We start from the raw sequence: 144,179 nt of genomic DNA, 5'->3' as shown, positions 1-144,179 counted from the left end.
TTTTAGTAAGACTTGGAACATGGAAACATTCTTCCAGTTCCAAAACTAGCCCGGAGGGCAACGATAAATAGTAAGTTCCTACAGCTAATGCAGCAATCCGTGCTCCATTTCCCACTCGTAGGTCGACTTCACCCTTGCTTAACTTTCTACTTCTTCTTAGTCCCTGTGGATTGGAACATGAGTGTGAGCCACAACCTGTATCTAATACCCAAGAAGTTGAATTAGCAAGTATACAGTCTATAACGAAAATACCTGAAGATGGAACGACTGTTCCGTTCTTCTGATCTTCCTTTAGCTTCAAGCAATCTCTCTTCCAATGCCCCTTCTTCTTGCAGTAGAAGCATTCGGATTCAGAAGTGGGTTGACTGACCTTCCTCTTTACAGATTTGGCGCCAGTTTGCTTAGTTGGGCTGGCCTTGTTGCCACCTTTCTTAGCATTCCTCTTCTTTCCAGATTTCTTGAACTTGCCCCCACGCACCATAAGCACATCCTGCTTATCACTTTTGAGCGTCTTTTCAGCGGTCTTCAGCATACCGTGAAGCTCAGTGAGCGTTTTGTCCAGACTATTCATACTGTAGTTCAGTTTGAACTGATCATACTGTTAGGTTATGATACATATGATATTACATAAATCATGCGGAAACAACCATTAACCCAGGAATACATATTATTTACACATAATCATATAGCATAATTTAGATGCATACTCTTTGTTGCGTGCCTTCCCTAGCTGCGCCCGAACCGAACAAGAACAAGTCTTTAGGACTCCAAGTGTCGTCCCTCCGTAGATAGTCCACAGCACGTCCGGATCCGCCTTAAGATTGACCAACTAGAATCGCCCTTAAGGTACTAGAATTTTCGGCACTGTTGAACAAGATGTGTGATTGAATTTTTCTCTCAAAAACTCACTTTGAATACTTTGAAACTCGTTATAAATTGTGAGCCCAAGCCACATATTTATAGGGGTATGGAAAGGGAATTGGAATCCTATTCAGATACAAATTAATTAAACCTAGAATCCTACAAGAACTCTAATTAATTAATTTATCAAATAGAATTAGGAATTTAATCATTAACCGAACTCTGCATGTTCTAGGAATCGTGCATGAACACAAACACTCACGCACACACACACGGCAGCAACGATGGGCCGCCCATGCGCGTGCGTGCGAGCAGCAGCCCACGCAGCGAGGCCTACGCGAGCTACAAGCCCACGTAGCTCCTGCGCGCGCTGCCACGGCCTGCTGGGCCTGGCCTTGCGCTGGGCCTGGCGTGGCCTTGGCTGTTCGTGTGGCGCGCTTGGCTTGCTGGGCGATGGCCTGGCTTCGTGCTGGGCCCTCGTCCGGCAGGCCTCGTCCGATGCTTATTCGTACGATACGCTTCCGATTAAATTTCCGATTCCGGAATTCATTTCCGATACGAACAATATTTAACATTTCCGATTCCGGAATTAATTTCCGTTTCGAACAAATATTTAATATTTCCGTTTCCGGAATTATTTTCCGATTCCGATAATATTTCCGATTCTGACAATATTTCCGTTTTCGGCAATATTTCCGATTCTGGCAATATTTCCATTTCCGATAATATTTTCCGATACGTACCATGTTTCCATTTCCGGCAACATCTACGACTTGGATAATATTCATATTTCCGATACGATCCATATTTCCGTTTCCGGCAATATCATCGTTTCCGGAGTATTCATTTCTTGCTTGTGACGATCTCAGCTCCCACTAAACCAAGATCCGTCGATTCCGAATATTCATAGATGGAGTATTTAATGCCATTAAATACTTGATCCGTTTACGTACTATTTGTGTGACCCTACGGGTTCAGTCAAGAGTAAGCTGTGGATTAATATCATTAATTCCACTTGAACTGAAGCGGCCTCTAGCTAGGCATTCAGCTCACTTGATCTCACTGAATTATTAACTTGTTAATTAATACTGAACCGCATTTATTAGACTTATCATAGAATGCATACTTGGACCAAGGGCATTATTTCCTTCACATACCCGCTATGAAGAGAATGGAGGATGGTGTCTATAGCCATTTCCTGAGAAAATTGCTGATCCAGCCGACTCATATTCTGAATGAGTCCAATCATTTTGAGAACATGTGGACTTACGGGCTCGCCTTTCTTAAGCTTGGTATCAAGAATTTGCCTATGAGTCTCGAATCTTCCGACTCGAGCCAGATCTTGGAACATGTTCTTCAACTCACTGATGATTGTGAAAGCATCTGAGTTGATGAACGTTTTCTGCAGATCCGCACTCATGGTGGCGAGCATTAGACATTTCACATCCTTGTTGGCATCAATCCAACGATTGAGGGCTGCCTGATGACCCCGTCGCCTGCGGCTTCGGGCATCGCCTCTTCTAGGACATACTCCTTTTCTTCCTGCATAAGAACTATTTGCAAGTTCCTTTGCCAGTCAAGGAAGTTTTTTCCGTTCAACTTCTCCTTTTCGAGAATTGATCGAATGTTGAATGAATTGTTGTTTGCCATATTAAAAACTGCAATTGAAAAGAATAAACAAATAAATAACCATTCACAGTTTCTCTTAATAAACTTAAATTCTAGCATACATGCATAATTCAATGTTTATTAAGCATTTTATTCAAGTTATGTGTTCCGGCAGGTGTGAATAAAATGATTCCAAGATCCTAAAATCATTGAAGAACTAAGCACAGTTTGTCGACTTAATCCTAAAACACCTTAGGTAAGCAAAAGCCTTTTGCTAATAGTCTAGAAACTATTCTTGGTTGATAGGTACGTCTAAGAACTTATTAGGTAAACCTATCGATTTTGCCACGACATAAAAGGACTCCTTACTTATATTGTTGAGTTTCACCAAAACTAACATGTACTCACAATTATTTGTGTACCTTGCCCCTTTAGGACCAATAAGTAACACCTCGCTGAGCGAAAACTATTACTAGATTGATGTAAAGGATATCCAAGTAAGTGTATATTTTGGCATGGCACCTTTTAACTCAATTTTTAAGTTTGGAACTTAAGGCTCTTACTATGTTGGTTAGATTTTAAGTGAACTAAAATCCTTAATCATGCAACATAATCAAGCTTTTGATCTCATGCATTTTAAGACATATTTAAAAGCAATAAATAACTTAAAACATGCATAAGATAAATGTGATCTAGTATGGCCCGACTTCATCTTGAAGCTTTAACTTCAAAGTCCGTCTTGAAAATCTCCGTGGGAGGCACCATTTTCTTCAAATAGGATAAGCTATAATTAAAACTAATTACAACTATTTGATGGTACGCAGACCATATTTGAATTGAAAAACAACTTTGGTACTTTACACCAATTACATTCAAATTAATGGTACGCAGACCATATTTTCTATCCTATTTGGGCCATACTAGTCACTTCATAACCTGCAAAACAGTACATATACAATATATATAGCTGGTTAGTAAAACACATTATGCATCACGTAAACATTTGCAGCAATTAATCAAAGGCACCAATAATCTACCAATTATTCAGTCCTTATTAATTCTAATCAACTTGTTTTAACCTTAAGGATTTGTAGACCTAATCAAGAGTTTATGACTAAAAGTGCTCCCACTTAAACCAATAAATTCATATGCTTTACTAATTTTAAACATAAAAATGTATTTCTAGTATAACCGGAAACATACAAATTTAATTAAAATTTAAAGCTCATATAAATTTATAATTGAATCCAAAAAGTTTAATTTAATTTCAGTCGTATTTAAATTAATTCATGATTTTAATTTTAGTAAAATAATTAGAATAAATAAAATTTATTATAATTACAATATTCAAAATTAAAATCCAAGAAAATAATTTAAATTATTAATTTTAAAATTAATTAAAATTACGTAAACTAAAAATTTAAAATTAAAATTTCAAAACAATCTAATCGCAACGCAAACACCTCACGCATCGCACGCCCATGGGCCATACGCACACAGCCATCGCTGGCCATGTGCGCGCAGCCCATGCGCTGCGTCGCATAGCTGCTGCTGCTATCCTTCGCAAGCCATCGCGCGAGCTGGTGCTCGTTGCGCGCGCGCCAGCGCTCGATGCACGCGAGCTAGCGCTCGCTGCGCGCGCTCGCCAGCGCTCGCTGTGCGCGCTCGCCTGCACTTGCTTTGTGCGAGCCAGCGCTCGCTGCCCGAGGCATCGACTCTGGGCGCAGCACTCGTGGCACGCGAGCTTGCGCTCGCTGCGCGCGAGGCTGCGCGCGCTTGCGCGAGGCAGTGCGCGTTGTGGCGCAGCTCGCTTGCTGCCCACACGCGACTGTCGTACCTTGCCTTCGCCCATGCCCATTCGTCCATTGCTCACAGCCCACGACACAAGGCAGGGCTGCTGCCTTGTGCTCGTGCACCATGGCCTTGCTCATTGCATTCGTGCCGCATGGGCGACGAGCTCCCTTGCTCGTCGTCACATGCCCGCACTATACAACACCCCTTAAGGGTAACACGTAGCGTCCATTGCTTTGTGCGTGCAAGTTATATGAGCGAATCGCATAAAATTTAAAAATTTATATTTAAAATTAATGACAAATTAATAAATATTATTAATTTCATAATTTTAGGGCGAAAAATCGAAAATTTATTATTCAATTGATTTCCGATTAACATGGATTCAAGTCTAGGTCATAAAAATTTAAAATTTATCATAAATTTACAATTTTTATGGTGGTTTTTAATTATAGATATCTAATTAAATTATAATTAATTATGAAAATCAAATTAATTCTAAATTATTCTAATTTTCAACAAATTAATCATAATTACAAATTAGATTGCATAATTAACAAGGCTAGGCATTCAAACTTGTTAAACATATACAGTAGGTCAATCAAAAGTTCAAGATTTATCAACAAGAATCGCAAATATTTATTATAACATCTCAAATTTACTAATCTATTTAATTATAACCCTACTAGGATTCTAATTAAACAAAGTTTATCTATTAGGATTAAATTTAATCATATTACGAATCCCGGTAGCCTTAGGATTCCGAGTAACACACACGAGTGGCGCACAAGCACCGCACGCCCGCACGCAGGCCTTGCGGCCCACGCCGAGCGCACAGCGCAAGGCCCACTGTCGCAGCCTTGTCCGCGCGCGCGCCCAAGCTACGGCTGGGCCTGGCTTTTGCGCTGGGCCTGGTCGTATGCTTGGCGTGTGGTTGTTGCGCTTGGCTTGCTGGGCGACGGCCCGGCTTCGTGCTGGGCCTTCGTCTGGCAGGCCTCGTCCGATGCTAATTCGTACGATACGCTTCCGATTAAATTCTCGATTCCGGAATTCATTTCCGATACGAACAATATTTAATATTTCCGATTCCGGAATTAATTTCCGTTTCGAACAAATATTTAATATTTCCGTTTCCGGAATTATTTTCCGATTCCGATAATATTTCCGATTCTGACAATATTTTCGTTTCCGGCAATATTTCCGATTCCGGCAATATTTCCATTTCCGATAATATTTTCCGATACGTACCATGTTTTCGTTTCCGGCAACATCTACGACTTGGATAATATTTATATTTCCGATACGATCCATATTTCTGTTTCCGGCAATATCATCGTTTCCGGAGTATTCTTTTCTTGCCTGTGACGATCTCAGCTCCCACTGAAACCAAGATCCGTCGATTCCGAATATCCATAGATGGAGTATTTAATGCCATTAAATACTTGATCCGTTTACGTACTATTTGTGTGACCCTACGGGTTCAGTCAAGAGTAAGTTGTGGATTAATGTCATTAATTCCACTTGAACTGAAGCGGCCTCTAGCTAGGCATTCAGCTCACTTGATCTCACTGAATTATTAACTTGTTAATTAATACTGAACCGCATTTATTAGACTTAACATTGAATGCATACTTGGACCAAGGGCATTATTTCCTTCACCCACAGCCCAGCGTGCTGCGCTGTGCATGCTCACCTGCGTGGGCTTGTTGGCCGGCCATCTTGGTCCGTTGGCTTGCTCATTAATTAGGTTATTATAATAACCTATTATGCACATGTTTTCCAATACTACACACATTTCACTAACTCTAGGAATCCAAGTGAGAACCCTAATTCTCTCCTTGCCTCCAAACTGTGTTCTTCCCTAAAAGTCAAAATACCTTGAAAGGGATCTGAGCTATCATCCTCAAGGCGGATCTGCACTGTCGATGGACTAAATAGAGGAATTACAATTAGAGTTCTCAATCGTGTTCGTAGACTATACGGGAGTACACGCTACAACTGTATGTTATGCTTAAACTGTACTTTATACATGGATTCTGGCATTGGGATTATTCCACTACTATGTTATTTGATTAACTGTAAATCCCATCAATGGTATCATGAGCTACCTGAAGGAAATAGTGCCCTTGGTCCTAGTATGCATATAATATTAAGTCTAATAAATGCGGTTCAGTATTAATTAACAAGTTAATAAATTAAGTGAGATCAAGTGACCTGAATGCCTAGCTAGAGGCCGCTTCAGTTCAAGTGGAATTAATTATATTAATCCACAGCTTACTCTTGACTGAACCCGTAGAGTCACACAAATAGTACGTAAATGGATCAATTATTTAATGGCATTAAATACTCCATCTATGGATATTCGTAATCGACGGATCTTGGTTTCAGTGGGAGCTGAGATCGTCACAAGCAAGAAATGAATACTCCGGAAACGATGATATTGCCGGAAACGAAAATATGGATCGTATCGGAAATATGAATATTATCCAAGTCGTAGATGTTGCCGGAAACGGAAATATGGTACGTATAGGAAAATATTATTGGAAATGGAAATATTTTCGGAATCGGAAATATTGCCGGAAACGGAAATATTGTCAGAATCGGAAATATTATCGGAATCGGAAAATAATTCCGGAAACGGAAATATTAAATATTTGTTCGAAACGGAAATTAATTCCGGAATCGGAAATATTATATATTGGTCGTATCGGAAATGAATTCCGAAACCGGGAATTTAATCGGAAGCGCATCGTACGAATTAGCATCGGACGAGGCTTGCCAGACGAAGGCCCAGCACGAAGCCAGGCCCGCGCCTAGCAAGCCAAGCGCCCAACACGAAGGCCACATCTCGCCAGGCCCAGCAAGGCCGTAGGCGCGCGTGCTGGAGCGTGTGCTCGTGGGCTGCGAGGCAGCGCCCACTCGTGTGGGCCGCAAGGCCTGCGCGGGTGCGTGTGTAGACACCTACTTTTATCCCCATTCCCGCAAGGGAAAGGTTCGATGATGAAAGCATAAAAACTCCACTTGACAACGCATCTCCTATAAAATAAACTAATCTCGATTCCCTATTTCATTTCACCCGAAACCTGCTATTTATGGAAACCTGCTAAAAATAGTAACTGCCGTAACAGGTAGTTGTTAAAAGTGGCAAATCATAAAAGATAGAAACCTGTCAGAATTAGGTGTTGCATTCCAACATAAATCCTAAATGAGATAGAAAACTGCGAGAATCCTATTCCTAATAGGATTCGGAAATAAGAGTTACGTATTAATTAAAATCCTAACGAACCTAGAGTTCGTAACGGGCCCAGACGCATTCCGTCACAAAATTGATACGCGCTAAAAGACTCGAATTAATCTCAAACTCTACGGATTTTAGGAATCCGAATCTGACTAAACAAAACTGCCCAGACCCTATTTTCAACGCCTGGCTCTGGGCGCCGAAATCTTCGGCGCCCAGGCCTGGGCGCTGAAAATACCTGGGTACGTCTCTTTTCCTAATTCTTTGTGGATTAGAACTCTGCAATTCTATCTTTCCACGAACTCTTCCCTATAAATAGGCCCCTAGTTTCGACGTGACACAACAACACATAATATACTCTGAGTATTAACTCTAAACCCCTTAGCCTAAGCCTCTCGCTGCGAAACTGTTCACGCGTTCTGTCGCAATCGATCCATAAATCGAACAGAACGTATCCTGTCCCATAATCGAGATTCGTTAAATAAAAGGAGAAATAGCAAAGTCAAAGTGGTTAGTTTTCTGAGAACCATGACGCACCTCTCAAGGGTGCGTCGTAATGTGTCCCTTTTCGATGATTTAACTGCTTTCCTCGCCCTTTTTATGAACTGTTAAACTAACCTAATATGATTGTTCTATCACGCCTAACAAATATAATATTTTTGGGAAATCGGATTATCATGCTAGGTCCCTTAATGCTATTTAAATCAGATAATCACAATCGAATTAGTATTATATGTTGCATATTGTTAAAATCAATTCAGATTAGTTTAATAGTTAACGCATGTCCCTTCAATTATTTATGCTGAGCTAGTAAGGATATCCTGCCTCTGGAGTTATCGACGAGCGACTTACTCCTCTCGGTAGTTACAGTCCCCCGAACCCTCAATCTCTACCTTGCGGGTGTATATTGAGAGATCCCCACACTAGGGATCACAAGGGAACCTACGGCCGTCGTGGTCAAACATAATTGCACTCCCTTTATGTCACGATAACCGGGTTTTGTCAGTTTTTCTCATTGTTGTTAAAAACTGAATGGCGACTCCTATATTACTAGTCAATTGAGTGTATACTCACAGGAAAACCAATTACACTTGATTGAATAAAAAAGAATCGTCACACCCACGAGGGACAGGTCACGCATTAGCCTCGCGCTGTTTCGACCCCCTCACAGTGGCGACTCCACTGGGGATAGTGAAGGAAATACTCGTGCTTGTAGGTAATCAAAATAGCCGAAGGGTGAAACGATCCTACTCCGCGTTTATTTCCCCATCAAGTTGGGACGACCTGAAAATCAGCATATTAATGTGAACGGGCAGAACATCATAACGAATCTCGGCTCCCTCGGGAGTTGGGACTAAGGATACCTTTTTTCGCCAATAGGGGGGTGCATACGCCGCGCGTGTTTCCCACTCGGTACTTGCGCAGGTAGTACACCTATCCCGAACCCAATCGCTCGCCCATTAGGTCCCTCTCGCCTGCCTGCCCCCTTGGCTTGCACTTGAGAGTTGGCCTCTTGAGCGAAATTCGTCTGTTGAAGACACTACCTCGACCGGGGCATGTGTTGGATCTACGATAGAAGCGGTACCAAGCCAGGCGCAAATAAACTACCCATAGAAACCTATCATAAACTACGTGGCATATTTAATTTTCAAATCCATGTTTGTAATGTAGTTATATGTAGCGAAATATGTGATTGTGTGTGACAAACTATCCTAGAAAACCAATGACCTTAAAAATTGCCCAAACATTCATAGACTAATTTGCCAAAGGGTTATACCGAAGCACGTGTTCCGCAAACCCGAATGATCGCCACAAAATAAGCGACACTCGGGATGGCCTGTAACGAATCCCACAAACGCTGTTACGCGTGAAGGACGTTATTAGGCAAGCACGCAAATCGAAGTCGCATAAACAGAAAACAGAAAACGAGAAACAGCCAGGGACGCATTTTTCAACGCCTCTGGCTGGGCGCCAAAATTTCTCACGCCCACTGCTGGGCGCTGAAGTTGCTGCTTGGCTTTCTGGTCAGGCGCAGCAGCTTCGGTGCCCAAGCAAAAAGAAAGTACGTAGCCCAAAAAATGTTCATCAAAAGAATTGCTACGAGGGCATAAGAAAAGCACTCGATTTCAAAAGGCGACTCGCGAAAAATTAATAACTCTTTGTGTCGTCGTTAGGCCTCATACGACGGCAATGCTCGGCACCGAAACCGAACATGCTAACAACTATGAATGTCACACAGGCAAGTGTTTCGAAAATCCAAAGAATGACCAAAATAAATAAAAAACCCCAAAAAGTGTACCGACAGAAGAAAGAGCGAAAAAGTGAAAAACCAATTTAGAAAGTCGAAGTCTAGACTAGGTAATGCTTGAAACTTTGGGAACCTAAACTTTAGCTTATCTTAAGCCTAGGACCGGTCCTGCCACTTGGTGCCGATCAGGGAATCAACGGCTAGTGCGTCTCGAAGATACATCACCAACATCAGGTTTAGTAGCTCCAAGCTCCGTCCGTCGTCCCTCATTTCAAGGATCTCCGCTTCCCCAACCTCGATTCGCACCTCCAAACATGTCCATCGAAGATTTGCGAGACCAGATGGTCCAAATGACCCAACTCATGGGCCAACTGAAAATGGAAAACGAAGCCTTAGCGGCTGCGCAAGCCAAAAATGACCTCGAAAACGAGAAGAGGATCGAAAAAATGGTCCTACAGCAAACCATGGGGAGCAAATACTTCTCCCTCGAGCCTGAACCTTTTTCTGGCAAATTACCAGAAAAGTTCAGTTCATCTGACTTACCAAAGTTCAAGGCCACGGGCAACCCCCGTGATTATCTACTGAGCTTTGTGAATACCATGAACTTGAAAGGCGTGTACAAGTCCATGTACCTACCTGCCTTTCCTTTGTCCTTGGAACCTGTGCCACTCAAATGGTACTATCACCAGGACCCTAAGCTCTTCCCCACCTGGGAAGACTTTGTCAATGTCTTCATCAAGCAATACTCGTCGAACATGGATTTCCAAGTCACCATGCGCGAGCTGGAAGTTCTCTTCCAAAAGAAAAATGAGGGTTTCACAACCTACTTTGCTAGATGGAGGGACCAAGCGGCCCAACTAATCAATAGGCCTCCCGAAACAGAATTGGTCCAAAAATTCATTGACAACTTAGACCCGGCTTACAGACAACACCTTAGGTACCTGGGACTCGACACTTTCAAAAGGGTTTATGATGTGGGAATAAAAATCGAGGACGACCTCGCCAAAACCATACAGAGCAAACCTGCATATAAGACCAACACCTATAATCGGGGTAACACACCCCAAGCCCAAGAAGTCCATGCTGTAGAAGAGGCTCCCGCCCGAAGATACCCTATAAGATGGGTCCGAGACCGAAAGTTTGCCCCACTCGGGTCAACTTTGGTACAAGCCTTTGAAAGACTAACCAATCAAGGAAAGTTGAGACCTATAGGCCCCACCCGTGACCCTCCTGTCAAAAACAAATATTGGGTCGAAGGTACTTACTGCAAATTCCATCAAGGAAATGGGCATGACACTGAAAACTGCTGGCATCTAAAACATACGATCCAGGACATGATAGAGGATGAAGTAATACCTCTCCCTAACGTTGGCAAACCCAACAACAACAAGAGCCCACTCGGCTCTTGTCACATCTCTCTCGACTAACCAGAGAATTTCGACCCCACGGTGTATATTACACCTCAAGGTGCACCACTCGCTGTGGTACCTATGGATCGAATCAAGGGGGAAGTATGCGGTGTGTGGAACGATGATGCCGAAGATATTTACCTATCTCAAGTCTCGGGCCAGGACCTCTTCACTGAAACTTGGCCCGGGAATGCTCTCATTGACACCACCCCTCAGGAGCCCGAGGTCGACAACCTCACCCGATCCGGAAGGATATACCAACCGGATATTCACCCACCTCCTATGGACGACATCCCGGTTAGGCAAACTCCTGAGAACGGGCGGCATGCCACCCTCGCGGAAGTCATTGAAAATCCTCTCCTGAAACAACTGAAAAGAACCAAGGCTGAGATTACCATCTGGGATCTTATGTGTACTTCAAAGGAACATCGCGAAAAAGCTTATTCGCTCACTTGACCTCATCTCAGTACCCACAGATATCACACCTGACTCATTGGTTAGCCATGTCACGAGAGATGCCGGAGAAAAGGCCATAGTTTTCACTGATAAAGACTTACCCAAAGAGGGGGGTGGTCACAATAAAGCCCTTTACTTAGTGGTTGGATGCAAAGGACAAAACATCCCCCTAGCACTCGTAGATAATGGTTCGGCGGTTAATGTCTGCCCATTGCGAACGGCCCATTGCTTGGGGCTGGCCTGTGGCACGCACCACGGAGTTTCAAATAATCGACATCAAGCCCACTTTCAACCTCCTCTTGGGGCGACCTTGGCTCCATGACTTAGGAGGTGTGGCTTCTACCTTGCACCAAATGGTTAAACTTAACCATAACTGGGTAATACTAGAAATCCGCGCCCCTCCTCTCGACGTCAGTTGTACTATGGTTGGAACTGCTGAAACTGCAGATGACCTTTATGGGTTTCAAATGGAAGAAACAATCCAGTTCATCAAAGATTATGATCCAGCATTCCTAGACCCGCATGCATCCCGAGTCATCCCTAGAATGCTGTTAGCTCAAGGTTATTTCCCAGGAACCCCATTGGGCATAAGGAAGAAGGAATGCACATTCCATCCTTTTCCCGACAAATCTACTCCCTTTGGCTTAGGTTATGAACCAACGGAGGAAGATATTGCTGACCGCCTATCTAGGCTACGCCTTAACAAAGCCAAACAAACCACCCTCCTTCCCCCATATCAAAGGACCCTTAACGGGATGTTTGTTCGGGAAGGAGAAGAACACCCATGCTGTGATTTCCCTGAACCCTTCGTTCAGGATGGCTTGCTAAAACCCGGATTTGAAATTTTCCATGATTGCCACACCTTGGATGAGGCACCCCACCTCACCAAGACTAAAACAGCTGAAATATTGGACAACCAGGCTCTATGGACATTGTTTAACGAATCGAGGCTTATGGAGAACGAGACTGTGACGACTACCCTAGCTTTACAAGATGAAGGTTTCGATCCAACCCGGTTAATCTCTCCTGCATCAACACCACAAGAGGTCGGGAACGGATGGGTGAAGACATATCAGTGGGTCAACGCAAAAGGAATGGAATTCAAGATGAGTACCGGTGAAGGACCAAAGTTTTATGAGACTAAACCCCAGGCTTGAGCCACATAGAGCACCATTAGTAAAAAGCGCCTAGTAGTTCTTTAGATTGATAGAAAAAATAATAGAGACTTTAGATGGTCCTAAGGCCCTTTAGAATATGGGTCAGTTTTATTTCAGTGCGTTTTCCTTACTTTCCAAATCAATAAAGGCGTAATATTTTTCCTAAAAATTTTATTCTAACACTAAATAAACACCAAATGTACTTGCAAAATAAAAAAAATAATAATAAAGAAGCGGCCCACTATAGGCCCAACAAACAAAGCCCACTCGGTTTTGAAATAATGCCATGTGTGTTAGGTTATGATACATATGACACTACATAGATCATGCGGAAACAACCATTAACCCAGGACAACATATTATTTACACATAATCATATAGCATAATTTAGATGCATACTCTTTGTTGCGTGCCCTCCCTAGCTGCGCCCGAACCGAACAAGAACAAGTCTTTTAGGACTCCAAGTGTCGTCCCTCCGTAGATAGTCCACAGCACGTCCGGATCCGCCTTAAGATTGACCAACTAGAATCGCCCTTAAGGTACTAGAAAATTTCGGCACTTTATGAGCAAGATGTGTGTTTTAATTTTCTCTCAAAAAACTCACTTTTGAATACTTTGAAACTTGTTGCATAAATAATGACCCCTAGGCCTTTATTTATAGAGTTATGGAAAAGGAATCGTAATCCTAGTAGGATACGAATTAATTGAAATTAGAATCCTACATGAATTCTATTTAATTAATTTATCCAATTAGGAATAGAAATTTAATCATACACTGACTCTTGTAGATTTAGGAATCACGTATGAGCACAAACTCACACACACACGGCAGCCACAAGGGCTGCCCATGCGCGTGCGAGCAGCAGCCCGCGCAGCACGGCCCACGCAGCCGTGGCCCTTGGCGCGCGCTGGGCCTGCCTTGCGGTAGGCCTGGGCGCTGCCTTGGCTGGGCTTGTGGCGCGCATGCTTGCTGGGCGATTGGCCCCGGCTTCGTGCTGGGCCTTCGTCCGGCAAGCCTCGTCCGATGCTAATTCGTACGATACGCTTCCGATTAAATTTCCATTTCCGGAATCTATTTCCGATACGAACAAATATTTAATATTTCCGATTCCGGAATTAATTTCCGTTTCGAACAAATATTTAATATTTCCGTTTCCGGAATTATTTTCCGATTTCGGCAATATTTCCGATTCTGACAATATTTCCGTTTCCGGTAATATTTCCGATTCTGGTAATATTTCCATTTCCAATAATATTTTCCGATACGTACCATGTTTCCGTTTCCGGCAACATCTACGACTTGGATAATATTCATATTTCCGATACGATCCATATTTCCGTTTCCGGCAATATCATCGTTTCCGGAGTATTCATTTCTTGCCTGTGACGATCTTAGCTCCCACTGAAACCAAGATCCGTCGGTTCCGAATATTCATAGATGGAGTATTTAATGCCATTAAATACTTGATCCGTTTACGTACTATTTGTGTGACCCTACGGGTTCAGTCAAGAGTAAGCTGTGGATTAATATCATTAATTCCACTTGAACTGAAGCGGCCTCTAGCTAGGCATTCAGCTCACTTGATCTCACTGAATTATTAACTTGTTAATTAATACTGAACCGCATTTATTAGACTTAACATAGAATGCATACTTGGACCAAGGGCATTATTTCCTTCAGTCTCCCACTTGTCCTTAGGGACAAGTGTGCATTTCCTAATTCCTTTGTCGCTCGATGCTTGCTCTTGAACATAAGGTAAGAGTTGTCATCCTTATTATGTCCAGAGGTGTTCCTCGGTTTCAGAGTTCAACTGATCAAATAAACAGATAATCATTGCCTATGATTCATCCGAGCACGGCCATGCATTTCACAGTTTCTAGCTCTCCGAGTGGCCTTGTACAACTTTTAAGCATCTCATCCCGATTTATGGGAGGACAATCCCAATCTTGCGATCTTGAGATTAGACTTCGTTTGATAGGTGATTACCTGAGCGTTGCCTTTATAGCCTCCTTTTACGGTGCGACGGTTGGTCAACGTCAAAGCAACCAGTTCTCAAACAAGTAATCTCAAATCACTCAGGTATTGAGGATTTAGTGTCTAATAATTTAATGAAATTTACTTATGACAGACTTTCATCTCTTACAGTAAAGTTTCATAGGTCTTGTCCGATACTAGTCTTCCCAAAGTAAGTATCTACGCAAATGATTATGACATTGCCATGTCCACATAGTTCAAGAAACAGAACTACTAGTCATCTTGCATTCTAGTCGTCTAACGTTTTCTATGCGTCCAATTTTATAGAAAACTCCGACTAGGGACCATTTTCAACCTTTGACATTCAAGTTCACTTGATAGACATTTCTTAGTCACAGGACTGGTCCTGACAGTCTATCTTGAATATTTCGTCAAATTTGAAGGGACTCATCATTTAATACTAAACCAAGATTAAATGGATTATGAAAATACATTTCATATATGATAAATGTTCAACCCCAATGTTTTACAACCATGGGCCTCAAACCCATTTTCTAAAACAATTCATGGAATTCAAAGCTATGCTTGATTTCCAGTGCGACAATGTGAGTGTTGCTTCTCACTTGTTGCATAGGTTTAGTTATCATGCTTTGCCAATCTTAACATCCTTTTCATCGAATGTTCTTTGAGATATGATGATAAGATCTTTTCGAGTTTGTTTATTATGTGATCTAGTCTTTCTTACTACATTAGTGGTTCTACGCATTTTGCAATGAAGAACCATTAAGTTAGCAGACGTTTTTCTTGCTTCAAGAGTGGTTCCACGCATTTTTCAATGAAGAACCATCAAGCCAGCAGATAGGTGATCTACCCAAGTTCAGTAAAGAACTTTAAACAACCCTGTTTTATTGCTTCTTAGGCAATAATTACTTTTACTTCAACTGCATAGGTTGCTAGTGATGCTTTGTTTGGATTTACCTATCCAAGCAGTTCATAGATATGTGGAAGACTCTCCAACTATATCTTAGAACATAGAAATTAATATTTTAATTTCCCACGCAACAACTCATGGTCTCCAATCCATGTTGCCATTTCAAAACACGATGCTCTATAGCTCGTCCTTATCAATGGTTAACTCCAAAGGGTCTTGCTTGATCCTTTGCCAGTGTTTATGCGTGTAGCATCAATATTTAGCGTATCTTTATTTCCTTGAATCAAGAACTATTCCTATGTACCTTTTCAAGTACCATAAGTATTCTTGGTCTCAATCTAGTTGATCTTCACTTAGATCAATAGAGATTGGTATATGTTCGTCATGCCTTAAAGTCATACGATACGTTTTTGGCGATCCTCATATTATATCATACATGATAAATTCTTTTGCAGAATAATTCCCAATTGAATTCTATTCATGTAACTTTAGCTCATTCAATTTTAGTAGATACTGAATCCAGCTAAATTCTTTGACATATAATATAGGTTAAGAATCTCATTTAGACTCTTTGATGTTTAACTTAGTAAATGCTTATACATAGTTCAAACATTCTTTACTTAGATTTATTCACATGGGTCGAATATCTCCAATGGAGACTTTCGTGTTTGATTTAGTAAATGCCATTACTTAATCTAAAACAATATCATAAGATCTTTGTGAATAGATCTTAATACCCAGTATGTACTAAGTTTCGCCTTGGTCCGTCATTGATGAATAATCTCAAATCTAAGTATTTAGCATTTGAATGTTATTTCACAATAGAGAGATATGTGTGTGATACACATAGGACCAAATAAGTTTTTATGTACTCCCACTAAACTTCTTATATATCTATAAGAATCATGTACATTTTATGAAACTAAAATACTTATTAGCTTCACTAAAATACAGTTCTAATTCCCAATTGCTTGCTTAAATCTGGACTTAGATTTCATAAGCTAGCTTTCCTTTTCAAGCATTTATTTGGATCCACAAATCCTATGACATACCATGTACATAGTTTATTCCAACATTTGATTGAGGAATACGTTTTGTCATCCAATTGCTATATGTACCAATATGCAATCATTGCTTGAATTATAGACTTGAGCATTACGATTATGCATGAGGTTTCAACACAATTTACACCATGAATTTGCTTGTAACCTTTAGCAACTAATCTAGCTTTGTGTGTGAACACAATTCCATGTTTGATGGTTTTTATCCTTAAAACAAACTTGCAACCAATAGGTGTGAAACTATTCTTGCAAATCAACAAAATTTCAATTTTGTCATCAAAACATTGAGTATGTTTTATGGCCTCTAACCATTTAATGTCATTTGAGTCTATATATGGCCTCTAACCATTTTAGGGAATCTGGGTTTCGTCATAGCTTTCTTACAAGTCACAAACTCATTAATCTACATGATAATAGTTTGACTGCAAGTTGTAGGTTTCTTCACTATTTAATAGAAGAATCTCATAGTTTCATTGACCTGATCTCTATGTTTCTTCACTATCTAATAGAAGAATCTCATAGTTTCAGTGACTTGAATTCTATGCCTACTTGGGTATAGAACATCAAACAATAGAATATCAACAGGCACTTTGAGAGTCCTTTGAATATTCTATTCTCCTTGAAGCACTTGTAAAGTCTTCTAAGAGATGTCTATTCTTTAAAAGCTACTTCTAAAGTCCTTTCAGAATAAGTTCGGATTTTCTGAAGCACTTCGAAAAGCCTCCGGAATGTCCGTTTATGTTTGTTGTTCGCCTCGAAAACTTTCGAGGTCTATTTTCTCCCACTTGTCATTTTGGAAACGAATCTCCAAAAGGACATTATTTCGAGCAAACAAACATTATGTTCTCAAAAATTCGTGGTAGAAACAATACCCTTGTGTCTCATTTGAATAAATCACAATGAAACATATATCTAGACTTGGGCCTTAGTTTGTTGAATAACAAACACTAAGCTCCCACTGAGTTTAGCAACTCTTTAGATATATATAATTGAAAAGATATCCTGAAATTACTTTTCAATAGCTTTGACGAATTTGGTTTAGTTTGGTGGTAGTTGAGCATTTTGTTTTAGAAATTATAGGAAAAGTCTTTATGATTCATCATTGATCGAATCAAGTACTAATTGACTTCGATCATTCCAACGTAGATATGCCATATCTTATGGACCTAGATTGTGAAATTACAACACACAATCATTGATGATCATATTTGGTCTCAAGTAATCATCAACATGATCTAACCTAGATCTTTATGATTTCTTGCCGAGTGGATTTTATACTTCTGAATCTTTGAACTAGCCAAACAGATTCAACTTATATCACATTTGAGTAAATAAACCTATATTCACTCAAATCCATGTGAAATAATAAAGTCATAAAATCTTTCTTTAGCTTTGAACTCTATCGTCTAGGCGTTCTAACAATAGTTCATTTCTTTTGTTACTTTCAACAAGTAAGACTAGCTTGTCTTAAGTTGATCTAGAAATCAACCAACTTTCAAAAGTCCATCAAAATAGAGCTTATGAATGTTAACTTGTTGATATGGTCTAAGCAACAATGCCAAAGATTAGTGGAACTCAAATCAAGGGGTTGATTTGAACCTAGTAAAGTTCTTTAAAGAGTTGTTTGTTTTAATCAAGCATATTGACTCAACCTGTAATTGACCATTTCATTCAAATAAACAAACAAACATTGTCTTTGTTTTTCTTGAATGTGAGTCTTTCTGTGTTTGAAGCAGAAATTTAGGTATGCTGATTATGGAACAAAATAGCCATTAAGTTCCAGCCTTTGAAAGGACTTAAACAAACTAGATGACCCTACAACTAATGTAGCATTGCCATGCTTCATTTCCCACTTGTAGGTCATTAGTGTATCCTAGCTTCCATTATTTGAGTTATTACCGAAGTAAGAACCTCAAGCGGTATATGATACCAAGGAAGTTTGATTGCTAGGTCACTTCTCTTTAAACATAAATTTATAGGTAGAAACGGAATCGTAAATTCCTTTCATTTGTTCCTCGTTTTCCTATTTCTTGTACCCTTTCTTATAGTCTTAAGAATTGAATTCTTTAGTGTTGACTTTTATACTTTGTTAGACATGTCCAATGTCACCAACAAGGTTCTTTACCATTTTAATTTATGTTGAATATTCTGTTTCAACTAGATGATCTTACCAGAAGCTTCTAAAGTTCTCTAAGCATCGATCTATTCGAATGTCTAGGAACTAGACTCATTCGAGAATTAAATGGAAAAAGGATTTTAGGTTGTTAACCATTGGTAAAGCTGAGCGTTTAAACTCAATGCTTTATGATCTCAAAACCACATTGTATTTTGAATTCACAAGCACCAATCGGTTTGCCATTCGACTTTGATACTCGAAAACAACCATAAAAGTCGCTATAAGAAACGTACATTTTAAATTGCTCACTTTCTCTCATTTCCGTGAATCGTTCTTGGATTCACTACCAATCGAGGAAATTTACTGTTACCTTTCTAAAAGGATTTATTGCAGTGCAAGATATTTAATTATAAACAATAATTAAAACATACATTGAAGCATGCAAAGTCTAAACATTTATCATGAATAATAACTTGAAATTAAAGCAACCATGCAATTCAAACAAGTTATTAGCATTTTATTCGATTTTATTGTTCCGGCAGGTGTGAATAAAATGATTCCAAGATCCTAAAATCATTGAAGAACTAAGCACAGTTTGTCGACTTAATCCTAGAACATCTTAGGTAAGCAAAAGCCTTTTGCTAATAGTCTAGAAACTATTCTTGGTTGATAGGTACGTCTAAGAACTTATTAGGTAAACCTATCGAATTTGCCACGACATAAAAGGACTCCTTACTTATATCGTTGAGTTTCACCAAAACTAACATGTACTCACAATTATTTGTGTACCTTGCCCCTTTAGGACCAATAAGTAACACCTCGCTGAGCGAAAACTATTACTAGATTGATGTAAAGGATATCCAAGCAAGTGTATATTTTGGCATGGCACCTTTTAACTCAATTTTTAAGTTTGGAACTTAAGGCTCTTACTATGTTGGTTAGATTTTAAGTGAACTAAAATCCTTAATCATGCAACATAATCAAGCTTTTGATCTCATGCATTTTAAGACATATTTAAAGCAATAAATAACTTAAAACATGCATAAGATATTTGTGATCTAGTATGGCCCGACTTCATCTTGAAGCTTTGACTTCAAAGTCCGTCTTGAAAATCTCCGTGGGAGGCACCATTTTCTTCAAATAGGATAAGCTATAACTAATTACAACTATTTGATGGTACGCAGACCATATTTGAATTGAAAAATAACTTTGGTGCTTTAGACCAATTACATTCAAATTAATGGTACGCAGACCATATTTTCTATCCTATTTGGGCCATACTAGTCACTTCATAACCTGCAAAACAGTACATATACAATATATACCATTCACCCATTCATTATCATGAATGGCCCACATAGCTGGTTAGTAAAACACATTATGCATCACGTAAACATTTGCAGCAATTAATCAAGGGCACCAATAATCTACCAATTATTCAGTCCTTATTAATTCTAATCGAGTTGTTTTAACCTTAAGGATTTGTAGACCTAATCAAGAGTTTATGACTAAAAAGCGCTCCCACTCAAACCAATAAATTCATATGCTTTACTAATTTTAAACATAAAATTGTATTTCTAGTCTAACCGGAAACATACAAATTTAATTAAAATTTAAAGCTCATATAAATTTATAATTGAATCCAAAAATTTAATTTAATTTCAGTCGTATTTAAATTAATTCATGATTTTAATTTTAGTAAAATAATTAGAATAAATTCCATTTATTATAATTATAATATTCAAAATTAAATTCCAAGAAATTAATTCAAATTATTAATTTTAAAATTAATTAAAATTACGTGAACTGAAATTTTCAAATTAAACATTCAAAACGATCTAATCGTAACGCAAACACCCTACGCGTTGCACGCCCATGGGCCGTACGCACACAGCCATTGCTGGCCATGTGCGCGCAGCCCATGCGCTCGTCGCATAGCTGCTGCTGTCCTATCGCAAGCCTCCGCACAGCGCCCCATCGCACGCGAGCTATCGCTCGCAGTGCGCGCGCGCGAGATCGCTCGCTGGGCGCGCTGGCTCGCTCGCTGTGCGCGCGAGCCATCGCTCGCTGGGGCGCGACATCGCTCGCTGGGCGAGCGACATCGCGCGCTGCGCGCGCGAGCCATCGCTCGCTGGGGCGCGACATCGCTCGCTGGGCGAGCGACATCGCGCGCTGCGCGCGCGAGCAGTGCTGGGCGCAGCGCTCGTGGCACGCGAGCTTGCGCTCGCTGCGCGCGAGGCTGCGCGCACTTGTGCGAGGCAGCGCGCGTTGTGGCGCAGCTCGCTTGCTGCCCACACGCGACTGCCTTGGCTCGCCCCTCGCCCATGCCCATTCGTTCATTGCTCGTGGCACACGACACAAGGCAGGGCTGCTGCCTTGTGCTCGTGCACTACGCCCTTGCTCATTGCATTCGTGCCGCACGGGCGACGAGCTCCCTTGCTCGTCGTCGCATGCCCGCATTATACAACACCCCTTAAGGGTAACACGAAGCGTCCATTGCTTCGTGCGTGCAAGTTATTTGAACGAATCGCATAAAAATTTAAAATTTATATTTAAAATTAATGACAAATTAATAAATATTATTAATTTCATAATTTTAGGGCGAAAAAATCGAAAATTTATTATCCAATTGATTTCCGATTGATATGGATTCAAGTCAAGGTCATAAAAATTTAAAATTTATCGTAAATTTACAATTTTTATGGTGGTTTTTAATCATAGGTTTCTAATTAAATTACAATTAATTATGAAAATCAAATTAATTCTAAATTATTCTAATTTTCAACAAATTAATCATAATTACAAATTAGATTGCATAATTAACAAGACTAGGCATTCAAACTTGTTAAACATATGCAGTAGGTCAATCAAAAATTCAAGATTTATCAACAAGAATCGCAAATATTTAATTTAACATCTTAAATTTACGAAATTTTGCATTCGAAAAACTAAAACCTTCGAAAAGTCATAGTTAGGCTTCGAATTTGAAAATTTTAGAATGCCTTTTACATGCGGAATTGACACAAAAATCACTCGATTTGGATGAGTAACGAAGAAACTGCCGAAAAACTGCGTACGTATAATTAAATAAACGCAATTTGCAATTAATTAACAATTACGAAAATTAATCACCCCTTTTAATTCTTGCAAATTTGTAATATTTAACCATGTTCATGCAATTTAGATTATGAAAATAATAAGGGGCTCTGATACCACTGTTAGGTTATGATACATATGACACTACATAGATCATGCGGAAACAACCATTAACCCAGGACAACATATTATTTACACATAATCATATAGCATAATTTAGATGCATACTCTTTGTTGCGTGCCCTCCCTAGCTGCGCCCGAACCGAACAAGAACAAGTCTTTTAGGACTCCAAGTGTCGTCCCTCCGTAGATAGTCCACATCACGTCCGGATCCGCATTAAGATTGACCAACTAGAATCGCCCTTAAGGTACTAGAAAATTTCGGCACTTTATGAGCAAGATGTGTGTTTTAATTTTCTCTCAAAAAACTCACTTTTGAATACTTTGAAACTTGTTGCATAAATAATGACCCCTAGGCCTTTATTTATAGAGTTATGGAAAAGGAATCGTAATCCTAGTAGGATACGAATTAATTGAAATTAGAATCCTACATGAATTCTATTTAATTAATTTATCCAATTAGGAATAGAAATTTAATCATACACTGACTCTTGTAGATTTAGGAATCACGTATGAGCACAAACTCACACACACACGGCAGCCACAAGGGCTGCCCATGCGCGTGCGAGCAGCAGCCCGCGCAGCACGGCCCACGCAGCCGTGGCCCTTGGCGCGCGCTGGGCCTGCCTTGCGGTAGGCCTGGGCGCTGCCTTGGCTGGGCTTGTGGCGCGCATGCTTGCTGGGCGATTGGCCCCGGCTTCGTGCTGGGCCTTCGTCCGGCAAGCCTCGTCCGATGCTAATTCGTACGATACGCTTCCGATTAAATTTCCATTTCCGGAATCTATTTCCGATACGAACAAATATTTAATATTTCCGATTCCGGAATTAATTTCCGTTTCGAACAAATATTTAATATTTCCGTTTCCGGAATTATTTTCCGATTCCGGCAATATTTCCGATTCTGACAATATTTCCGTTTCCGGTAATATTTCCGATTCTGGTAATATTTCCATTTCCAATAATATTTTCCGATACGTACCATGTTTCCGTTTCCGGCAACATCTACGACTTGGATAATATTCATATTTCCGATACGATCCATATTTCCGTTTCCGGCAATATCATCGTTTCCGGAGTATTCATTTCTTGCCTGTGACGATCTTAGCTCCCACTGAAACCAAGATCCGTCGGTTCCGAATATTCATAGATGGAGTATTTAATGCCATTAAATACTTGATCCGTTTACGTACTATTTGTGTGACCCTACGGGTTCAGTCAAGAGTAAGCTGTGGATTAATATCATTAATTCCACTTGAACTGAAGCGGCCTCTAGCTAGGCATTCAGCTCACTTGATCTCACTGAATTATTAACTTGTTAATTAATACTGAACCGCATTTATTAGACTTAACATAGAATGCATACTTGGACCAAGGGCATTATTTCCTTCAATGTGAACCAGTTCCCGAAACCCACAAAATAAACCACACTATCCCATCCTCAAAACCTAAAAAGCCAACCAATGTCATCATAAGAGCCAATCCATGCAACCCAAAATCAAAAAGAAATCAAAAATTTAAAACAAATGCAAATGTTACCAAAAAAATAAATTCATAAAACATAGAATCCACCAACAGCGGTTTCACATAGATTCCATCATACCCTCCACAAAGATCTTCATAAGTTCCGCACCCTAACTCCATTCTCAAAACCGTTTTGAGTCACCAATAGAAAAAATTAATCTGGACAAAAATGCGTTTCACGCTAACAGTCAAAAAACCTCCAAAATAGCCTCAAAATTAACTTTAACTACGAAGTAAAATATCAAGGCACAAAAAACGAAATAGAAATAAACGCAAGAACATGTGAAGCAAAAACGTCAAAATTGACCGCCCAAGTTATTTTCAGCGCCCAGGGCTGGGCGCCGAAATTTCTGACGCCTCAGCCCGAGCGTTGAAACTCTCTGCCTGCCAAAAGTTTTCCTTTTTTCGAAAAGTGCTCGTCATTTTTTCCGCACACAACGGAAAAATAACGAACACTTGGGGGGTACAGTACGTATCCAAATAGGTTTACCAACAAATTGGTCGAATTTTACGCAACCTATGGAAAACGGCAGATGAAAATGGCAAATACTTCACACATTTGACCGATTAAGTAATATGTTTCCACTTCAGGACATATCTACCGAAATCCGGCATACTAGAGCTTATTCTAAAGCTAAGAACTACGCGCGACCTGATTCTGACAAGATACGTAGGCAATCCTTACCAAGGATTCGGTCCAAACAATAATAAAAAAAATTATATTCTTTGTGTAAAAAGTGTTAGACATATAAACAAAATTGAATGGAGACTAAAAATACGCCTTTATTAAAATATAATAAGAAGGAAAACAAAGTGCTAGGAATAAAAACAAACACAACTGAAATAAATAGAGGGCACCTACACCCTAGCAAAGAACTACACTACTCTAGTTCTTCCGGATCATCAAATAAAGTCTTGAAGAGAGCAATGTTCGCAGGATCCACCCCCATAGTCTTCTGCGCTGCCCCAATATCAATCTCCATAAGAACTGGCTCTTGGACACTAACTTCCAAAGATGCCAAAGCCTTAGAAACATTCTCAGTTATAGCCCGCTCAGCCTCAAGGGCACAAACAGTGGTGGGAGAAGGATTACTATCGTCAACTGGACTAGCCACTGTTTCTACAGGCGGCTGAGCCTTCCTAACCCATACATTGTTCCGGCGACGATCTCCGCGAGAGCTTGCATTTCTTTTAACAACAACAGGCCCTTTCATGTTAGGCATCTTTTTAGGCCTGACACTGGAACGGGGAAGAACTTCCTTTCGCTTTCGATCAGGACGAGCTTTTACAGTCTTAAAACTATAGGTACGAGGTCTGGCAGAATCAGGACCCTCATACTTAACACGAATACGAGGTATCAAAAGCTCAGCCGGCTCCCCATTCCGAGCCTCGGTCCTCACATCCTTGTCATCGGAACTCATCCACAACTTATAGTTTTCAGAAAGACCCACAAACCCATTTGTAGCTACAGCCCAACGCGGGAGACCATCATAATACCTAGCCCACGCTAAGACCCGTGTTTGTGCAAAAGTCGCTACCTTAGGTGGTACCGTATTAGAAAAGGGGATAGTCTGCCTTAAACCATATTGACGCATGACTCGGTAAGGGAAAATATAAATGGGACAAGATAGCCCCAACAAAGAAATATAAACCGATACATCAGACCCCCCTGTCATAGTAGTCAAACCCCACCATGGTACCACCCACTTAATAGAACAAATGCCAAAAGTAAAAAAGGAGGTCCATTCGGCCTCGTCCTGGCCTTGGTGCAAGTATTTTCGGTTACCCAAAGCTATAGGGCGATAATGTTTAGGATCGGCAGGAGCTTCCAAAAGTCTAAGTCGTTCCGCAAGCCAAATCTGCAAAAACAGGTACGATCGAATCAAAAGAATGAAAAGAAAGAAAAAAGGTTCCTGGGGCGCAGTTTCAACGCCCAGGACCAGGCGCCGAATATTCCAGCGCCCAGCCCTTAGTTTATGGAAAGGAATTATAATCCTACTAGGATATTGATTTATTAATTAGAATCCTATTTGAACTCTAATTAATAAATTTAATCTATTAGGATTAGGATTTAATCATTGCACGAATTCCGATAGGATTAGGATTCGTTACGAACACGAGTGTCGCACGACCACGAGGGACGCACGATGTGAGGGGGTCGAAAAAGCGCGAGGCTAATGCGTGACCTGTCCCTCGTGGGTGTGACGATTCTTTTTTATTCAATCAAGTGTAATTGGATTTCCTGTGAGTATACACTCAATTGACTAGTAATATAGGAGTCGCCATTCAGTTTTTAACAACAATGAGAAAAACTGACAAAACCCGGTTATCGTGACATAAAGGGAGTGCAATTATGTTTGACCACGACGGCCGTAGGTTCCCTTGTGATCCCTAGTGTGGGGATCTCTCAATATACACCCGCAAGGTAGAGATTGAGGGTTCGGGGGACTGTAACTACCAAGAGGAGTAAGTCGCTCGTCGATAACTCCAGAGGCAGGATATCCTTACTAGCTCAGCATAAATAATTGAAGGGACATGCGTTAACTATTAAACTAATCTGAATTGATTTTAACAATATGCAACATATAATACTAATTCGATCGTGATTATCTGATTTAAATAGCATTAAGGGACCTAGCATGATAATCCGATTTCCCAAAAATATTATATTTGTTAGGCGTGATAGAACAATCATATTAGGTTAGTTTAACAGTTCATAAAAAGGGCGAGGAAAGCAGTTAAATCATCGAAAAGGGACACATTACGACGCACCCTTGAGAGGTGCGTCACGGTTCTCAGAAAACTAACCACTTTGACTTTGCTATTTCTCCTTTTATTTAACGAATCTCGATTATGGGACAGGATACGTTCTGTTCGATTTATGGATCGATTGCGACAGAACGCGTGAACAGTTTCGCAGCGAGAGGCTTAGGCTAAGGGGTTTAGAGTCAATACTCAGAGTATATTATGTGTTGTTGTGTCACGTCGAAACTAGGGGCCTATTTATAGGGAAGAGTTCGTGGAAAGATAGAATTGCAGAGTTCTAATCCACAAAGAATTAGGAAAAGAGACGTACCCAGGTATTTTCAGCGCCCAGGCCTGGGCGCCGAAGATTTCGGCGCCCAGAGCCAGGCGTTGAAAATAGGGTCTGGGCAGTTTTGTTTAGTCAGATTCGGATTCCTAAAATCCGTAGAGTTTGAGATTAATTCGAGTCTTTTAGCGCGTCTCAATTTTGTGACGGAATGCATCTGGGCCCGTTACGAACTCTAGGTTCGTTATGATTTTAATTAATACGTAACTCTTATTTCCGAATCCTATTAGGAATAGGATTCTCGCAGTTTTCTATCTCATTTAGGATTTATGTTGGAATGCAACACTTAATTCTGACAGGTTTCTATCTTTTATGATTTGCCACTTTTAACAACTACTTGTTACGGCAGTTACTATTTTTAGCAGGTTTCCATAAATAGCAGGTTTCGGGTGAAATGAAATAGGGAATCGAGATTAGTTTATTTTATAGGAGATGCGTTGTCAAGTGGAGTTTTTATGCTTTCATCATCGAACCTTTCCCTTGCGGGAATGGGGACAAAAGTAGGTGTCTACAGTTAGCCCCCACTTTGACTGAGTCTTGGAGTAAGACGATGGTCAAAGTATTAGATGGAGTGCGTCACACAAGCCATGGTGTATGTGACCTGTTTTGCGAGGGTCTCACGAGCCCCCGAGTGATAACATTTGACTTAAGGGTCATCACTTGAAGTGTCGACATATCCCTCACGTGTCATTGGGATTTGTCAACTGATAGTATAGAAACTTCCTCACTTTGTCATTGGAAGGATCTAAAGATGCGTAGAAACTCCCTCACTTTGTCATTGGGAGTAACTACAGATGTTTTCGAAATTAAAGCTGTAAAGTGTAATTGGGCCTGGCCAAGCCCAATCACGAGGTAAAACGTTTTTTAAAGATTCTCATTTTCAGGGCTAGCTAAACGAGAAAACCCCCTTGTTTTTATAGGATGTAAAACGAAGGAAAATCCAACAAACCAATCCTTTAATTTTTGGAAAAAGGGAAAACCAATAAAAGTTATCGCTGCAGCGACTAAGGACCTGCGCTGTTAGTGACGTAGACCCCGCCCGCTGAAGGTGGGCGAGCCTGTCCTCTGAGGGTGGACCCCCCGTCCGATAGAAGTGGACGAATCTGTTTGATGTTTTTGAAAATAAGGACCTACGCGGTTTGTGACGTAGACCCCGCCCGCTGAAGGTGGCGAACCTTGTCCGCTGAGGGTGGACACCCCGTCCGATAGAAGTGGACGAATCTGTTTTGAAAATTTTGAAAATAAGGACCTACGCGGTTTGTGACGTAGACCCCGCCCGCTGAAGGTGGGGAACCTTGTCCGCTGAGGGTGGACACCCCGTCCGATAGAAGTGGAAGAATCTGTTTTGAAATTTTTGAAAATAAGGACCTACGCGGTTTGTGACGTAGACCCCGCCCGCTGAAGGTGGCGAACCTTGTCCGCTGAGGGTGGACACCCCGTCCGATAGAAGTGGACGAATGTGTTTTGAAATTTTATTTTGTTTAGTTTTTTTTTTTTTGAAAATAGGGACCTACGTGGTTTGCGCCGTAGACCCCGCCGGCTGAAGATGGCGAGCCTATTTTAAATTTGAAGACTTTATTTTTCGAAAACGGAGGACCTGCGCGGCTAGTGACGCAGACCCTGCCCGCTGAGGGTGGGCGAGCCCATTTTGAATTTCTTATTTTGCCTATGTAGAAGAGCTTTTGGTGATTACAACCTGTTGGTGGGTCGTAATATTTCCTGATTAGATGTGTCCTATAAGTGGGTCCACATTGTGTATTTTTGTTTAACAATATTTTTTGAGATATCCAAACATGTTATGGTGCGTGGCGCAGTCTGGAAATGTGATTTTGATTGGCGCTCCTTGTTGGAGTCCACTTTTCGCGAGCCCCCAAGTGTTGGGGCTCGTCGGTTGTTTTTCGCGTTTTGTAATCATGTTTGGGGTCACGCTCGTATGTGCGAGCGACCTCCTATAGTAGTGTGCTATTTTTAGTGAAGCCATGGAGTGCGACTTTAGCTTTCAGGCGACATCCGGTTTTGGCTTGGCCCGGATTATCCCTTTGACTGACAGACATTTTCTATTTGGAAAACCAATGACTTGACGACACATATTTTTGGTGTTTCGAAGAATGACCATGATATTTAACTTGCTTTTTTTTGAAAAGTGTACATGAGCGTTTTCTGAGATGAGTCTAAGTTTCGACCAAGTTTCACTGTTATTATTATTTTTTGCTTATTTGGGAGCTAAAGGTGCTTTGGGCTTGATCTTACTTGTAATAGGGCCTCGTGTTTTAGCAACACGGTCTTAAGTCCTTTCCTATTCCGTGTTTTTTTGTGAAATCTGGGCCTTGGGCTGCATTTTCAGCGCCCCAGCTCAGGCGTTAAAAATTCCGGCGCCCAGAGGTGGGCGCTAAAAGTTCTTTCCTGGTAATATTTTATTTTCGGATTTCTAAACACGTTTCCGAATGGGATCAGGATGTTTATTGGGTGCGTTCAGCTATATATAGGGGCTAGATACGTCCTTATTTTCCACCACTCTCAAATTCTTTCTCTCTTTTTGCTGTGCTCTAATTTATTTACTGCTTTTGCCATGTCGACCCCTACTTTCTCACTCCAACGGACTGTTAGGCGTTGGCTACGAGCCCTTACTCCCACAGAAAAAGCTTTGTTAAAAGAATACCACTTAGAGGCACTTTTAGGCTTACAACAAATTAATATTGATTATAATTTTCTGCATGCTGCCCTAAACTTTTGGGACTCCGATCATCATGTTTTTTTCTTTCGGGGCAATGAAATATGTCCTTTGCCTGATGAATTTGCTGCGATCCTTGGTTATCCTACTAATGCTACTCCTGTTACCCCTGGCACTATTGAAGAGGGTAAAACAACCATAAGGGCCTTCCTAGGGCTAGATGATAACATGTTTGCTGAACTTGTTGTAGACGATAAGGTTAACTTGGCAAAACTTGTAAAACATCATTTTAGGCCTAGTAAGAATATGACCGAACAAAAATTGAACATTCGAGCCCTCGTATTTTGCTTGTTGAATCATTATTTGCTGTCGAATAATAATGGTGAGTTCGGTGACATAAGGCTGATCCCCTTGATTAGCCAGATGGAAAGTTGCTATTCTATCATGCCGTTGGTTGTTGCTGAGACTTTGCTGAGTGCGGATGAGCTGAAGAAGGATGCCAAATCCGAAATTTTTAAGGGAAGCCCCCTATTACTGCAGGTAATCTATTTTTTTCTTTGCGCACACATACGCCACTTTTATATATTTCTTTTTGCCCGGGGCTGAGTTTCAGCCTAGGGTCACATATTTAACAGACGATTATTGAAATATTCAAGGTAAGATTTTAAGCAAAAATCAGCCAAACACTTGCACCCAAATAGCCGAAAATCTAAGAACCTTAAGGGCGACTCTAGTTGGTCAATCTTAAGGCGGATCCGGACGTGCTGTGGACTATCTACGGAGAGACGACACTTGGAGTCCTAAAGACTTGTTCTTGTTCGGTTCGGGCGCAGCTAGGGAGGGCACGCTACAAAGTGTATGCATCTAAATTATGCTATATGATTATGTGTAAATAATATGTTTCCTGGCATTATGGTTTTTCCGCATGATTTATGTTTATTCATATGTATCAGAGCCTCTTATTATTTTCATAATCTAAATTGCATAAACATGGTTAAATTTTACAAATTTGCAAAGAATTAAAGGGGTGATTAATTTTCGTAATTAATTGCAAATTGCGTTTATTTAATTATATGTACGCAGTTTTTCGGCAGTTTCTTCGTTACTCATCCAAATCGAGTGATTTTTGTGTCAATTCCGCATGTAAAAGGCATTCTAAAATTTTAGTTTTTCGAAGCCAAACCCAGAATTCCCAAATTCGAAGCCTAACTATGACTTTTCGGAGGTTTTAGTTTTTCGAAAGCAAAAGTTTATAAATTTAAGATGTCAAATTAAGTATTTGAGATTCTTGTTGATAAATCTTGAGTTTTTGATTGACCTACTGTATATGTTTAACAATTATGAATGCCTAGACTTGTTAATTATACAACCTAATTTGTAATTATGATTAATTTGTTGAAATTCGAATAATTTAGAATTGATTTGATTTTCATGATTAATTAATAATTTAATTAGGTACCAATGATTAAAATCCACCATTAAAATTGTTAATTTATGTTAAATTTTTAATTTTTATGACCTAGATTTGAATCCATGTTAATCGGAAATTAATTGATTAATGAATTTTCGATTTTTCGCCCTAAAATTATGAAATTAATATGATTTATTAATTTGTCAATAATTTTGGAAATAAAAGTTTTAATTTTTATGCAATTCGCTCATAAAACTTGCACACACAAAGCAATGGACGCTACGTGTTACCCTTAAGGGGTGTTGTATAGTGTGGGCATGCGACGACGAGCAAGGGAGCTCGTCGCCCATGCGGTACGATGCAACGAGCAAGAGCCATGGCACACGAGCACAAGGTAGCACGCTGCCCTGTATCGAGTGCTGTGCGCATATGGGCGAGTGGGCAAGGGCGAAGGGCCAAGGCGCAAGCCATCGGGCAGACGCGTGTGGGCAGCAAGCGTGCTGCGCCACAGCGCGCGCTGCCACGCCCAGCAAGCAAGAAGACGCGAGGCAAGCAGGCGCGTCGAGCGAGCGGGCTCGCGCAGCATGGCCTGCACTGCTGCGTTGCGTGTGGCCTGCTTGCGTATTGCTACACGAACAGTCGAGGGGCGCTAAGCCTCGTGCACTCGACGGGGCTTGGGCGCAAGCCCAAGTGCTCGTCGTGTTACGATTGTCGCGTTTTAAATTTTAATTTGAGTTTTTCAGTTCAAGTAATTTTAATTAATTTTAAAATTAATAATTTAAAATTGTTTTCTTGGATTTTAATTTTGAATATTATAATTATTATAAATTTTAATTTATTCTAATTATTTTACTAAAATTAAAAACCTTGAATTAATTTAAATTCAACTGAAAAATAAATTAAATAAAATGGATTCAATTATAAATTTATATGAGCTTTAAATTTTAATTAAATTTGTATGTTTCCAGTTAGACTAGAAATACATTTTTATGTTTAAAATTAGTAAAGCATATGAATTTATTGGTTTGAGTGGAAGTAATTTTAGTCCTAAACTCTTGATTAGGTCTACAAATCCTTTAAGGTTAAACAACTTGATTAGAATTAATAAGGACTGAATAATTAGTAGATTATTAAGGCCCTTGATTAATTGCTGCAAATATTTATGTGATGCATAACGTGTTTTACTAACCAGCTATGTGGGCCATTCATGATAATGAATTGGTGAATGGTATATATTGTATATGTAATGTTTTGCAGGTTATGAAGTGACTAGTATGGCCCAAATAGGATAGAAAATATGGTCTGCATACCATTAATTTGAATGTAATTGGTCTAAAGCACCAAATTTGTTTTTCAATTAAAATATGGTCTGCGTACCATCAAATAGTTGTAATTAGTTTAATTATAGCTTATCCTATTTGAAGAAAATGGCGCCTCCCACGGAGATTTTCAAGACGGACTTTGAAGTTGAAGCTTCAAGATGAAGTCGGGCCATACTAGATCACATTTATCTTATGCATGTTTTAAGTTATTTATTGCTTTAAATATGTCTTAAATATGCATGAGATCGAATGTAACGCCCCGACCTCTAACTCAAGTAATTAAGCAGCGGAATCACTCCTAATTCGGTCGGGACATTACCGCCGTAACTCCCTCTTGGGAATTACAAGGCTATTATCCTCATAATACTTTTATATAACTATGTTCTATATTAATATTCAAAAGTGACTTACATAACTTAGTAGAAAATTCTTACTCGAACTTAGTACAAATTAAGTTTAAACTAGGTGAGCCCTAATAAGACAAAATCCTTGCCACTAATCGCATCCACCGTCCTGGTCGGCACCTAAAACATAAAACAAAACGGTGAGCCGAAGACTCAGTAACGTACTACTCTAGTAACGTAAAATCATTTCAACTCATTTTAGTTACTAAAACAGGGAGTAAGAATATCATAAAACATTTAATAAAAACATCATATTAGTTTATTCATAACCTTTTCTTTTATTAACATGCTAGTTGTTGGCAAGTATAAACTGGTGGAACGTCTTCCACGATGGGCCGGTGTCCATAAGAGCCTGTGCTCAACTGTGGGCCTGTGCCCCTGGGTACATGCATGACCGAAACTGTAAACTGTAACCTGTGAACTGATACTGCCAACAAAACTAGGTCTTTCACTTTTATTTATCATGTTTTAATGGATTTTATAATTCTCAACCTCTGTACTTCAGTTGAAGTAAAATAACTCTTGAGATCAGGTGATCAATAAAATATGATTGTTTCATGGTTCTCATAAATATCATATAAATATGAAATAGTTTACTTAAAGCATACTTCTTTCCCGCAAATCATAAAACACGATAAAAATGATTAAATAAATCAAATGTAACGTCGTAATTTTATAATCTCATTTAAAAGGGATTTGCGGGTACTAGCAATAGCCGTTACCTCTATTCGTGATTGGCTAGACTTTTTCTGTAGCCTTGATTATCGTCCTTCCTGAGCTCCGAGGATCGAGATCTTTTATAAAAATAAGTATAGTCAAGTTATTACTTACTTTTAGTAGTAGTAGCAATAATAATAATAATAATAATAATAGTAATAATAATAATAATAATAATAATAATAATAATAATAATTAAAATAATAATTAAAATTCAAACACATTTTCTTTTTAAAAGAATAAGAATATATTAGCTTATAAATCTTTACTACTACATTAATCTTAGTAGCTTATTTGAAAGTCAACCATAAGATAATAAATCCAAGTATTAGAAGCAAAAGGCCCACTAATTTTAAACATCCCGAAGAATACAAAACCAATACGGGATATCATTTTTAGGAAAGTAGAAAACAAGGCCCATTATTGTACTATATGTAAAGGAACGAGATATCCAAGTTTGAAGAGACTTACAGTTTGTAAAGCCGAGAAACAAAGAAGGGAGAAAGAGAGCAGGTTACTGATCGGACAGCTTCTGATCGGGACCCGCACAAAAGAGGCGGTAGGATTTCCGGGTGAAGGTGGGTGGTGGCGAAACGTCGACGGCGACTGGTGGGAATTGATGCTCGTGCGCAGAGGAGGGCGAATTACAGCCACACGAGGAGGGAGACAAGCTTTGGTTATTGATAGGTGTCGCTTGGTGGTCTGAGTTTGGGGGTGATTGGTCACGGTGGTTTCTGACAGAAGGTGAGAGACAGTGGTGATTTTCCGGCGGGGTTGAGCGGCAAAAATGGTGGTGATTCCATAAATTGAATTTGTTCAATAGGGCTTTTAATGGTGGTTTTAGAAATTAAAAGTTAATTTGAATTGTATTGTTTTTTGGGATGATTGAGCAGCTATTTATAGGGACATGGTGCTCCATGGATGCAAAAACTCAGATTGTTGGTAGAGACAAGGGTAAGAGATTTGAGTTAATAAATTGGTGATTAGGATTAGCTAGTCTAGTTTTAGGTAAATAGGTTTGATGAATTAGCAAAGAGAATGAATTAGTAGAGACACATGGATAGTCATGGGTTTGAGCTTCATTGAAATGGTGACACGAAAGAGGGAGAAGAAAGGGGTTCAAGAACCTGGTTTTCCAATTCTGTGAATACATGGGAGCATTTTAGTAAATAGATAACTTTTAGATTTTTAATTCTCCCTTTTTGCTTAAAATCTCCTAATAAAATTAAGTTTTAACATGATTTAAAATTAAATCGTTAAACCTGAAAATAATACTTATCATTAAAACATTTTAATTTTCAAAATAAAATATTCATTAATCAGGTTAAAGCTTAATTAGAAAGGCTAATTAAAATAATTAGTATAATTAATCAAGTTTAAAAATCTGGGGTATTACATCGAAGCTTGATTATGTTGCATGATTAAGGATTTTAGTTCACTTAAAATCTAACTAACATAGTAAGAGCCTTAAGTTCCAAACTTAAAAATTGAGTTAAAAGGTGTCATGCCAAAATAACACTCACTTGGATATCCTTTTTTCATCGATCTTAGTAATAGTTTTCCGCCATAGCGAGGTGTTACTTATCGATACTAAAGGGGTAAGGTACACAAATAATTGTGAGTACATGTTAGTTTTGGTGAAACTCAACGATATAAGTAAGGAGTCCTTTTATGTCGTGGCAAAATCGATAGGTTTACCTAATAAAGTTCTTAGACGTACCTATCAACCAAGAATAGTTTCTAGACTATTAGCAAAAGACTTTTGCTTACCTAAAATTCTTTAGAATTGAGTCAAAATACATAATGTGCTTAATTCTTCAATGATTTTAGGGTCTTGGAATCATTTTATTCACACCTGCCGGAACAATAAATTCGAATAAAATGCTAATAACTTGTTTGAATTGCATGATTGCTTTAATTTCAAGTTATTATTCATGATAAATGTTTAGACTTTGCATGCTTCAATGTATGTTTTAATTATTGTTTATAATTAAATATCTTGCACTGCAGTAAATCCTTTTAGAAAGGTAACAGAAAATTTCCTCGATTGGTAGTGAATCCAAGAACGATTCACGGAAAAGAGAGAAAGTGAGCAATTTAAAATGTACGTTTCTTATATCGACTTTTATGGTTGTTTTCGAATATCAAAATCGAAAGGCGAACCAATTGGTGCTTGTGGATTCAAAAATACAATGTAGTTTTGAGATCATAAAGCATTGAGTTTAAACGCTCAGCTTTACCAATGGTTAACAACCTAATATCTTTGTCCATTTAATTCTCGAATGAGTCTAGTCCCTAGACATTCAAATAGATCGATACTTAGAGAACTTTAGAAGCTTCTGGTAAGATCATCTAGTTGAAACTTAATATTCAACATAAAATGGTAAGAACCTTGTTGGAATGACATTTGACATATCTAACAAAGTATAAAAGTCAACACTAGAGAATTCAATTCATAAGACTATAAGAAAGGTACGAGAAATAGGAAAACAAGGAACAAATTAAAGGAATTTACGATTCCGTTTCTACCTATAAGTTTATGTTTAAAGAGAAGTGACCTAGAAATCAAACTTCCTTGGTATCATATACCGCTTGAGATTTTTACTTCGGTAATAACTCAAACAATGGAAGCTAGGCTACACTAATGACCTACAAGTGGGAAATGAAGCATGGCAATGCTACATTAGTTGTAGGGTCATCTAGTTTGTTTTAAATCCTTTCAAAGGCTGGAACTAAATGGCTATTTTGTTCCATAATCAACATACCTAAATTTCTGTTTCAAACACAGAAAGACTCACATTCAGAAGAACAAAAACAATGTTTGTTTGTTTATTTGAATGAAATGGTCATTTACGGGTTAAGTGAATATGCTTGATTAAAACAAACAACTCTTTAACAATAAAAATTTTACTAGGTTCAAATCAAACCCTTGATTTGAGTTCCACTAATCTTTGGCATTGTTGCTTAGACCATATCAACAAGTTAACATTCGTAAGCTCTATTTGATGGACTTTTGAAAGTTGATTGATTTCTAGATCAATTCAAGACAAGCTAGTCTTACTTGTTGAAAGTAACAAAAGATATGAACTATTGTTAGAACGCCTAGACAATAGAGTTCAAAGCTAAAGAAAGATTTTATGACTTTATTATTTCACACAGATTTGAGTGAATATAGGTTTATTTACTCAGTGTGATATAAGTTTGAATCTGTTTGGCTAGTTCAAAGATTCAGAAGTATAAATCCCACTTGGTAAGAAATCATAAAGATCTAGGATAGATCATGATTGCTTGAGACCAAAAATGATCATCAATTATTGTGTGTTGTAATTTCACAATCTAGCTCCATGAAATATGGCATATCTAAGTGGAATGATCGAAGTCAATTAGTACTTGATTCGATCAATGATGAATCATAAAGACTTTTCCCATAATTTCTAAAACAAAATGCTCAACTACCACCAAACTAAACCAAATTCGTCAAAGCTATTGAAAAGTAATTTCAGGATATCTTTTTCAATTATATATATCTAAAGAGTTGCTATTGGTTTTGAGTGCATATTGGTTTATTTACTCAATGTGATATAAGTTTGAATCTGTTTGGCTAGTTCAAAGATTCAGAAGTATAAAATCCACTTAGCAAGGAATCATAAAGATCTAGGTCAGATCATGTTGATAATTACTTAAGTCAAGAATGATCATCAATGATTGTGTGTTGTAAATTCACGGTCTAGCTCCATAAGATATGGCATATCTACGTTGGAATAATCGAAGTCAATTAGTATTTGATTCGATCAATGATGAATTATAAAGACTTTTCCTATAATTTCTAAAACAAAATGCTCAACTACCACCAAACTAAACCAAATTCGTCAAAGCTATTGAAAAATAATTTCAGAATATCTTTTCATCTCTATTCTATAAGGGAAGAGCTGAGGGTTTTTCGGTAATAACACTTTTGGTGTCCCCAATTTAAAATACTGAAATACCCATAATATTTCACAATTATATACTTCGTATTACTGTAATCTGATTATTTATTATTTAAAAAAAATAACAAATTATGGTTCAAAACTGAAAATCAAAACAAATCAGAATTTGTTTTTTCGGTGCCAGCATTTTGGCTCATTAATTGTTTAAACGTCAATTAACATTCAATCAGGAATTACATTCAATCAAAACGCCTAAAATCAAGGAGCAGTTACAAAAGCGCCCAAAATCAAGAGCAGTAAAGGGCCTCCATAATTTCACAAATTAATTCAATTACAAAACGCCTAAAATTAAGAGCTATAAAACCCAATCGTTTCCCACAAATAAGTAACGAATCGGACAACAAAAATGTCCAGAATCAATGATAATCCACCATACTTACACCTTAATCAGAAGATATATCACTCTTCTTAGCTTGAACAGCTGCAAAATCACTTCGATTCGAATAGAGATACTCCGTAGTCAGAAGAATCGAGATGATTTTAGAGAGTTCCAGTGACGATCGGCGGGTCAGATGAGCGGAGGTACACGAATAGGAGATTTCCGGTGATTGGAAAGTGATGGAACAGGGAGGAGGAAAAGAGGATGAGGACGAGACATGGAGAAAGAGGAGGCGAGAGTAGTTATGCGGAGAATCCAATGAGTTTAGGTGTTTTGATGTTTTTGTGTATTAAAAAATAAAAGGTTTATTTTATCTTTTGTATAATTGTTTTTTTTAGGGCTATTTTTTCTTTTGTTTATGGGCTGGTTCTTTAAGAAAAAAAAAATGTTATTTTTTTAGATTAAAATATAGATATAGTTTATCCCTTTATCTTTTTCCTAAGAAGGAATGCTTTTTTGCAATGTACGATTTCTCTACTAATTTAGAAAAAAAGAATTTTTTAAATAGAGAAAATCTAATAATGGTGATTAGATGTATTAACGTTAGCAACGAAAATCAAGGTACGCAAGATCGAAGGCCGAAGTGACGGGATAAAAAAAAAATGACAAGACTCACCTCAGAACAAAAAGATTGCCGAAATGCCAAAAGAAGGATCATCTAGAGCCCAAGGTCGTGAATACCCAGACCAGATGAGTTTTTAGTGTTTAATATTTGTTGTGATTAGTTGTAACAAAACAATTTTAAGTTTGTTAATACTTTCGCAAGTATCGCGTTCATATACGACTAGATGCTTGCGAAAGTATTAAACTAATGAAGGAATGTGAACAGTTCCAAGTATGGGACTACCTCAACGAGAGGAAGCAATGTATATTAATTCCACCAGACAAGACTTTGGAGGATGCTTACCTGCAAATGGACCAACATGCTATTAGTGCTTTTTTACTCTGCTTTGTACACTGTAATAATAGGAATGATGTATATTTTACCCAAAAAATAGGAATGATGTATATTTTTTCTTTAGATGAACTTTGTGAATAAATTTTGTGGCGTATTATTATTGGTGATTAGTTGCAATAAAATAATTTAAAGTTCAGATATTATCTCGCACGCATCGCGTGCATAGAAGACTAGTAAATATATATCTAAAGAGTTGCTAAACTCAGTGGGAGCTTAGTGTTTGTTATTCAATAAACTAAGGCCCATGTCTAGATATATGTTTCATTGTGATTTATTCAAATGAAACACAAGGGTATTGTTTCTACCACGAATTTTTGAGAACATAATGTTTGTTTGCTCGAAATAATGTCATTTTGGAGATTCGTTTCCAAAATGACAAGTGGGAGAAAACAGACCTCGAAAGGTCTTCGAGGCGAACAACAAACATAAACGGACATTCCGGAGGCTTTTCGAAGTTCTTCAGAAAATCCGAACACGTATTCTTTAAGGACTTTAGAAGTGGCTTTAAAGAATAGACATCTCTTAGAAGACTTCACAAGTGCTTCAAGGAGAACAGAATATTCAAAGGACTTTCAAGTGGCTATTGATATTCTATTTGTTTGATGTTCTATACCCAAGTAGGCATAGAGTTCAAGTCACTGGAACTATGATATTCTTCTATTGGATAGTGAAGAAACATGGAGTTCAGGTCACTGAAACTATGCGATTCTTCTATTAGATAGTGAAGAAACCTACAACTTGCAGTCAAACTATTATCATGTAGATTAATGAGTTTATAACCTGTGAGAAAGCTATGACGAAACCCAGATTCCCTAAAATGGTTAGAGGCCATATATAGACTCAAATGTTTTAAATGGTTAGAGGCCATAAAACATACTCAATGTTTTGATGACAAAATTGAAATTTTGTTGATTTGCAAGAATAGTTTCACACCTATTGGTTGCAAGTTTGTTTTAAGGATAAAAACCATCAAACATGGAATTGTGTTCACACACAAAGCTAGATTAGTTGCTAAAGGTTACAAGAAAATTCACGGCGTGGATTGTGTTGAAGCCTCATGCAAAATCGTAATGCTTAAGTCTATAATTCAAGCAATGATTGCATATTGGTACATATGGCAATTGGATGACAAAACGTATTCCTCAATCAAATGTTGGAAGAAAACTATGTACATGGCATGTCATAGGATTTGTGGATCCAAATAATGCTTGAAATGAATGCTAGCTTATAAAATCTAAGTACAGATTTAAGCAAGCAATTGGGAATTGGAATTGTATTTTAGTGAAGCTAATAAGTATTTTAGTTTCATAAAATGTACATGATTCTTATAGATATATAAGAAGTTTAGTGGGAGTACATAAAAACTTAATTGGTCCTATGTGTATCACACACATATCTCTCTATTGTGAAATAACATTCAAATGCTAATGACTTAGGTTCGAAATTATTCATCAATGATGGACCAAGGCGAAACTTAGTACATACTGGGTATTAAGATCTATTTACAAAGATCTTATGATATTGTTTTGGATTAAGTAATGGCATTTAATAAATCAAACACGAAAGACTCCATTGGAGATATTCGACCCATATGAATAAATCTAAGTAAAGAATGTTTGAACTATGTATAAGCATTTACTAAGTTAAACATCAAAGGATCTAAATGAGATTCTTAACCTATATTATATGTCAAAGAATTTAGCTGTATTTAGTATCTACTGAAACTAGATAGGCTAAAGTTACATGAATAGAATTCAATTGAGAATTATTCTGCAAAAGTATTTATCATGTATAATATAATATGAGGATCGCCAAAAACGTATCGTATGACTTTAGGCATGACGAACATATACCAATCTCTATTGATCTAAGTAAAGATCAACTAGATTGAGATCAAGAAAAACTTATGGTACTTGAAAAAGGTACATAGGATTAGTTCTTGATTCAAGGAAATAAAGATATGCTAAATATTGATGCTACACGCATAAACACTAGCAAAGGATCAAGAAAGACCCTTTAGAGTTAACCATTGGCAAGGACGAGCTATAGAGCATCGTGTTTTGAAAATGGCAACATGGGTTGGAGACCATGAGTTGTTGCATGGGAAATTAAATATTAATTTCTATGTTCTATGATACAGCTGAAAAGTCTTCCACATATCTGTGAACTGCTTGGATAAGTAAATCCAACCAAAGCATCACTAGCAACCTATACAGTTGAAGTAAAAGTACTTATTGCCTAAGAAGCAGTAAAGCAGAGTTGTTTATATTAATGAGTTCTTCATTGAACTTGGGAAGATCACACGTCTGTTGACTTAATGGTTCTTCATTGCAAAATGCGTAGAACCACTAATGTAGTAAGAAAGACTAGATCACATAATAAACAAACTCAAAAGATCTTATCATCTATCTCTAAGAACATTCGATGAAAAGGATATTAAGATTGGCAAAGCATGATAACTAAACCTATGCAACAAGTAAGAAACAACACTCACATTGTGGCATCGGAAATCAAGCATAGCTTTGAATTCCATGAACTATTTTAAAGATGGGTTTGAGGCCCATGGTTGTAAAACATTGGGGTTGAACATTTATCATATATGAAATGTATTTTCATATTCCATTTTATCTTGGTTTAGTATTAAATGATGAGTCCCTTCAAATTTGACGATATATTCAAGATAGATTGTCAGGACCAGTCCTGTGACTAAGAAATGTCTATCAAGTGAACTTGAATGTCAAAAGTTGAAAATGGTCCCTGGTCGGAGTTTTCTATAAAGATGGACGCATAGAAAACGTTAGACGACTAGAATGCAAGATGACTAGTAGTTCTGTTTCTTGAACTATGTGGACATGGCAATGTCGTAATCATTTGTATAGATACTTACTTTGGGAAGACTAGTATCGGACAGACCTATGAAACTTTACTGTAAGAGATGAAAATCTGTCATAAGTAAATTTCATTAAAATTATTAGACACTAAATCCTCAATACCTGAGTGATTTGAGATTACTTGTTTGAGAACTGGTTACTTTGACGTTGACCAACCGTCGCACCGTAAAAGGAGGCTATAAAGGCAACGCTCAGGTAATCACCTATCAAACAAAGTCTAATCTCAAGATCGCAAGATTGGGATTGTGCTCCCATAAAACGGGATGAGATGCTTAAAAGTTGTACAAGACCACTAGGAGAGCTAGAAACTGTAAAATGCATGGCCGTGCTCAGATGAATCATAGGCTATGATTATCTGTTTATTTGATCAGTTGAACTCTGAAACCGAGAAACACCTCTGGACATAATAAGGATGACAACTCTTACCTTATGTTCAAGAGCAAGCATCGAGCGACAAAGGAATTAGGTAATGCACACTTGTCCCTAAGGACAAGTGGGAGACTGAAGGAAATAGTGCCCTTGGTCCAAGTATGCATATAATATTAAGTCTAATAAATGCGGTTCAGTATTAATTAACAAGTTAATAAATTCAGTGAGATCAAGTGAGCTGAATGCCTAGCTAGAGGCCGCTTCAGTTCAAGTGGAATTAATTATATTAATCCACAACTTACTCTTGACTGAACCCGTAGGGTCACACAAATAGTACGTAAACGGATCAAGTATTAATGGCATTAAATACTCCATCTATGGATATTCGGAATCGACGGATCTTGGTTTCAGTGGGAGCTGAGATCGTCACAAGCAAGAAATGAATACTCCGGAAACGATGATATTGCCGAAAACGGAAATATGGATCGTATCGGAAATATGAATATTATCCAATTCGTAGATGTTGCCGGAAACGGAAACATGGTACGTATCGGAAAATATTAATGGAAATGGAAATATTACCGGAATCGGAAATATTGCCGGAAACGGAAATATTGTCAGAATCGGAAATATTATCGGAATCGGAAAATAATTCCGGAAACGGAAATATTAAATATTTGTTCGAAACGGAAATTAATTCCGGAATCGGAAATATTAAATATTGGTCGTATTGGAAATGAATTCCGGAACCGGGAATTTAATCGGAAGCGCATCGTACGAATTAGCATCGGACGAGGCTTGCCAGACGAAGGCCCAGCACGAAGCCAGGTCCGCGCCCAGCAAGCCAAGCGCCCAACACGAAGGCCACAGCCTCGCCAGGCCCAGCGCAAGGCCAGGCCCAGCAAGGCCGTAGGCGCGCGCTGGAGCGTGTGCTCGTGGGCTGCGAAGCAGCGCCCACTCGTGTGGGCCGCAAGGCCTGCGCGGGTGCGTGCGTCCCTCGTGGTCGTGCGACACTCGTGTTCGTAACGAATCTTAATCCTATCGGAATTCGTGCAATGATTAAATCCTAATCCTAATAGATTAAATTTATTAATTAGAGTTCAAATAGGATTCTAATTAATAAATCCATATCCTAGTAGGATTATAATACCTTTCCATAAACTCTATAAATATAGGACTAGGGTCACATATTTAACAGACGATTATTGAAGTATTCAAGGTAAGATTTTAAGCAAAAGTCAGCCAAACACTTGCACCCAAATAGCCGAAAATCTAAGAACCTTAAGGGCGATTCTAGTTGGTCAATCTTAAGGCGGATCCGGACGTGCTGTGGACTATCTACGGAGGGACGACACTTGGAGTCCTAAAGACTTGTTCTTGTTCGGTTCGGGCGCAGCTAGGGAGGGAACGCTACAAAGTGTATGCATCTAAATTATGCTATATGATTATGTGTAAATAATATGTTTCCCGGCATTATGGTTTTTCGCATGATTTATGTTTATTCATATGTATCATAACCTAACACTACCTGTATTCAAAGTATTTATTAGCATTTATTTTATGTTTTAATGCTGGTCGAAGTTTTTGTGAATTTGTTTTCTTTTCGAAATTTTATTTTCGGATTATTGGATGAATCGTGAAAATAATGTTGTTTCCGAAAATTACTAGTTTTTTTTTTTTTTTTTTTTTTTTTTTTTTTTTTTTTTTTTTTCTGACCCTAAATCGATTGGAATCGGCATTCTAAATTCAACTCATGAGATCATATCTAAGAAATTCAGCCTCGAAGTATGATATTTTGGGGTTTTTTCATGTTTACTGGATTATAACATGAAATTTAACGTGTTTAAAAATTAATTATAAGAGCTATTCGATTTATAATTAATTGAAATTTTGTCCTACTGATGTTTATAATATTTTGAATCTATAATAAACTTTTCGTTCATAAATTTTAATTATAAACCCCAATCCCAATTTAACCTAAATTAATGAATTTTTGATAGAAAATTAATTGATTAATTGGTTGGATCTGAAAGTTTGTTTAGGGAATATGATTTCTTGTTTCAATGGCTCATTTAAAAATTCAAGTATTAAAATTTTGATTAGATTCATTAATTTTAATAGTTCGCCTAAACCAATTTTCATAAACATCTGAAATTTAAATGTTAGAACGATTTAAAAGTTTGGATTGGATTATCATAATTATTCATACTTTTGTTGATGTTCATTGTTCGTTAAATTTGAATATTCTTTAGCCTAGATTTGTTAAATTTCATTAATTAGATTGTTGGAAATTATAAAATCGCCCACTTTAATTATTTTTCGTAATCCAAAACGATTGGAATTGTTGAAATTATGAGAAACTAAAACGTATAAAATTGGTTTCGTAATATTAAAATTGAAACTTTATATTCGTTGGACGAGCAAGCCACTCACACTTGGGCGAAGGGGCTGCTGTCCATAAGCCTTGTGTGGTGCGCGGCACAGCATGGCCCATGGTCATGTGCACGATCAAGCAGCGAAACGAAGGGGCAAGCAATGCGGCCACGAGGCCACGCCTAGGGGCACTGGCCTGTTGGTGGGCGCAACAGGATGGGCGCAGGCCTGGCCTTGCGTGTCAGGCAACGACAAAGGCAAGCCATCAAGGCGAGCCAACGCGCGCTGGCCAAGCGAGTGAAGCAGCAACAGCAACAGCAATGAGCTGCGGTGGCAGCACTGCTGTGCGATTCATTGGCTATGCCTTGTGCGGCACGCTGTGCACATCACATCATTGGGCTAGGCGCAATCCTAGCCCATGTTGCACGTATTTGTGTATTTTGCTTCATTTTAAATTCCGATGCCAAATTTTGGGCTTTGGGCTTAATTTTGCACGAAAGGGCTAACGGTGGACTTTTTCGTTATTTTATTGAAATTTTATTTGACTTGAGTAGGGACGCGAGTTTAATTTTTAAAAATTAAAAGTCCAAAACGATATTGGTTTAAGTGGGAGCCGTTTAAATGAAATTTTTTAAATTAATATTTTAATTAAATTATTTGATTAGAATAATTTTAAGGATGAATAATTTAGAATTGATTAATCTTTTAGGATGCATGTACATGAACGTGATTTTAATTAATCATGAAATTATGTGTAAAGCTTACTTGGGCTAGTCGTTTTAGGATACGAATGGGTGAATGCATAGTATATTATTATGTATTGCAGGTGATGCGAGTGACTAGTATGGACAAACTAGGGTAGTTAAATATGGTATGCATACCGTTCTATCTTTGAATGTAAAGTTTTGTAAATATGGTCTACGTACCATGAAGTTTTAATGTAGTAATTAAATTACTAGTTCAAGTTCTTCTAGGTAATTTATTTAAAATTACAAGTTATTGAATGGTTATCAAGACGATGTCAAGCTAACAAGGTGAAGAGAAGATTGGATGCTTCAAGACCAAGAATTTTGGGCCATACTAGTTCCCCAAAATTTTACATATGCTATTATATTTTGGTATATAAATATATTATGCATGTGTATGTTGTTTGTACGATTGATTAAGGATTTAGTTGACTAAATAATCAAACCAACATAGAAAAAACTAGGTCCAAAGAATATTGAGTTTAAAAATTGTCTTTCAAATCAAGCACTTACAAAATCTTCAAACCTAAAATAGTAGTTTTCCTTCAAAGCGAGGTGTTGTTTTAGTATTCCTAGATAGTATGGTATCCCAAAAGGAACATGAAGATTGTGGTTTCAACTCAAACAATATTGGCATATGTTGTGCGAGTGGAATAAATTATGGCATTAATTTATTAACCCAGAGTAGTTTGGATATTACTAGCAATTGGTTTTTTCTTACCTAAAATCTTATAATAATTAAGACAAGCCAAAGCATGCTTAATACTTAGAGACTTTTAGGGTCTTGGATTCGTTTCATTCATTTATAGACCATGTTTTATTATGCATGAATGAAATGTTTAATAGCTTTAATGATCGCATGCTTCCTTTTATTTTAATGTTATTAGAAGATTATGAATGGTTATTTATCGCAAATTCTTTTCAATTGTAGAATGTCTAAAATAACAATAAAAACGTCAGAAATTCTGGATGTCAAGTTGAACTTGTCAAATTTTCTTGATTGGGAGAGGAAGCTTCGACAAGTCCTCGGATGGAATAACATTTAATATGTTGTTGATAATTCCCTCCCCAGCTACTACTCAAAGGATATGATTCCCGAAAAGCGTTGTGTTTGGGCGAACAACATGTCACTAGTGATGGATCTTATTCTTGGCTCTATCCCCAAATATTGGAGTGCTAGGTTTATTGCATATGAACCATGGGCACTTCTAAGGTATCTTCGCGATATATGTCATGGAAGATCCCAACTTAGAGGTCAACACGTTGACCAAAATGTCTTTGAATTGTTAGATTCATTTAGGGATCTAAAGCTTGATGCTCCATTGGGTTGTTGCTTTGAAGTCGAAAGACAAAAGGCAAGGGAAAGAGTCATTGATGATGTCAAAATGACTTTTGGAACACCAATTAGGGCTCATACGAAGAAGACGGTTGGACTGTTCAATAGCCTTGAGTTTCTTGGTGATCCATTCCCAGATTTCATAGCTGCGGGAATATTGTTGAAGTCTCTTCATCCTGGTTACAAGAAATTCAAGTTACTATATTTCTCTAAGAAAAGGGAAAACACTGTTAGTAAACTAATCAATATGCTTCATCAATATGAATAGGACTTGTAAATGATAAGCATGTGTCACTAAAAGTAAAGAGTAAGAAAATTAAGAAAAAGGTTCCGAGGAAGATCCAAAGCAAGGGTGTATCTTCATCTACTCCAGGAGAGCAAGTGGCGCCTTCCAAGAGACAAATGAAGAGGGATCTTTCTCCTTCTATGGCGCAATGCTTCTATTGTGATACAATTAGTCATTACAAGAGAGATTTCCCCAAGAAAAAAGGAAGAAGAGAAGGACGGAAACGTTGCTTCTCCTTCAGGTATGTATGTTATACATTGTATGATGAGATTTACAGTTAATCTAATTAACACATAGAGGAAATAATTCCTAACCCAGAATCCATGGAAAAGTACAAATTAAGCATGACATACCTTCGTAGCGTGTACTCTTGTATAGTCTACGAACACGAACAAGAACTCCAATTGTTGTTCCTCCACTTGGTTCACCGACACATTCAGATCCGCCTTGAGATTGATAGCTTAGATCTCCTTCAAGGTATTTTTACTTTTGGGAAGAACACAGTTTGGAGGCAAGGAGAGAATTAGGGCTCTCACTTAGATGCCTAGGTTTAGTGTAATGAGTGTCGTACGGAAAAAATGTGTATAGGTTATTAAAATAACCTAACAAACATAAGCAAGCCAACCAACCAAGGCCAATGGCCTTTGCCCGGCCAGCAAGCCCACGAAGGCACAACAACATGCACGCAACACGCTGGGTCGTGCCTTGGCCAACGTTGTTGCTCTTGCCTTGTTTCTTTGCTATGCGCACCACAATAGCAGGCCATGGGCCAGCGCTGCGCCCATGGGCCTTGCGCTTGTGCGCTCTGGATCGTGGGTTGCTTTCTTGTTGTGACTTAATTATCTTACGATAATTTATTTATCGTGTAGTACGATACGATCCAACGTCGTACGATACGATTTATTTGTTTCGCCTAACTTATGAATATATTCAATACAATATACAATTCCGATCCAACGTCATATCGTATATTATGTTTTCCGAAATAATTTCTTGAAAAGCCATTAAGTAAATTTTCGATTCATTTAATCCGGCGATCAGTTTTATGTCATTGGTGTGACCTTGTAGGTTCAGTCAAGAGTAAGATGTGAGCCTAATAAGGATTAGAACTTACTGATCGGAAACATTGCTCCAGCTAGATGTTCCGATCACTTGATCTTACTTAGTTAATTATTTAATTTGTAATTAATCTGAACCTTGGTATTAGACCAATGCACTTTGGGTGAAGGACATATTTCCTTCAATCTCCCACCCATCCTATAGATAAGTGTGCATTCCAGTTCCTTTGTCTCTTAATGTTACTTACTGAACATAAGGTAAGATCCAAGCCATCCTTATTAGGTCCAACCAGAAGTGTTTCTAGAATTACTGAGTCCAACTATTAAACTTTTACAGAAGGTTAAGCCTTAACCATTTGCTCAGCCATGCATATTCACAGTATCTAACTCTTCGAGAGGCCCTGTACAACAACAACACCATATCCTATTAAAGGTAGGAGGATAATCCCTTCTTGTAACTTATGAAAAACTTACTTTGATTTATAGCTAGCCAGAATACTGCTTTTATAGTCTCCTTCTATGGTGTGACGTTTAGCGAGCATCAAAGCGAACTAATTTTCAAATAAGCAGCCATAAATACTCAGGTTTTGAGGAATAGGTTCCAGTCACCATTAATGAGAACGACTTATGACATGACTCTAATTTCTTAAAGTGTTTTCATGGTCAATCCGATACGAATTCCAATAAGTATTTATGCAAATTATTTCTGACATCCATGTCCCATTTAGTACAAGAAACCAAAATAAAAATTAACTTGCAATCTAGTCTTCATTAGTCATTGTTCGTCCAACCATTCAATGACCTGGATTAGGGATCCTTTTGTGATTCAATATTCAAGTTCACTTATGGGTGTTTCTTTATCAAAGAATCCATCCCTGGTATCCCATTTGAATGTTTTTGAATCACTTGGACTTCATGCCAGACTGCGATACTGAGTTGGGTCCGCCACAGGAGGACCTGAATCTGCACTACGCTTTGCATTAGTGTTAGTAGGAGTGGCAGCAGGCTTACGAGTCCCCATGCCTGCACGTTCCAAAATTTCCTGTGCATATTTTTGCAGAGAGAGAAGCATATAAGAAGGAGTATGGGAGATAGAAATGCCCAAAATGAAATTCAGGGGCCCCAAATCAGACATCGGGGATTTTATCTTCAAATGGGAGATCAATCTGTCACGCAAAGTATCAGATGATGTGCATAAAATAATATCATCAATATAGAGTAATAGGTAAGCCATATCATCACCATGCTTAAACGTAAACAAAGATGTATCACTTTTTGCAATGACAAAACCTATCCGTAATAGAAAATGTACAAACCGTTGGTACCATGCACGAGGTGCATGTTTTAGGCCATAAAGTGTTTTGTGAAGAAAGCAGGCATATTTGGGAGCTCATCTGTCAACAAAACTTGGTGGTTGATGCATATAGACTGTCTCCTGGAGATCACCATGTAAGAAAGCATTTTTAACATCAAGTTGGTGAATAGACCAACACCTCGCCATAGCATGGCCCAGTAGTCGCCGGTTTGACCATCAGCCTAAAGGTTTCATCACAGTCAACTCCCTTTTTCCTATGACCTGCCATCACAAACAAGTCTAGCTTTGTGCCTTAGAAGGTCACCTTTATCATTTTCTTTATGAGAAAAAATCCACATGCAATTAACAATATTCACCCCCGTAGGCTTAGGCACCAATTCCCATGTCCCTGTATTAATTAAATCACCACATTCATCTTGCATCACCGCATTCCAGTTATGTTCATTTAAGGCAAGCTTGTGATATTTCGGAATGGGTGAGCGGGTTAGGGGGGCCAGTGGGTTGCACAGTGAGGTTGTACTTTGGATTTGGTTTAAATATTCCATGTTGGCTACGAATGATGCGGGGTGACGGCGGGGCAGGCCTAGTGGGTTATATTGGACGCACACCACGAAGGGGAGGGGGTGTAACAGAGATGGGCCGTGCTAGGGGACCGCTAGTCCAATGGGTAGGGAACAGGAGTAAAAACTTAAAACCTGCGCTGCAATGTAGCATTCACGGGAGGAGTATGATGGGCCGTGTGAAAGGGAGGAAGGGATGGAGTGTGTTGTGCCGAATGGAGAGGGGTAGTCTGTTGTTGGGCCTGTGGTAGGATTTGGGTTGACAAGGAAACAGGAGCAGCCAAAGGATTTGGCGCATCACTATTTTGCTGGATTGCTGGATCACGCGGGTTGGGTGTGGCGGATTTCTCAGGCCCACTGCCCAACCGCGGATGAGAAAAGCTAGTCACATCCATAGGATGACGTTCTGGCCTGCCGTGATTTGGGCCAGCAGTCATGTTGTGTTGCCATATGTGTTGAAAATTTGGACTAGGCTCGGTTGGTTCAAGGAATGAATAGTCTGAATCTTTAAATTTGACCCTAATAGTTTTTCTTTGAAGAATATTCGTACGGGGAATATAATCACGAGATGCAATAGTTCAGTGGACTTATATCCTATTACCGCCAACACTAGATGTAAAGTAGTGAATTGATTCTCAAGATACACTGCCAGAGTCTTTTTGTTATCTTGAAAAATTCCCTTGAGTTTGTCCTGGATTTTTTGTGCCGTATCTCCTCGGCGGAGGGTGGTTTGCAATAAGTCATTAGATATCGTCCCATGAATCCATTGTTTCACAATCGAATCTAATCGCTTCCACACGGGTTCAAATATATCCGTCGGTTTAGTAGTATTTCGATCTATGTGATCAAGAACATTAAAAGAATGAGCATGTCATTCAAATAATTCAACCCAATTGGAATACTGTACCTTTTCACGATCAAGAATAGCGTTCTTGATATTGTTAACTCCAAATGCCGGCTGTGAGGGGGTCGAAAAAGCGCGAGGCTAATGCGTGACCTGTCCCTCGTGGGTGTGACGATTCTTTTTATTCAATCAAGTGTAATTGGATTTCCTGTGAGTATACACCCAATTGACTAGTAATATAGGAGTCGCCATTCAGTTTTTAACGACAATGAGAAAAACTGACAAAACCCGGTTATCGTGACATAAAGGGAGTGCAATTATGTTTGACCACGACGGCCGTAGGTTCCCTTGTGATCCCTGGTGTGGGGATCTCTCAATATACACCCGCAAGGTAGAGATTGAGGGTTCGGGGGACTGTAACTACCGAGAGGAGTAATTCGCTCGTCGATAACTCCAGAGGCAGGATATCCTTACTAGCTCAGCATAAATAATTGAAGGGACATGCGTTAACTATTAAACTAATCTGAGTTGATTTTAGCAATATGCAACATATAATACTAATTCGATCGTGATTATCTGATTTAAATAGCATTAAGGGACCTAGCATGATAATCCGATTTCCCAAAAATATTATATTTGTTAGGCGTGATAGAACAATCAGATTAGGTTAGTTTAACAGTTCATAAAAAGGGCGAGGAAAGCAGTTAAATCATCGAAAAGGGACACATTACGACGCACCCTTGAGAGGTGCGTCACGGTTCTCAGAAAACTAACCACTTTGACTTTGCTATTTCTCCTTTTTATTTAACGAATCTCGATTATGGGACAGGATACGTTCTGTTCGATTTATGGATCGATTGCGACAGAACGCGTGAACAGTTTCGCAGCGAGAGGCTTAGGCTAAGGGGTTTTGAGTCAATACTCAGAATATATTATGTGTTGTTGTGTGTTGTTTCACGTCGAAACTAGGGGCCTATTTATAGGGAAGAGTTCGTGGAAAGATAGAATTGCAGAGTTCTAATCCATAAAGAATTAGGAAAAAAACACGTCCCAGGTAATTTCGGCGCCCAGCTCTGGGCGTCAAAGATTTCGGCGCCCAGGGCTGGGCGTTGAAAATAGAGATCCATGAAATTTCAGCGCCGAGGGCTGGGCGTCAAAGATTTCGGCGCCCAGCTCTGGGCGTTGAAAGTGATGTCTGGGCCGAATTCTTTGTCAGATTCGGATTCCTGAAATCCGTAGAGTTTGAGATTAATTCGAGTCTTTTAGCGCGTATTAATTTTGTGACGGAATGCGTCTGGGCCCGTTACGAACTCTAGGCTCGTTAGGATTTCAATTAATACGTAACTCTTATTTCCGAATCCTATTAGGAATAGGATTCTCGCAGTTTTCTATCTCATTTAGGATTTATGTTGGAGTGCAACACCTAATTCTGACAGGTTTCTATCTTTTATGTTTTGCCACTTTTAGACGCTACCTTTTACGGCAGTTACTATTTTTAGCAGGTTTCCATACATAGCAGGTTTCGGGTAAAATGAAATGGGGAATCGAGATTCGTTTATTTTATAGGAGATGCGTTGTCAAGTGGAGTTTTTATGCTTTCATCATCGAACCTTTCCCTTTCGGGAATGGGGACAAAAGTAGGTGTCTACAGTTAGCCCCCACTTTGACTGAGTCTTGGAGTAAGACGATGGTCAAAGTATTAGACGGAGTGCGTCGCACAAGCCATGGTGTATGTGACCTGTTTTGCGAGGGTCTCACGAGCCCCCGAGTGATAACATTTGACTTAAGGGTCATCACTTGAAGTGTCGACATATCCCTCACGCGTCATCAGGATTTGTCAACTGATAGTATAGAAACTTCCTCACTTTGTCTTTGGAAGGATCTAAAGGTGCGTAGAAACTCCCTCACTTTGTCATTGGGAGTAACTACAGATGTTTTCGAAATTAAAGCTGTAAAGTGTAATTGGGCCAGGCCAAGCCCAATCACGAGGTAAAACGTTTTTAAAGATTCTCATTTTCAGGGCTGGCTAAACGAGAAAACCCCCTTGTTTTTATAGGATGTAAAACGAAGGAAAATCCAATCCTTTAATTTTTGGAAAAAGGGAAAACCAATAAAAGTTATCGCTGCAGCGACTAAGGACCTGCGCTGTTAGTGACGCAGACCCCGCCCGCTGAAGGTGGGCGAGCCTGTCCGCTGAGGGTGGACCCCCCGTCCGATAGAAGTGGACGAATCTGTTTGATGTTTTTGAAAATAAGGACCTACGCGGTTTGTGACGTAGACCCCGCCCGCTGAAGGTGGCGAACCTTGTCCGCTGAGGGTGGACACCCCGTCCGATAGAAGTGGATGAATCTGTTTGATGTTTTTGAAAATAAGGACCTACGCGGTTTGTGACGTAGACCCCGCCCGCTGAAGGTGGCGAACCTTGTCCGCTGAGGGTGGACACCCCGTCCGATAGAAGTGGACGAATCTGTTTTGAAATTTTATTTTGTTTTGTTTTTTTTTTTGAAAATAAGGACCTACGTGGTTTGCGCCGTAGACCCCGCCGGCTGAAGATGGCGAGCCTATTTTAAATTTGAAGACTTTATTTTTCGAAAACTGAGGACCTGCGCGGATAGTGACGCAGACCCCGCCCGCTGAGGGTGGGCGAGCCCATTTTGAATTTCTTATTTTGCCTATGTAGAAGGGCTTTTGTGATTACAACCTGTTGGTGGGTCGTAATATTTCCTGATTAGATGTGTCCTATAAGTGGGTCCACATTGTGTATATTTTTGTTTAATAATATGTTTTTTTTTTGAGATATCCAAACATGATATGGTGTGTGGTGCAGTCTGGGAATGTGATTTTGATTGCGCGCTCCTTGTTGGAGTCCCCTGTTTCGCGAGCCCCCAAGCGTTGGGGCTCGTCGGTTGTTTTTGCATCTTGTAATCATGTTTGGGGTCACACTCGTATGTGCAAGCGACCTCCTATAGTAGTGTGCTATTTTTAACAAAGCCGTGAGGTGCGACTTTCAGTGAAGAAATTGACAATTTTCAAGCCAAATGAATATGGTAGGGCCCAATAGAAGTTAGGGCCTTTTGAGCCTGGGTTCATTTTTGGCGCCCAGGCCTGGGCGTTGAAATAATTCACGCCCATGTGGGGCGTTGAAAGTGCTGTTCGGGCTGGTCTTTTGATGACACAGTTGGCCTCTTGTTCATTCGCTTATTTCACTTGGAAGTTCTATGTATTCTCTCTTCTTTTGTTTTTTTCTTTGTTTTTAGAACGTGATGATTTTCTTGAGAAGCCGTAGCCGATTGGTGGACTACGGTGCTTGTTGCTTTGGAGCGATTATTTTAAGGAACTGTTGCTCTTAAGGTGTACAGTTATTGCGATAGTTGGGCGAGTCTATATGGCCCGAGGAACATACCTTGAGGTGTAAGACTTTGATCGCTCTTATATTTTTTTGAACGTGTTCGTGAATGATGATATGTATGTGCGAACGAGCGTTCATAGAATGGCCGTTGTGTGCGGTCCATCAATCAGTTTGCTTGAATCAATTTTTTTTTGAGCAATGACTGATTTTGAATAGTTTGCTTAGAAGCTTGATAGGGGTCAGGTCCATTCATGAAGTGGGCTCAGACATCGTGCTCTTTCGATTGTTCAAACATTTGCTTCGAGATTTTTTATTTTGTTATGGTTGTTTTGTAGCTTGGAGCCCCCAAGTATGCATGTTGGGATGCTTCCTTTTGGCGTACGATTTTGTAGGTTCTTTCGAGAAAGATGCCTTGGGGTTTCGCTCGTGTAGGTGCGAGCTATCCCTTCCGTGGTAGGTAATGTTTTGCTACCTTTAATCCTTAATGTAGAAGTAGTGTGGCTTGCATTTGGGCGATAAGTAGTCTTTGCCTCTTACTCTTGGTCGTGCTTGCATTAGTGTAATGTGCCTTACCCTTTTTTAGACTTGTACTGTGGGATTATGGTGCAACGCAGGCTTGTGTGGCCTAACGGCGTGTCTTAGAACATTCTTCCAAGTGTTGGGATATCATTATTTGGAGTATTTCATCATGCCTTGTTCAGGTGCTCGAATAAGTGTAGCACCTTCTGCGTGGGTTTGCACGGCTTATTACTTCGTTCGATGCGAGGATTCATAGGTGTTTCTTTTATTTTTATATATGGGTAACTTGGCTAACAGAAAGATTCAGCGCCCAGGCTGGGGCGTTAAAGATATCGGCGCCCAGCTCTGGGCGTTGAAATTGATTTCTGGGCAGAATTTTGACAGTTCTTTCTTTCTTGATTTTTTCCTTTCGCTTTTGCTTTGGAACGAGGTAGACCGTGTAACGGGCGCTTATAGGGCGAGCGTTAGGTGCAGTAGTTTTAATCGGAGTTTTGGTGACTCGCGATTTTCAGTTACCCTTGTTAGTGGGGTGACTTTATATATTCTAAGTAGCGCTTAGAATTTGGGAGGGGTTGTAGCCACTCTAAGGTTCGTTTTACACGATCAAATCTTAGGATTGTGCCCCTATGATGTATGTATAGCATTAGCGTCGAGAATTTGCGATAAAATCGTCATTTCGAGCATTTTAGAGTGTTTTTCTCAAGCCCCCAATTTTAGCTACGGGATTGGCTTGGTGCTATAATGCTTTGCATACGTCTTTATGCATTCATGGTGACACGGATCATGAATAGTTTGAACCAGACTCGTTTAGTGCGAGGTACGTTCGAGTAGTGATTTTGCTACTTCTCTTGTAAATGTCGTATTGTGCGACATTGCCATGGTCAAGGTAGTCACATGTCGAAGTGTGCCTTGACCAATAGCTAGGTGCCTTTCTTTACCCATAATCATATTTAGAAATCTTTTGACTCACTTGCAATATCGAGACAAACGTATACTTAGATTAAACCAACGACTCTTTATTATGTTCGAAGAAGTCTTTAAAAATCATTTAAAAATTATTTAAAATCCGAGTCCTACTGTGTACAATCCGAGGTGTCCTAAGTAGGTTGAATTATAGAAGGGTTCGTACAGGATTACATGAGTGAATTAAAATACTGTTACGATTTTTGGAATGATGTCTAAGGATTTGCTGGAAGCCATGGTGCAGGCGTCAAGATATTACTTGTGCCCGTTTGGCATATGCTTTAGGATTTTAGGGCCATCTTTTCCAGAATTGCGGGAATATAAACCGTTTTCAAATTGACTTAGATTTACTTGGTGTATGTCTGCACAAAAGGTCAAGGTATACTTAGTTCTTTCCCTAGCTCTTTTCATTTCAATTTTTTTAGCCCCCAGTTGCTATTATGTCTTCCCAATAATGATGCTTTTAGATTTCGATTTTAGATGCCTGAGTCATATGTCTGAGTAGGGTGAGCCTTGGTTAAGTGCCAAGTCCTATTGACAATTTCTGATTTTTTTTTTCAAAGGGGATTAGCAAGTATTTGAATTACCATGAACGGGTGCCCTGAGTTCGAAGGAACGATGGGGCGATGCCGTAGAACAATCTTTTCTATTGCAAGCTTACTGCCTTTACTACTTGTTGCCGATTATGACTGTGTCTAGTGGTGAAAGAAGGTCTTTAAGCGAACGACTATGTCTAGTGGTGAAAGAAGGTCTTTAAGTGAGTTAGTTTGCTTTAGGGAGGGTCAAGTCGAGTACTTTAGAGGTCATGGACGCTTGCGCTAGCCCCCATTCAATTGAGGCAAAGCGATCTTTTTGAGTCTTGGCTAAGTGCCTAGGAGTGTGAGTGCTCCTTCTAGCAAGGGTACGTGCCTTTATTATTTTTCGATGTGCTCATTAATTTTGGCATCTTGATGATTTGGATTATTCTTTTGACTTAAATTTTTCTTTCGACTTGGGTTGCAAGTAATTAAATTTCAATAAGGGACTTCTATTTTTATTCTTGTTATTCAATAGGCTTTAATATTTTTGCAAATTGGTTGGACCGAATCATGGATTGCCTACGTATCCGCCTTAAATAGATTTAATTTGGAATCAGGTCTTGCGTAGTTCTTAGCCTAGAAAATGGTTTCTTAGAATGCCGATTTTAAACAAGTACGTTCCGAGGTGGAAACATATTATTTGAAATGGTAGAATAAGTGAAGTTTATTATTATTTTAATCTGCTGCCTTGCCGTAAGCCAAAAATTTGTTTTATATATTTTTTGAGGTACATGTGTTTTTTTTGGTGGTACGTATGTCTGGTACATGTGTTTTTTTTTTTTTGGTGGTACGTATGTCTGAATACGTGTTGTACCCCCCCAAGTGTTCGTTATTTTTCCGTGTATGTGCGGATAAAATGATGAGCACTTCTGGACAATATTTGGCGAGCAGAGAGAATCAGCGCCCAGCTGGGGCGTTAAAGATTTCGGCGCCCAGCTGTTGGCGCTGAAAATTATTTCTGGGCGGATCTTTTGGTGCGCTAAATGCTTCTTTTCTTTTTAGACTAACTTTAGAGGCGCTTTGCAAAGTTTCTTTTTTATTATTCACATTTTTTATTTTTACGCTGAGCATAGAATGTACTCTTCATTTGTCTCTTTTTTATTTGTGACTCAAGACGGCTTGAAAGATGGGTTGAATGAGATAGGATAAGTTGTATAGGTATTAGTCGAGCATGAGGATTGGAAATGGTAGACATTGTAGAATTTTATGATTTGGATTGGTTGACTCAATTCTTTTCCTTCGTTTACTTGGGTAGATTTCACACATTGGGAGGTACGGGCTAAGTATTTCATGGCTCTTTTCGCTCTCCCTTTTCTCTTTCTCTTTTTTCTTTTTGCTTGGGATTTCTTCCCAACATAAATCCTTCAATCAATTTTTTGTTTGGGCTAAAAGGTAGATAGTTGTGGCCTTTGAGTCACGAGGCGAGACTGAGTGAGCCTCGTTTGGTAGGCCTATAGTGGACCTTTAACTTTAGTAGGCCTAGGGTGGACCTTTAATTTTAGTAGGCCTAGGGTGGACCTTTTAATTGTCTTTACTTTACAAGCGTATTTAGTCGTTTAAAATGTGCAAATAGCGTAGATTCAAAATGTTATTTTTACCCTATTGAAATTTAACGAAAGAATTACATCGAAAATAATTTTTTTGTTTCTTTTCAGACTCCAGTTTCTGGGATTTAATTGGAAGTTGTGATTTAGACTCGAACTTTCATTAATTTTTCTGATTATAACCCGTGTATGAACACAGGGAGGTGGCCTAGACTCAAAATAATGACGTGGCATAAGCCTATAATACTTGACCAAGCGACTCTCAGACTTAGGCTAATTGGACCATAACTTTTGTTAGTTGACACTTTAGATTATAACCCTTGGGTGTTCATTTGTCATGCGCCATTTTGCTTAATGTTGGCGAGGTAGTTAGTTGGGGAGATCGAATTTCCATTTTTACAAGGCTAGAATCATTAGTGCGGCTTCTCTCTTAGTGTGTATTTCCTTACCCCAATGGTAGCCTTATGGTATGCCGATTTGGGTATTTTCATGGTTGGTCATGTTGCATTCATGGAAAATTATTTAGTCCGTACTTAGGAATACTTCAAGGAGTGAGTGACTCGAGAGGACTATGATATCGTGACCCAATGTGATCATAAGCCTTGAGGCCATTAATTTTTTCTTTGCCAATGGTGTTGACACCTTAGGTTCACTTTGGGGGTTGTGCGACTACGTGGGAATGATTTTCAGAATGTGACTGTTTCCATTTTGCAAATACTATAATATATTATTTTTATTGGTGAGAGAGAGTATTTAGGCCGTGGATTCTTAGTAAGGGATGACAATTACATATGGGTGCTTATTGATTTAAATGTTAGGAAGGGAGACTCAATATGTTTTAACCTTTTTATTTGCAGAGCGACACCAAGCATTAGGACCGATTCTATGGATAAGACAACTAAGACTTAGGATTTAGATTGTACTTTGGCATAACCTAGTCTAGACTCGGATTTATTTGGACATTTATTTTTTTGAAGACTTTATTCGAACATTTATTTTTTAAATACTTTGCCCATGTGACATTCAAGAGTTTAATTAGCATGCTCGGTTTCGATGCCGAGCATCGTCGTCGTAGGAGGCCTAACAACGACACAAAGAGTTATTTATTTTTTTACAAGTCGCTTTTAGAATCGAGTGCTTTTTCATACGCCCTCGTAGCAATTGTTTTTACGAAAAGTTTTTTTTTTGCTACGTATTTTCTTTTATGCGTGGGCACCGAGGCTGCTGTGCCTGACCAAAGGGCCAGGCAGCAACTTCAGCGCCCAGCAGTGGGCGTGAGAAATTTTGGCGCCCAGCCAGGGGCGTTGAAAGTGCGTCCCTGACTGGTTCTCGTTTTCTGTTTGCGTCTACTTTTGTTTATGCGACTTCGATTTTACGTGCTTGCCTAATAACGTCCTTTACACGTTGTGCAGCGTTTGTGGGATTCGTTACGGCCATCCCGAGCGTCGCTTATTTTTGTGGCGATCACTCGGGTTTGCGGAACACGTATTTCGGTATAACTCTTTGGCAAATTAGTCTATGAATGTTTGGGCAGTTTTTAAGGTCGTTGGTTTTCTAGGATAGTTTATCACACACAATCACATATTTCGCTACACATAACTACATTACAAACATGGATTTGAAAATTAAATATGCCACGTAGTTTATGATAGGCTTCTATGGGTATTTTATTTGCGCCTGGCTTGGTACCGCTTCTATCGTAGATCCAACACATGCCCCGGTCGAGGTAGTGTCTTCAACAGACGAATTTCGCTCAAGAGGCCAACCCGCAAGTGCAAGCCAAGGGGGCATGCAGGCGAGAGGGACCTAATGGGCGAGCGATTGGGTTCGGGATAGGTGTACTACCTGCACAAGTACCGAGTGGGAAACATGCGCGGCGTATGCACCCCCCTATTGGCGAAAAAGGTATCCTTAGTCCCAACTCCCGAGGGAGCCGAGATTCGTTATGATGTTCTGCCCGTTCACATTAATATGCTGATTTTCAGGTCGTCCCAACTTGATGGGGAAATAAACGCGGGGTAGGATCGTTTCACCCTTCGGCTATTTTGATTACCTACAAGCACGAGTATTTCCTTCACTATCCCCAGTGGAGTCGCCACTGTGAGGGGGTCGAAAAAGCGCGAGGCTAATGCGTGACCTGTCCCTCGTGGGTGTGACGATTCTTTTTATTCAATCAAGTGTAATTGGATTTCCTGTGAGTATACACCCAATTGACTAGTAATATAGGAGTCGCCATTCAGTTTTTAACGACAATGAGAAAAACTGACAAAACCCGGTTATCGTGATATAAAGGGAGTGCAATTATGTTTGACCACGACGGCCGTAGGTTCCCTTGTGATCCCTGGTGTGGGGATCTCTCAATATACACCCGAAAGGTAGAGATTGAGGGTTCGGGGGACTGTAACTACCGAGAGGAGTAATTCGCTCGTCGATAACTCCAGAGGCAGGATATCCTTACTAGCTCAGCATAAATAATTGAAGGGACATGCGTTAACTATTAAACTAATCTGAGTTGATTTTAGCAATATGCAACATATAATACTAATTCGATCGTGATTATCTGATTTAAATAGCATTAAGGGACCTAGCATGATAATCCGATTTCCCAAAAATATTATATTTGTTAGGCGTGATAGAACAATCAGATTAGGTTAGTTTAACAGTTCATAAAAAGGGCGAGGAAAGCAGTTAAATCATCGAAAAGGGACACATTACGACGCACCCTTGAGAGGTGCGTCACGGTTCTCAGAAAACTAACCACTTTGACTTTGCTATTTCTCCTTTTTATTTAGCGAATCTCAATTATGGGACAGGATACGTTCTGTTCGATTTATGGATCGATTGCGACAGAACGCGTGAACAATTTCGCAGCGAGAGGCTTAGGCTAAGGGGTTTTGAGTCAATACTCAGAATATATTATGTGTTGTTGTGTGTTGTTTCACGTCGAAACTAGGGGCCTATTTATAGGGAAGAGTTCGTGGAAAGATAGAATTGCAGAGTTCTAATCCATAAAGAATTAGGAAAAAAACACGTCCCAGGTAATTTCGGCGCCCAGCTCTGGGCGTCAAAGATTTCGGCGCCCAGGGCTGGGCGTTGAAAATAGAGATCCATGCAATTTCAGCGCCGAGGGCTGGGCGTCAAAGATTTCGGCGCCCAGCTCTGGGCGTTGAAAGTGATGTCTGGGCCGAATTCTTTGTCAGATTCGGATTCCTGAAATCCGTAGAGTTTGAGATTAATTCGAGTCTTTTAGCGCGTATTAATTTTGTGACGGAATGCGTCTGGGCCCGTTACGAACTCTAGGCTCGTTAGGATTTCAATTAATACGTAACTCTTATTTCCGAATCCTATTAGGAATAAGATTCTCGCAGTTTTCTATCTCATTTAGGATTTATGTTGGAGTGCAACACCTAATTCTGACAGGTTTAATTTCTATCTTTTATGTTTTGCCACTTTTAGACGCTACCTTTTATGGCAGTTACTATTTTTAGCAGGTTTCCATAAATAGCAGGTTTCGGGTAAAATGAAATGGGGAATCGAGATTCGTTTATTTTATAGGAGATGCGTTGTCAAGTGGAGTTTTTATTCTTTCATCATCGAACCTTTCCCTTTCTGGAATGGGGACAAAAGTAGGTGTCTACACCGGCTGAAATTTCGAAGTCGGTTAAGGAGGGATCTCACCATCTTTGCCCATACTGTGAGTTTGGGGTATACCACTACTTTACGTAAAAACAAGAAAGAAAATAAAGGACCAAGCTTTTTATTAGTGAGATTAAGCTTTGTGCGCAAGTCAGAAAGAAATAGGCATAAGTTTTGTGGAGTGCAACACAAGAATTACCAAGATCACACAAATAAAAAAGCTAAGATATTTGTGGAAGCGAACTACTATAATCTAAGTTGTGATATCATGTTAGATTATGAGAAATTCCTTGAATTGGAGTGTATTTCACTGATCAAATAAATATATAGGGATTACAATATAAGTCCTAATAGAATTAGGAACACTAACATGACTAGAAGTCTAATATACATCAAATATCCTAAGAGATTAAATCCTACAAGATTTCTATCTCTATCAATTATGATATTAAAAATAATAACAAAGTAAGATCATTAAGGAAAAAGAAGAGCGCAACGTCGTTCTTTTGAATTGAACTAAATAGAGCTGAATTGAACTGAACTGGATGGAGCTGAACTGAATTGACCCGAATGGGGCTAAACTGAAATAAACCGAATGGGGCTGAACTGAACTGAACTGAACCGAACGGAGCGGAACTGATCTGAACTGGACTGAATAGAACTGAAATTAAATCCAAAAGAACAAGGCCTATGTCTCCTATGAAACTGTCATGTGCGTAGTACTGCTGATATCAACATGTAAAAAAAAAAAAAAAATTTAACTAGAAAATATAATTATTTGATTAGAAAGTATAACTATTTGATTGGAGAGTATAATAAATAATAGTAGAATGCAACTACTTGATCACGTACATTGAGTAACTTTTTGATAAAAAGTTGATCTTATACATAAACCTGTCTTGTATATTGAGATTAGGGATGTCAATGGGGCGGGTTTCGTGGGAGACCCGCCCCGCATCCGCCCCAAGTAGGCGGGGATGGAGGTAGGTTTGGTGGGTGATGGGGCGGGGATGGGTATAAAAATCGTACCCGCCATGGGTGATGGGGCGGGTGTGGATTTTGTGTTGAACCCGCCCCATCCCCGCCCGCTTCGCCCCATCCCCATCCGCCCCGCCCCATCCCCACTCTCCCCGCTTCATACCCGCCATGAGTGATGGCGTAAGTGTGAGTTTATTTGCATGTCTAAGAGATAATATGAATTTATGTGAGATTTTTAAGTTTTTTGTTTTGATATTTTTGTTATGACGGGTATTCTTTTTTTACTATATATGTTACTTTAGTCATAAGGTTTTTTTTTTCTTCCTAACGTTAACTTTCATTACTTTATATATATGACAAACTAAATAAGAAAAATTAGGCGGGTATTGGCGCGGGTATGGGGCGGGGATAAGAAGGGGATGGATACCCAGCTGGGTGGTGGGGCGGGGATGGATTTTAGTTTATACCCGTTGGGGCGGGGATGGGGATGGCTTTTGTACCCGCCATAGGTGATGGGGCGGGGATGGGGATGAAAATTTTAGGTGGGGATGAGGATGGAGGGACCTACATCCGCATCCGCCCCGCCCCATTGACATCCCTAATTGAGATGAGAGAGAAACTTAGAGAGAGAAAGAAACCTAAGAGGAAGAAGAAACCTAAGAGGAAAAAGAAATCTAAGAGACAAAACAACCCAGCGCCGCCTGCTAAATGTACCATCAACCATGAATCTCCTCCTTTTGAGCTCACCCCCTTACCAACCAAGCACCAAAACAGCCATTGTTCTTCAGTAAGTCAGTCATATCTCACCCCTTTTGGGTCGTCTCTTCCATTTTCTCTTAAAAATCAAGAAAATGGAACCCCTAAATTTGTAGATCTTGATTATTGTGGTTTAATGGTTACCCAAAACCGGCCAAATTATAGATCCACCGGGTACTTTTTTCTTCGATTTGATATCGTCTTCGGTGTAAAGTGCCATGTTCGAAGATCAGATCGAATATGTTATAAGTCGGGTGACGCGCGTGGGCAATCGAGTCCCTATCTTTACCCAGGTAAGTTTTCTAACCCTTTCTTAATTGAACAAATTTCTATTGCTCCGATTTCGTCGATCTGCCTTGGCTTTCTTCATGACTCTAATCTTGTTTTTTGTCACTTTTTCCCTATTGTAAATTGGAATTTATGGTATGTTTTTCATGTAAGCTATAAGCCCAATCTTTCTGAATTTAATGCTGGATTGTTGTACTTACTCAAACTTTACACACAGTCTGTCGGTCTTGTTAATTTTGATCATGCGGTATTACTTGCTAATTCTTCATGTTTGTTGGTTTCGTTGGATTGGACTGACATGGTGTTTGCTATTGAACATTTTAATCATAGTCTTTTTGGATTGAAGTTAATTAATGGGTTTCATTCTTTTAATGGGTGCTTTAATCCTTTCATTGAATGTTGTCAGATGTTTGTCTCGTGGGTAACTCTAGTAATGTTACCCTAGGCTGTGGTTGGCTATTAAAATCCTAGTCATATCACAGTCAGCTTACTCCCATCCAACTCAGCACCAAATTTTTGAAACCCCATTTTGAATTTGAAATTCAAAGTATTGAATTAACTTTTACCTTTTTATTTTCTGTGGTAAATTTCGTTATTTCCAATGTTCACCATTTTCATTGAAAGTTTGCAGATGAGAATGAAAAGCACTGCGGTTCTTGCTTATGGTTTTTGATTTTGTTTCAATCCCCGTTTCTGTGCGGCTATTTTTGTTCTTGCAGTTCTTGGAATTTCTTTCAGATGTAGTTTCTTTTTGTTATTTATGAAATTTCGATGATATCGAAGTTATTAAAAAAAAATGTATATAATTCATATATTTTCTGGAATGAAAGATTGTAAGCAATCGATTAATTTGTTTGTTTTATGGAATTAATAAAAAAAAGACTAAATTTTTTTTGAAGACGATGAATTATTTTGGAACAGATCAAAAAAAAGAGGGGGGAGGAAGGTTGAACTTCTGCTGTTTACAAGAATCGAACCCGCGTCTATCGTGATAGCAATGCTTTATTATAGGTGTAAGTGTGTAACCAGTGTGACAAGAGGGCGAACCCATTGCTATGTAGTTGTCAAAAATTTATTTGACCTGTATATCTGTATATAATTCATATATTTTCTGGAATGAAAGATGGTTAATAATCGATTAATTTGTTTGGTGTATGGAATTAATAAAAAAAAAGACTAAATGTTTTTTGAAGACGTTGAATTGTTTTGGAACAGATCCAAAAAAAGAGGTTGGGGGGGGGGGGGGGGGGGGAGTGTTGTACTTTTGCTGTTTACAAGAAATCGAACCCGCGTCTATCGTGATAACAATGCTTTATTATAGGCGTAAGTGTGTAACCAGTGTGACATGAGGGCGAACCCATTGATATGTAGTTGTCAAAAATTTATTTGACCTGTATATCTATAGTATAATATCAATAATACAAGTCCAAATATCTTATAATTAATGTTTATACATTTATGAATTTAATTTCATCCAAAGTTAAATATTTTTGTTACACTTGAAGTGTGTTATTTAATTCTGTAATACAACTCCATTTATGTTGTAATAAAAGTATATGTAGGTATAAAATAAACTTCATCCAGAATTTAATAAATTTTCTGGGCTAATATTTAAGCACCAAATGTGTACACAAAATGAAGTGTGTAACCAAAAGACCAATTTTCCATAGAACAACAGACTACATCTACCTGTACCTTTGCCCAACAAACTAAAGGCAGCCATATGATCAAAAAGTTATACATTGGCTACAAGCCATACTTGTGTGTAGCACCAATACACCAAAATACAAAATAATGTTCAACTAGCACCAACACAAAATAATGTTCAAGTACCACCAATACACCAAAAGTTGTACTCTAGTTAGTATTAGTAGAGAAACTAATACAATTAGTAGTTAATTTTGTACCTTTAGACATATATACCTTGGTGAAGTTCTTCATAGTTTCCCAAAATCCAAATCAAGAAATTCATCAAGAGTAATATCCGGACCACCAAAAAGTTCTTGAATCGTGAAACTAGGTTCTCTCATCGCATCGATCCAAGTTGTGTCATCTTGGTTTGGATCACCCATTAGATCATCTATAGCACGGTCCATTTGAACTAGACTTGAGGTGTTGTTGTTGTCGTTTTGCGTACCCTAGACTAGTTCTTCAATCGTGAATGCATCCTCCATTTGCAAATGTGCTTCTTGGAATCGGATTTTTATATCCGCATATGAATTACCTAAGGATTTCATTCCTTACCGGAATCGGAATTTTAAATCCGAATTGTGCATATCTCTTTTTATCAAAGTTTCCATATGAAAGTCTGCTCGTGGAATATTCAAGGTGGTAAACGTGACCAAGCTGTAGCTGAATTTGTAAATTTAAAGCTTCAATTAAACCAGACATTTGTTTCATTCTAGAAACTATGACCAGCAATACAAATAGTAAAACAATTGTAAAAGCACTCAATTTCCAAAAGCATCTTATAATCGATCCTTCCAATCATTGTGGTGGAATGTGGATCCTTTGGAACGAAGATAATATTAAGATAACTAGCAACACGATTACTGATAGATGTGCGCATCTAACGGTCTTTCACAAACCAACTAGCAACACTTTCTTAGTCATGGGCACCTATTGTCCAGCAAAAGAAATAGATAAAGATGTTTTTTGGGATGCACTTAAAGTTTTTTAGGACAATATGCCACTCCCTTGGCTTTTAATAGAGGACTTTAATGAACATCTCTCACCCGAGGATAAATTTGGTGGAAATCCAATTTCCTCACAACAATGTCATTGACTTCCTATCTTCCTGTCCAACCACAATGCATGTGATGTACCATGTCTACAAAGAGCATACTCTTGGAAATCCAACAGAGATGAATATCTCCTAGAACGTTTAGATAGAGCAATCATTGACCACCAGTTTTCAAGCTTATTTCCTGATAGTTTTGTCACATATGGCATCTTTTCAATATCAGACCACGCCCCAGTTTTCTTCGACACCAAAACTCCTTCCAACCATCAAAATCGGCTTTATAGACTCTAGAATCTATGGACCCTTGATAGTGATTCTCATGCAATCATTAAGAAACTTTGGAATACTAGAAGAACCGGCTCTCGCTTCTTTAGAATTAGAGAAAAGCTTTCCATTATTAAAACAAAACTCCGTGAATGGGCTCGAAACAAGTATGGCAACAATTTTCTTAAATTACAGAATAATATGGAAAAAATTCACGAACTTCAGACAAAACTTCTCAATCAACCTTATAACCCAATTCTTCGTGACCATTTACTCCGTATGGTGAAACAAAGAGAAAAGTTACTTTTAATTGGTCAAAGTACTTGGAAAATTCTACAAAAAACAATGGCTCACCCAAGGAGACAGAAATACACATTTTTTCCACCAAAGAGTCAAAAATCAATGTGCGAGAAACACAATCTATAGGCTTCAAAATGACTTAGGTCAATGGGACACTAACCCAACTACATTGTCTAATTCATTACTCCATGCTTTCAAAAATCGATTCACTTCTTCGTCACCCCCAGGGAGGATTTTTGATTTGTCTTTCCTCCCTACCTTTGTTTCTCAACAAGATCAAGAAAATTTACTCCTTCCCTTCACTGACGAAGAAATTAAAGATGCCTTCTTTGATATGAACCCACTCAAATCCCCAGGTTCTGATGGGTCCGGACCCAAATTTTTCCAAGCCTATTGGCCCATAGTTGGTCAAGAAGTTACCACAGCAGTTAAAAGTTTCTTCTACCATGGGAAACTTCCGCATGCTCTTAACCACACTATCATTGCTTTAATCCCGAAAAATGATAATCCGAAAAATCCAAACCATTTCAGACCAATTAGTCTTTGCAACACCCTTTATAAGGCCATATCCAAACTCTTGGTTAATAGATTATGCCCTATTCTCCAAGAACATATTAGCCCCTTTCAAAATGCTTTCACTCCCGAACATTCCATACACGACAATCTACTAATAGTACAAGAAATTCTAAACACCTTCCAAAAATCCAAATCTAAAATTGGTTGGTGTGCCCTTAAATTAGACATGGAAAAGGCTTATGATAGGATAGAATGAGATTTTTTGTGGTCAACCCTTACCGCCTTTGGTTTTCCAAACCAATGGATCCAGTGGGTAAATGCATGTGTCACTACAGTCTCCTACTCGCTCAAAATAAACGGATCAACTAAAGAACATTTTACCCCTTCCAGAGGTATTCGTCAAGGAGATCCGTTATCTCCCTACCTATTCATTTTATGCATGGAAGTTTTTATAATCATGTTAACTAATAGTACAAACCCAAAGAAAGGTATAGGCATCCGCTTAGCCCCTCACACTCAAAACGTTTCGTGTCTACTTTTTGCAGATGATAGCTTAATATTCGTTATAGCTACATCCTCTTCCTGTAACCTACTCAAAACAATTATCAACGAATTTTGCTCACTCTCAGGGAAATTAGTCAATTTTCATAAATCCGCAATTGTTTTCTCCAAACAGATTCAAAACCATAGAAGAGATAGTATAGCTAGCTCTTTTGCTATGACCAAATCTATGTCTCTAGGTAGATATTTAGGTGCATACTTCTCTTCGTATAAACCAACAAAAGCTGATTATAAAAACATAATGCTTAAGAATGAGACTAGAATTAACTCATGGCATGCAAATTACCTCTCCAAAGCAGGAAGAGCCATCCTCATCCAAAGTAATCTCGAGGCTTTACCAGCATATATATGTTCTTCCTTTCTCCTCCCACAAAAAACCTGTACTCAACTTGATGCGGTTCATAGAAATTTCTTTTGGAAACAAACTGCAAATTCTTCTTACACACCGCTTATTGCCTGGAATAAAATTTGTCAACCCAAAAGTCAAGGGGGTTTGGGCTTGCGTAGAACCATGCCTCTAAACCGTGCTTTTCTTACTAAACTAGGTTGGAAAATCCTTCAAAACGAAAATAGCCTTTGGGTCTCTATTATTAAAAAAAAAATATCTTCAGAACACTTCCTTCTTTCTTTATAAGCCTAAGCAAAAAGACTCGCCAATTTGGCATAGTATTCTAAATCAAAGAGAAATCTTGAGAAAAGGGATTCGTTGGAAAATTGGCAACGGTAAGTCTATTAATTTCTGGCTTGACAATTGGGTCATTCAGGATAATCTCATGAATTATTGTGATCGTACCATAGAAACTATTGATTGCAATCTACTAGTCTCAGATTTCATTCTCCCATCCAGTGAATGGAATTTGCCTAAACTATCAACCACCTTACCTCCAAATATGGTTCTAAAAATTCAAGGTCTTCCAATACTCTTAAATGATATGGAGGACACCCCGATATGGGGTGCTACTTCTTCAGGAAACTTCTCAGTCAAATCAGCAACTTGGATTGCTCACGATATCTAAGAAAACTCTCAGAAATGGGAATTTCATTGGATTTGGAAACTTGATATCCCTCCAAAGCTTGCAATATTTTTGTGGCAAATTTGTCACAAAAGCATCCCGGTTAGAGATATTTTACATAAGAGAAATATTCTTCCTTTTGACGTTTTCCCACTTTGTGAAACTTACATAGAAACAGTTAACCATCTTTTCCTTCAATGCCCATCTTCTAAGAAAATTTGGGATCTGAATCTCACTAAAGGTTGGTTGGATTTTTCCATCACTCAACACGATTTCTTTGATACTATTCAGTATTTAAGAAAATTTTCATTAACACTTTGTAAATTTATTTTTACTATTTGGTCTCTTTGGAAGGAAAGAAATGATTGCATTTTCAATAGTGCAACTTTCAATCAATACCGAGTGTTTTTTAAGGCTAACTCGACTTTTCATGAATGACAATTTAGATTGCAAATTGATCATCACCAACTCAAGGGTACCCCTCTCACTTCACACCCTCACACAACTACACTTCCTCCTCCTCCGGTGATGGTTCGTTGGTATCCCCTTCCATTGGATACCTTCAAACTTAACTTTGATGGTTCTTGTAAATCTTCTTCAGCAGCAACAGGAATCATTATCAGATACAACATTGGTCAACCTATTACGACATATACCTACAATCTTGGTCATTCTCAAGCCTTTATGGTCGAAGCTAGTGCTCTTCACAAAGGTATCCAAGAAGCCAAGCGACTCAATATCAGAAGACTATACATTGAAGGTGACAACCTTCTCATCATCAACTCAGTTAAAGGAATATGGTCAACTCCATGGAAGCTTCATAACATCATCATTGACATAAAAAGTCTCCTCCTCACTTTCAACATATGGGAAATTAAGCATATTTTCAGAGAAGCAAATAGAGCAGCCGACTGGATTGCAAATGTTGGACATCTTATTAGTGACAAAATGTTTATAGACCCTTGTAATAGCCCGCAATTACTTTCTATTCTTAGCAGTGATTACTTAGGAGTGACCCTCGAGCAGAGGGGCTCTTAATGAATTATTCTTCTTACCTTTCAAAAAAAAAAAAAAAAAATAATTACATAAACCTGTCTTATATAAACTTTTGTAATAGATTAGATATTGTTACTATTATATACTTGTAGCTCTTGTTAAATTATCCAACTTTTAATCTCATTGATAATGCTAATTTTTAACGTAAGTTACATTTTGGCTTAGGTCGTAAGCCCTTGACATCTAACAGTTATCAATGATGTACATCTTAGTGAGTCTAGTGACCTTTACCTATACTTCCTCCGTAACTAAATAGTTCACCATTTTGACTTTTAACACTATTCACTTATCTTGCTTTGACCTCAATTAAAACGGTGCAACTATTTAGGAACGGAGGAAATATATATATATTTAATTACTGAATTTAAGTCCGTGTAATACACGAGCTCTATTTACATGAGATTTTATAGTAAATTAAAGTTGAATCTCGTTGCGTTCAATGTACATTTTCATCTTATCCTAATTTCTTTTATACCTTAAGCAAAAGTACCCGTCATTCAATTTATCTCATTTAAAAAAAAATTATAAATTAAATTCACTAAAAAAATAGTTATAATTTAATTCACAAAAAACAAGTATTCTTATTTTAATTTACATCATCCAAGTGATCTAGCGGGATAAAAATTATTATTACCAAGTATATGTAGATTTTTTTTGGGTAAACTTATGGTAGTTTGTGGAGAACAAAACCTCAATATTTGTCAATTCTCATTCAAAAACCTAATTACTTACCACTTCATATTCTTCGATTCCTTACTATTACCTCCGTTTTAAAATGACTTTTACGGTTATTATTTGCATAAATATTAAGACAAAATTAAAAAAGTGAATAAAAAGGTGAGTGAATATAATAAAATATTTTCCTTCCGTCCCACATTACTCGTGGTGTGAGATAAAAAGGTAAATTACTCGTTACACATAAGTGGTGTGAGAGAAAAAATTACTCCCTCCGTCCCACATTACTCGTTACCAGGCCCGGCCCTAGGGGGTAGGCGAGGGGTGCGACCGCCTAGGGCCCAGGGCGAAAAGGGCCCAAAATAATTGTCTATCCAGTAATTTAGTACTAGTAATAAACAACACATTAAATACACATGTTATTTCCTTGGCCTAGGTAGAAAGTAACTTCAAAAGTTTTGATATCTACTAAGAGGCCTAGGGTTCGATACCCCTTACTAACTCTTTTATTTTATTTTTATTTTTGTGTTTTACGCTGAGTTTATGTACGTAGTATGTGACTTTTAGTACACAATTTGTGAGCAAAAAAATGCTTATTTGATGGACTATGGGTTTATAAGTTTTAAAATAGATAAGCATTTTAATGAAGACAAAATTAACTGATATTTTTATATGCTCAAAATGAACCTTTATTTAAAAAAAATATCTCTTTACGCATATTAATTATCTTGTAATTAAGTGAGTATTTATTTTATTGAAATATTTCAACGAATCGACTAGAGCCGTGTTTTGAAATTCTAGGATCATGCAAAGGAGATATAATAAGTTTTAATTGATTTGAATTCAACAATATAATGGATTTCACAAAAAAAAAAATATTTTAGTTAAAGACGTATTATTTTGGAAGGGCCCAAATCCCTTATTTCGCCTAGGGCCCTCAAAATGTCAGGACCGGGCCTGCTCGTTACACATACTTTTGTACAAAGTTTTAAGTGATAAGTGGTTGTGTGGTTATCAATTGTTATTTTATTAAAATTAGATGTGATAGGGGTTAGTGGTGTATTTTTCTAATTGAATGAGAGATGGTGTGAGGACCAAACTTTTTAGTGGAAGGAGAGAGACAATATAATAATTGTGGGGTCATTCATAATATAGAAGTGTAACAAGTATTGTGGGATGCACGGAAAAGGAATCTGTAACAAGTAATGTGGGACGGGGGAGTAAAAAAGTAAGAGAAGGTAAGCAGAAAGTTGTAAATATTGTGGGGTCATTCCTAATATAGAAGTGTAACAAGTATTGTGGGATGGACGAAAAAGGAATCTGTAACAAGTAATGTGGGACGGGGGAGTAAAAAAGTAAGAGAAGGTAAGCGGAAAGTTGTAAATATTGTGTGATAAGAGGGGTAAGATAATAAATTTTCAAGTCCAAAAATAGAATGGACTTGAAAATTTATTATCTTACCCCTCTTATCCCACGACATTTACAACTTTCTCTTACAATTTTACTCCATCCGTCCCACATTTCTTGTTACACTTTCCTTTTCCGTACGTCCCACAATACTTGTTACACTATAAAATGGACTAAGGCTTCGTTCTATTCAACTTATTTTGATTGAAATTATATTACCTGAACTTATTTGAAATTAACTGAACTTATATTAACTCATTTGGACTTATCTAAACTTATTTTATCTGAAAAAACTTATTTTGTCTGAAATAAACTTAGTTGTGTGTAAGTTATATTAACTGGCATGTGATGGTTCGGTATCATTTCCAAATTTTAGGTATCTTCGGTACCATCTTCGGTATCATTTGTTTTGACTTATTTCAAGTTCGTTATGCACGTCTATGGGTCATTTGGGTCGATATAGGTCATTTATGGCCAAAAATGGCATTTTCGATCCCAACCAAACAAACGAACTTATATCCACATTCTAAACCTTTTTCATAATTTATATGATTAGTTATATGATTCTAAGACTCATTTCAAGTTCGTTATGCACGCCTATGGTTCATTTGGGTCGATATAGGTCATTTATGGCCAAAAATGGCATTTTTGATCCCAACTACCAACAAACGAACCTATTTCCACATTCTAAACTTTATTAATGATTAATATGATTAATTTTATGTTTATGAAACTCATTTCAAGTTCGTTATGCACGCCTTTGGTTCACTTGGGTCGATATAGGCCATTTATGGCTAAAAATGGCATTTTCGATCCCAACTATCAACAAATGAACCTAATGACACTTTCTAAACCTTTTTTATGTTTTACATGCTTAGTTAGAGGTTACTAAGATTCATTTCAAGTTCTTTATGCACATCTTAGGCTCATTTGGCTCGATATAGGTACATATGACCTATAATGACCAAAACGAGCCTTAGATGTGCATAAATTTACCAAAGTAGATGAGAATGAGGATTGACAACCTAATACTAAGTGAATTAAACATGAAAAGCGTTTAGAATTCCTATTTTCGTTCATTAGTTGAGAGTTGGGAGGGAAAACGACTATTTTAGTCAGAATATGACATATAACGATCAAACGAGCCTTAAATGTGCATAAATTGACCAAAGTAGATGAGAATGAGGATTGGCAACCTAATACTAAGTATTTAAACATGTAAGAATTCCTATTTTGGTTCATTAGTTGAGAGTTGGGAGAGAAAATAGCTTTTATAGTCAAAATATGACATGTAAGGATCGAGCCTTAAATGTGCATAAATTGACCAAAGTAGAATAAGGATTGGCAACCTAATACTAAGTATTTTAAACATGTAAAGGGTTAATAATTCCTATTTTGGTTTATTAGTTGAGAGTTGGGAGCGAAAACAACTTTTATAGTCAAAATAGGACATGTAAGGATCGAAAGAGCCTTAAATGTGCATAAATTGACCAAAGTAGATGAGAATAAGGATTGGAAACCTAATACTAAGTATATTAAACATGTAAAGGGTTAATAATTCCTATTTGACAAAAATAATGCATAGATTTTACTAAAAGAAGAAAAGATTACCCGAGTCCCGGAAAGTAGTAGGTTTGGGTGTATAACAAGAAGATTATTGTCATGATTTACATTACTAGTTCCCTTGTTATCAAATTCTCCAATAAATCGTACGGAGTCTCCAGGCTCAATCACACTGTAGAACCTGCATAAGCAAGAACATGATTAACTATTTTAGACACAAAACTCGCCTTTTTTCCCCATCTCATAAGATCAAGAATTCTACTAGTTTAACTACAGTTCGAAATAAAGTAGGTAATGGCCACATATTGTAGTTATGTGGTGACTTGGAAAAGTGCAAAGGATGTCTTACTAATGTGATCACGTTGGGGAATTTAAAGGATAACCAAATACCGAGTTGAATATTAGCATGTCATAACTTCAGTATTTAGAAGGAAATTCAAGTCACGTATACTATTAGTGTATCACGCTGCATTTCTGTTTGACCTTTGGTAGAAAACATTATCTGGTCTCGAACCAAAGCTGACCCTTCAACTAAAATTGCATTCTCTACTTAATCTAGAAGTTAAAGCAGGTTAGCTTTCAGTGCCAGTTCGAAATTTTATTATTTGTAGATAACTCTAAAAGATACACGCAGATTAACGGGGCTACGCATAGCCGAGTGTTAGGTTATGATACATATGACAAAACATAAATCATGCGGAAAACCTTAATGCCAGGAAACATATTATTTACACATAATCATTTAGCATAATTTAGGAGTATACACTTTGTAGCGTGCCCTCCCTAGCTGCGCCCGAACCGAACAAGAACAAGTCTTTAGGACTCCAAATGTCGTCCCTCCGTAGATAGTCCACAGTACGTCCGGATCCGCCTCAAGTTAGACCAACTAGAATCGCCCTTAAGGTTACTAGGAATTTGGGCTATTGTGTTTGCACGTGTATGGCTGATTTTTCTTTCAAAAACTTACCCTTTGAATACTTTAATTGTATCTATAAATTATGACCCTAGGCACTTATTTATAGAGGTATGGAAAAGGAATTATAATCCTATTAGGATATTAATTAGTTTAATTAGAATCCTGCTAGGACTCTATTAAATAATCATTATCTAATAGTTTTAGGATTTAATCATATTTCGAATCCCGATTGCTTTAGGATTCCCGCACGAGCATTGCACGAGCACCGTACACCCGCGCAAGCCTTGCGGCCCACGCTAGGCGCACAGCGCTCGGCCCACAGCTGTTGTGCTCTCGCGCGCGCGCCCCAGGCCTTCGCTGGGCCTGGCCTTGCGCTGGGCCTGGTCGAGGCTTGGCGTGCGATGGTGCGTGTGGCTCGCTGGGCGATGGCCTGGCTTCGTGCTGGGCCTTCGTCTAGCGGGCCTCGTCCGATGCTAATTCGTACGATACGCTTCCGATTAAATTCCCGATTCCGGAATTCATTTCCGATACGAACAATATTTAATATTTCCGATTCCGGAATTAATTTCCGTTTCGAATAAATATTTAATATTTCCGTTTCCGGAATTATTTTCCGATTCCGATAATATTTCCGATTCTGACAATATTTCCGTTTTCGGCAATATTTCCGATTCCGGCAATATTTCCATTTCCGATAATATTTTCCGATACGTACCATGTTGCCGTTTCCGGCAACATCTACGACTTGGATAATATTTATTTTTCCGATACGATCCATATTTCCGTTTCCGGCAATATCATCGTTTCCGGAGTATTCACTTGCTTGTGACGATCTCAGCTCCCACTGAAACCAAGATCCGTCGATTCCGAATATCCATAGATAGAGTATTTAATGCCATTAAATACTTGATCCGTTTACGTACTATTTGTGTGACCCTACGGGTTCAGTCAAGAGTAAGATGTGGATTAATATCATTAATTCCACTTGAACTGAAGCGGCCTCTAGCTAGGCATTCAACTCACTTGATCTCACTGAATTATTAACTTGTTAATTAATACTGAACCGCATTTATTAGACTTAACATTGAATGCATACTTAGACCAAGGGCATTATTTCCTTCACCGAGAAGCCCAGATTTTAAAATGGCAGGAGTCTGACCCAGTATCCTATAATCTGAATGCAGGAGATGGAGTTTACCTTCTGCACAATGTCAGCACCCAGACGTTCATCAGGGTCTTCAAGCTTCTCCTTAATAGAAGGTACACAAGTTTAGAGATGAACAAGAGCAGCACCACCACCAGGAACAATGCCTTCCTCTATGGCAGCAAAAGTTACATTCTTTGCATCCTCAATTCGCAGTTTACGGTCTTCAAGCTCAGTTTCTGTGGCTGCACCAACCTTTATAACAGCAACTCCTCCAGAAAGTTTGGCAACTCTTTCAGCAAGCTTCTCAGAATCATAAACAGAGTCGGTTGCAAACAATTCTTTCTTAAGCTGTGCAATTCTAGCCTGAAGTTCATCTTTGGATGCGGCATCAGCAATAAGGGTGGTGTTATCCTTGGTGATTGTCACCTTCCTTGCCAAACCAAGTTGTTCGATAGATGTGCTCTCCACCTTTAATCCCAAATCATTGGCCTGGAACTCCGCACCTGGATAACAACTTACAAATTAATACTTAAGCAACTAAATCGTCAACTTAAATGAGCAATGGAAGTAGCCACAAGCTTATGACATAAATAAGGCCACAATTATTTGGTTTCTCAAGATAGATTCCCAAAAATCAAAATTCTTCTCACCAAGTTGGAACTCTTAGAACTATCTACGAATCAATCCCAAAGAACCAATCTACATGAGAACACATCAGCAGTTATGACATTATAACCAAATGCTCAGTATCCATGAAAGGAAAGGTTGTCTGTATAGTCTAACTTTACGGTGGGTCACAAAGCTCAGGTTATGTCTACTCATGACCGGTGGACTGCTTCTTTACCAGATAAAGGAAAAAGATGCACCCAATATCTTTAGCATGAATCCTCAACAACAAAAATTCTCACACACGAAAAAGTATCAAATTTCACCTGCAGATATTGTACTCTGCATAACAAAAAAAAAGAATACCTGTTTGCAGTGAGCTTAAGTGCTCGCTGCTGTATATCAAACTGCAAATCTTCAAGGCCCCTTGCTTTCTTAAGAAAATATTTTGTAGTTTTCTTCTTTTAGCCAAAAATTTAAGCAGCTACAACAGAAATATTACACAATGACAACAGTAGAATGTAAAGAAATTAGAGTGAGTTAAGTGAAGATGAATTATACTGCAGAAAATCAAAGGATATTATAACAAAATGAAAGTAAGACACAAGTTTAAAACACTCACATGAGAGATAGAGGCTGCCACATACAACTATCTTGGATAATGAAAGTATATCTGTAGACACCTACTTTTGTCCCCATTCCCGAAAGGGAATGTTCGATGATGAGAACATAAATATCCACTTGGCAACGCATCTCTTATAAAATAACGGATCTCAATCACCCTTTCATTTCAGCCAAAGCTGCTATTTATAGAAACCTGCTAAGAATAGTAACTGCCGTAAAAGGTAGTTGTTAAAAGTGGCAAAGTCATAAAAGATAGAAACCTGTCAGAATTAGGTGTTGCACTCCAACATAAATCCTAAAAGAGATAGAATTTGCATTCCTGGTATAATTCGAAAATAAGAGTTACGTATTAATTAAATTCCTAACGAACCTAGAGTTCGTAACGGGCCCAGACGCATTCCGTCATAAGTTAATACGCACTAAAGGACTCGGATAAATCTCAAAAGCTCCGTGTTCTAAGAGTCCAAATCTGACAAAGAACTCGGCCCAACTCCCATTTTCAACGCCTGGGTCTGGGCGCCGAAATCTTTGGCGCCCAGCCCTGGGCGCTGAAAACGCCTGGGGCCGTTTTATCTCCGGATTCGTTTTGGATTCGTATCTTAAAATCTATCTTTCCACACACTCTTTTCCTATAAATACAGCCTAAAACCGACGTGAAATAACACACAATTCCATAATCTGAGTATTGACTCTAGCCTTAAGCCTAAGCCTCACGCTGCGAAATTGATCCGGCGTTCTGTCGCAATCGACCCAAAAGTCGAACATAACGCATCCTGCCCCTTGTAGCTTGATGAATTAAGCCTAAATACTGGAACATTGCTTGGAAACCCGAGATTCGCTATATAAAAGGAGAAATAGCAAAGCTAAGTGGTTAGTTTTCTGAGAACCACAACACACCTCTCAAGGGTGCGTTGTAATGTGTCCCTCATATGATTTAATCGCTTTCATCACCCTTTTATAAAATTGTCAAACTATTAATTTGATTGATCTATCACGCCTAATAAGATAATACCCTGGACAATTGAATTATCATGCTAGGTACCTTAAATCAATCTAAATAAGATAATCACGATCGATTTAGTATTATGTGTTGCATATTGCTAAAATCAATTCAGAATAGTTTAATAGTTTAACGCATGTCCCTTCAATTATTTATGCTGAGCTAGTAAGGATAACCTGCCTCTGGAGTATTATCGATGAGCACTCCTCTCGGTAGTTATAGTCCCCCGAACTCTCAATCTCTGCCCTACGGGTGTACGTTAAGCGATCCCCACACCAGGGATCACAAGGGAACCTATGGCCGTCGTGGTCGAACATAATGGCACTCCCTTTATGTCACGATAACCGGGTTTTGTCAGTTTCTCTCATTGTCGTTAAAAACTGAATGGCGACTCCTATATTACTAGTCGATTGGGTGTAAACTCACAGGAGATCCAATTACACTTGATTTGACAACGTCACGCCTACGAGGGACGAGGTCACGCATTAGCCTCGTGCTTTTTCGACCCCCTCACAGTGGCGACTCCACTGGGGACGTTAATGAAATACCCGTGCTCGTAGGTAATCAAAATAGCCGAAGGGTGAAACGATCCTACCCCACGTTTATTTCCCTATCAAGTTGGGACGACCTGAAAATCAGCATATTAATGTGAACGGACAGAACCGCATAACGAATCTTGGCTCCCTTGGCATGTTTCATCTCGGGAGTTGGGAATAAGGATTCCCATCGCCACCTGGGGGGTGCATACGCTTCGAATGTTGTCCACTCGGCACTTTCACTAGTAGTACACCTATCCCAAACCAAATCGCTCGCCCACTAGGTCCCTCTCATTGGTGCATGCCCCCTTGGCTTACATCGTGATTGGCCTCTTGGGACGAAATTCGCTCGTGAATGCACTTCCCCGACCAGGGCATGTGTTGGATCAACGATAGAGGAGGTACCAAGCCGGCACAAATATTACCCATAGAAGCCTATCATAAACTACGTGACATATTATTTTGCTTCATGTTGTAATGTTAGTTGTGTGTAGCGAATTATGTGATTGTGTGTGACAAATAATACTAGAAAACCAACGACCCTAAAAATTGCCCAAACATTCATAAACACCAATTCGCCAAAGAGTTATACTAAAATACGTGTTCCGCGGCCCCGGGCGATCGCCACAAAAATAAGCGACCCCCAGGACAGCCTGTAACGGATTCCACAACGCTGCATAACGCGTAAAGGACGTCATTAGGCAAGCACGTAAAATTAAGTCGTATGTACGAAAAAAGGATAGACGAACAGAATACGAGTACCAGTCAGGGACGCATTTTCAGCGCCCCTGGCTGGGCGCCAATCATTTTCAACGCCCCTGCTGGGCGCTGAAGTTGCTGCCTGGCCTTTTGGTCAGGCACAGCAGCCTCGGTACCTGCGCATAAAGTTTACGTAGCAATAAAAAAAATTCCGTAACAAATTTGCTACGAGGACGTATGAAAAAAGGCACTCGATTATAAGAACGACTTATAAAATAAACAACTCCTTGTGTCGTTATTAGGCCTCCTATGACGACAATGTTCGGCACCAAAACCGAGCATGCTAATTAAAATGACCTTGAATCACTACTAGAATATAGACATCTAACGACAACATATTAAAGACAAAGTCAAGAGTCAATTGTTAAATGGTATACGCGCTGAAATACTACGAGAAGAAATTAAGTTCCTCGTAATTGATGAGCAGGAAAAAGAAAAAAGAAAATATAAATAAATTTGTTCATCGTTATTCCCCATATCTGGAGCTCGACTATTAACTTACAAATTACAAAGGCAGCCTCAAATTTCAACCTAAAGCCCAAGTGTATGATTCTCTAATCCTTATATGGAGTACATACTATACCTCTCTCTCTTTCCTATATGCTTCAGTGATTTTTCCCCTTCAAATTGGGATCCGAGGGTCGATTTAGTTTTTTGGTTCAATTGATTGAGGAAGTTGAGTTAAGATGTGGTTGTATCTCCATCTCTCCCCGCCGATTCTGCTAGCAGCTTTCAGGAGGCATCTTTCCATTGGTATTTTGCCTCTTTGTTTCTAAATTACGATTTCTATACCTCAACAAGAGGATTTAGGTTTTGGGTTTGCTCTTAAACTTGTGTTCCTTTTTCACGCAAATTAATCATGAATCTAGGTTTTGTATATGGCTATGAATTATTTCGCATTATTAATTGCTACTTACATATATGGGTTATTGTTTATGGTTTTGCTAATGTAAAGTTCAATTCCAATTTAACCAATTCGTTATTTGGGTAAATCAATTTTTGCTACAAGTTGTGAAGCTATGCCCATTTGCGCTAGTTATAACGAGATTATGTCCATTTATCCGAAACAGAAGGTTGATTAACGAATTTCTTGGTTCCCATATGTTTCTTTCACTCTATAATTGTAACTTTTAAGGTTCTTGTAATCTATAATATTGATTCTGAGATACTTTATACTATTATAGTGAGTTATTGATTCACCTAAAGCTGCAGGAGTAGGAGCTTGAAAACTCATCAAATTTTCGAGATCGGCATCACGGCATGGAAAGGATTATTCTACGTTTTGGTATGTTCATGACCTTAATTTGGGTACTCGATCTAAGATTTTATTTTACTTTTTTTATCATGTTTATTTGTAATTTTTACATTAAATTGTAGGTTATAAAGTTCTTATTATGTGATCTTAGGATTTATTTGTCGATTGTTGCAATCATTACTGAAAGTTAGTGTCCTCTTACATGATGCCTTTAATTGTTCACATTATTGGTAGTCTTTTATTGTTCTATTGGATATATAAATTCGGTTCTCTTAGCTTATGTAAAATTACAAGTTCTGCACTTAACTTTGACCAACCAAAGATTTGTTGACTGGAAATCATCAACATGTAACTCAGTTCTCATTAAAACTATTGCTTCATATGCATAATTCTTAGACTTTTCTCTTTCAAGTTTCGTTTTTCTCTCACCTAGCTCCGTTGGAGTCTTTTGTGTCTATAAAGATGTTTTTCAGGTTTTCTTTTCAGCTTCTATTTAGTTATACCATCTCTGGACTTTTTGTTTTTCCTCTTGAATTTAGACCTGTAGATGCATATTCATGCCCTTTATAGCTGACCAGTAATAAGAATAAGCTTGCTGCTATGTTTATTCCTTTAGTTGTTACTGAATGTCAGAAGGCTTCCACTCGACTATTGTTGTTCCTTAGTTCTAGTATAAGATAGGATATCATGTCTTAGGCTTGTGGTGGCTATGGTTTATGTTAATCTCACAAAACTCTCTGAATAAAATCTCACAAAACTCTCTGAATAAAATCTCACAAAACTCTCTGAACCCTCTAAAACCTAATTGATAAAAAATTTCCTCTCTAGTTCTATGTTCCCGAATACCATGGCGGCGAGGGTTCATTGGATAATTTTTTGCAAACCTAAATTCTACTCTCCTTCCGCATATTTATAGAGGGTCCTTTCTCATCTCAATCGGCTTCGACAGGGACTCCGAAGGCTTGAGTAAAATGGTGCGATATTGAAAAGGTAATGAGATTGGTGGAGGTGGCCGGTAGCTTTCTATGACATGAGATTGGTGAGTTAACTTATTAGTCAATTATTAATCCATTAATAAGTATTGTGAATGGTTATTAACAAGAATTGAATATCTTATATATTTAATAAAGTACTTTAATATCAGTTCACAATTAAAGTTATTTTCATAGAAATCAATCTACAATTGGAATTATCAGTATGATAATATCTCATATTTATATTCTGTTTTCGTTTTAGTCATTAGCAAGTTTAATTTACATTATCTTGATTCGTTGCTGAATTGGCAGAATTGCATTTGATCATAATCGGGATTTGTGAATTTACTCCTTTTGTGTTTATCCTTTATATCTCATATTTACTTCTTTTTTTTTTATTTCTTTTCGGATTGACATTAAATCATGGGTCTTGATATTCATATTAATGGAACAAAGATGTTTCGAAGTTTGTGAGTTGGGTCCTTAATATGCTTATTACTATAGACTTTGGTCATCAAGTTTAATAACTTTAAGTATCTTCATGTTATTCAAGTTTGGTTCAGCTCACAGTCAATTCCGTTGGAGACCTTGGAGTGATTTTGTATCTCTAAAGGTGTGTTCAGGTTATTTGTCCAACTTTTTTATTTATTTACATCATCTCTGAAAATTTCCCACTTGATTGCCTTCAAAAACTCAACCAATGCTTAATCAAGGCTTTAAAAACCGATCATTTATTAGCACATTGTAGGTCCTATTTTTATTCACTTGTATATATATATATATATATATATATATATATATATATATATATATATATATATATATATATATATATATATATATATATATATATATATATATATATATATATATATTAGCTCTAAAGTGATCACTTGCACGTTCTTGTATGACAGGAGTAAGATCAGAAAGCAAGCACACTCCAATTTGGCTCAAAAATCCTTCAATAATGGCTGTTTGGCACGACGTGCTCGGTTTTTTCATTTGCCACTAATGTGTGTGTTGTGTCATACCTCTTTAGGTATACATGTATTCTCCTTATGTGATTCGCAATTATAATATTTCATAAATTAAGTAGCAAGCCATACAATTGGAAACTTAGTTCTTGTCTCTTTTTCCTAATCTTTTGAGGCAAATGTTGGAATTTTAGCTCAATTTGGGAGGTCTTAATTTTTTTGTTGATAAATTAGTGTGGGCATTAATTACATCTTTCTGTATATGATACTTTGACAATTGGCCTTAATTAGAGCTTTCGCTAATATGTATGTTGTTAACTTTTTTTTTTTTGCATCAGGTGTTCAAGAAGTTAAATCCGAGAAGTAACACAGAAAACAACTAATATAGCACCATTAGATTCTCATTTCCAGCAGTAAGCTTCTCCACCAAAACACTGTCAGCAACTGGCATTTCCTGTATAACAGGTACATGTTCAACTACTTTCTTAGCAACCTCGTGCTCCTTTTCAAACAACTCCTTAGTTTCCTTAAAATTAACCTCAATTTTTTGCAATGCGTAAAGTTTTGCATTCTCTTGTGTTTTAGCTTCTTCCATATCAACCTGCTAATAAAGAACCCTCACTCAAGATTCAATTTTCTCAGTTTTCAAAATCTCCACCTAGACAATCAATAATCAATATTAGCAGCTTGTACATTAAGGGAAGCTATAACACATTCAATATCATCACATTGGCTATCATCATGACTTCAATGTTTTGGGAAATAAGGAGGGTTTAGTGAGATGTAGGAAGTCAGATTATAACTTGAGAAAATTTGATGGGATGGGGAAGGTAGGCTGACGATTTAAGTATTATTAATAGTTTAAGTGGGCCTTTATTATTTATGAACCGTGATACCAATGTAATAAGAGGTTAAAGTTGATGAAAAAATATGCAATATCATTATAGTAGATCAGAAATGAAACTTCCATTGAAGCAAGCCTGACATTTAGGAATCCGATAGATAATTAATAGATTCATGATGTCAAACAATCTTAGCATTATAATGGTGTCCTAATCCCAGTTGGTAGTTTGAATCAACACGAAGTTAAATGATACACCCTAATCAAATTATGTAACTCTAGGAATAGTGCGACAGTTGGTGGTTTGAGTCCACATGAAGCTGCTCTTTTTCAATTATAGGACTTTTCTATTTGTTGTTACCTAAGTCATAGGAGTTCCTGGTTGTCTAGTCGTTGATAGCTGGCTAATTTTCTAATTATGAGATCAAATTGAAAAAGATTTGAGTCTTATTATCAAGGGTTGGATATAGATTTAATGGTACTAGAATTTTGTTCTCATTTTTTTAAATACCAGTAAGTAGAAAATTTTCTCCAAGTGAAATTTAATAGCAAGTAACATAATTTCTGCATCACTAAACACTATAGCAGGCAGACTAGACGTGGACCCAACTTATATGAAGGATTTTCTAAGAATAACATTATGCTCTTCACCCGATGAAAACACAACAAACCAAACCAATCTATTATAGCCTGATATGTGTAATGTTAGTCATTATTAATCAGTTCTGATGTTTGCTTTTGATGTGATGATGTGATCGAAATTTATAGGTAATGATTCTGCAGTTAATAAAATCAGTTTTTGGTTGTTTTTAAAATTTAAACCGATGTTGCTTCACTTTACTATGTATTTTTTTATTCTTCTCCTACTTAATATAAAATCTTTCAAAATTCGGTCCTAAACTTCCTCTGCAGTTTTTAAGCTTATTTATTAAATTTAATTAAGAGATTATAACTTTGACAGTTGGCCTTAATTGGAGCTTCCCGTGTATTATATTAATAGCCATGTTGTAGTAGGAAATTCAAAAAACAATGGAAGAAGAACCAACACTTTCCTATGAACAGGTACTTTTTTCTTCATTTATATCTTTTTTGGTTTTATTTTTACTTTCCCATGCCATGGTATTTAACTTTTTGCTTCTTTATATAGGTAGCACAAAAGGTATTTAAGTCGAAGTCTCGTGATCGGGTTTTGGAGGTAGAATAATACTTAAAGAAATATCATGACCACAACCAAGTAGGGCGGAACTTTAATCTAAGTTGAAAGAGGCAAATAAACAAAATCATGTTCTAAAGAACCAATCGCGTGGATACGGTACAAGAAGCAAACAATGCACTTAAGAGTCGGTTGATCGAGTTCAGTTGAAGATGAGATTAATGAGCTTAAACTCTTAAAGCATTTATATTAGTGTTCTTACAATGCTTTTCAAGAGATGACACTCCAAGAGAAAACACTTCAACTAGTTAGATTTACTTTGTTCTATTAGGTTAAACAAGAGTTACTCATCTTTTAGCTTTTTTAGAGGGGATGTGATTTTTGGTTTCATGTAACTTAAAATTCTTTTGTCAAAAATATTTTGGGTAATGAAATTTTCATTTGTTTTAATTGATTTATAGTTATCTATCACAGGAAAAATGTAGGTGCTTCGAAAAGCGCAAATAATATTATTATGATTGTAATATTAACGACATAATAGTTGGTCGTTATTGCCAAAATCCAAAAAAAATTACCGTTGGGAAGGACATTTTACGAGGGATGTTTTGGTCGTTATTGCTTAATTGATCATCGTGAATAAGTATTTAACGACGCATTATTGTTTCGTCGTTAAGCATTAACGACGAATTATCGGTTCGTCATTCGTCGTTACCAATTAACGACGAAACAGTAATTCGTCGTCAATAAAAGTTATTTATTAACGACGAACGTCGTCGTTAAAGCCAATAACGACGGAACCTGTTACAACGAACATCATGACCGTCGTTAAAAGTTTTAACGACGAAAATTGAGGCTTTTAACGACGAAATTGTTCGTCGTTAAATGTCCTATTTCTAGTAGTGAATGTCACATGGGCAAAGTATTCAAAAAATGATGTTCGAATAAAGTGTTCAAAAAATAATGTTCGAATAAAAAATAAATAAATCCGAGTCTAGACTAGGCTATGCCAAAGTACAATCTAAATCCTAAGTGTTAGTTGTCTTATACATAGAATCGGTCCTAATGCTTGGTGTCGCTCTGCAAGTTAAAAGGTTAAACCATATTGAGTCTCCCTTCCTAACATTTAAAAGAAATCAATAAGCACCCATATGTAATTGTCATCCCTTGCTAAGAATCTACGGCCTCAATACTCTCTCTCACCAATAAAAAGAATATATTATGTAATTCAAGTATTTGCAAAATGGAAACAGTCACATTCTGAAAATCATTCTTCCATAGTCGCACAACCCCCAAAGTGAGCCTAAGGTGTCAATACCATTGGCAAAAAAAATAAAAATAAAAAAAATTAATGGCCTCAAGGCTTATGATCACATTGGGTCACGACTATCATAGTCCTCTCGAGCCACTCGCTCCTTGAAGTACTCCTAAGTACAGACTAAAAGATTTTCCATGAATGCAACATGACGAACCATGAAAATACCCAAGTCGGCATGCCATAAGGCTACCATTGGGGGTAAAGCAATACACACTAAGAGGGAAGCCGCACTAATGATTCTAGTCTTGCAAAAATGAAAATTCGATCTCCCCAACTAACTACCTTGCCAACATTAAGCAAAATGGCGCATGACAAATGAACACCCAAGGGTTAAAATCTAAAGTGTCAACCAACGAAAGTTATGGTCCAATTGGCCTAAGTCTGAAAGTCGCTTGGTCAAGTATTATAGGCTTACGCCACGTCATTATTTTGAGTCTAGGCCACCTCCTTGTATTCATACACGGGTTATAATCAGAAAAATTAATGAAAGTTCGAGTCTAAATCACAACTTCCAATTAAATCCCGGAAACTGGAATCTGAAAAGAAGCAAAAAAATTATTTTCGATGTAATTCTTTCGTTAATTTTCAATAAAACATTTTACGAAACGACTAAATACGCTTGCAAAGTAAGACAATTTAAAGGTCCATCCTAGGCCTACTAAAATTAAAGGTCCACTATAGGCCTACCAAACGAGGCTCACTTAGTCTCGCCTCGTGACTCAAAGACCACAACCATCTACCTTTTAGCCCAAATAAAAGGGGGAGAAATCCCAAGCAAAAAAGAAAAAAGAGAAAGAGAAAAGGGAGAGCGAAAAGAGCGAGCCATGAAATACTTAGCCCGTACCTCCCAAAGTGCGAAATTTACCCAAGTAAACGAAGGAAAAGAATTGAGTCAACCAATCCAAATCATACCAAAAAAACTACATAAAGTTCTACGACCTTCTACCCTTTCCAATCCTCATGCTTGACTAATGCCTATACAAATTATCCTATCTCATTCAACCCATCTTTCAAGCCGTCTTGAGTCACGAATAAAAAAAAAGACAAATGAAAAGTACGTTCTACGCTTAACGTAAAAAAAATAAAAAAATATAATAATAATAATAATAATAATAAAAAAGAAACTTTGCAAAGCGCCTTTAAAGTTCGTCTAAAAAAAAACATTTAGCGCACAAAAAAGATTCGCAAATATTTGGCACAAAACGAAAAGGAGCAGCACAAAAAGGCAGCCCAGAACACGTTTTCAACGACCAGACCTGGGCGCCAAAAATAATAACGCCCAGCCCTGGGCGCCGTTCTTGCTTATCACTTTTCAACTCCCAATTCCTAAAAGTGTTCGTATATTTTCCTATATACAACGGAAGAATAACGAACACTTGGGGGTAGAAGATCATATAAAATACGCAAAATACGCGCGCTCCAAAATTTTCGTAGACTTATTTCACCCTATTTCAAACATTACGATTCCACTCGAACGTACTTGTTTAAAATCGGCATTCTAAGAAACCATTTTCTGGCTAAGAACTACGCAAGACCTGATTCCAAATTAAATCTATTTAAGGCGGATACGTAGGCAATCCATGATTCGGTCCAATCAATTTGCAAAAATTTTAAAGCCTATAGAATAACAAGAATAAAAAATAGAGTCCCTTATTGAAATTTAATTACTTGCAATCCAAATCGAAAGAAAAATTTAAGTCAAAGGAAGAATCCAAGTCATCAAGATGCCAAAATGAGCACACATCGAAAAATAATAAGGGCACGTACCCTTGCCATAAGGAGCACTCACACTCCTAGGCACTTAGCCAATACTCAAAAGATCGCTTTGCCTCAATTGAATGGGGGCTAGCGCGAGCGTCCATGACCTCTAAAGTACTCGACTTGACCCTCCCTAAAGCAAAGTAACTCACTTAAAGACCTTCTTTCACCACTAGACACAATCATAATCGCCAACAAGTAGTAAAGGCAGTAAGCTTGCAATAAAGAAGATTGTTCTACGGCATCGCCCCATCGTTCCTTCGAACTCAGGGCACCCGTTCATGGTAATTCAAATGCTTGCGAATCCCCTTTTGAAAAAATCAGACATTGTCAATAGGACTTGGCACTTAACCAAGGCTCACCCTACTCAGACATATGACACAGGCATCTAAAATCGAAATCTTAAAGAATCATTAATGAGAAGACATAATAGCAACTGGGGGCTAAAAATTGAAATGAAAGAACTAGGGAAAGAACTAAGTATACCTTGACCTTTTGTGCAGACATACACCAAGTAAATCTAAGTCAATTTGAAAGCGGTTTATATTCCCGCAATTCTGGAAAAGATGGCCCTAAAAGCCTAAAGCATGTGCCACACGGGCACAAGTAATATCTTGACGCCTGCACCCTGGCTTCCAGCAAATCCTTAGACAACATTCCGAAAATCGTAACAGTATTTTGATTCACTCATGTAATCATGTACGAACCCTTCTATAAGTCAACTTACTTGGGACACCTCGGATTGTACACAGTAGGACTCGGGCTTCAAATAATTTTCAAAGACTTCTTCGAACATAATAAAGTTTCGTTGGTTTAAGCTAAGTATGCGTTTATTTAGATGTTGCAAATGAGTAAAAAAGATTTCTAAATATGATTATGGGTAAAGAAAGGCACCTAGCTTTTGGTCAAGGCACACTTCAACATGTGACTACCTTGACCATGGCAATGTCGCACAATACGACAATTACAAGAGAAGTAGCAAATCACTACTCGAACGTACCTCGCACTAAACGAGTCTGGTTCAAACTATTCATGATCCATGTCACCATGAATGCATAAAAACGTATGCCAAGCATTATAGCACCGAGCCAATCCTGTAGCTACAATTGGGGGCTTGAGAAAGACACTCTAAAAATGCTCGAAATAACGATTTTATCGCAAATTCTCGACGCTAATTCTATACACACGTCATAGGGGCACAATCCTAAGGTTCGATCGTGTAAAACGAACCTTAGAATGGCTACAACCCCTCCCAAATTCTAAGCGCTACTTAGAATATATAAAGTCACCCCACTAACAAGGGTAACTGAAAATCGCGAGTCACCAAAACTCCGATCAAACTACTGCACATAACGCTCGCCCTACAAGCGCCCGTTACACAGTCTACGCGAAAGAAAAATCAAGGATAAAAAAAAAGAAAAGAAAGAAACATCTATGAATCCTCGCATCGAACGAAGTAATAAGCCGTGCACACCCACGCAGAAGGTGCTACACTTGTTCGAGCACCTGAACAAGGCATGATGAAGTACTCCAATGCAAAAAATAATAATGATATCCCAACACTTGGAGGAATGTTCTAAGACACGCTGTTAGGCCACACAAGCCTACGTCGCACCATAAGTTCAACCGTCCCACGGTACAAGTCTAAAAAAAAAGAGTAAGACATATTGCTCTAATGCGGGCACGACCAAGAGCATGAGGCAAAGACTACTTATCGCCCAAATTCAAAACGCAAGCCACATGACTTCTACATTAAGGATTGAAGGTAGCAAAATATTACCTACCAGGAAGGGATAGCTCGCACCTACACGAGCGGGACCCCAAGGCATCTTTCTCGAAAGAACCTACAAAAATCGTACGCCAAAAGGAAGCATCCCAACATGCATACTTGGGGGTTCCAAGCTACGAAACGACCGTAGAAAAATAAAAAAAATATATACACGATCAAAGTCTTACACCTCAAGGTATGTTCCTCGGGCCATATTGACTCGCCCAACTATTGCAATAACTGTACGCCTTAAGAGCGGCAGTTCCTGTAAATAATTGCCCCAAAGCGACAAACACCGTAGTCCACCAATCGGCTACGGCTTCTCGAGAAATCATCACGATCACTCAACTCATTGTGATCTCTAATAAAATTCTACGTTCCAAAAAAAAAAGAAAAACAAAGAGAAGAGAATACGTAGAATTTCCAAGTGAAATAAACGAAAGAACAAGAGGCCAACTGTGTCATCAAAAGACCAGCCCAAACAATATTTTCAACGCCCCACTTGGGCGTGAATTATTTCTAACGCCCAGGCCTGGGCGCCAAAAATGAGCCCAGGCCCAAAAGAAGCCCTGACTTCTATAGGGCCCTGCCGTATCCATTCGACTCGAAAATTGCCGATTTCTTTACTGAAAGTCGCACCTCACGGCTTTGTTAAGAGTAGCACACCACTACAAAGATCGCTCGCACTTACGAGCACGATCCCAAACACGATCAAGGACATTACAAAATGCGTATCCCCAAGGAACCTCTTTGACAAGAAATGACTGTCAAGCACGAGTGCTTGGGGGCTCGAAAGAAAATATATATTTCAAAAGAGAGTATGCAAAGTTAAAACAATATTCCCAGACTACGCTATACGAAGTCCCGTGTTTGGATAATCTCAAAAGATAAAACCGGATTACGACCTCAAGACAAAGGTCGCCGTTGATACTTATACATAGTCCCCTAATCAAGGACCCAGGTAGTGGAAAAATTAAGCCGTAAAGCCTAGCTCAAAACCATGAAAGATGATGACCACAAGACAATGGTCCGTCTAAGCACGTTGTCAACCCACATTCAGGTTGCAACTAAATCCGAGCATCCCTCGAAAGAATTCGCTCTTACAAGAATGAATAAAAAGAAATTCTCAAAATAAATCACAAGAACAAATGAAATAGGGACTTGCCCACCTCAATCGGGCAAGATCGCGGCACGTGCCACGCGAGTCCCAAATCGAAAAGACGAATTCAAGTTCGCTCACCTCCAGCGGGCGGGGCGTCCACCCTTAGCGGACAGGGCTCGCCCACCTTCAGCGGGCGGGGTCTACGTCACAAACCGCGTAGGTCCTTATTTTCAAAACATCAAAACAGATTCGTCCACTTCTATCGACGGGGTGTCCACCCTCAGCAGACAGGCTCGCCCACCTTCAGCGGGCGGGGTCTGCGTCACTAACCACGCAGGTCCTTAGTCGCTGCAGCGATAACTTTTCCCAGTTTATCCTTTTCCAAAAATCAAAGGATGGTTTCCCTTTTCCAAAAATCAAAGATGGTTTTCCTTTTCCAAAAATCAAAGGATTGGTTTTCCGCTTTTCCAAAAAAAAGCGATGTGCTAGATTTTTTCTTCGTTTTACAAGGGGGTTTTCTCGTTTAGCTAACCCTGAATATGAGAATCTTTAAAAACATTTTACCTCGTGATTAGGCTTGGCCAGGCCTAGTTACACTTTATAGCTTTGATTTCGAAAACATCTTTAGATACTTCCAATGACAAAGTGAGGGAGTTTCTATACTATCAGTTAACAAATTCCAATGGCGTGTGAGGAATGTGTTAACACTTCAAGTGATAACCCTTAAGTCAAATGTTATCACTTCGGGGCTCGTGAGACCCTCGCAAAACAGGTCACATACACCATGGCTTGTATGACGCACTCCGTCTAGTACTTTGACCATCGTCTCATCTCGAGACTCAGTCAAAGTGGGGGCTAACTGTAGACACCTACTTTTGTCCCCATTCCCGAAAGGGAAGGTTCGATGATGAGAACATAAATCTCCACTTGGCAACGCATCTCCTATAAAATAACGGATCTCAATCACCCTTTCATTTCAGCCAAAGCTGCTATTTGTAGAAACCTGCTAAGAATAGTAACTGCCGTAAAAGGTAGTTGTTAAAAGTGGCAAAGTCATAAAAGATAGAAACCTGTCAGAATTAGGTGTTGCACTCCAACATAAATCCTAAAAGAGATAGAATTTGCATTCCTGGTATAATTCGAAAATAAGAGTTACGTATTAATTAAATTCCCAACGAACCTAGAGTTCGTAACGGGCCCAGACGCATTCCGTCATAAGTTAATACGCACTAAAGGACTCGGATAAATCTCAAAAGCTACGTGTTCTAAGAGTCCAAATCTGACAAAGAACTCGGTCCAGATCCCATTTTCAACGCCTGGGTCTGGGCGCCAAAATCTTCGGCGCCCAACCCTGGCGCTGAAAATGCTTGGGGCCGTTTTATCTCCGGATTCTTTTTGGATTCGTATCTTAAAATCTATCTTTCCACACACTCTTTTCCTATAAATACAGCCTAAAACCGACGTGAAAATAACACACAGTTCCATAATATGAGTATTGACTCTAGCCTTAAGCCTAAGCCTCACTGTGAGGGGGTCGAAAAAGCACGAGGCTAATGCGTGACCTTGTCCCTCGTGGGTGTGACGTTTCTGTTTGTCAAATCAAGTGTAATTGGATTTCCTGTGAGTTTACACCCAATTAACTAGTAATATAGGAGTCGCCATTCAGTTTTTAACGACAATGAGAAAAACTGACAAAACCCGGTTATCGTGACATAAAGGGAGTGAAATTATGTTTGACCACGACGGCCATAGGTTCCCTTGTGATCCCTGGTGTGGGGATCTCTCAACATACACCCGCAAGGTAGAGATTGAGGGTTCGGGGGACTGTAACTACCGAGAGGAGTACTCGCTCTTCAATAACTCCAGAGGCAGGATATCCTTACTAGCTCAGCATAAATAATTGAAGGGACATGCGTTAACTATTAAACTAATCTGAGTTGATTTTAACAATATGCAACATATAGTACTAGATCGAACGCGATTATCTGATTTAGATTGTTTTAAGGGACCTAGCATGATAATCCAATTTCCCGACATATTATCTTTATTAGGCGTGATAGGACAATCAGATTTAATTAGTTTAACAGTTCATAAAAGGGCGAGGAAAGCAATTAAATCATGCGAAGGGGCACATTACGACGCACCCTTGAGAGGTGCGTCACGGTTCTCATAAAACTAACCACTTTGACTTTGCTATTTCTCCTTTTATTTAACGAATCTCAAATTACGGGACAGGATACGTTCTGTTCGATGTTTGGATCGATTGCGACAGAACGCGTGATCAGTTTTGCAGCGTGAGGCTTAGGCTTAGGGGTTTAGAGTCAATACTCAGAATAATAATTGTGTGTTGTTCTTTTCACGTCGAACTTAGGGCCCTATTTATGGAAAAGAGTTCGTGGAAAGATAGAATTGTAGAACTCTAATCCACGAGGAATTAGGAGAAAACACGTACCCGGGTATTTTCAGCGCCCAGAGCCAGGCGTTGAAAATAGGGTCTGGGCCGTTTCTTTGTCAGATTAGGATTCTTAGAATCCGGGGTGTATGAGACTTTAATCGAATCTTTTAGTGCGTATTAATTTTATGATGGAATGCATCTAGGCCCATTACGAACTCTAGGCTTGTTAGGATTTTAATTAATACGTAACTCTTATTTTCGAATCGTATTAGGAATAGGATTCTCTCGCAATTTCTATCTCATTTAGGATTTATGTTGGAGTGCAACACCTAATTCTGACAGGTTTCTATGTTTTATGACTTGCCACTTTTAACAACTACCCATTACGGCAGTTACTATTTTTAGTAGGTTTCCATAAATAGCAGGTTTCTATAAATAGCAGGTTTCGGGTGAAATGAAAGAGGGAATTGAGATACGTTATTTTATAGGAGATGCGTTGTCAAGTGGAGATTTATGTTCTCATCATCGAACCTTCCCTTTCGGGAATGGGGACAAAAGTAGGTGTCTACAGTTAGCCCCCACTTTGGCTGAGTCTTGGAGTAAGACGATGGTCAAAGTATTAGACGGAGTGCGACACACAAGTCATGGTGACCTGCTTTTGCGAGGGTCTCACGAGCCCCCGAGAGATAACATTTGACTTAAGGGTCGTCACTGGAAGTGTCGACATATCCCTCACGTGTCATTGGGATTTGTCAACGGATCGTATATAAAGTCCCTCACTTTGTCATTGGAAGCATCTAAAGAGGCATAGAAACTCCCTCACTTTTTCATTGGGAGTAGCTACGAATGTTTTCGAAATCAAAGCTATAAAGTGTAATTGGGCCTGGCCAAGCCCAATCACGAGAGTAAAAAATGTTTTTAAAGATTCTCATTTTTAGGGTTAGCTAAACGAGAAAACCTCCTTGTTTTTATGGGACGTAAAACGAAGGAAAATCCAGCACATCGTTCTTTTTTGGAAAAACGGAAAACCAATCCTTTAATTTTTGGAAAAAGGGAAAACCGTAAAAAGTTATCGCTGCAGCGACTAAGGACCTGCACGGTTAGTGACGCAGACCCCGCCAGCTGAAGATGGCGAGCCTGTCCGCTGAGGGTGGATGCCCCGTCCGATAGAAGTGGACGAATCTGTTTTGATGTTTTGAAAATAAGGACCTACGCGGTTTGTGACGTAGACCCCGCCGGCTGAAGATGGCTAACCTGTCCGCTAAGGGTGGACACCCCGTCCGATAGAAGTGGACGAATCTGTTTTGAAATTTTTTTGTGCTTTTTTGAAAATAAGGACCTACGTGGTTTGTGACGTAGACCCCGCCGGCTGAAGATGGCGAGCCTATTTTGAATTTGGAAGACTTTATTTTTCGAAAACTAAGGACTTGCGCGGCTAGTGACGCAGACCCCGCCCGTTGAAGGTGGGCGGGCCCATTTTGAATTTCTTACTTTCTTTTCATTTTGCCTATGTAGAAGGGCTTTTGTGTTTGCAACCTGTTGGTGGGTCGCAATATTTCCTGATTAAGTGTGTCCTATAAGTGGGCCCACACTGTGTATATTTCTGTTAACGATATTAGTCCGGGAACATGATTTTAACCTTGCACACTCTTTGTTGGAGTATATATTTTTTCGCGAGCCCCCAAGCGATTGGGCTCGCCGGTCATTTTTTGCCAAGAGAAGTACGTAGCTTATAATATCTTTTAATCATGTCTGGGATCATGCTCGTACGTGCGAGTGACCTTTATAGTGGTATGCTATTTTGACGAAGTCGTGGAGTGCGACTTCAGTTTTCGGGCGACAAAGTTTATTTTCAAATAAGATTCGGTTTAGCTTGGCCCGGATTAATCTTTTGACAAACAAACATTTTTCATTTTGAGAAACCAACGACTTAACAATATATTTTTTGGTGTTTCGAAGAATGACCTTGATATTTATTTTGCTCATATTTGTTTTAAAAAATGTACACATATATTCCTTGAGACGAGTCTAAGTTTTGACCAAGTTTTAACATTCATTTTTGATATTTGGGTGCTAAAGGTGCTTTTGGGCTTGATCTTAATTGCAAGAGGACCTCGCGTCTAGCGACACGGCTTTAAGTCCTTTCCTGTTCCGCGTTTTGTGAAATCTGGGCCTTGGGCTGCATTTTCAGCGCCCTAGGAAGGGCGTTAATTATTTCGGCGCCCAGCCGTGGGCGCTGAAAGTCCTCTCCTGGCGATTTTTGGTTTTCAGATTTCTTTACGCGTTTCCGAATGGGATCAGGATGTCACTTGATGTCTTCAGCTATATATAGGGGCTAGATACGTCCCTATTTTCTATCACTCTCAATTTTCTTCTCTCTTGTAATTGCTGCGTTTTTAATTACTCCTTGCTTTCGTTATGTCGATTCCTCCTTTCTCACTCCAACGGGCTGTTAGGCGTTGGCTACGAGCCCTTACTCCTACAGAAAAGGCTTTGTTGAAAGAATACCACTTAGAGGTACTTTTAGGCTTACAACAAATTAATATTGATTATAACTTCCTGCATGCATCCCTAGGCTTTTGGGACTCCGATCATCATGTTTTTGTCTTTTGGGGCAACGAAATATGTCCTTTGCCAGACGAATTTGCCGCGATCCTTGGTTATCCTACTAATGCTACTCCTGCCACTCCTAGCACCATTGAAGAGGGTAAAATAACCATAGGGACTTTCCTAGGACTAGATGCTAACATGCTTGCTGAGATTGTTGTGGGTGATGGGGTTAATTTGGCAAAGCTTGTAAAACACCACTTTAGACCTAGCAAAAATATGATTGAACAAAAATTGAACATTCGAGCCCTTGTATTTTGCTTGTTGAATCATCATTTGCTGTCGAATAACAATGGTGAGTTCGGTGACATAAGGTTGATCCCCTTGATTAGCCAAATGGAAAGCTGCTATTCTATCATACCATTGGTTGTTGCCGAGACTTTGCTGATTGCGGATGAACTGAAGAAGGATGCCAAATCTGAATATTTTAAGGGGAGCCCCCTATTACTGCAGGTAATTGATCTTTTCCTTGCGCATCTTTTTTTTTTGCATTCTTTTTTACTCGTCCTGCCTGGAGCTGAATTTCAGCGCCCAGGGCTGGGCGTTAGAATTTTCGGCGTCTAGTCCTGGGCGTTGAAATTACGCCCCAGGCTTCGTTTGTTTATTTATTATTTTTTGATCTGATTGTACCCGTTTTTTGCAGATTTGGCTCATGGAACGACTTAGGTTATTAGAAATTCCTGCCGATCCTAAACACTATCGCCCTATAGCCTTGGGTAACCGGAAGTGTTTGCACCGAGGCCAGGACGAGGCCGAGTGGACCTCCTTTTTTACTCATTGTATCTGTTCTATTAAGTGGGTGGTACCGTGGTGGGGTTTGACTACTATGACGGGGGGTTCTGATGTATCGGTTTATGTTTCTTTGTTGGGGCTATCCCGGCCCATTTATATCTTTCCTTACCGAGTCATGCGTCAATACGGCTTAAGGCAGACCATCCCCTTTTCTGATACGGTACCACCTAAAGTAGCGGCCTTTTCACAAGCACGGGTTCAAGCACGGGCTAAGTATTATGATGGTCTCCCGCGTTGGACCGTAACTACAAATGGCTTTGTGGGTCTTTCTGAAAACTACAAGTTGTGGATGAGTTCCGATGATAAAGCTGTGAGGACCGAGGCTCGAAATGGAGAGCCGGCTGAGCTTTTGATACCACGTATTCGGGTTAGGTATGAGGGCCGTGATTCCGCCAATCCTCGCACCCATGGTATTAAGACTGTGAAAGCTCGTCCTGATCGAAAGCGAAAGGAAGTTCCTCCCCGTTCCAGTTCTAGGCCTAAGAAGATGCCTAACATGAAGGGGTCTGCCATTGCTAAAAGAAATGCAAGCTCTCGCGGAGATCGTTGCCGGAACAATGTATGGGTTAGGAAGGCTAAGCCGCCTGTAGAAACAGTGACTAATCTAGTTGATGTTGATAATCCTTCTCCCACCATTGTCTGTGCCCTTGAGGCTGAGCAGGCTGTAAATGTTCAAACTGGGAATGTTTCTGAAGCCTCGGCATCTTTGGAAGTTAGTATCCAGGAGCCGGTTCTTATGGAGATTGATATAGGGGCAGTGCAGAGACCTGTGGGGGTGGACCCTGCGAACATTGCCCTCTATAAGACTTTATTTGATGATCCGGAAGAACTAGAGTAGTGTAGTTCTTACTAGGGTGTAGGTGCCCTTTATTTATTTAAGTTGTGTTTGTTTTTCATTCCTAGCACTTTTGTTTTCCTTCTTATCATTTTTTAATAAAGGCGTATTTTAGTTCTACTTTCATTTTTTGCTTCTCCTCTTTTTTCATTTTATGTATGTCTAACACTTTTGCACAATGTATATATATTTTGCTATTTTAATTGGACCGAATCCATAAATAAGATTGCCTACGTATCTTTGTTAGAATCAGGTCGTGCGTAGTTCTAGCTAGAATAAATTCTAGGATGCCGGATCTTAATAGATATGCCCTGAGGTAGAAACATATTTTTTAATCGGTCAAATGAGTGAAGTATCATCATTATTTTCGTCTGCTGTTTTCGCCGTGAGCCGCGTATAAAAAATGAAATTCCATGTGTTTTTTGTACGGCTATTTTTTTTGGAGTGGTACGCATATCTGGATACGTGCTGTACCCCCCAAGTGTTCGTTATTTTTCCGTTATGTGCGGATAAAATGACGAGCACTTGTGGAAAAAAAAATTTAGGCAGGCAGAGAGTTTCAACGCCCAGGCTGGGGCGTCAGAGATTTCGGCGCCCAACCCTGGGCGCTGAAATTGATTTCTGGGCGGTCGTTTTTGACGCTTTGCTTCACATATTCTTGCATTTATTTCTTTGCTTTTTACTCGTATTAAAATCAATTTTGAGGCTATTTCGGAGGCTTTTTTTTTACTGTTAGCGTGAGACGCATTTTTGTCCGGATTAATTTTTCCTATTCGTGACTTGAAACGGTTTTGAGAATCGGGTTAGTGTGTGGAAGATATGAAGATCTTTGTGTAGGCTTTTGAGTGGGCTAAGGTGCGTGTTGATGCCGGGGGCGGTGTTTATTTTTATGAGTTTTTTTCTTGAGCAACATTTGCATGGTTTGGATTTGATTTCCTTTTGATTTCTTTGGGTTGCATGGGGTAGACCCTCATGTTTAGGTAATATGATAATGTGGTTCTCTTTTGGGGTTTGATGAATTTCGATGTCACGATTCAAGACCGAGTGGGCCTTGTTTATTGGGCCTAGAGTGGGCCGCCTCTTTGCAAGTACGTTTGGTGCTCATTTAGTGTTAGAAATAAAGTTTTTAGGAGGAATATTACGCCTTTATTAATTCGGAAAGTAAGGAAAACACACTGAAATAAAATTAACCTATATTCTAAGGGGTCTTAGGACCATCTAAAGCCTTTTATTTTTTCTACCAATCTAAAGAACTACTAGGCGCTTTTTACTATGGTGCTCTATATGGCTCAAGCCTTGGGTTTAGTCTCGTAAAACTTTGGTCCTTCACCGGTACTCATCTTGAATTCTATTCCTTTTGCGTTGACCCACTGATATGTCTTCACCCATCCGTTCTCGATCTCTTCTAGTGTTGATGCAGGAGAGATTAACCGGGTTGGATCGAAACCTTCATCTTGTAAAGCTAGGATAGTCATTACAGTCTCGTCCTCCATAGGCCTCGATTCGTTAAACAATGTCCATAGAGCCTGGTTGTCCAATATTTCAGCTGTTTTGGTCTTGGTGAGGTGGGGTGCCTCATCCAAGGTGTGGCAGTCATGGAAAATTTCAAATCCGGGTTTTAGCCAGCCATCCTGAACGAAGGGTTCAGGGAAATCACAGCATGAGTGTTCTCCTCCTTCCCAAATGAACATCCCGTTAAGGGTCCTTTGATATGGGGGAAGGAGGGTGGTTTGTTTGGCCTTGTTGAGGCGTAGCCTAGACAGACGGTCAGCAATATCTTCCTCTGTTGGTTCATAGCCTAAGCCAAAGGGAGTAGATTTGTTGGGTAAAGGATGGAATGTGTATTCCTTCTTCCTTATGCCCAATGGGGTTCCTGGGAAATAACCTTGAGCTAACAGCATTCTAAGGACGACTCGGGATGCGCGCGGGTCTAGGAATGCTGGATCATAATTTTCGACGAACTGGATTGCTTCATCCATTTGAAACCCATAAAGGTCGTCTGCAGTTTCAGCCGTTCCAACCATAATACAATTGACGTCGAGGGGAGGGGCGCGGATTTCCAGTATTACCCCGTTATGGTTACGTTTAACCATTTGGTGCAAGGTAGAAGCCACACCTCCCACGTCATGGAACCAAGGTCGCCCCAAGAGGAGGTTGAAAGTGGGCTTAATGTCGATTATTTGAAACTCTGTGGTGCGTGCCACAGGCCCGGTTTGTATTGTAAGGTTGATTTTTCCCAACACAGGCCTTCGAGAGTTATAGTAGGCTCGTACCCCTTGCGTGGAGGTTTGGAAGTCATCGTTTCCTAGCCCCAAGCAATGGGCGGTTCGTAATGGGCAAACGTTAACCGCTGAACCGTTATCTACGAGCGCTAGGGGGATGTTTTGTCCTTTGCATCCGACCACTAGATAGAGGGCTTTGTTATGAGTACCCCCCTCCTTGGGCAAGTCTTGGTCAGTGAAAACTATGGCCTTTTCTCCAGCATCTCTCTTGACGTGGCTAACCAATGAGTCAGGTGTGATATCTGTAGGTACCGAGATGAGGTCAAGTGAGCGGATAAGCTTTTTGCGATGTTCCTTTGAAGTACACATGAGGTCCCAGATGGTAATCTCGGCCTTGGTTCTTTTTAGCTGCTTCAAGAGAGGATTTTTAATGACTTCCGCGACGGTGGTGTGCCGTCCATTCTCAGGAGTTTGTCTGACTGGGATATCGTCCATAGGGGGTGGGCGAATATCCGATTGATACATCCTTCCGGATCGGGTGAGATTGTCAACTTCAGGTTCCTGAGGGGTGGTGTCAATGAGAGCATACCCGGGCCAGGTTTCAGTAAAGAGGTCCTGGCACGAGACTTGAGACAGGTAGATATCTTCAGCATCATCATCCCACACACCGCACACTTCTCCCTCGATTCGATCCATAGGGACCACAGCGAGTGGTGCACCTTGAGGTGTAATATACACCGTAGGGTCTAAGTTCTCATTTTCTGGTTGGTCGAGAGAGAGGTGACAAGAGCCGAGTGGGCTTTTGTTGTTGTTGGGTTTGCCAACATTAGGGAGCGGTATCACTTCATCCTCTATCATGTCCTGGATCGTATGTTTTAGGCCCCAGCAGTTTTCAGTGTCATGCCCATTTTCTTGATGGAATTTGCAGTAGGTGCCTTCGACCCAATATTTGTTCTTGACAGGAGGGTCACGGGTGGGGCATATAGGCCTTAACTTTCCTTGATTGGTTAGTCTTTCAAAGGCTTGTACCAAAGTCGATCCGAGTGGGGCAAAATTTCGGTCTCGGACCCATCTTCCAGGGTTTCTTCGGGCGGGAGTTTCCTCTACGGCATGGACTTCTTGGGCTTGGGATGTGTTGCCCCTGTTGTAGGTGTTGCTTTTGTATGCGGGTTTACTTTGTATTGTTTTTGCGAGGTCGTCCTCGATTTTTATTCCCACATATATCACTAGAGGAAAAAACCTTATAGGTTGCTCAACAAAAGTTGCCCTTATTAAACAAGTGCAACCTTTAAGAACAAAAAAATTAAAAAAATAAAAATCTGAAATTTCCCTCTAAACAAACGCAACTTTTAACCTAGTAATTGAAAAAAAAGAAAAAAAAAACCCCGGCCTTTCCTCCCTCAACGTCTCTCTCACCCAGCAACCCGTCTCTTCGCCGCAGCAACCCATCTCCCTACTCCCTCTCTCTCTCTTCGACGCAGCATTCGAGTTCGAGGAATGAGAAACAAGTCACCGACGATTCGCGAGGAAGAGGAACCGAGTCAGTAGTCACCGAGCAGGCGAGCCGTCGAGGCATCGAGCACCGAGGAAGAGGAGGAGCCACCGTTTTCATCATTTAAATTCTATCCGAGCATCGTTGAAGCCCGATTCAGCAGTCGAGCACCGGCGAGGCGTCGAGGCGTCGAACACCAAGGAAGAGGAGGAGCCGAGCACCGAGGATTGAGGAAGCCCGATTCAGTAAGACAACAACCGTGACTCGTGAGGTATTGTTGATTTGTTTGTATTTATTAAACATAAAATTTTAAACTATTGATAATAATTGAATATTTGAATTGTGATTTGTGAATTTGTGAGTTGTAATATATTAATAATTTGTGAATTGTGATACTTAAGTAATTAAATTGTGAATTTGTGAATTAGGACTAAGATTTAGGAATTGAATTGTGAATGTTGATGTTGATTGAATTAAATAAGATGTTGATTGAATTAGGAATTAAGATTTAAATAATTGAATTGTGAATTGTGAATTGTGAATTGAATTGTGAATTTGTGAATTAGGAATTAATATTTAGGACAATCTTATCTCCTGGTTTTGAGTCGTGCACTGCCGTCTGTCATTCCATAGCCTTTCTTGTTTAGAGTAATGATACACCTCAGTTTATGTGCATTTTATTAAAAAGTGTCTATCGTACATCCAGTTAGGAACCAAAAATCTTCCGTCATTGTGTGTCTATTGCACTGATATTTTTAGCTTTTAGAAATTCTCACTTGTTCTTTTAACTTATGAAATTACTAATATGAATTGTTTCCCTATAATCGATGAGCTTTGCTAGTGGTTATGAAGTCATATTTGGAAAATCTTGAAGCCGCAACCACTGGAATCTACTCCATTTAAAATAGTAGAAGAAGTCAAGGATTTAAAGGAGTTAAATGCTAATCAACTAATTAAGGAGAGCAAACGAAATTGCTGTAAGTATATGTTTTCGCACAATACCCTTGGTTGCTCTAATATATGTTTTCTTCTGACTCCCTTAATTTTTCTAAGAGGAATTGCTATTTAAAGATGATTGTTTTTATAACTGTCACTACTGCAAGAAGTGGCAAGCCTTATAACACATATAGGAAGACTTACCTAGTTAAAAACAAGAAGGATGGATGGTTCTAGGAGTTCTAAGGTGCTCGCTGCATGTTAATTGAAATGTGTGCTACTTTTTCTATATTTATATATGCATTACTGTCTTGGCTAATGTGTTTAACATATATTTGCACTTTAATTTAATTCATTTTTATCAAAACCACTATAGTACAATTGATTATAATCACTAACCAGGTTGTTGTAATTGTTTGAAGTTTGGAGAAGATAACTAATCCAAATATACTTTAGTTTAGCATTGTTTTATAAAGTTGCAGCCCGATATTTCTGAATCGTCTTTTAGCATTGTGATCATTTAGCATAATCAAGAAGTAGTTTGCGCGGAATAATTAGTTATTGTAATGGTTCTTGTACAATGAGGACTGCATCGATACTAAGAATTTGGTAACTTGTAGTAGACTACGATGGGCTGTCGAAAAGAAGAAACGCCGTGCAAACAAAGATTGCTGGTGGTAACTAATTGTCTTCCAGTCTCAAAAGTAAGGATGTGTGACGATAACTGAAAGCTAAATATTAATGCAGGAGGGATCGTAAGTTCTCTCATGGATGAGTATCATATTATATATTGATCATGGTTGATTGAAATTAAAATTTGTGACTGTTGCGCGTTCCTCTGATTGCTTGAATTTGGACATGTAATCCAAACGATGAAACGGTTTATCATTCTGGTTTTGGAATGTTGTAGGTTTAGTGCATCTTCGTGATCTTTTTGTTTAATCAGAAAGGGAAGGTGGTAAGTAATTTACTTTGTCTGTTTTCGCAGGTTCTAATGGCTTCGAGGTCAAATGGATAGGATGGGATAGGGAGAGTGTAACTGTTAAAGTTGGACAGAAATCACTTACAAAAGCATTGACGGATGAAGTTGGACAAAACTCTCTCAATATTGAATATGTAAGTATGTCAATACTTGTGGAGACTAAAACACATTTATCTCTTTGTCTTGCTGTGTTGTCAAACAGATTTGTTTTAGCTAATTGTCAAACATATTTGTTTTAGCTAGTTATATAAGACACATTACTCATTACATTTTGTCTTGCTGTGTTGAATTTCAGAATATGCATTAGGGATACCCTACTGAAACATCTGTGTTATTATATGTGCTTGAGGTTGTTTTTAAGGTCTGAATTGAAATTTGTTATTCTTCTAGAGAGCTAATGCAGATTGGTGATCAGACGTTTCTTTATTGCTAGATAATTGGTTTACAGGAAGACTTGAATATGTGACTATATGCTCTATTCTCTTTGTTTATTGATTTGGATGATGAAGATTATTATCCTTGTTTTCTGTTTTTGGCTTAGTATTATTGATGCAAACTTCGGATCCCCATTCCCCCACCTTTAATATCCTCAATGCTTGATTTTTTGGATTTTTAATTGTTTGGTTGGCATAATTTATTGGATAAGTTAACTGTGGTTTATTAAAAGAATATGTTTTATAATTGCTGGAATAATATTTCTGGATTTATGCCAGGGGATAAACATTATTTTGTAAAGGATTTTGCAACCACCGTGGCTTCCTTATGACTGTGTCAGCTACTGGATCATCTATGGGAGGAGAGAACTGTAATTGAGAAAACCACCCTTGGACGTGAATCTGAGTTTGATCAGAAGGATGTTTTCGGTAAATTTCTATTCTCAGTATCACATGTGTATGAAAAAAATCATGAAAGTTAAATTCCCAATGGTTGCTAAACATGACAGGATTTTTGTGGTAGGGGGAGAGATTCCTGCTAATGAGTGGTTGTAGGTAACAATTTTAGTATGATATTTCAGAAAGGACAAGTTGTGATTGATAAATTCTTACCATGCTCATCAAAAATACATTCTTCCTTAAATCTATAACTATTGAACATTGTTCTTTGTAGATTGTAGAAATATACTTGCTTCCATATGATGGAAAATAGCTAACTTTTGCAACTTACCTAGAGACCTACAAGTCACAATTGATCAACTAGTCTAAATAAAACCCCAAACCAATGTCTTTTAGCATAAAATCTCCAAGTAGTGATGCTATTTGAGTTTCCAAGAAAAATGATAATAAGTCAGCATTTACAAATAAAACAATAAGAATTTATTAAGATAAAATAGAGATTTGAAAAAGTAAAAATAAAATAAAAATACTAATAATCACATTTGAGCTAAGGACTTTTCTATTTGATGTTACCTAAATAATAGGAGTTCTTGGTAGTCTAGAAGATGATAAATGGCTAATTTTATGATTATGAAATTAAATTGAAAAATATTGGAGTCTTATTATCAAAGCTTGGATATAATGATAATAGAAATGTTGTTGTCATTTTTATAAATACCAGTAAGCGTTTAGAAATTTTTAGTACTATCCACCTGCCACCTGCCACCTGCCAGGAGAAATATAACATCATGTAACGGGTAATATTGTTGTGGTTGTTATTAAATCAGCTTGTGGTAGTTTTAAAATTTTTAAACTGATGCTTTTGCACTTTACTTTTAGTCATTAGAAAGTTAGCTCTGCTTCTTTACTGCTTCTGTTGTTGCTTTGTGGCTCTGCTCTGCTCTCTACTGCTTCTGTTCTGATGTATTCTTCTCGTTCTGCTCTACTCGTCTCTGTACTTCTATGCTCTGCTACTGTTTCTGTACTACTTTATACTGTTGCTGTAGTTGACTAGTTGCTGCTGCAGTTGGCTCTGTAATGTTGATGTGGCAGCTGCAGTTGGCTCTGTATTGTTGTTGTTGTTGTTGTTGCTGCTGCTGCTGCACAACAAATAAATAGATAAGTAGAGCAGTAGCAGATCCATCGAGAATAGCCATAACATGATAACGTATAGCTTAAGGTCTCATATAATACAACAAACACTATATCATGATGTAAGAACAACTAAACAAATCCTAAATCATTAGAAAGAAAATCATTATTGTTGTGAATTGTGTAGATAGTGTTTAAGGCTCGTTCGATTCTTACATGTCATATTTTGACTAAAATAGTCGTTTTCGCTCCCAACACTTAACTAATGAACCAAAATAGGAATTCTAAAACCTTTGCAAGTTTAATACACTTAGTATTAGGTTGCCAATCCTTCTTCTCATCTACTTTGGTCAATTCAAGAACTTGAAATAAATCTTAGTAACCTCAAACTAAGCATATGAAACATAAAAAAAGTTTAGAAAGTGTCCTTAGGTTCATTTGTTGATATTTGGGATCGAAAATCCCACTTTTGGCCAAATATGACCTATATCGCGTCAAATGAGCCTTAGATGTGCATAAAGAACTTGAAAACAATCTTAGTGACCTCTAACTAAGCATATGAAACATAAAAAATATTTAGAAAGTGTCCTTAGGTTCGTTTGTTGATATTTGGGTTCGAAAATGCCATTTTGAGCCAAATATGACCTATATCGTCCCAAATGATCCTTATGAGTGCATAAAGAACTTGAAATGAATCTTAGTAACCTCTAACTAAGCATATGAGACATAAAAAAGAGTTAGAAATTGTCCTTAGGTGCATTTGTTGATATTTGGGATCAAAAATGCCATTTTTGGCCATAAATGACCTATATCGACCGAAATGACCAATAGGCGTGCATAACGAACTTGAAATGAGTTTCATAATCATATCACTAATCATATGAATCATTAAAAAGGTTTAGAATGTAGAAATAGGTTTGTTTGTTGGTAGTTGGGATCGAAAATGCCATTTTTGGCCATAAATGACTTCTATCGACCCAAATGACCCATAGGCGTGCATAACAAACTTGAAATTATTCTTATAAACATATAACTAATCATATGAATCATGAAAAACGTTTAGAATATGGAAATACGTTCGTTTGTTGGTAGTTGGGATCGAAAATGCCATTTTTGGCCATAAATGACCTTTATCGACCCAAATGACCCTTAAGCGTGCATAACGAACGTGAAATGAGTTTCATAAACATATAAATAATCATATAAATCATCAAAAAGGTTTAGAATTTGAATATAAGTTCGTTTGTTGATAGTTGGGATCGAAAATGCCATTTTTGGCCATAAATGACCTATATCGACGCATAGGCGTGCATAACGAACTTGAAATGAGTCTTGTAAACATATAACTAATCATATGAATCATGAAAAAGGTTTAGAATATAGAAATCGGTTCGTTTGGTTGTAGTTGGTATTGAAAATGCCATTTTTTGCCATAAATGACCTATATCGACCCAAATGACCCATAGGCATGCATCACGAACTTGAAATGAGTCTTATAAACATATAACTAATCATATGAATCATGAAAAAGGTTTAGAATTTGAATATAAGTTCGTTTGTTGATAGTTGGGATCGAAAATGCCATTTTTGGCCATAAATGACCTATATCGACCCAAATGACCCATAGACGTGCATAACGAACGTGAAATGAGTCTTATAAATATATAACTAATTATATGAATTATGAAAAAGGTTTAAAATTTGAATATAAGTTCGTTTGTTGATAGTTGGGATCGAAAATGCCATTTTTGGCCATAAATGACATATATCGACCCAAATGACCCATAGACGTGCATAACGAACTTAAAATGAGTCTATGAACATATAATTAATCATATGAATCATGAAAAACGTTTAGAATATGGAAATAGGTTCGTTTGTTGGTAGTTGGGATCGAAAATGCCATTTTTGGCCATAAATGGCCTATATCGACCCAAATGACCCTTAGGCTTGCATAACGAACTTGAAATGGGTTTCATAAACATATAACTAATCATATAAATCATGAAAAATGGTTAGAATGTGGAAATAGGTTCGTTTGTTGGTAGTTGGTATAAAAAATTCCATTTTTGGCCATAAATGACATATATCGACCCAAATGAGCCTTAGATGTGCATAAAGAACTTGAAATGAATCTTAGTACACTCAGAAAGTTGTTTTCGCGACCAATATAATTTCTGTTTTTGCATATGAAATTTAATTTAATTTATTGGTTTGCATGTACGTTGTTGTTTTAAAGGTTTTCACAACTACAAGGGAGGGCCCTTCACCAAAGAGGAGTTGGATGAAGTTCGAGACAAGTGGGCTACTTACTTCAACGATTGTGAATTACCCCAGTGTAATAATTAGAGCAGGCTTGTAGTTATCCGTGACTCTTACATTATTTTGTTATTTATCGATTTAATTGATTACATTTGAATTAATTCAGAAATATTATTGGAAATTTAAAATTTATATCATTTTTGAGGAATGTCAAGATGATGTTTGGTGAAACAGTATTTTATAAATTATAATGCAGGATTTTATATTGCAGATTTTTTTTTTTAAAAAAAAAAAAACTTAAAAGTTGCCCTTGTTTGCAACAAGAGCAACTTATGTGAAACTTATAAGTTGCCCTTGTATGCGACAAGGGCAACTTATAAGTTTCACATAAGTTGCCCTTGTTAAGGGCAACCTTTGATAATTTCACAAAAGTGACCCCCCATATGTTGCCCTTGCAATTGGCAACTTATAAGCCTATTTTAAGGGCAACTTATGATGTTTTTTCCTCTTTTGAAAGTGTCAAGTCCCAGGTACCTAAGGTGTTGTCTGTAAGCCGGGTCCAGGTTGTCAATGAATTTTTGGACCAATTCTGTTTCGGGAGGCCTATTGATTAGCTGGGCCGCCTGGTCCCTCCATCTAGCAAAGTAGGTTGTGAAACCTTCATTTTTCTTTTGGAAGAGAACTTCCAGCTCGCGCATGGTGACTTGAAAATCCATGTTCGACGAGTATTGCTTGATGAAGACATTGACAAAGTCTTCCCAAGTGGGGAAGAGCTTAGGGTCCTGGTGGTAGTACCATTTGAGCGGCACAGGTTCCAAGGACAAAGGAAAGGCAGGTAAATACATGGATTTGTCCACGCCTTTCAAGTTCATAGCATTCACAAAGCTCAATAGATGATCAAGAGGATTGTCCGTGGCTTTAAACTTTGGTAAGTCAGATGAACTAAACTTTTCTGGTAGTTTGCCAGGAAAAGGTTCAGGATCAAGGGAGAAGTACTTGCTCCCCATGGTTTGCCGTAGGACCATTTTTTCAATCCTCTTCTCGTTATCGAGGTCATTTTTGGCTTGCGCAGCCGCTAAGGCTTCGTTTTCCATTTTCAGTTGGCCCATGAGTTGGGTCATTTGGGCCATCTGGTCTCGCAATTCTTCGATGGACATGTTTGAGGGTGCGAATCGAGGTTGGGGAAGCGGAGATCCTTGAAATGAGGGATGACGGACGGAGCTTGGAGTCACTAAACCTGGTGTTGGCGATGTATCTTTGAGACGTACTAACCTTTGATTTCCCGATCGGCACCAAGTGGTAGGACCAGTCCTATGCATAAGATAAGCTAAAGTTTAGGCCCCAAAGTTTCAAGCATTACTTAGTCTAGACTTTGACTCTCTCTATTGGTTTCTTCGCTCTTTCTTTTGTTGGTACACTTTTGGTTCTTTCTTTTTGGTCATTCTTTGGATTTTCGAAACACTTGCCCATTGTGACATTCATAGTTATTGGCATGTTCGGTTTTGGTGCCGAGCATTGTCGTCGTAGGAGGCCTAACAACGACTCGAAGAGTTATTTATATATTTTTTAGTCGCTTTAAGAATCGAGTGCTTTTCATACGCCCTTGTAGCAATTTTTTACGAATGTTTTTTTGCTACATATTTATTGCGCGGGCACCGAGGCTGCTGCGCCTGACCAAATGGCCAGGCAGCAACTTCAGCGCCCAGCGTAGGGCGTGAGAAATTATGGCGCCCAGCCAGGGGCGTTGAAAATGCGTCCCTGGCTGGTTCTCGTTTTCTGTTTGCGTCTACTTTTGTTTATGCGACTTCGATTTTGCGTGCTTGCCTAATAACGTCCTTTACGCGTTGTGCAGCGTTTGTGGGATTCGTTACAGGCCATCCCGAGCGTCGCTTATTTTTGTGGCGATCGTTCGGGTTTGCGGAACACGTATTTCGGTATAACTCTTTGGCAAATCGGTTTATGAATGTTTGGGCAATTTTTTAAGGTCGTTGGTTTTCTAACATTGTTTGTCACACACAATCACATATTTCGCTACACATAACTAACATTACATCATGAGGCAATAATAATATGTCATGTAGTTTATGATAGGCTTCTATGGATAGTTTTTGCGCCTGGCTTGGTACCGCTTCTATCGCAGATCCAACACATGCCCCGGTCGAGGTAGTGCCTTCAACAGACGAATTTCGCCCAAGAGACCAATCACGATGTAAGCCAAGGGGGCATGCACCAATGAGAGGGACCTAATGGGTGAGCGATTGGGTTTGGGACGGGTGTACTACGAGCGAAAGTGCCGAGTGGACAACATTCGAAGCGTATGCACCCCCCGGTTGACGATGGGTATCCTTAGTCCCAACTCCCGAGATGAAATATCAAGGGAGCCAAGATTCGTTATGCGGTTCTGTCCGTTCACATTAATATGCTGATTTTCAGGTCGTCCCAACTTGATGGGGAAATAAACGTGGGGTAGGATCATTTCACCCTTCGGCTATTTTGATTAGCTACAAGCACGAGTATTTCCTTCACTATCCCCAGTGGAGTCGCCACTGTGAGGGGGTCGAAAAAGCACGAGGCCAATGCGTGACCTTGTCCCTCGTGGGTGTGACGTTTCTTTTTGTCAAATCAAGTGTAATTGGATTTCCTGTGAGTTTACACCCTATTGACTAGTAATATAGGAGTCGCCATTCAGTTTTTAACGACAATGAGAAAAACTGACAAAACCCGGTTATCGTGACATAAAGGGAGTGCAATTATGTTTGACCACGACGGCCATAGGTTCCCTTGTGATCCCTGGTGTGGGGATCTCTCAACATACACCCGCAAGGTAGAGATTGAGGGTTCGGGGGACTGTAACTACCGAGAGGAGTACTCGCTCTTCGATAACTCCAGAGGCAGGATATCCTTACTAGCTCAGCATAAATAATTGAAGGGACATGCGTTAACTATTAAACTAATCTGAGTTGATTTTAACAATATGCAACATATAGTACTAGATCGAACGCGATTATCTGATTTAGATTGTTTTAAGGGACCTAGCATGATAATCCAATTTTCCGACATATTATCTTTATTAGGCGTGATAGAACAATCAGATTTAATTAGTTTAACAGTTCATAAAAGGGCGAGGAAAGCAATTAAATCATGCGAAGGGGCACATTACGACGCACCCTTAAGAGGTGCGTCACGGTTCTCAGAAAACTAACCACTTTGACTTTGCTATTTCTCCTTTTATTTAACGAATCTCAAATCATGGGACGGGATACGTTCTGTTCGATTTATGGATCGATTGCGACAGAACGCGTGATCAGTTTTGCAGCGTGAGGCTTAGGCTTAGGGGTTTAGTGTCAATACTTAGAATAATAATTGTGTTGTTCTTTTCACGTCGAACTTAGGGCCCTATTTATAGGAAAGAGTTTGTGGAAAGATAGAATTGTAGAACTCTAATCCACGAGGAATTAGGAGAAAACACGTACCCGGGTATTTTCAGCGCCCAGGGCTGGGCGCCGAAGATTTCGGCGCCCAGAGCCAGGCGTTGAAAATAGGGTCTGGGCCGTTTCTTTGTCAGATTAGGATTCTTAGAATCCGGGGTGTATGAGACTTTAATCGAGTCTTTTAGTGCGTATTAATTTTATGATGGAATGCATCTGGGCCCATTACGAACTCTAGGCTCGTTAGGATTTTAATTAATACGTAACTCTTATTTTCGAATCGTATTAGGAATAGGATTCTCTCGTAATTTCTATCTCATTTAGGATTTATGTTGGAGTGCAACACCTAATTCTGACAGGTTTCTATCTTTTATGACTTGCCACTTTTAACAACTACCCATTACGACAGTTACTATTTTTAGCAGGTTTCCATAAATAGCAGGTTTCTATAAATAGCAGGTTTCTGGTGAAATGAAAAGGGGAATTGAGATTCGTTATTTTATAGGAGATGCGTTGTCAAGTGGAGATTTATGTTCTCATCATCGAACTTTCCCTTTCGGGAATGGGGACAAAAGTAGGTGTCTACACTCACGCTGCGAAATTGATCCGGCGTTCTGTCGCAATCGACCCAAAAGTTGAATAGAACGCATCCTGCCCCTTGTAGCTTGATGAATTAAGCCTAAATACTGGAACATTGCTTGGAAACCCGAGATTCGCTAAATAAAAGGAGAAATAGCAAAGCCAAGTGGTTAGTTTTCTGAGAACCACAACGCACCTCTCAAGGGTGCGTTGTAATGTGTCCCTCATATGATTTAATCGCTTTCATCACCCTTTTATAAAATTGTCAAACTATTAATTTGATTTATCTATCACGCCTAATAAGATAATACCCTGGACAATTGAATTATCATGCTAGGTACCTTAAATCAATCTAAATAAGATTATCACGATCGATTTAGTATTATGTGTTGCATATTGCTAAAATCAATTCAGAATAGTTTAATAGTTTAACGCATGTCCCTTCAATTATTTATGCTGAGTTAGTAAGGATAACCTGCCTCAGGAGCATTATCGATGAGCACTCCTCTCGGTAGTTACAGTCCCCCGAACTCTCAATCTCTGCCCTGCGGGTGTACGTTGAGAGATCCCCACACCAGGGATCACAAGGGAACCTATGGCTGTCGTGGTCGAACATAATGGCACTCCCTTTATGTCACGATAATCGGGTTTTGTCAGTTTTTCTCATTGTCGTTAAAAACTGAATGGCGACTCCTATATTACTAGTCGATTGGGTGTAAACTCACAGGAGATCCAATTACACTTGATCTGACAACGTCACGCCCACGAGGGACGAGGTCACGCATTAGCCTCGTGCTTTTTCGACCCCCTCACAATATCTGCATCCAGTATTCCAAACTAGTTCAATTGCAAGGCTACCACAACCGCAATCAATGTCAAGGGCCTCATAATGCGTTAAACGAAAAACAAGTTAAAATATAAGTTGGGAATATCTAATACGACATAATGTAATAAGCTAGAAAATACTCACTTTGTCTATAAGAACAGACTTTTCAAAGTCATGTAACCTTTAAGTCTTTGTTTTCAGACTATCATGCATCATGCAACAACAGAGTAATGGAAAGAATTTGTCAAAATGGTTAAGTTCAAGGGAGAAACTATCAACAAAGCTTAAAAGATACAATTATAATGTATGAGTGACACACTTCCATTCTAACCTTAAACATGGCACAAGAGTATGCTGAAAAACTTCTTGCCTACAAAATGAAGAAAGCAACAACTGTACATTTACAAGATGGTATTAGGCGTCCCAAGGCCCCCTAACTTGAAGAAAAAGAATGTGATACATTTGTATAACAAAAGAGATACACAAGAAGCCAAGAAGGCTTATGCACATATCATACCAAATGATGCTATCTAAGGAATATGAAGCCAATTGAATGAAACTCTTCAAGTCAAGAAGATAGAGCTATTTACGTACCTATTAGAAGGCTGCTCAAGACAACTTGATTGTTTGCGATTTTGTGATAATTAAATAGAATGCCAGAGTCAAATACAAAGCTACAATATTAGAACAAATTGAAAACTTAATCAAACAACGATTAAACGTATCAAATTAAACATTTGAACAAACAAAAAGCTAAATCAAACAACTAGTAGAGGTATCAAATTATACTAAAATCGCCCCTTAAGAAATTAAACTGCAATTAAAGTTTCAAACGCACATGAATCCTCAATTCATGTTGAAACCTGTCAATTCGTGTAGATTAAGTAAATAAAAGTCAACAAACATCATTCAATTAAACTAGTACGTGCGGATTTAGGGGAAAAATTATCAATTGAGAAAACGATAATAGTAGAAACAATTTATAGCACAAAAACGAAAACAAAGGGGGAAAACAAACATATTATGGCGATGGAATTTTCAGGTGCAAGCACAGAACAACATGCAATAGGCCTAAAGTCACCTACTAAAGCAGGTACATGAAGTTTAGGAACAAGGGAGATTGAGGTGACATTTATTTCTTTCAGCCGCTTCCTAGTGACAAAGAAATCTTTTATAGCCTGACATAAAGCATCTTTTATAATGGGCCAAGCTGACTTGAAGAACTGACTATTAAAGCCATCTAACCCAGGAGCTTTGGTTACAGGAACAGAATCTAGCATTTGCTTGATATCTGCATCTTGAAAAGTGCATTCTAGTGAGTTCTTATGTGCCGTAGAGAGTCTAGGACCCTGATCAATCACAACAGACTTCACTGGTGTTCTATTCTCCATTTTGACACCAAACAGGGAAGAGTATAACTGGTTGAAGGCTTGTTGGACCCCTTTAGCTGATTGAACCCAAACCCCATCATCATTTTGAATGGAGTTAATCTTTTTTTTGCTTCCTCCTGTGTTTTATGCTCATGTGGAAAAGTCTAGAATTCTCATCTCCCAATTCAAGCCAGTGAATTTTGGTAGTTTGTTGGAGAAAGGAGAGGTATTGTGTATGAGAAGCTCTGTATTTTGTGTTAGCTTCTTTCTCTACAGTAGCCAGATTGCTGTTGGTTGGATCGTAGTGCAACATATTTTGAGCCAGGAGAAGGTCATGGTGGCATTGAATGTTAGTGGCTTCAACATTGGAGAACTTTGACAACCCTTCACATTTCTATCCCAACCAGTCTGAACTATGGGTAAGAAATCCTCTGCAATGGTCCACATGTTCTGAAATCTAAAAGGTCTCTTTTGAGCTTGATCCCTGTAACAACTGAGTACCATGGGACAGTGATCATACTCTCCTTCAGGAAGGAAAGCAGCTTCAGCTGTAGGGAAAAGATCTTCCCATTGAGTGTTAGCTAAAACTCCATCAATTCTGGTGAAGACTCTGTGAGCCCCATCTTGATTATTTGACCAAGTGAAATGCCTACCCACAGCCTTAATCACTTAGGTTGCACTGCATCATGCATGTTCTCATATCTTGAATTTCAGCAAATCTTACAGTGGAGCCAATCCTATCCTCCAAGTTCATTATGGAGTTAAAATCACCCATAATGATCCAAGGTTGAGTAATACCAATAGCAAGCGAAGCTAACTGGTTCCGAAGAGCTTTCCTGTCATTCATACCATACGTGAAGGAACCAAAGAAATTGAGAGTTGTTCCTTTAGGGGTAATGTAGCAATGTAGCAACTGAGCACTCATATGTTTAATATCCACCTCAAAAACATCTGGATCCCAACCCAAAATGATTCTACCTCCAGGAGCATGACACAAATTAGTGGTAAAACACCACCCAGGACACAAGTTAAGGTAAAGATCCCCTAGTTTAGGAGATTTCACCCTGGTTTCAAGGAGACTAAACATCTTGATTTGGTGAGTTTTAAGGAATCTCCTCACCTCATTTTTCTTTCCTTTCCTGTTTAGTCCCCTCACATTCCAGCAAAGAATGTTATCCATTAGCCACAGGGGTGATCACCCCCTGCCAATGGAGTACCAGCAGTAGCAAATCTTGTTCCACCTGCTGAATGCTCCCCTTCCTCTACCTCCAGCAACTGGTAACTATTTCTAGTATGAACTGGTCTCAATTCTCTACACCTCCGAGTGCTAAATCCAGTAGCTAGAACAAACCCATTATCCTCATCCACAGTTGCCCCACCAGGTAATGAAACAATGTTGTTCTGAGGTCTAGATGGTAAAGCCTTCTGCACCCATATCTTCTTTGTTTTTGGTTGTTTCTTAGCTTGCTTACAGAACTCAGCCTTATGGCCAATTCCCTTACAGGTGGTACATGAGTGTGGTACCCAATCATATGTAACCTGTTGGTTCACAGTGACTCCCTTCTCATTCACAAACTGGATCACAGAGGGGAAAGATTGGTCAATCCTTACATCAACCAACACTTTAGCAAACATCAATTTGTCCCTACGCATAGTTTCTTGGTCCACCCTGATAGGTGTGCCAACTTGGCCAGAAATCTTAAACAAGCGTTTGCCACCCCAATACTTCACATCCAGATCAGGCAACTTAATCCAAATAGGAAGGGTTTTGGCAGAGCCTTTGGCATAGTTGATATCAGGTGACTGTTTGGGCGGTAAAATAACGTCCCCGTGACGTGGCAAGGTGGACCATTCAAGGGTCATATGACAACCATCAAGACAGTAATAAAAGCTATGGGCATTGATCAAGGAAAACGGCTAAAGTAAATTAGAGGCTACAAACATTGAAAGCAATGATGAAATCAATGGGCGGTTACAGTTATTTAATGCAAGGCTGAAATCAATGGGATGTTACAATCATTAAGGCTAGGGGGTTACATACAATAATTCCTTGGTTTAATGATGGTTTTTATGATTGCAATTGAATGACTCATGTATAAATAACATGTTATTGTTCATTATAGACACGGAATCATACACATTCACACTTCATATAATAAACTACTCCTCTCCCCCTTTTTCTGTAAGAGTTTTCCTATCATTCTTCTCATCATTTTTATATTATCTTGCTCATTTGGATTGTTAGCACCCCCCCCCCTCTGACGAGTTCAACCATAGGTAGAATTTGTCCAAAACAATTTGGCGCCCACCGTGGGGCTGACAATCAAGAATAGCTTGATAATCTCATCCGTTCACTAAAAATAACCCAATTCTCCACCCTGTCCGCATTCCTAATATCATCAAATGATGTTACTCGCCATCCTAAAGCCATGGAGACGCACATCAGCCTTCTCCAGAGGGAGAATGAAGTTCTATAATCACATATTAGATCCGCAACCTCCATCGCCGTCATTCCCCAATATGAGTACAAACCCACCTCGTCATCAAAATATGTGTCGAGACCGTGTCGTCACCAGAAGACGTGCCGAGACCGTGCCGCCATCAAAAGATGTGCCGATACCGTGTCGTCATCAAAGTACGAGTCAGTGGCAGCATGTGTACGTTGAAGGTAGATATGACGAGACAATGTCATCATCAAAGTACGAGACGATGTCGGAGCGCGCGTCGATAGAGATGTGTCGAGATTGTGTCGTCATCAAAGTACGGTACAACATCAGAGTGTGGAGTGACATCAAACAACCCAGACCTGATGAGTTCGTGAAGTGGTGTCATATATATGCAGGCCGACTAGATCGTCTTCATGAAGACGTCGATCCTTGACGAGACAAAAAATGGGTAATGGATTCCCTTACTATCAGATTTAACTAACTGTTTCGCTTGGTTCCATTGAATTTGTGGCAGGTGACAATCATGATATCGTCATCCACCAAGTGAACGACATACCGTGAATGAAGGACAACTTGGAAAATACCACTTCAAGTCACGAGATGTTGACGCTTGGAGATTCTTAACATACAACGATGCTCCTCAACGGATAATAGAGATAAGCCTCCACTCATATATATTCATGTTATTTTAACAACTCACCTTAGTGTTGTTGTGAACAGGTTCACCTTTTCAAATGACTAAGCAAACGACATATGCAAAAGACCATGTTGTCATTGTTCGTCGTCACAGATCCCAATGATGTCGTCAGAAGGGTTAATGTTGTGACACCCATAAGTCGTGTCCTGATGCCAACTCCATGTCGAGGCAGTGCTGGCTCAACATCAAATAGCTAGTAACGTCTTTGCAAAAGAAAGTTTGGAAAGACGATCATGACGATGTGATTCACTAACAACGACATGAAGACGTCAACGACATGAAGACGACACAACCAGAATGTCAAGAACGCAGGGACAATTCATCATGGCGTTATAAATATCCGGCATAATCAGATATTGGCATGCGGCATCTTATTTGTGGCTAACTCCAACTCAAATACTTTCTTAAAGTTGCCACAGGGGGACGAGATAGTATACTTTACTCATATTCATGATCTTAAATGTTTATCATAATCTTATTTATATGCTACAACTAACAATACAATTATATGATTTATTTTTCGTGATAACATCGCATGCAAGACTTTGATTGCAGGTATAATGTTGATGGCGTCCGCCGACACTGTCGATGACGTCCGACGACATTGTCGATGATGATTGACGACACTGTCGATGACGTCCGACGACATTGTCGATGATGATTGACGACACTGTCAACGACGACAACACCGACATGGATTACATCAAGAAACTTGTCAATATCAACAAAAGCACAGTAGACGGAGACAGAACCACGACATACGCAAAACCGTATCATCTATAAACTCTTACACTCTTTTTTATTTTCATAAGTCATTGCTCCCATGTTACAATTTTAATTTTTATTTGTATACACAACACTAACGAAGAAACTGGAGAACGTCAAAAGATGTAACCACATAGGCATTAGCCTAACATCTTAAACGCGATAACACACAAAGGTGAACAGATTGACGACTTCATGTGGTCAACATAGATCGACAACATATCAACGAATGCAAACTATTCTACGACAAACTCAGGAAGAACGGGACAAGGTTGTAACTTGCAGTAACAGAGTCTACAATCAGCGTAGTCCTTGCACGAGATAATGACGATAAGAAACTACTAGTCTTCTACTTCAGTAAGTCGTTACTTAGCGCCGAAACAAGGTACTCACATCTCGAAAAACTTGTACTTGCATTACTTGTAGCATCTACTAAATTACGCCATCATTTTTAACGTCATCCTATAATTGTGAGAACTAATTATCCCATGAAGTAGATAATGAGGAAAATTGAGTTACCTGGCAGGATGTCTAAAATGGGCCGTACAATTAGGGTGTTACGACATCAGCCCAAATATGCAACACGAAGTCGACCATGAAGTCAACATGCTGTAAGACGACACTATCCCACCAACATGGACACTATTCACTGACGGATCCTCCACCATACAGAGGACAGGGCTAAGACTCGTGTTAAATTTGCCACAAGGGGACATGATAGTACAATCTTTCTGCTGCGAGTTTAAAGCTACCAACAGCGAAGCGGAGTTACGAAACCCTGATCTTAGGATTGACGCTAGCTCGCGACATTCACATTCGACGACTTGAGGTACGCTATGATTCATTATCGATTATTTGTCAAATTAACGGTTCTTATGCAGCAAAAGATTCCAAGATGCAAGCCTACCTTGAGACAGCCAAGGCACGTGTCAAAAAATTTAATTTGTGCAACCTCCAGCAAATCCCAAGAGACCAAAACACCAAAAGCCGACACACTAGCAAACCTAACATCAACCCGACCAAACTAACCCATTTTTTCTATTGTACACCTCTTGCATCCAACCGTCACAAAAGAGACCTTCTCAATCAATGAACAACCTTCACAAGTCAATCACCAACTACCACATCATGGAGAAACCCATATATCCATTGGCTCAAACACCAACCAACACATGATACTATGGTCCGACAGGACGACACCCAAAACAACAACCGACCACTTTTCATTACTGTTCGGATGTGAAGTCGCGATCCCGCCTGAAGTCGAGATTCCAACAGCACGCTGCCAAGGTTAAAATGGTGTCATACCAACAAATACCGCAAGAAGTTACAACAAGAATGTACGAGTGAAGATCTCCCAACAAAGTGATTGGGTGCTACGAATAGTCTTCCCCAACACCAAAGATCCGCGACATGGAAAGTTGGCTCCAACATGGGAAATCCCTTATCGTATCAAAAGACGAACAGGTCATGGTGCATACGAACTGGCAGAAAGAGATGAAAACCAATACCGAGAAGCTGGAACGCGACACACTTAAAGTTGTATCATTTCCAGTCTCTAACTCATTGTGTACAAGTATGTTTTCTTTTTTGCAAACACCCCACTTGCAGAGATGAACAGGTCACTATTGTTGGAATCAAACCGACGACCCCGGGTCGGGGGACAACACGAACCCGTCGCAAACACTACGCGGAGGATAACATCCACGCTAGACGATTCCCAAACCAGCTAAGTAACTCAACAACTCGATCCTCTCCTTTCTTATTTGTCCATTTTCTTACCATTATTAACTTAAGCATCGGAGGGCCGTTGGCACACCCAACGGCCAACTTTGACGCCTCTAGCTCGTCTTGCAAAACAAACAATCTTGACGATCCATCTTGGAACAACTTCAAGGCGTATACATACATTACACAAATCTTGTTGAACCATGGGAAACCATTTACAATTTACAATTTACATCTTACAAGTTGGGCCATACAAAACGCCTGGGAAACGTTGGCCAATACAAAATGCCTGGGAAACGACTTACACAATACATATTACAAACTTACAAATTACAAAACACAATTTAGGCCATTACAAAAACGCCTGACACATTACATTATACATTACATACACAGTGGAATATAGATCTACATTTTGCTACAGTATACATTTTTGCAGCATCTCCTCTGACAGGCTGGAGGCGTCGCCAAAGTCAAACTCGAGGTATGTACATTACCTGCAAAACAAACACAAACCCAAACACATTTTTCCAAAGACACAAGCAATTCACACAAACCCAGCCTGAAAAATTAAAAAGTCCACAAATATTTACATGACTTGTCCCCTTGGACAAGCCCAAAAACACACAAAAGACTGCCGCCATTAAGGCGAAACACAGCCATAATATTTTTTCTGACCTCCTCAAAGGCCAAACACAAAAACCATTGTTTAAAAACAAAGTCACCTTTGAAATTTTAAATTTTAAGGAAGGGGAGACAGAGCTACTCCTGAGGGTCTGCTGGACCTGCATTCTCCCCTTGTTCGCCATCGCCTGGTGCCGCCACCGTCTCGGCATTGGGGCTGGTTGCTGTTGCACCCTCCTCAATGTCTTCCTCATCGCTAACGGCACCAGAGGGGACATAATCCTCGGGGAATACAGCGTTGAACCGGGCAATATCTTCTTCTGGAGTCCAGTTCACATGTCTGCCCTCCTTAAAGTCTTCCATCATCTCAGCCTTCATTTTCCAAGTGTAGTAACCAGCACACTCGAAAATCCTCGCCTTGACTTTGGTAAGAGACGTCTTCAGCTCGTCAACCTCAGCAGCCAGCGCCTCCTTTTCGGCGTTCAACGCAGCAATCTCACCAGCACCCTTTGCCTGCTCCGCCTCCAGTATCTCGGCCTTGGTCGTCGCCTCCTTGGCCACGCCACCAAGTCGACCGACCTCCTGCTTAGCTTTTTTCATGTCACTCTTCATTTTCACTAACTGATCTTCTGTTGTTATGACATGATGGCGAGTAGCCAAAGCAGATTGCAGGGCCTATGTTGACAACAAAAAGAGAAAAGAAGAAAGAAGAAGGCATATCAGTCACCATACGACGACATAAAGACGGCATACATTAATAAAAGCTGAGGCACTAAAGTAAAACATACCTTCCAAGCATCCGAGACGCTCTCAACAGTTGCAACAACTGAGGACAGGGTCTCTTGACGCTCTTGGCTGACCGGCATCCACAGGCGGTCAACTTCTGGCCAAAGCTGATATTGTGGAGCACCTGTCGACCCGAAGTCGTCAGGGAACTCCACAGTGAGCTTCCTCTTCCGACTTGGAGGCGGCAGCTTGAACTCGGTAGGCAGAGACGCTCCAGTCTCCCCAGTCACCGTAACATCGGTGGAAGCCTTTGGCGGCCTCCGAGGTGACACCACAGTGACGGGCTTAGGTCGAGACACACTCCCAACCTTGTCCAGCGACGCCTTCAGCTGGGCATTTTCAGCAGACAACGCCTGCATGTCTTCAGTCAGAGTTACAACATCAACAGACGACTTCATCTCGTCAATCTCTAGCGGGACGATCTGCCGGCCCCTACAAAAACTCCAACCATAGACGACTCAGTCTCGTCACCCCATATCTTCTATTTATTTATTTTTATACTAACGCTAATCGTTTACCTTTTAATGTTGTGATTTTCTCAGGATCAGTTGGGATTCTTATTGTCATCATTACATCTTACCGGTTGGTAAAGAGTCGGGAAGTTATTTTCCTTCCTTTTTTGAAGATTAAACCCATTCTCTCCTTTGAGCTTCTCGGAAGAATTCGAAAATGGGTTTGGGGACAATTGTTTGGGCGGTAAAATAACGTCCCCGTGACGTGGCAAGGTGGACCATTCAAGGGTCATATGACAACCATCAAGATAGTAATAAAAGTTATGGGCATTGATCAAGGAAAACGGCTAAAGTAAATTAGCGGCTACAAACATTGAAAGCAATGATGAAATCAATGGGCGGTTACAGTTATTTAATGCAAAGCTGAAATCAAGGGGATGTTATAATCATTAAGGCTAGGGGGTTACATACAATAATTCCTTGGTTTAATGATGGTTTTTATGATTGCAATTGAATTACTCATGTATAAATAGCATGTTATTGTTCATTGTAGACACGGAATCATACACATTCACACTTCATATGATAAACTACTCCTCTCCCCCTTTTTCTGTAAGAGTTTTCCTATCATTCTTCTCATCATTTTTATATTATCTTGCTCATTCGGATTGTTAGCACCCCCTCCCTCTGACGAGTTCAACCCTAGGTAGAATTTGTCCAAAACAATGACCATGGCTTCAGAACAAGAGGTTTAGAATCAAAGAATTGGGTATCCCCTTGGAGTACCTTGGAGCAATTCTCCATGGTTGTAAATATAACCAGAAAGATGCCTTTCCCAATCAATGCTACTTTGTCCACCCCCATTTTCCCCCGAATTCTGTGAGAAAATCCCTCAATTCCATGTTGAGGGGGGTTAGCACCAATCACATAGCATATTATAGCAGATTTCCAATACACAATTTCATCCTCAAAATTAATTTGCACATGTGGTTTATCAGGCAGGTCATTAATCAAAACAGCGGAAGCAGATTGGGGTATATTATCATTCATAGTATTTGAAAACACAGGATGAGATGATCGAATTACATTCACATTCATATCATTCGCATTCACAGTAATATCCCTTCCAATAGTTCTCCCGCCAGAATTTGAAAAATGGGTATTGATGGTTTTACCTTGGCTTAATCCATTGATCCAGACATTGAAATCATCTCGCACATTGGAACGATGTTAAAATTCCCTGAGCGAAGTTTCGGGGTAAGAAGTTTGTTCTCAATCAAGAGTTCATCATCTAGGTATGATTTTTCAGAAGTTTTCGAAGTGGAATCAATGGCGTCATTCTCCACCATTATCACATCAGAGGTTCCTTTGGCTTGTGCACGAGTGTTAGGTTTTGGTTGAACTTGGTTATCAGAGTTCTTCATCTTCTTCACAGAGTTCTTGGCATGCTTTCGAGGCCTAGCCATGGCGTCGAAGAGAGGTTACTCCTTTGAGACCCCTAAGCAGCAAATTATTTTGGTTTTTTCCTTATTTTTTTTCTTTTCTTTCAGAATTGATAATTTACGGTTTACCCCTTACCATCCTACTGAGCTTATGTCACCTCTTTTTGGGGGCCAAATACTGTGTCTTCTTTCTCTATCCTTTCTCCGTTCACTTCATTTGGTCTCCTTCTCCTCTCCTATGGTGTTACTTTTATTTCTCCATGACACCTCTTCATCTTTCTCTTCTTAGCTTCGATTTCCCTTCGCCCTTTCTGCTATCCCTCCACTTCTCTGTTGTGCCTGAGCGGTATCCTATGCCCTGCGTAATGCTTCATAGCGAAGAGAATGGTGAGTTTTGTGAAATTTTCTCATCTCCATCAATCATTTTTGCTAATTTCTCTTAGTTTCGTCATTTTCTGTACATATTAGGTTTCGATTTAAGGGTCGGATTAGGATTTATGCAGAGCTTTTGACATTTATGGTTTGGCTTTGGGGTTTAACAGAAGTATGGAAGGGAACGAAACCCGAAAAGTTGAGACCATAGTCCAAGGCGAGCTCTTGATCCTTCTTCGTGCAAGGTATCTTAATCTTCTCAATTTCCTTTTTAACTGAACTTGTAATTGATGTTGAAAATTTTAATTAGGGTTTCATGTATTTGTCAGTTGTTAATTTTGAGCTTTGGTTCAACGTTTGGCCGACTTGGTAAAGTGATAACAATTGATTTTCTTTTTATGTACTTGATGTTGTTATTTGCAATAATGTGATAGCTTATTATTGTGACAATATGTTCATGCCCACTTAAATAGTTGTTTTAATTAGGATCAATTCTATGGAAATCACTGTCATGACTATGGATCAACCAACAACAAATAAACCTTAGTCCCAAAATGTTTTGGGGACGGCTAACATGAATCGTCGTAGGAGATCGTTATTGTCACCAATCAAACCAGAAAGGAGCGGGAAGTTAAAAAAATAAACAAGAAAGGGGGAGAAAGTGGAATTAATGAAAGTAAGATAAGAGTAAAAAAATATACACATATATATACATATACATATACATATATATATATATATATATATATATATATATATATATATATATATATATATATATATATATATATATATATATATATTACAGAAAATATATTATAAGGGATAATAAAAATAAGTAAAGTTTAAACTAAATAAACAAGTAAAATAAGTACATTTCAAAATAGCATGTAAAAAAAAGGCAAGAAGTAAAAGTAAGAAGAGTCAGAATGGAAGTTGTATAAGTCAAATGAAATCATCAATTTATATTCTCTCCCTCCACTTTGTCGTATCCAACTTCATATTTTCCTCAATCCCAAAAAGACTCATATCGTGCTCAATCACCTTCCTCAAAATTTTCTTAGGTCTTCCCCTACCCCTTGCAATTCTATCAATTTTCCAGCCTTATAGCCTCCTAACCGGGGTATCACTTGATCTTTTGCTTACATGTCCAAACCATCTTAAAAGATTTTCCATCATCTTAAACTCAATTGGTGCAACCACTACTTTCTTCCTAATAATATTATTCTTCAAACGATCATTTCTTGTACGCCCACACGTCCAACGTAACATGCGCATCTCCGCTACATTCATCTTAGGCATGCGACAATGTTTCACTACCCAACATTCCGTGCCGTATAACAACGCCGGTCGAATTGTCGTGCGGTAAAATTTTGCTTCAATCTCTGGGGAATGCCTGGATCACATAGGAACCCCGTGGTACGTTTTCACTTCAACCAACCTGCTTTGATTCTATGAGCCACATGCCATCCAATTTTTCATCCTTTTGGATAATAGATCCTTACTAACGGAACATTTCAAAGCCTTGGACAATTTTCCCATCTAAGGTAATCGCCCATGTGTCTCTGTCTTGGACTCCACTGAACTTACACTCCATATATTCCATCTTGTTTCTATCAGCCTAAAACCCCGAGATTCTAAAGTTTGTCTCCATAACTCCAACTTACTTTCCACTCCTTCTTTTATTTCATCAATCAACACAATATCATCTGCAAACATCATGCACCAGGGTATACCATCTTGAATCGACCTGGTCAATTCGTCCATGACTATAGCAAAAAGAAACGGGCTAAGTGCGGAACCTTGATGCACTCCAATCGTAATGGGGAATTCTTTGGTCTTACCAACACTAGTTCTAACACTCGTACTAACTCCCTCATACATGACCTTGGTGATATCAATATAATTACTCGGAATTCCTTTCCTACTTAATTCCCACCAAAGAATTTCCCTTGGTACCTTATCATATGCCTTCTCCAAGTCAATGAAAACCATATGTAAATCCTTCTTCTTATCCCGATAATTCTCTATTAGTTGCCGTATTAGATGAATGGCCTCCATAGTCGATCTCCCAGGCCAAAATCAAAACGGGTTGTACAAAACCTTCACAGTTCTCCTTAATCTTTGCTCAATAATACGCTCCCAAAGCTTCATAGTATGGCTCATTAGTTTGATTCCTCGATAGTTGGCACAATCCTAGACATCACCCTTATTCTTGTACAAGGGGATGATAGTACTTTTCCTCCACTCTAATGACATCCTATTACTTCCCCAAATCTTGTTGAAAAAAGTTGTTAACCATACAACCCCTCTCTCTCCGAAGCATCTGAAGACTTCGATAGGTATACCATCGGGCCCCACTGCCCTCTTGTGTCCCATCTTTTTCAATGCCATTTCGACTTCTCTCTTTTGAATTCTTTGCATAAAGTCTAGGTTAACAATATCCCGAGGGATATTTGTATCTCCAATATCGCACCCTTGGTCCCCGTTGAACCAGTTATCAAAGTAAAACCTCCATCTATCCTTAATTTCCTTATCTCCCACCAAAACTTTTTGATCAACATCTTTCACACATTTAATCCTCCTGATGTCTCGCGTCTTTCTATCTCTCATTCGAGCAAGTCTACAGATGTCCTTTTCCCCTTCTTTTGTATCCAATATTGCATAAAGATCATGATTCACCTTTGTTCTAGCCTCTCTTACGACCTTCTTTGCTTCCCTATTAGCCTCCTTGTACTTCTCATAGTTCTCATCACTTCTACATTTTCCCAACTCTTTATAGAATTCTCGTTTTCTCTTTATAGCTTGTTGCACAACTTTGTTCCACCAAGATGTGTCCTTACTTGGTGGCATGATTCCTTTATATTGCCCTATGACCTCTTTCGCAACTCCCTTTATGGTGTGCTCCATTCTTTTCCATAATGAGTCTATATCCAAATCCATATTACTGACCCAAATACCTACACTTGCCAACTTTCCCACAATTTTAGATGTTGCTCCCTTTGAAGTTTCCACCACTTTATACTAGGCTCCACTAGTGGTCTTCTCCTCCTTATATAATTCTATCTCAAAAATAAAAATCACATGTCTATGTTGGGTTGATGTACTCTCACCCGGAATCACCTTACAATTGGTGTAGCACTTTCTCAAAGCAATCCTTATTAAAAAGCAGTCGATCTGACTCGTGTTACCTCCACTCCTATAGGTAACTAGGTGAGAGTGTATTTTATCAAACCAGGTGTTCATTTTACCCAAGTCATATGCCAATGCAAAATCCAAAATAGCATTTCCCGCTTCATTCCGATCCCCATACCCAAAACCACCATGAATGCTTTCAAATCCATCGCGACTGGAGCCTACATGTCCTATGAGATCCCCACCAATGATCAGTTTCTCACTTTTAGGGACACGTTGCACCACTTCTTCCAGATCCTCCCAAAATTCTTGTCTAGTTGAAGCATCTAGTCCTGCTTGTGGTGCATAGGCACTCACAACAGTTATAACTTCACCCCCTATCACAAGCTTAATACTCATAATTCGATCACTCTTTCGAGACACACTCTTTTCATTTTAAAGATTGTATTTATATTATTAAGCCTTCCTCTAACTTTTTCCAATAAAATGTGACTCTTCTCTGATGCAATCCATGCACATTGTCTCCTTGCTGTCTGTAGTGTGCTATGGAGTTTAACATGCATTGTTCTCCTATGAATTCTATTATGTCAAAATCACTTTTTGACTGATGTTCACCTTTCTTATTTGTTCGTTTTGATTATCTAAACAAATATTCCTTCCATCTCAAGTTACTTGCCCCATCTCACTTAATTAATGTCTTGAAATATTTGCCCAATCTTCCCTGTAATATATAACATTTTTCTAGCTTGGTAATTAACTTCTCAAGAACTATGCTAGGAATGTACATGTTGGATATTTGAGTGCTTAGCTTTATTTGCTGATTTTATAAAAGAAGCAGTGATGATGAACTCATTATTCTTTTGTTCAATTCGGCACAAACTATAATGACTTTTGGTCTATATGCTAAACTTTAGAGTGTTTGGACTTCACAATACACCCAACAGTCAGTTAATCTACAAAACTCTTTATCCAATTAGTCTATCAAATAACAACAGTTATTGTATGCCATTGTGGCCTTTAGATCTGATAACAATATATACTCCCCCCGTTTCGAAAAATGGGGACAGGTTACCTTTTCACGCTTGCCAATGTAAATGTTTGGATATTAATATGTCTAATTTTGTATTCATAAAAATTATAAAAAGATGATATTCCGAAAGTACATTTCGAGACGAATCAAACAAGACCCCACACGACTATATTTTTCCTAACCCATAAATCACAAATGATAGTCAAATTGAAATTTGTAAATAGTCTCAAAAGTTATTGTGTCCCTATTATTTCAAAACAGAGGGAGTATGCTCTAAAACATCTAAACATACCACATTTAAAGAAAAGTTAGATAAATAGTTCAAATTTGTCTTATTTTATTTACATAGGATCTTTTAATAATTGGTAAATATACCAAGTGTTTGAAATTATTGTGCCATTTAATGTTTCTTAGCTTTTATGGCTTTGATATCTTCTTTAGGAGGAGAATTGCGCCATGACTCCAATCCTCTATAGTTGCGGGGTGAGGGAAATACTAGGGAAAGTATGCAAACTTGAGGTTGAGAGTTACGTCCATGGCTCCAATCCTCTCTATGTTCCAGATTACATAAATTTATAGTGAATATTTTCTCTTATTTTTTTTCTCAATATTTCTATCCTCTATTTCCTTAATCATTTTTCCTCTTCTTTTAATTATTATATTTGGCTGGTTTAATGATTTTGTATTCGATTGTGTTGATTGCAGTTCATAATTTAGCAGCTTTCAATGATCGGAGTTGTTGAGAACTTAAAAGGTTTGGTCGCTTCTCTTGTATGTTAGGTGGATTCTTTGGCTACTTTTAGCTTCAAAGAGCACAAAATAGTAATGCATAATCCATATGATATTTTAACCACTTCACTAACAAATAAAATTAGTTATGTGTTTATGGAGGGGTTGGGGGTAAGAGAGATTATTGGTGGGGGGGGGGGGGGAGAGGAATTGCTGGGTTTTGGATGGTAAGAGAGATAGAAGGGTGGGTTGTGTAGGAAATCAATCATGTGAATATCAATCTCCTTGGAGAGATTTCAACACTGCAATTATAGATATCGAGGATGGATACACATCCATTATTAGTCACTTTAATTGCAATTTATATATATATATTTTCCTGTCTAAGCAGTAGTCTAAAGCGTATTGAATTGCCACTAATCTCACAAAGAATGTGTTTTTAGTAGTTTGGTATAACTCCAATTCCATTTGATAATTTTTCAGTTGTGACTGTGACGTATTTGTTTAAGACTTGGCCTTTTACTTTCTGGTTTTGGCATTGAAGCATTTCTCCTGACTGAAGAAAAGATAGGGAAGAATGCTATTGTTGCAAAATAACTCATTTCTTCTCCTTTTAACTCGAAGGGAGATACAAAAATAAAACAGTTGTGAAGGGCAGTTGAGAAAAGTATGCTCTAATCGGCAAATATATTGGAAAATAATGGAAATGTCTATTTCTACTTAAAGATTATATTGACAGCTATGGTTTTCTATACGCGAATCATCAAACAGAAAACAATCAGACATTGACAGGAAATTCTAAATATCATACTTCCCATTGTTATACCATTTGGTCATTTTCTATAAGCAATGGAACATAGGGAGTAAATAAGAAGCTTTGGCCTTCCTCATACACGGTAAAATTAATTAGCGATTTCCCCTTTTGCGTAATGACTTCCGATGATTGATTTTCTAGGTAAGAGCCTCCTTAAAGATATTGGTATTGTATTAGAGTTGTTAGTCCTTGTTACTTTCTATGATTGATTTTTTGCTACATGTATCAATGTTTGGATTACATGATCTGATTGTTGGATTATACAAATCTGTTAGGAAGATTGACTCCATATATTAATAATACATTTGATATGATTTTTCACTAAAGAGTGCATATGAATTATAAGATACGCTCATACAATATTGACATGTTTAATGAGTTCCCTCTTACTCTTTTCTTCTTGCAGATCACTAAAATCTTTGCACAAATTTTTTGTGCCCGAAGAAATCTCGGTAAAGACTGGATTAGCTTACCCCCACACTTCTCATTGACTTTCCTTTGTTGATATCCTACACTCTTGCCTTGGTGGAAACGACGGAAAATTCGAGAAAATGGATATTACACGAAGTTGCATCACCCTAGGTTTAATGTAGTATGGACTCGGGGATTTTGCAAGGCACACGAAGACATATATTCTTCATGTTCCCAGGTATTACTATTTATCTTTGACCCTTTGATGAGACTCAAGTAATTTTATGTATAAATACCTACAACTATTACCTAAATATTTGCGTCTACTTATTTCTATATTTGCAGTTTTCAAATTGTGTTGTCCTTGACCCGTATTATACAAGTTATACATATTTTCTTTCACTAATCACTTTTATATCCTTGGGGGACTTTGCGTGATACTTTACATAAGGAGTGTTTTCTTCCTACCTTTTGTCTAATGTGCTCAATTTTCAGCCGCAAGTGTAGAATAAATCGTTTGCAAGAATGTTTGTTAACGACTATGCATATGCCGATCTTTTGCTAGCAAGCTTTAGTTATGTTCATTGTTTTCAGAAACTTGTTATTGTAATACGGAGTAGTAACTCTAGGTATTGTAGTATTTTTAGGAGCGAACGAGTTTGAAATCTCATGTTCCTAGGAAATATCAATACACCATATTGGCTTGCTATTGTGCCACCAAATCTTCATTGGCACCTGCATAGTAAAAGTACGGTTTCAATTGTCTATTACATGGAAATCAAATTTTAGCTTAACTATTATACCAGTTACCATATTTCTTGCATTTCCCACAAATTTTGTAAATTCTCGTCATTTACATAACAATTTTACGAAACAAGTTAAGATCATGTTTTTTATTCATGGATACTTTGTGAATCTATGATGGAGTTTCTTCACTTTCTGGGTTTCAATTTTATCTTTATCTGTTATCGTGTGAAGTCATTTATAGAGTTTTTGTGTGATTCATTGTTGTGATGGGGTTCCCCATTCACTTTCATGTGTATACCGGTGCTGCACCTTTTTTGATTTGAAGAATTATGGATCAATGAGAAATTAAGAGAAATCTAGAGAAATCCGAGAGCCTCACAATTATGTGTTTCTTGATGGAGACTTGTGAATGAAATTACATTTATATCTAATTTCTCGGTTCTCATACTGCTAATTGCTAAACAACTTGAGTATCTGCATTGTGAGCTATATATGTTTTGAGCCTCCGTGGTTTTTTGCGAAGTTTGATTCACCTCGTCATTATCTTTTTGGGGATTTAAACTTATGAGGGTTTTGTTTTTGATATATACAGGTTACATGTACTTCTCCGAGGTTTGTATTTTAATTCAAAACCTTATTGTTTATGAATAAAATTTTACAATGTACTTTTGGGGGATTGTATTGAATATAACATCAGATAACTATAGAATCCAATTAGCCAAAGCAGTTATGTTCAAGATGTCTGCACTTTGATACTGTTAAGGCTATTAGGAAGGTGTTCAATTTTGTACACCTACTTGGCTACTTGACTGTAGGAAGAGTAGCTTGACTTGCAATATATTTTATATGTATTTCATTTTGAAAATGTTGATGCCTTTTGTTTTCCATTATTGTGGAGTTGTATTCTCTCTGGCTGTGCCAAGTGAAGAGTCATACTTTAGGAAATTTAATAGCATTTTTTAAAGTGATTCTACTGAGTGTGTCGAATCGAAAAAAGTTGTATCAAGCATGTTAGATTAGAGTAAATCCTGCCTTTTGTATTTGTTCTGATCATAAGAAGTCTATGCACAACTTTGATGATCATTTTTGGATAGAAATTCAGTACTCCCAAGTCTGATAGAAACTTAGTTTTGTATGAATATCATCCAAGCTCCAAGAATAGCTCATTTAGGCTGACTGTAGCATTGTTGCCTTTCATAATATTGTTATTGAACGATATGCACTCATCTGAGTCAAAGTTCCTACTATGGTGAAAATGTTGACTTCTCCCGGTGGGGGAAGGGGGTAGATCAGGTTAAAACTTATCTTCAAAGAATATTATGTGTTTCTAACTCAGCTTTGAAAACTATGTATACATGTAATGCTTGTGCGACAACTGATTTTTTGTTATTAAAGTAGTTGAAATTATAAGGAATGGTTTACAACAAAAGCCTATGCTTCTTTGATTGTTCTTTAGCATTAACTGGCCGCTTGAATTCAGAAGCTCAAATGTTAATGTTGTCCTATGGCATTGGCTTAGACCTTAAGATTCTTCTTTGTTATGCACCAAGGTTAATAATAATAATAATCTCAGTAAACCTGACAATGAACTAAAAACTCCACCAAGATCTGATAAAATAAAACTATTATGGATTTTAGATGGTTATTTCGTCTTTATTTGATCTAATTCTGCTTGTCTGCAAATTTAGAAAATGGGTTTTGTTAGAGACGAAACAAATCTTGCACTTGGATATAACTCTCTTTCTCCTGAAATAATTTCTTTATATCTATTGTTTTTTCCTGTTATTTTCTTATTTATAGCTGTCACCTTTTCTGCATTGTAGATACTCAAAGATGAATTTTAGAGAGTAAAGTAAATATTAAATTTTATGCCTGTTCCAATAAGATATGTAAGTTTTTTTTCTTGAAAGTGAAGATAGGTCGTGATTGGCTTAAGAACTCCGGTTTATTCTCATCATATGGCTCCCTTTTCGGACCCTTCATGTTCTCATGCTCTTGTGCTCGACCACATTCAACCTTCTATATCTCAGATATATCTTAGGTAAGCAATTTTCCTAGTGATTGCCATAAAATTCTGGAAGTTTCATTTTACATACCTTGGTTACTTTCAAGGTTCAGTTGTGGCTATGGGCATTTTTTAGGCTCCCATTTGTCTTTAGTTGGCTTGAATTTTATATGGTGTACATATCTTCAAGTTGTTTTCAGTTTAGAGAGATTATTGCCGTCAAACGGGTTCGTTTGCGACTGCTTTCTGACGGATAATGTGGTATGGATCATGGACCAAATTAATTTTTCATTGACTGGACTTGTTGCCTTAGCTGATAGAAATATAGATGTGTTGGTGTTCCGTGCTTCTATGGTTTTAGGTTTTCTAGTGGCTTGGTTTTCATGAAGCTCGTTTAATATATATGGCTTTTTGGAGGAAGTGTTTGCAGAAGACGTTCAAAAAGCCAGACCGGATGTGCAATATTATTCACGTGCTATATAAGTGTGTAGATTTATGTATTTTTGGTTTACTTGTGAATTGACCTTTGAACTTATGTTGTTCTTTCTATTTTATTTTATTCTACACTATTCTATTCCGGTATTTGAGTTTTAATGTGATTGAGGAGATAATCAATGTTTTCGAAGGACTTGCTTGGGTAAATGAGCGCTTGTATAATATTATTTTATTTGTGTATAAATGAACATTTTCCTAATTACTGGACTAGATCAAGCTTTCATTAACGTGAATGACCAAGGGAAAATATATTTTTTCGTCTTACGTTACAACGGAAGTTGCATTTGAATTAACATTCATCCTAGCCTAACCTTGTGTAGGGATTTTTTTCGTACTTTCCTTTTTTTTATTTCCCCTACGGGCTTTGTAGGTTTTTGAATTTCGAAGGAGTCGCCACCAAACAATTTTAATGGTCCCGTTTGGAAAGACCAAACTTGACTCTTTAGTGGATAAGGCATTAAATCTTAGAAACGGATGGGTGAGATCCGGGCAAGGGAACGAAGCGCTTATTCCGCGAGCTTTAAAAATTGTATTCGAGCACATGACAAGAAGCCTTTTCGAATAACCCTAGTCATGACACTACGTGGGTTTGTACTTTGAATTTAGAACATAGAATTTCTACTTGTATCGTGACCACTTCGCTTTAAAGTTAATTTGAAGGAACCTAAGGCCGGTTTGTCCAAGAAATTATCTTTGTTAAGAGTGATGTAACTTTGCATTTTGTTGGATTTAGCATGTGAGGTGATGAAAGCAATAAACAAATAAAGCAACATCACAATAAGTAAATGAATTATTGAAAGTGCGTATATAACCACATCACCTTAAAAAAAGGCGAGTGAAGAGTGCGGAATTGACATAGCAAGAATAAAGGTGCAATATTGTAATGCGATATTGAAAGGTGCGATATAAAAATGCGTTATTGAAAGGTGCGATATTGAAATGCGTTATTGAAATTGCGATATTGAAATGACGATATTGAAATTGTACTATTGTATTTGAGATCCGAACACCAAACAACTACTTAATAATAAGTGCGTCCGACACGGATTCAATTCTAAAAATCTTAACTTAAGGATAAGTTACTCATCCAAAAGTGTCTTAGATTTTGATTATTGAAATTGAACTTTGAACATTGGATCTTGAATGTTGAACTTAGGAGTCTTGAATCTCAAAGATTAGGCCTTGTAATGTCAAAAAGGCTTCACCTTTAATGTGCTCCATACCTTGAAATTGATTCTAGTTTAAGGAAATGATTACAAACAACCTTAAACATCATAGAATCTTGAAAATGAGACTTGTATTTGAACATTGAAATGTGGAGTCTTGAATCTCAAAGATTAGACCTTTTAATGTTGAAAAGGCCTCACCTTTAATTTGCTCCATAACTTGAAAATGATTCTAGTTTAAGGAAGTGATTACAAACAACCTTAAACATCATAGAATCCATAATTTTGTACTTGAATCATAAAAAGTGTTGATTTTGTAAAAATATGTGATTGTGTAAGTAACACTTTGGAGAGCAAAAGTGTCAACTTTACTAATCATTTTGGAAGAAAAACTGAATCTTGCATGGCATAATTGAAGTGGTGTTTTAGACAATCATTTGGAGAGGGTTTCAAGTATGAAACCTCCCCAAAGATGACACCTTTGTATGATTTTCCTAGTTACCCAAAGGTATGAACCCTAAGTGGTAACATCATTGGATTTTTGTATTAGAAATGTAGAAGGATATAATACATTGTAGATTTAAGTAGGGATTCAGAATTACCTAGTTAGGGTTAGGTTGGATTTCCGATTAGTGCTCCCAATTGCTTAAATATTTGAAATTGTATAGGAATTTTGTAGATTGAAAATTGATTTTTGTGTTTTGATTTTGAGATTGGATTTCGAAATTACGACGTTCTGTTTCTGATTTGCTGCCCTAAAATGCTTAGAAATGAGGGTTTAAATAGAAGATTAGACGGCTAAATTCCAAAAGCAAGCTGCGCCCAGCGCAGGGCCCTGCGTCTGGCGTAGGTGACGTGGCTAAGGAAACGCCAAAACAAGGAAGATGACGTCGTCCTTGCATTTGTCTTTTGTGGATGTATCTTTGTACGAATTGTACAAAGTTGACATGCACGTAGTGAATGACTAATGATTAAGTCTTTGACGGGGTTCGGCTTGCTCGGTTTATGGGTCGCCGCCCAAATTTGGGATTGCTTAGTGTCATTTTGACTAGAAAAGGCCTTGTAAAGCCAATGGAGAGGTCCATTGGGTGAGATTGTGTTTGGATTTTGAAATTGATTTTCGGAATTTGAATTTTGTACCTAGTTCCGTAATGGGAACGGGCTCGGGAATTGGACTTTGGATCTTGGACTTTGGAATATATTTTAGCAATGGGGACTTCTGCACGGATTTGTACCAACCACCTAAGAAGGATAATAGTATCGTCATCATCCCATAGGGGAGACACGATTTAGGTGTCTACTGAAGCCCACAGTTTGACTGAGAGTTCGGTTAGGAAAGCGATAGTCAAAGTTTTCGAATACGGATGGAGAACGGTCAAGATCTTATGCAATCAAGACCATTCTTTGTACGCCGGTACCTGCACAAGACAAGCGTTAGGAAAAAGGATAGAGTCTACCTCCATGCGGTTGTGACGACTCTGATTTGTACTTGTACTGCTTTTCCGCCTTTGGTTTAGAACGGAACATGGCATCGAAAATTTTGAATTATGAATTTTGAAAACACAGAGTTGATCCGCTGGGGATACGTCCACTGGGGGAAGAGTGTTTTATTGACACTTAAGATCTTGAAATTTCGGCTGACTTTCCTAGAACTTTGGTCCGTTTGGAGTCGAACGCCTGGATTCTTGTATTTTTCGGACATTGCATTCTTGAAATATTTATCTGTTGATGTTGGAGAAACAGATGTATACTCGTATTGTCGGAAGGTAGCATGATTTGATGTTTGATGCCTGGTGCAGAAAACCGTAGCAGCAAAGTACGTGCAATCAGCACAGAGGACCGCGGGGAGAATCTTCCGCACATACACAGAGGCGTTGCGTCCGGCGCAGGGGCCCGCGTTCAGCGCAGGGCTGGGTTATAATTACCCCCTTGCCGTGCCCTTAAAAGAGCACCTTCATTTTCTTTTCTCTCTCAAAGGTCGACCACTCTCCCCTTGATCTTGTTGCTCTTGCCTCGTCCATGTAAGCATTTTATGTTTTGTTTATGAAATCTTCTAGGGTAGCATGTAGTTTCGATTTTTGTACTTGAAATATTTTGTTGATATGATGCTTGTATGGTAGTAGGCTTCTTCTATCTTGTAGAAAGAAAATTGTTTGGTAGCCACTTGAACTTGAACTGTTGGAACTTTGTAGAAATTTGAACTTTTTCTTTTTTCTGAATTTTGTACTTGGCATTTGTAGATAGTGACCCCATTGGTGATTTTGTCGGGTCTATTGTAAGAAAGTAGGCTAGGATAGCCTAGACGTTGTGAGGGGGTCGAAAAAGCACGAGGCTAATGTGTGACCTCGTCCCTCGTGGGTGTGACTCTTCTTTTTGTCAAATCAAGTGTAATTGGATTTCCTGTGAGTTTACACCCAATTGACTAGTAATATAGGAGTCGCCATTCAGTTTTTAACGACAATGAGAAAAACTGACAAAACCCGGTTATCGTGACATAAAGGGAGTGCAATTATGTTTGACCACGACGGCCGTAGGTTCCCTTGTGATCCCTGGTGGTGGGGATCGCTCAACGTTCACCCGCAGGGTAGAGATTGAGGGTTCGGGGGACTGTAACTACCGAGAGGAGTACTCGCTCTTCGATAACTCCAGAGGCAGGATATCCTTACTAGCTCAGCATAAATAATTGAAGGGACATGCGTTAACTATTAAACTAATATGAGTTGATTTTATCAATATGCAACATATAGTACTAGATCGAGCGCGATTATCTGATTTAGATTGTTTTAAGGGACCTAGCATGATAATCCAATTTCCCAAAAATATCATATTTATTAGGCATGATCGAACAATCAGATTTTAGTTAGTTTAACAGATCATAAAAGGGTGAGGATAGCAATTAAACCATGGAAAAGGGACACATTGCGACGCACCCTTGAGAGGTGCGTCACGGTTCTCAGAAAACTAACCACTTTGACTTTGCTATTTCTCCTTTTATTTAACGAATCTCAAATTATGGGACGGGATACGTTCTGTTCGATTTATGGATCGATTGCGACAGAACGCGTCATCAGTTTTGCAGCGTGAGGCTTAGGCTTAGGGGTTTAGAGTCAATACTCAGAATAATAATTGTGTGTTGTGTCCTTTTCACGTTGAACTTAAGGCCCTATTTATAGAAAAGAGTTCGTGGAAAGATAGAATTACAGAACTCTAATCCACGAGGAATTAGGAAAAAACACGTACCAGGTATTTTCAGCGCCCAGGCCTGGGCGCCGAAGATTTCGGCGCCTAGAGCCAGGCGTTGAAAATAGGATCTGGGCTGTTTTTCTTAGTCAGATTCGGATTGCTAGAATCCGGAGTATTTGAGATTTAATTGAGTCTTTTAGTGCGTATTAACCTTGTGACGGGATGCGTCTGGGCCCGTGACGAACTCTAGGCTCATTAGGATTTTAATTAATACGTAACTCTTATTTTCGAATCGTATTAGGAATAGGATTCTCTCGCAATTTCTATCTCATTTAGGATTTATGTTAGAGTGCAACACCTAATTCTGACAGGCTTCTATCTTTTATGACTTGCCACTTTTAACAACTACCCATTACGGCAGTTACTATTTTTAGCAGGTTTTCATAAATAGCAGGTTTCTATAAATAGCAGGTTTCGGGTGAAATGAAAAGGAGAATTGAGATTCGTTATTTTATAGGAGATGCGTTGTCAAGTGGAGATTTACGCTTTCATCATCGAACCTTCCCGTTCGGGAATGGGGACAAAAGTAGGTGTCTACAGTTAGCCCCCACTTTGACTGAGTCTTGGAGTAAGACGATGGTCAAAGTATTAGACGGGGTGCGTCGCACAAGCCATGGTGACCTGTTTTGGCGAGGGTCTCACGAGCCCCCGAGTGATAACATTTGACTTAAGGGTCATCACTTGAAGTGTCGACATACCCCTCATGTGTCATTGGGATTTGTCAACGGATAGTATAGAAACTTCCTCACTTTGTCATTGGAAGGATCTAAAGGTGCGCAGAAACTCCCTCACTTTGTCATTGGGAGTAGCTACAGATGTTTTCGAAATCAAAGCTATAAAGTGTAATTGGGCCTGGCCAAGCCCAATCACGAGGTAAAAACGTTTTAAAAGATTCTCATTTTCGGGGCTAGCTAAACGAGAAAACCCCCTTGTTTTTATGGGACGTAAAACGAAGGAAAATCCAGCACATCGTTCTTTTTTTGGAAAAAACGAAAAACCAATCTTTGAAAAAAGGGAAAGCTACTCACATCGTTCTTTTTTGGAAAAACGGAAAACCAGAAAAAGTTATCGCTGCAGCGACTAAGGACCTGCGCGGTTAGTGAAGCAGACCCCGCCGGCTAAAGATGGCGAGCCTGTCCACTAAGGGTGGACACCCCGTCCGATAGAAGTGGACGAATCTATTTTTGAAATTTGAAAATAAGGACCTACGCGGCTTGTGACGTAGACCCCGCCGGCTAAAGATGGCGAACCTGTCCGCTAAGGGTGGACACCCCGTCCGATAAAAGTGGACGAATCTATTTTGAAATTTGTTTTGTGTTTGTTTTTTGAAAATAAGGACCTAGGTGGTTTGCGCCGTAGACCCCGCCGGATGAAGATGGCGAGCCTGTTTCATTTTGAATTTTGAAAATTTCATTTTTGGAAAACTGAGGACCTGCGCGGCTAGTGACGTAGACCCCGCCCGCTGAAGGTGGGCTAGCCCTGTCCGCTAAGGGTGGACATCCCTGAATTCGTTTTTTCCTTGATTTGGAACTTGCGTGGTTCGCGGCGCGATCTTGCCTTATTGAGGTGGGAAAGTCTCTATTTTTTGTTCATTGTGATTTTTTTTTTCAAAATTTCTTTTGTTCATTCTTGCAAGAGCGAATTCTTTCGAGGGATGCTCGATTTTAGTTGTAACCTGAACGTGGGCTGACAACGTGTTCAGACGGACCTTTGTCTTGCGACCGTCTGCTTTCGTGGTTTTGAGCTGGTCTTTATGGCTCAATTTTTTCCACTACTTGGTTTTTGATCAGAGGACCATGTACAAATGTCAATGACGACCCTTTTCGGAGGTCGAACCTGTTCTTTTGAGATCATCCAAACCTGGGACGGCGTATAGCGCAGCCTGGGAATGTGATTTTGATTGCGCGCTCTCTGTTGGAGTATACTTTTCGCGAGCCCCCAAGCACTCGGGCCTTGGTGGTCATTTTTCGCATACTTCATAACGTCTTTTAATCATGTTTGGGGTCGAGCTCGTATGTGCGAGCGACCTTTCATAGTGGTGTGCTACTTTGGCGAAGTCATGGGGTGCGACTTCAGTCTTCGGGCGACAAGGTTTAATATCATTCGGTTTAGCTTGGCCCGATTTAATCCTTTGACAGACAAACATTTTTTATTTGAGAAACCAACGACTTAACAACGTTTTTTGGTGTTTCGAAGAATGACCTTGATATTTTTTGTTTTGAAAAGTGTACATATATGTTTCTTGAGACAAGTCTAAGTTTCGACCAAGTTTTACCATTCATTTTTACTATTTGGGAGCTTAAAGGTGCTTTTGGGCTTGATCTTAATTGTACATAGGGCCTCGTGTCTAGCAACACGGTTTTAAGTCTTTTCCTGCTCCGCGTTTTGTGAAATCTGGGCCTTGGGCTGCATTTTCGGTGCCCAAGGCTGGGCGTTAAATATTTCGGCGCCCAGCTTCGGGCGCTGAAGTCCTTTCCTGGCGAATTTTGACTTTCGGATTTCTTAACGCGTTTCCGAATGGGATCATGATGTCACTTGATGCGTTCAGCTATATATAGGGGCTAGATACGTCCCTATTTTCCATCACTCTCAATTTCCTTCTTTCTTTGCTGTGTTTTAATTACTCCTTGCTTTCGTCATGTCGATTCCCACTTTCTCACTCCAACGGGCTGTTAGGCGTTGGCTACGGGCCCTTAATCCTACAGAAAAGGCTTTATTGAAAGAATACCACTTAGAGGCACTTTTAGGCTTACAACAAATTAACATTGACTATAATTTTCTGCACGCAGCCCTAAGATTTTGGGATTCTGATCATCATGTTTTTGTCTTTCGGGGCAACGAAATATGTCCTTTGCCAGATGAATTTGCTGCGATCCTTGGCTATCCTACTAATGCTACCCCTGCCACTCCTGGCACTATTGAAGAGAGTAAAACAACCATAGGGGCTTTCCTAGGACTAGATGCTAACATGCTTGCTGAAGTTGTTGTAGGTGATGAGGTTAATTTGGCAAAACTTGTAAAACACCACTTTAGGCCTAGTAAGAATATGACCAAACAGAAATTGAATATTCGAGCCCTTGTTTTTTGCTTGTTGAATCATTATTTGCTGTCGAATAACAATGGTGAGTTCGGTGACATAAGGTTGATCCCCTTGATTAGCCAGATGGAAAGTTGCTATTCTATTATGTCGTTGGTTGTTGCCGAGACTTTGCTGACTGCGGATGAGCTGAAGAAGGACGTCAAATCTGAATATTTTACGGGAAGCCCCCTATTACTGCAGGTAATCGATTTTTTTTGCGCATGTATACGTTTTTTTTTCATATATATTTTTATTCGTCCTGCCTTGGGGCTGAGTTTCAGCGCCCAGGGCTGGGCGCTAGAATTTTCGGCGCCTGGTCCTGGGCGTGAAACTGCGCCCCAGGAACCGTTTTCTTTTTGTTTTTATTTTTTTTTTATCGTACCCGTTTTTGCAGATTTGGCTCGTGGAACGGCTTAGGCTCTTGGAAGCTCCGGCCGATCCTAAACATGATCGCCCTATAGCCTTGGGTAACCGAAAATATTTGCACCAAGGCCAGGACGAGGCCGAATGGGCCTCCTTTTTTACTTATGGCATATGTTCTATTAAGTGGGTGGTACCATGGTGGGGTTTGACTACTATGACGGGGGGTTCTGATGTATCGGTTTATGTTTCTTTGTTGGGGCTATCTCGGCCCATTTATATTTTCCCTTACCGAGTAATGCGTCAATACGGTTTAAGTCGGACTATCCCCTTTTCTGATACGGTACCACCTAAGGTAGCGGCCTTTTCACAAGCACGGGTTCTAGCGTGGGCTAAGTATTATGATGGTCTCCCGCGTTGGGCCGTAGCTACAAATGGCTTTGTGGGTCTTTCTGAAAACTACAAGTTGTGGATGAGCTCCGATGATAAAGCTGTGAGGACCGAGGCTCGAAATGGGGAGCCGGCTGAGCTTTTGATACCTCGCATTCGTGTTAAGTATGAGGGTCCTGATTCTGCCAAACCTCGTACTCATGGTATTAAGACTGTGAAAGCTCGTTCTGATCGAAAGCGAAAGGAAGTTCCTCCCCGTTCCAGTTTCCGGCCTAAAAAGATGCCTAACATGAAGGGGCCTGCTGTTGTTAAAAGAAATGCAAGCTCTCGCGAAGATCGTCGCTGGAACAATGTATGGGTTAGGAAGGCTCAGCCGCCTGTAGAAACAGCGACTAGTCTAGTTGATGATAATAATCCTTCTCCCACCATTGTCTGTGCCCTTGAGGCTGAGCGGGCTATAACTGAGAATTTTTCTGAAGCCTTGGCATCTTTGGAAGTTAGTGTCCAGGAGCCGGTTCTTATGGAGATTGATATTGGGGCAGCCCAGAAGACTGTGGGGGTGGATCCTGCGAACATTGCCCTCTACAAGACTTTATTTGATGATCCGGAAGAACTAGAGTAGTGTAGTTCTTGCTAGGGTGTAGGTGCCCTTTATTTATTTCAGTTGTGTTTGTTTTTTTCATTTCTTAGCACTTGGTTTTTCCTTCTTATTATTTTTCAACAAAGCGTATTTTATTTTTTCATTTTCATTTTTTTTGTTTCTCCTCCTTTTTTATATTTTTATATGTCTAACACTTTTTGCACAATTTATATATGTTTTTTTTATTGGAACGAATCCTTGGTAAGGATTGCCTACGTATCTTGTCAGAATCAGGTCGCGCGTAGTTCTAGCTAGAATAAGTTCTAGGATGCCATATTTTAATAGATATGCCCTGAGGTGGTAGCATATTACTTAACCGGTCAAATGAGTGAAGTATTATCATTATTTTCGTCTGCCGTTTTTTTTTGGCCGTAAGTCGCGTAAAAAATGAAATTCGACTACTTTTTGTATGGCTATATTTTTTGGTGAGCCTATTTGGATACGTGCTGTACCCCCCAAGTGTTCGTTATTTTTCCGTTATGTGCGGATAAAATGACGAGCACTTCTAAAAAATTTAGGCAGGCTGAGAGTTTCAACGCCCAGGCTGGGGCGTCAAAGATTTCGGCGCCCAGCCCTGGGCGCTGAAAATGATTTGGGCGGTTGTTTTGACGCTTTGCTTCACGTGTTCTTGCATTTCCTTTTTTTCTCTTTTTTTTGTTTTAGTGCTTTGATTTTTGCTCGTATTTAAAATCAATTTTGAGGCTATTTCGGAGGATTTTTTTGACTGTTAGCGTGAGATGCATTTTTGTCCGGATTATTTTTTTCTATCCGTGACTCGAGGCTGCTTTGAAAATGGGGTTAGGGTGCGCAAGATGTGAAGATCTTTGTGTAGGCTTTTTGGGTGGATTGAGGTGCGTGTCGCTTTTGAAGGATATGATGGGGTTACATTTTATTAATTCCCTTTTTAAGCAACATTTGCATTTGTTTTGGATTTTAATTTCCTTTGATTTCTTTGGGTTGCATGGATTGGCTTTTATGATGACACTGGTTGACTTTTTAGGTTTTGGGGATATGAATGGGATGGTGCGGTTTATTTTGTGGGTTTCGGGAACTGGTTCCCATGGCACTATTTCAAGACCGAATGGGCCTCGTTTGTTGGGCCTAGAGTGGGCCGCCTCTTTATTTTTGTATTTTGCAAGTACATTTGGTGTTTACTTAGTGTTAGAATAAAATTTTAGGAGAAATATTACGCCTTTATTAATTTGGAAAGTAAGGAAAACACACTGAAACAAACTTGACCTATATTCTAAGGGGTCTTAGGACCATCTAAAGTCTTTATTATTTTTCTACCAATGTAAAGAACTACTAGGCGCTTTTTACTATGGTGCTCTATGTGGCTCAAGCCTTGGGTTTAGTCTCGTAAAACTTTGGTCCTTCACCGGTACTCATCTTGAATTCCATTCCTTTTGCATTGACCCACTGATATGTCTTCACCCATCCGTTCTCGATCTCTTCTAGTGTTGATGCAGGAGCGATTAACCGGGTTGGATCGAAACCTTCATCTTGTAAAGCTAGGGTAGTCATCACAGTCTCGTCCTCCATAGGCCTTGATTCGTTAAACAATGTCCACAGAGCCTGGTCGTCCAATATTTCAGCTGTTTTAGTCCTGGTGAGGTGGGGTGCCTCATCCAAGGTGTGGCAGTCATGGAAGATTTCAAATCCTGGTTTTAGCAAGCCATCCTGAACGAAGGGTTCAGGGAAATCACAGCATGGGTGTCCTTCTCCTTCCCGAACGAACATCCCGTTAAGGGTTCTTTGATATGGGGGAAGGAGGGTGGTTTGTTTGGCCTTGTTAAGGCGTAGCCCAGACAGGCGGTCAGCAATATCTTCCTCCGTTGGTTTATAGCCTAAGCCAAAGGGAGTAGATTTGTTGGGTAAAGGATGGAATGTGCATTCCTTCCTCCTTATGCCCAATGGGGTTCCAGGGAAATAACCTTGAGCTAACAGCATTCTAGGCATGACTCGGGATGTGTGCGGGTCTAGGAATGCTGGATCATAATATTCGATGAACTGGATTGTTTCTTCCATTTGAAACCCGTAAAGGTCGTCTGCAGTTTCGGCCGTTCCAACCACAGTACAACTGACGTCGAGAGGAGGGGCGCGGATTTTTAGTATTACCCCGTTATGGTTAAGTTTAACCATTTGGTGCAAGGTAGAAGCCACACCTCCTAAGTCATGGAGCCAAGGTCGCCCCAAGAGGAGGTTGAAAGTGGGCTTGATGTCGATTATTTGAAACTCCGTGGTGCGTGCCATAGGCCCGGTTTGTATGGTAAGGTTGATTTTTCCCAATACAGGCCTTCGGGAGTTATCATAAGCTCGTACCCCTTGCGTGGAGGTTTGGAAGTCATCGTTTCCTAGCCCCAAGCAATGGGCGGTTCGCAATGGGCAGACATTAACCGCCGAACCATTATCTAAGAGCGCTAGGGGGATGTTTTGTCATTTGCATCCAACCACTAGATAAAGGGCTTTATTGTGAGCACCCCCCTCTTTGGGCAAGTCTTTGTCAGTGAAAACTATGGCCTTTTCTCCGGCATCTCTCGTGACATGGCTAACCAATGAGTCAGGTGTGATATATGTAGGTACTGAGATGAGGTCGAGTGAGCGAATAAGCTTTTCGCGATGTTCCTTTGAAGTACACATGAGATCCCAGATGGTAATTTCGGCTTTAGTTCTTTTTAGTTGTTTCAATAGAGGATTTTCAATGACTTCCGCGACGGTGGTGTGCCGTCCATTCTCAGGAGTTTGCTTAACTGGGATATCGTCCATAGGAGGTGGGCGAATATCCGGTTGGTATATTCTTCCGGATCGGGTGAGGTTGTCGACCTCGGGCTCCTTAGGGGTGGTGTCAATGAGAACATGCCCGGGCCAAGTTTCAGTAAAGAGGTCCTGGCCTGACACTTGAGATAGGTAAATATCTTCAGCATCATCATCCCACACACCGCACACTTCCCTCTCGATTTGATCCATAGGGACCACAGCGAGTGGTGCACCTTGAGGTGTAATATACACCGTGGGGTCGAAGTTCTCTGGTTGGTCGAGAGAGATGTGACAAGAGCTGAGTGGGCTCTTGATGTTGTTGGGTTTGCCAACGTTAGGGAGAGGTATCACTTCATCCTCTATCATGTCCTGGATCATATGTTTTAGATTCCAGCAGGTTTCAGTGTCATGCCCATTTCCTTTACGGAATTTGCAGTAAGTACCTTCGACCCAATATTTTCCCTTGACAGGAGGGTCACGGGTGGGGCCTATAGGTCTCAGCTTTCCTTGATTGGTTAGTCTTTCAAAGGCTTGTACCAAAGTCGACCCGAGTGGGGCAAACTTTCGGTCTCGGACCCATCTTCCAGGGCTTCTTCGGGCGGGAGTCTCCTCTACGGCATGGACTTCTTGGGCTTGGGATGTGTTTCCCCTGTTGTAGGTATTGCTTTTGTATGCGGGTTTACTTTGTATTGTTTTTGCGATATCATCCTCGATCTTTATTCCCACATCATAAACTCTTTTGAAAGTGTCAAGTCCCAGGTACCTAAGGTGCTGTCTATAGGCCGGGTCCAGGTTGTCAATGAATTTTTGGACCAATTCTGTTTCGGGAGGCCTATTAACTAGCTGGGCCGCCTGATCCCTCCATCTAGCAAAGTAGGTTGTGAAACCCTCATTTTTCTTTTGGAAGAGAACTTCCAGCTCGCGCATGGTGACTTGAAAATCCATGTTCGACGAGTATTGCTTGATGAAGACATTGACAAAGTCTTCCCAAGTGGGGAAGAGCTTAGGGTCCTGGTGATAGTACCATTTGAGCGGCACAGGTTCCAAGGAAAAAGGAAAGGCAGGTAAATACATGGACTAGTCCACGCCTTTCAAGTTCATGGCATTCACAAAGCTCAATAGATGATCACGGGGATTGTCCGTGGCTTTAAACTTTGGTAAGTCAGATGAACTAAAATTTTCTGGTAGTTTGCCAAGAAAAGATTCAGGATCGAGGGAGAAGTACTTGCTCCCCATGGTTTGCTGTAGGACCCTTTTTTCAATCCTCTTCTCGTTATCGAGGTCGTTTTTGGCTTGTGCAGCCGCTAAGGCTTCGTTTTCCATTTTCAGTTGGCCCATGAGTTGGGTCATTTGAGCCATCTGGTTTTGCAATTCTTCGATGGACATGTTTGAGGGTGCGAATCGAGGTTGGGGAAGCGGAGATCCATGAA

At 39.1% G+C, this 144,179-nt stretch overlaps 3 protein-coding genes, 3 long non-coding RNA genes and 1 pseudogene across 9 annotated transcripts; 2 read left to right on the top strand and 5 right to left on the bottom strand.

Moving 5' to 3' along the window:
• Positions 1–32,440: 32,440 nt before the first annotated feature.
• LOC110781900 (uncharacterized) lies at positions 32,441–34,391 on the bottom strand. The gene is made up of 3 exons (XR_002531853.2): positions 33,676–34,391; positions 33,210–33,281; positions 32,441–32,607 (listed from the first exon to the last, which is right to left on the bottom strand). It is a non-coding gene; the product is annotated as an uncharacterized lncRNA (long non-coding RNA).
• Positions 34,392–62,341: 27,950 nt separating this feature from the next.
• LOC130464017 (uncharacterized) lies at positions 62,342–69,507 on the top strand. Of its 4 annotated transcripts, none has more exons than XM_056833358.1 (2): positions 62,342–62,924; positions 68,763–69,507. In XM_056833358.1, exons 1-2 carry the CDS (start codon positions 62,357–62,359, stop codon positions 68,843–68,845), a joined length of 651 nt encoding a protein of 216 aa, XP_056689336.1. In that variant the 5' UTR covers positions 62,342–62,356; the 3' UTR covers positions 68,846–69,507. The 4 variants fall into 4 exon arrangements, with proteins under 4 accessions (XP_056689336.1, XP_056689337.1, XP_056689335.1 ...); XM_056833359.1 differs by lacking the exon at positions 68,763–69,507 and adding an exon at positions 63,841–64,145; XM_056833357.1 differs by lacking the exon at positions 68,763–69,507 and adding an exon at positions 63,551–63,768.
• Positions 69,508–73,180: 3,673 nt separating this feature from the next.
• On the bottom strand, positions 73,181–76,034 carry LOC130463453 (ruBisCO large subunit-binding protein subunit alpha, chloroplastic-like). Its single transcript, XM_056832587.1, has 4 exons — positions 76,013–76,034; positions 75,270–75,583; positions 75,132–75,182; positions 73,181–73,198 (listed from the first exon to the last, which is right to left on the bottom strand). The coding sequence occupies exons 1-4, from the start codon at positions 76,032–76,034 to the stop codon at positions 73,181–73,183; spliced, it is 405 nt and encodes a 134-aa protein (XP_056688565.1).
• A 16-nt stretch (positions 76,035–76,050) lies between these two features.
• On the bottom strand, positions 76,051–111,769 carry LOC130463989 (uncharacterized). The gene is made up of 3 exons (XR_008924272.1): positions 111,660–111,769; positions 76,309–76,359; positions 76,051–76,170 (listed from the first exon to the last, which is right to left on the bottom strand). It is a non-coding gene; the product is annotated as an uncharacterized lncRNA (long non-coding RNA).
• Positions 99,956–106,463, top strand: LOC130463988 (uncharacterized). The gene is made up of 5 exons (XR_008924271.1): positions 99,956–100,359; positions 100,930–101,065; positions 102,013–102,140; positions 102,720–102,869; positions 106,210–106,463. It is a non-coding gene; the product is annotated as an uncharacterized lncRNA (long non-coding RNA).
• Positions 111,770–123,431: 11,662 nt separating the features above from the next.
• Positions 123,432–124,691, bottom strand: LOC130463452 (uncharacterized; annotated as a pseudogene).
• An 81-nt stretch (positions 124,692–124,772) lies between these two features.
• On the bottom strand, positions 124,773–125,282 carry LOC130463451 (uncharacterized). Its single transcript, XM_056832586.1, has one exon. It carries the CDS (start codon positions 125,280–125,282, stop codon positions 124,773–124,775), a length of 510 nt encoding a protein of 169 aa, XP_056688564.1.
• Between the last annotated feature and the right edge of the window lie 18,897 nt (positions 125,283–144,179).

This window comes from Spinacia oleracea, chromosome 6 (assembly GCF_020520425.1).
Source record: "Spinacia oleracea cultivar Varoflay chromosome 6, BTI_SOV_V1, whole genome shotgun sequence".
NCBI classification, from domain to species: Eukaryota; Viridiplantae; Streptophyta; class Magnoliopsida; order Caryophyllales; family Amaranthaceae; genus Spinacia; species Spinacia oleracea.
This window is presented reverse-complemented; position numbering and strand designations above follow the sequence as displayed.

Excerpts from the sequence above, each read along its gene's own strand:
- LOC130464017 (XM_056833357.1), top strand. The coding sequence starts at position 62,357 with ATGGGGATGGCTTTTGTACCCGCCATAGGTGATGGGGCGGGGATGGGG. Across the intron at positions 62,925-63,550 it reads GAGTCCCTATCTTTACCCAG|ATGAGAATGAAAAGCACTGC; the intron begins GTAAGTTTTCTA and ends GAAAGTTTGCAG.
- LOC130463453 (XM_056832587.1), bottom strand. The coding sequence starts at position 76,034 with ATGCAGAGTACAATATCTGCAG. Across the intron at positions 75,584-76,012 it reads GCAGAGTACAATATCTGCAG|GTGCGGAGTTCCAGGCCAAT; the intron begins GTGAAATTTGAT and ends GTTGTTATCCAG. Across the intron at positions 75,183-75,269 it reads GAATTGAGGATGCAAAGAAT|GAGAAGCTTGAAGACCCTGA; the intron begins GTAACTTTTGCT and ends CCTTCTATTAAG.
- LOC130463451 (XM_056832586.1), bottom strand. The coding sequence starts at position 125,282 with ATGAGTATTAAGCTTGTGATAGGGGGTGAAGTTATAACTGTTGTGAGT.